At 36.5% G+C, this 144,179-nt stretch overlaps 1 protein-coding gene, 1 long non-coding RNA gene and 1 pseudogene across 4 annotated transcripts; 2 read left to right on the top strand and 1 right to left on the bottom strand.

The window, feature by feature from the left end:
* The first annotated feature begins 23,253 nt into the window (after positions 1-23,253).
* On the top strand, positions 23,254-75,794 carry SLC35F5 (solute carrier family 35 member F5). Of its 3 annotated transcripts, none has more exons than XM_072613290.1 (16): positions 23,254-23,581; positions 26,795-26,885; positions 27,042-27,183; positions 31,219-31,362; positions 32,934-32,996; positions 35,572-35,653; positions 39,369-39,559; positions 46,063-46,144; positions 50,995-51,082; positions 53,911-53,975; positions 55,315-55,419; positions 64,322-64,481; positions 69,440-69,530; positions 73,656-73,810; positions 74,166-74,253; positions 74,959-75,794. In XM_072613290.1, the coding sequence occupies exons 1-15, from the start codon at positions 23,542-23,544 to the stop codon at positions 74,248-74,250; spliced, it is 1,584 nt and encodes a 527-aa protein (XP_072469391.1). In that variant the 5' UTR covers positions 23,254-23,541; the 3' UTR covers positions 74,251-74,253; positions 74,959-75,794. The 3 variants fall into 3 exon arrangements, 2 of the variants coding, with proteins under 2 accessions (XP_072469391.1, XP_072469390.1); XM_072613289.1 differs by having other exon boundaries at positions 74,166-74,257; XR_011967842.1 differs by lacking the exons at positions 55,315-55,419; positions 64,322-64,481; positions 69,440-69,530; ... (1 more) ...; positions 74,166-74,253; positions 74,959-75,794 and adding an exon at positions 52,655-52,716.
* Positions 75,795-125,388: 49,594 nt separating this feature from the next.
* LOC140507888 (homeobox protein HMX1-like) lies at positions 125,389-127,779 on the bottom strand (annotated as a pseudogene).
* A 128-nt stretch (positions 127,780-127,907) lies between these two features.
* Positions 127,908-135,611, top strand: LOC140506276 (uncharacterized). The gene is made up of 3 exons (XR_011967843.1): positions 127,908-129,446; positions 130,355-130,462; positions 132,144-135,611. It is a non-coding gene; the product is annotated as an uncharacterized lncRNA (long non-coding RNA).
* Positions 135,612-144,179: the final 8,568 nt, after the last annotated feature.

The raw sequence follows: 144,179 nt of genomic DNA, 5'->3' as shown, positions 1-144,179 counted from the left end.
AAAGACACAGAAATCAAGGATTCTGTGTCCCAGCCCACCCAATGGGCTCAGGCCATGGAAGAGCTCAAAAAGAATTTTGAAAATCAAGTTAGAGAGGTGGAGGAAAAACTGGGAAGAGAAATGAGAGGGATGAAAGAGAAGCATGAAAAGCAGATCAGCTCCCTGCTAAAGGAGAACCAAAAAAATGTTGAAGAAATTAACACCTTGAAAACTAGCTTAACTCAATTGGCAAAAGAGGTTCAAAAGGCCAATGAGGAGAAGAATGCTTTCAAAAGCAGAATTAGCCAAATGGAAAAGGAGATTCAAAAGCTCACTGAAGAAAATAGATCTTTCAAAACTGGAATGGTACAGATGGACGCTAGGGACTTTATGAGAAAGACAGATATCACAGAACATAGTGAGAAGATTCGAAAAATGAAAGATAATGTGAAATATCTTATTGGAAAAACAATTGACCTGGAAAATAGAATCAGGAGAGACAATGTAAAAATTCTGGGACTACCTGAAAACCATGATCAAAAGAAGAGCCTAGACATCATCTTCCATGAAATTATCAAGGAAAACTGCCCTGAGATTCTAGAACCAGAGGGCAAAATAAATATTCAAGGAATCCGCAGAACACCGCATGAAAGAGATCCAAAAAGAAAACTATTTGTATCCATATTAGCTGCTGAGGGTTCTTTTTTTTTTTTTAACAACCTGGAGTTGTTTAAAGCTGGAGTTTAGGAGTATTTTTCTAGATAATGTTCAGTAGTGTGACCAGTGCAGGAGAACAATCAGAGAGAGAGAGGACAGAGAGAGAGAGAGAGAGAGAGAGAGAGAGAGAGAGAGAGAGAGAGAGAGCAAGACAGTGACCTCAACCTCCGGTATCCTGATGCATAATAGTCAGCAGGCAGGCTCAAACAGGATATTGGGTGAGGGGATGACAGGGAAAAAAGGTTGAAGCATGGGGGGAGAGATAAACATTGGGAAGGGAGTTAAGAAAAAGGAAAATAAAAGATTGCTAGCTGGTGATCAGAGCAGGAAAACAAGCAGCAGGATGGGTGGGGCATATAACCAGTTTATTCATATAATCCCTGAGCTTGCGAAAGGCCATACTGGTTATTGTCATATGGATTTGTTCCAAAGTATAGGGAAGGAGGAGTCTGACAGAGACCCAGGGCAGGGAGAAACCTGATGAGGATGAGAAAACCATCAAGAAAACTTCTTCACCAGTCCGTTTAAATGAGGCTAGATTTGGTGTAAAATAACCTTCTTACATTCAATTAAGTTATGATGAGGGAAATTTTCTTTGAAGCCACAATCCCAGGTTCTGCCTAACCACTGACTATCAGGGTTTGAGTGAGGAGGGGAATATGCATGTGTGAGGAGGGACAACAGAATGAAATATCGCAATCTATTAATCCAAGTTCTCAAATACTTTTGTCTCTTACTCTGTTACTGCATAAGTTCAGAATCTGAAATGGTCATTGCCAAAATGTTTGCCATTATGTAGGACTGATGAAGGAAATGACACTAAAAAGTTGTGCAGATATATCTTAAAGTAGATATTAAGGGAACAGAAAGCTATTATAGAATAATACTTTTAAACTGGAAGGGAGTGGTGATCAACTTCCTCATTTTACACATGAAGAAACTGAGGACCCATGAAGTGAAGTGAATCATTCAAAGTCATAAAATTAATTTCTGGCAGAGTCTAGGTTAGAACCTCAATCTGCCGATTTCTGGCCCAGTTGATCTCTGTAGTGATTTCCAAATAGATATTCAGGTGTGGGGAGGTAGTTATGAGAAGGTCATAGAGATCAGAGATTTGGCATTCATTCACCGGCTTAATGATAGATAGAGTAAACTGAGGCCTACTTGTTTTTAGGAAACCTTTTGATGAGCCCCTGGATGAAGACAGTTTGGAAAGCATTTTTGAGCTGATAGTAGACCTCCTTCCAGTTATTGTGCTAAGATGAGCACCTTGTCACCTTTTTAGTGCCACTCCTGAATCTTGAGAAGGGACAAAGGCAACTACTATAAATGCGTGCAAACAGTGGATCCACAGTTCTGACTTTGTAATTTTAATTCTGCACCAGCACAAGAGGGCAAACATAATATAGAGAAATGCAGGGTTCCAGGGCTTGGAAATACAGACACTCTTGATAATTCCAAGAGTATCTCAAAGCACAGTAAATAGATCACTGGGCTTGGAATCAGGAAGACTCATCTTCATGAGTTCAAGTCCAGCCTCCCACACTTACCAGCAGTGTAACCCTGGGCAAGTCACTTAACCCTGTTCCCTCATTCCTCACCTGTAAAATGAGCTGGAGAAGGAAATAGCAAACCATTCCAGTATCTTTGCCAAGAAAAGCCCAAAATGGGGTCATGGAGAGTTGGAAACTACTGAACAAAAACAACAACCCCAAAGCACAATTCCAGACTGTTTCAGGTCTACTAGCACAACAAAATGAACTCATAGTCAAGAATCAAAAACTTTCAGGGTATAAAGTAGAGGCTGGGAAGAAATTACCATTTTCAATGAGGGAACCATGAGGAGGTCAATGAAAGGCCACACTGGTTACTGTCATATGGATGTGTTCCAAAGTATAGAGAAGGAGGAGTCTGACAGACACTCAGGATAAGCAGAAATCTGATGAATATGAGATAACCAGCAGGAAAATTTATGTATATATCACTAGTCCATGGGAAGTGAGTCTGGATTTATTGTACAATAGTCTTCCTGCTTTGAATTAAGTTAAGATGAGGAAAAATTTTTTTTTTGAATGACCATTGCTATTCTTCCTTTCTTTCATCATGCCACCACTTTGAGTTTTGTCTAAAACTGAATTTGTTACCTTTCCCCTTAAAACTTCCAAACTTCTGTTTCTGTCTATGGCATCACCATTGTCCAGAGTCTCAAATTCATAATCTCAGCATATCTTAGAATCTTCTCCTCTCTTATTTCATGTCTCCAGCCAAATCTTGCCTTCAAATAGCTTCCTTCAAACAGCTGTCACACCTGGCTCCTTCTTTTCACTTACAGGGGTACTACTAATTCAGTCCCACAATATCCCTGGCTTAGTTTTTTTGCAACAGTCTCCTAACTCATCTCCCTAGCTCAAGTCTCTCTAGTACAAATCTGCTATGGGACTCCTCTACTCAGCAAATACTAATGACAATTGCCTCTAGAACAAAATACAAACTCCTACACTACCTGAGCTCATTAGACATTGTTTCCTCCCCCCTCCTCCAGTACCCTGTGATCCACACTGGTTTTCTATCTGCTTCTCTCCCATGATACTCCATGCTTTGCACTGGCCATCCCTCCTGCCATCCCTCATTACTTCCATCTCATAAAGTCTCTTTAAGATACAGTTCAAACTCTATCTCTGCATGAAGCCCTTCTTGATCCCCTCACCTGCTAATGTCCTCCTTCCCAAACTATTATGTATTTAACATATATATATGTATATACATGTGTGTATAAACACATATACTTTATATTTATGCTGATATTTTTAAATATGTTGTTGTCTTTCCCATTAGTGTACGCTTACTGCAAGTAGATATTATTTCATTCTTTGTACTTATATTTCCAGAGTCCAGCACAATACCCGACACATAAACAAACTCTTGTTGAATAATCAAAAATTTAAAAAGGAAAAAAAGAAGGGAGATGAAAAGTTCCTTCCTTCCCTAACAGTAGAGGAAGAAAGGACTGGGCAGTTCACCTTTAGCTGGCACAGAGTGGGAGATATTTTATATACCCAAATCTTTGTGGGCTATCATCCAAATATACCTTTGGCATATGTTGGCTAATTGGCAAAATTCCACCTCAAACACATGTGCCTTAATGTATCCAGGTAAGCAGTCATGTTTGTAGCAGATGGCAAAGGTGCAATTTCCATTTCCGGAATTTGTTGAATTGTCAGTGTTCTTTGTTCTATACGTGTAGCCTATTGCCAAGGTTTAATGCAGTTTCTATAAAATCTCCCATGTCTCTCTTCCTTTTCAGCCTGACACTTTCACCCTTTTTTCCAAGTCTTGGTCTTCTTTTGTCTGATCAACTCATTCAATTCAACAAGCATTTATAAGATGCCTGCTGCATGCCCACCATTATGTTTGATCTGAATAACAATGGATAATAAAGAAATAGAAAACACAGGTCCTAATTTAAAATCTAATTGAGAAGACAAGAATCACCTACATGAAACAATTAGAAAATTATTCCAAGACAACATACAAACAAGTGTGAAATAATGTGTATAGATTTGAGGTATGAAGAGGTATAGATGTGAAAAAGCACTAGGTTGGAAATCAGAACAAGTATTTATATTCAAACCCTGACTGTGATGCTGATTTGTTGTGGGATCTTGGACAAGTTACTTAACCTTTCTAAGTTATGCAAGAAATAAGAAAAATAATAATGCTTGGATTATTGCAGGAGTGAGTGTTTATTATTGTAGGGGAAAGCATTTTGTAGATGGCAAACTGTAAAGCAGTACACGTATGAATATCTACATGCAGATATTTACACATGTACTGCTTTGCAGTTAATAATATTCATATGTATATGCCAATGTTTACGTATGTGTATCGGGATCAATATCTATTCAAACCATAGCTCACGAACCATCACTAATATTTCTTTAACCATTTCCCAGCCAGGGGACTCAGTTCAAAGCAAAAGATAATTAAATGGAATAGCAAAATAAACAACCATTTGCACATGGAGTAAATTCTCCTACAGACCACCATACCACTAATGGAAGCAAGAACATATATAGTGTAAGGGAACTTATACGAAGAGGTCAGACATATAGAGTACATGTGTAGTCTGGCCAAGAATAGAAGGTAGCCATGGTAGCTCATGTTGCTAGGGCAGCATTCACACTGGAACATCTCTGTGTCTCTCATTTCTCATATTTAGCTCTTTACTGCCTTGCAGAATTGCAGAATCTGATGTTCATATAATGTCATTGAAACTTAAACTGTTTTTTCCTCCTATTGCGGCTCTGCCATTTGTTTATATCTCTGCTGAATTGCTCTTTTGAGTTTCTACAATTGCCATCCTTGGTCCTTTGAGTTATAATTACAATGTAGGCTTTTCCCCAGGGATAGGGTCAAGATACTATGCTCCTTTAGCTTTTATTCACAGTATCTATTTCAGCTCGTTTGTGATTCAAACCTTTGGTCATAGCTAACCTGAAAAGTTTTTAGGTATTGAATATCGTTTGAACTCCTTTTCATTTCTTTCAGCTACCATTTTTTGAATTAGGTATACTCTTTGAGTTAGGATATGGATATTCTTTTCAGTTCCCATCATGGGTCAATACATGGCTCCACCTAAATCACACCTAAGGGAGCATCACTTAGCTAGGCTTGGGGAAAGGACAAGGTGTTGATAGTGTCAAAGTAAGCTATTCTTTCTTCATATAAACATGAACTCTTAACTACTAAAGAATTCGGAGTAAGAAAAAAAAATCATTTTGGGCCTTAGTTTATTTGGAAATAATTTTCATTGGATTTACTATGTTAAAACTGCTACTTGCCAGTCAATAAAAATGTCTCTTCTTCCTGTTGCTTTAACCATAACACTAATTTCTTTAGCACTGTAATAGTTCTCAGTTAAACTAAGAATAAAGACCTACTCCCTCATGCTTCATAAAGCCAAGTTTTATCATCTAATTTCTTACTCTAGCCCACCCCCTTTATTCTACTCCAGAAAATAAAAGTTACTTTAGCCTTCAAGCAAAAAACTAAACTAAAACCTTAAAGCAAATAGAAGGTTCTTATGATGGACTCTGGCAGTTCCACAAACAAACTCTTTCCCTTCTATCATAAAAAAGCTACTAAAATCTAAAAGTGTCACAGATAACCATGAACTTTAAATTATAATTTATATTTATACAATTTGTATTAGTATATAGCCATAAATGAATAGCTGTACAACTTGATGAATTTGTAATGCTATTCAGTGGCTTTATTTAGGAAGGGTCTACTTATTATTTTTTTTGCCCATTTTTACTGGCATCCATTGCTGAGGTGTGGATACTGATGGGAGAGCATTAGGTTTAGGTTACTGTTTAGTAGGACTACAGCATAATGCCTAACTTGGACTACTTCAATCAGCATTGCTATTGTTTTCTTGCTGGTTGAACTATACCTATTAATGATTTTCCCAGAACTGAACACATAAGAATAAGGCATGCCTTATGTAGCAAATAGGAAATTGTATTTCAATCAAAGTTTAAAATACTGATTGACAATTTATTAGGAAGAAATTTTAAGAAATTTCAAATTTTAAGAAATCTTTAAGAAGACTTTAACAATTTTTCATCATTTTATTAGTTTACAAGATCTACTTTTCACTCCTCTAAAGTGATATAATCATTGGTGAAATGGGAGAATGGGAGGATGGGATAAGAGAATATTGACAGATTAAACTGTGTTAAAATGGATCTTGTTTTAGTCAGTATATTCTGGTCAGTATATTAAGTTTTAGTAGGAAATAACATTGCAAAGAGGAAACTGGAGGTCATGTACAAACTCTTCCAAAGATCAAATGAGCATAATTTACAAATTATATCATATATTCACTAAAACTCACATCCTGGTATATGTGCCAAATCAAGGGAAACCATCTAGGCACTGCTTGTCAAGATTTCTGGCCTGTGATATATAAATTCCAGAGAATTCACACTTCTGCAGCTCCAGAATTATAGGGCATCAAAAAGGTGTTGATAACTTTGGGGTGATGACTTTGAAGTTTTATAGATAACTCTGAGATGATTTGGATATATTAGCAAACTAATTCCAAAGTGGCAGAGATAGGAGTTGGTCTGTTATCCCAAACAACCTAATAAAAATGACACCTCAAACTCTTGCTCCCAGCATCCTTCCCTCTCCACTGGATCCATGATACGTAGTGCTTTCAACTGGAATCCATGGTTGGATTCCAAATCAGGAAGCTCACATAAGTTATCAAAACTACAGTTAACTCTATAAAACAAAACAAAACAAAAGAGCTAACAGTGGTCATAAGCAAAAAGTTTTCTTTATTCCATTGGAAAAAGGGAAACTAGACACATGTACCAGGTCCGCCTTTAGTAGGAGACCCATGTTAGTGTGGGCAAATCTCAATATGTATGCCAATGACTACGCAGTGAGTGGTAACCCTGACAATGAGGGGTAATGGCAATGAGACAAGTTTGATTCACAGCAAGATTTCATGACCAGAACACGGGTACTATAGATGTTTGTCTGAGCTCAGAGACTCACCCTGTTGCTGGAGTGAAACAATTCTGGGATTTTGTTGTTACTGAGGACATCCAGAGGATGAGAGCAAAGGACTGTTGTTATGCCAAGCTCAGGGCACAGCTTGCTTACTGGACCTTAGCTCTCAAAAACAGGGTGTTTCCTGATAGTAGAAAGAGAGGAGTAAAAAGAGAGGGATGGTCTTAGTATGGGGATCCCGACAATGTTGTAACTCAGTATCTGGTGGTGACATATATGGAAGGGGCAGTGAGAGGAGATTCTGAGAGTATAAGACCAGGAGACAGAAACTTAGATATTTTCTCCTCCATGAAAATGCGAATGCATCAAAAAGGAGTATGCTATGTCACCTGGCTGGTCTTGAAACTAGTCAACAGAGATCACTTGACTGGGAGCCTTTGTGTTTGTTGCTGAAACATTGACCTGTATGAAAATAATCTTTATGGTTCAAGATTTATGTATACAATCTATGAATTAGATGGGGTACAACACCAGAATTCATCAGTTAATAACCTTTGGAACTGAGATTTCTGTATAGGGTTTTGTGAGGATTTCTGGGAAACTGACATCAGAAAGAACAGCTTTGAGTCAAGACTCAGAGTTAAAAGTTCAGCCTCCATTTTGGGGGACATGTTGATACCCTACTGTTCACCTCTGAGACCAATGGCCACTATTGCTCATTGTTGTTTGTCCTTAGTTCTCCCAAGAAAAGCAGTGATACTAGGAAAGTGATGTTGGCTTGCATGTGAACTGGATATGAATGGGGCAGAGCTGCATAGAGCCTTCAGCCTCTCTCTCCTTCAAGGTCATCCAAGTCCAGTGGCAAGACAAAGGTCTTTCCAAGGTCTCAGTTTGTCCGAGGACATGCCCATTCAATGACTGGGGCTGAGTAAGAGTTGAGACAAAAGATGGCTCAGTTTATCCTCAGAAAAAAATATCAGTCTAGGAGGGTTAGACCTACCAAGTTTCTGGCTAGAACTGAAAACATTTGCTATTTACACTCAAAACCATCAAAATCCAAACAACGAGCCAGAGAAGCCAGGGCGGGGCTATCATTGGCCATTTAATGAACGTCAGAGTGATTTGTGTTAAAACACAATGGGCTTTTAAAAGCCTGTCTTTTCAGATCTATATTTCAAGAAATCAAAAATGAAAACCACTCAGCTGTTGTGGCTGATGGTCATTGCTGTGCTGGTACTGATCATGATTGATGACATAATCTAAGTGGCTCCTTTGAGGTAATTTCCTTCTCTTGTGACACCAAATTGGGAAGGAAGTAATTTTCATTGAGTAGCTACTTGAAAGGGTTTTGTCTCTCTTTCTCTTTCTTTTTTTGACCTTAGCTTACAGCAGAACAAAGGAAAAGACATTGCTAAGATTTTATGGACACCCTTGTAATGATAATTTAAATTGGGAGATCTTCCACATTCATTAATAGGTCCATGGGACCTCCTTAAAGCACATGGAAGTCTAAGTCGTAGGTGGTGGGAGGAGCTTACTGAACAGGCAGGAAAAGGAAGGGTAGAGTAGAACTGAGAGGAAGTGAGTGAGAGCAGTCAGAGCTGGGAAAGGAAGCTGCCTAGCATGAATAAGAGAGCTTGTTTGTGATTTGTTTAAGGGAGCTGGTTTGTGGGAAGCCTAACAGAGGGAAGGCTTGGGAATGGTGTTGCCCTCTGCATTGTTATTGTGTATAGATTTCTTTGTTACTATGATGGATTTGACTTTCTGGTGTCTGAATAAATGTTTTGGTTCTGTCTTCCCTGTGGAGAGTCTATTATATTCCATGATTCAGAACTGCACCAGCATATTCATGGCTATCATAGGCTCTGTGAATATTGCTTTGGTACTGCGACCCTTTTATAAAAAAAATTAGGAGCTAGGTGGTGAAGTGCTAGTCCTGGAGTCAGGAAGACTCATGTTTCTGCGTTCAAATCTGGCCTCACCTACTAGCTGTGTGACCTTGGGCAGGTCACTTAACCCTATTTGCCTTAGTTCCTCATCTGTAAAATGAGCTGGAGAAGGAAATGGCAAACCACTCCAGTATCTTTGCCAAGAAAACCCTGAATGGGTTTACAAAGAGTTGGATGTGACTGAAAATGATTAAGTAACCACAGTCTGTATTGCATAGTTAGGATCTTGGAATGAGGTTTGGGTAAAGATGTAAGAAGTAGAAATAAATATTTTGTGATGGCATTCCCACCCCAGCTCAAGCTGACAAACAGGAAAGGTTAATAACCTAAAGTAAAATAAAAGCCCCTGAATGCAGTACAATAAATTTATGACCTAACTGGGATGGAGGTATGCTACTTTGTGTACTACATATATTCCCTTTTCGGATTTTTTGTTGGTATTTACATGAGAATCTCACCTTTTCTAATATATCCCTAATGCTAATTATACTCCATATTTGTGTGTACATGGCTGGTTGTTATCCTTCAATCTTGAAGAGGACCAAAATGACATCACTAATGACTAATGACGAGAGTAACATTTCAATGTGTCCAACTGTGGCTGATCAAACCATATGAGCTCAGAATGCTCTACCACAGGTCAAACACAAACAGTCCCAGTGGACATTTGGGGTGGATTCTCTAAATTTGTGCATCCTACGTTTCCTATGAGCTATTTTAATTCTGCTTTGCTTATAGAACATAGTACCCTCTCTTATATAGATACACCATGCTGAATGGTCCTGTTCCAGTGTCTCCCATGTTACAGAATCAATTCCAAAGTTCTTAAGAGAGACCTTGAGAGTGTCCTTGTATCACTTCTTCTCACCATGTGAACATTTATTCTGTGTGAGTTCTCCATAAAATAATCTTTTTGGCAAGTGTACACTTTGCATTCAAACAACATCACCAGACCATTGGAGTTGTGCTCTCTGAAGCAGAATTTGAATGCTTGAAAGTTTAGTTCAAGAAAGGACCTCAGTATCTGGTACCTTATTCTGCCAGGTGATCTTCAGAATCTTTCTAAGAGAGTTCAAATGGAAGTGATTCAGTTTCTTGGTATGGCTCTGGTAGTCTGTCCAGGTTTCACAAGCATACAACAATGAGGTCAGCACAACGGCTCTGTAGACCTTTAGTTTGGTAGTTAGTCTAATACCTCTTGTCTACCACACTTTTCCTTCAGAGCTCCCAAACACTGAGCTAGCTCTGGTAATGTATGCGTCAACCTCATTACCAAAGTGTACATCCCTGGAAAGTACACTGCCAAGGTAAAGGAACTTATCCACAGCATTCAAAGCTTCACCATTTTCTGTAACCAATGATTCCAAATATGGATGGTGTTGTGGTGGCCAAAATTAGCACAAGCAGCAGAGAATTGATCCATACTTTGTTGCATCTCAGCTTCAGAGGTTGAATTGAGTGCACAATCATCTGCAAACAGAAAATCATGCACCAACAAACCTCCACTTTGGTCTTGACTTGTAGTCTTTTCAAGTATGTATGTAATATATATATATATATATGTGTGTGTGTGTGCAAAGAATCTATGCAATTTGGGAGCTTCCTTTACCAATGCACATTCAATAGATAAGTCCTAAGGAGTTGCTTGCAGCATACAGAGGTTGTAATTTGGCTATGGTTAAAAAGCTAGGAAATGTAAGTAGTGGGACAATACCCCCCTAACATTGGCCAGTACCCCATGACATAAACATATACAAATTCTGAACACTGATGATCTCCCTAACAATTATATAAAGCCATATAAAATGGACTCCCTCAAGGGATAGTGGGCTCCTCTTACCTAACATTTGTCTTCCTTTATTTTTATTGGCAGGGAAGAAAAGTCCTAGTTTCACCGATAATAACTCTCACATCTTTTAAATAACTAGTAATAACTTGTTTGTGTTGCTATACAGGTGATTCTTATTCAGGTACAGGTTAGACTAGATGGACTCCAGATCTCTTTCAACTTTAAGATTCCATGATTTTGTGAAATCAAATGAAAAATGATCTAATTTCCTGACATAGAAAACAACTTCCTTAGTTTTTGCTGAAAATATTAATTAGCCATTTCAATAGCATTTACTGGCAGGTAAAGTTGTACTCCAACTATTTTTTTCTATTTTCCTAATTGGTAAATTTCTTCCACAAATTCATTATCTTTAGTGGTCTAAAAAAAAAACACCACATCGTTTCACTCATGACAGACAGCTCTTTTAAAAATAACATTAATGAGCCTGCCTCCTGGCTTAGAGAAGAAGTGGAAGCTGTAAGCATTCCAAGATAGGGCTTATCTTTGCTTTATCTTCTCTGCATCCACCAGTCCCACAGTTTGCAAGTACTTGCTTTATGTCTTATTCAAACTGCTATTACAATTCCTTGTAAAAATAACGAAAAGACTCCTCAAAGTTGAAATAGCAGTCTGAATGTTATCAAAGTTTTGCTGTTTGCCTTTAAAAAAGGCAAACCTGGACAAATTATACACCCAATTCTTAATAACTCAAAGTCTAGCTATTTTAGAAAAGTCAGGTCTACATATGTCAGGAGTTTAAGTCAAAAAGACACTAGAATTTTTCATCTCTTATAGCAGAAAAAAAAAACCTCATCAATTCTGTTGCAATTTCCTAGGACGTTAAGTAAGCTCTTTATTTTCCTGTACTACCTTTTCTCAAATCCTCTCCAACCCTATTACCATTCTCCAATTAGTACCAATCAATGATTTCTCCTTTTGCTAAAATCCTGTAGTGTTTATTTGCATGACCATCTATTTCTTCATCTTACCTCCCCAACCAGATGATAAATTACAGTGACTGTACCTTTAGCACTGTGTGGGAAACTGAGGGTATACATAGTAGTACCCTTACTCAGTGGTATAAAACTTAGCAACTAAATATTTCTAATTTTTTCAAATGTATTAATATTATTTCCTTAACATGGCAATGATGTCCTTGAAAGCAGATGCCATGTTATATACGTCATTCCTCTTTTATATGCCCTATAACGCCAAGCACAAAAAGATGCACGTGGTAAACACTCAGAAAATATTTGTTGATTGTTCTTATTAATTCTCTGACTCCAAAAGGATTTCAGGGGCTCCCTATCATTGGTTTACAAAATAAAAACTAAATTACTTTGCCTCATATTCAAAGCCTCTTATAGTATAGCAACCTCATTCCTCTTTCCCCACCATTATTCTCTCTTACACAAACCTGATTCAATTACCGCCATACACCAGATGCCTTACAACACTTTCCTGCCTTTGTGCTTTTGCTCATGATGTTTCATCCTTTTGGAATGCCTACCTCACCTCATCTCTATCTATCTAAATTTAATAATCTAGAGCTAGATAAATATTTTAGCTCTATAAGCCATTCATGACCATCACAATCTAAAATCTCTTTTATCTATGAACTAAGGAGGCAAGTAGTCATAGAATTCATCTGGTAATTTGTCAAATGTAAACCTTTTTTATTATCTTGAACTGTTATTCAAATTTCATTGTTATTTGTTTTCATGAATTTCTGTAATTTTCCCAACTAGACAGCATCCTGTTATCTTTTTCAGTGCATAACATAATGTTTTGAAAATAATAGGCAAGATATAAATATTGCTCTGCTGCTCGGTACCCCATCTTTCTCTAATGTGATTACCCCTATTCATTTACCTCTTGCACAGTCTTACAACCCAGAAATTCATGTTGGAAGAAGTTTTGGGAGAAAGCAGCACTTAGGATGGAATTTGAAAGAAGGTATGATTTGGATAAGTAGGGATATTTAATGCATTTCAGGCTACAGGAGTTGTATGAATAAAGGTAGTTTTTCCCAGGACATATTTGACAATAAGACATAGGATATACCTGTTTCTGAAGAATCAAAAATAAGCATCATTCATAGGACAATGGAGATGCCCTTGGTGGGTGTGAGCAGGCTGAGGTAGACACTCAGTGAGGAACTCTGAAGAAGGGTAAGACTAAAGGACATCATTAAGGAATTTTACCAGAGGAAGAGAACATGGACTGGTTAGCTGAAGAGGGTTGACAAGTGGACAACAAAAGTGATCTACTGGTAACCTTGCAATGTCAAGAGTATATGAAGATTTTTAGCACATGAGGTGGACCCTCTATGACAAACCTATATTGAGTCTCATTGCATAAGCAGGCATGGATAGTTTGCAATCTGCCTAGGCAGAGGGAACTCAAACTGATAAGATCATAGGATCATAGATTTAGAACCAGAAAGAACCTTAAGTGTCAATGAGTCTAACCAACTCCCTCACTTTACATAAAAGGAAACTGAGGCCTAGAGAAGTTATGTGATTTTCCAAGAGTTTAGATCTTATGTTATATTCTGAATATATTTGGAGGACAGTGAAGTGGTTAGTCTGACTGGAATGGAAGTTATCTTTTAGGAAATTGTAGAAAACAAAGTTAGGGAAATAGTATAGGTCAGGGACAGGTACTCAGGGAGGTAAGGAATAGTGAAGAGAACACTGGACTTGCAGTCAGGAGGACCTTAATTTAAATTCTGCCTGGGACAATTTGCTAGCTGTGTGACCCCAGGAAAATCACTTAATATTTCTCAGTTTCAGCTTCTTCTCCTCTTCTCTATTGCCCTCATTAATGGGGATAATACCTGTAGCACTTAACTTCAAAGTGGATTTCAGCTCAGTCAAAAATATAAGAACTTCATCTTTCAGTTTCAATAATTGGCTTAAATTTCACCTCTTGAGAGCTACCTTACTTCTGCATGTAATAATAAGTTTTTGTAACTGAAGTTCATATCTTTCCAAAGATTTGAAAACAAACCACTGTTAAGGGCTCAGCTTTTAATGAAATTACTGATTTTAATAGTATCATGAAACACAACGTTTAGTTCTAGGTGATATAGTTTTTTGGTTATGAGTGCCTCCCGATGGTAATGCAGTAAGTAAAAGTGATGTGTTCATTGCTATCAGCTTTAACTTTTGCTACAAATCCAACATTCTCGCCCATCATTGCTCCAGTACTGTCTGACAGACTCCAACACAATTTTTGTACTGTAAACCTTCATTTGTGAAAAATTCATTAACTTTACGATATATATATGTATATATATATAAATCTTCCCCCTTGTGTGCCCTTCCAAAGGGCAACAAAAAATAATTCCTCATGAATGCTTCCTTCATATCTTACATAAAGTGACAACTGTGCCATGTTAGAAATATCAGTGGTTTCCTCTAAGCAAATTACAAACTTTGGGCTGCCCTTAAGCCTGGTAATAATCTGCTACAATTGGTCATTACTAATTTCAGAAATTCTTTTGGAAATAAAGTGATTCAATAAAGCAATTTTACAAATTTCATCCCCATACTTTTTCCAATGAATTTTTTCTGACATTTTAATAGCAGCAGGTTACTTGGGATCATCTTCTATTGTATAAGGCTTTTTAGTATTAAATTAAATAAGAAGTTTTATAGGATGCAAGTCAATACTTTTCATTGACAGTAACAAATTTCTCAAAATATTGTTTTTCTTTATTTGAGGATTTAAAAGTTATTCAAAATATTCCTTTGGTTTATTGCATTAAGCTGCATGATTGGTATTAAGATGTTGCTTTAGTTTGGCTGGTTTCATGCTCTCCGCAGTCAAAACTTCATTATAAATTAAGCAAAGAGGGTTTTCCACACCATCATCATTAGAAGTAAATACACATTGCAAAAACGATTCAACATATTTTCTTTTTTTTGTCAATTTAGGTGTACTACAGTCTGTTAGTGAAGACTTTGCTGCATTGTCATCAGTATTTTTACCTCTTCATCTAAATTTAGCCACTTATCCATAACTGAGAAATATTTTTGTCCTAAAATATAAATACTGCTAACAATTTCTCAAATAAATACTAGCTTTAGGGTATAAAATCATGTTTGTGCTTAATTTTAAAAAAATTGATGTTCATACTTACATACACATACAGCAAAAGAAGGAAATAACAGCAATTTTAAAAATCAAACATTCTAACACAATATAATTCAAAGATATACTAATTTGATTCTTGAATGATGGGAGGAAAATATTAAAAGTCTTTACTTTCCATAATTAAACTATTATATTTCTGTAAGAGCAGAAAACACTGTAATTCATGACAAAGAACAGTCTTGATTCTAAGCCAAAGCGTTTCTGGTAGCATTAGTTGGTGATGCATGGCATGATGGCATTCACAGTGCAAAGTGCACACGTTTTGTGTTCAGAACCAAGGCTGCAACGAAGCTATACAATGCAATATGGGCAAGTCCTGCCAGAAACACTTCATATTCATTACTCATTAGATTTTGAATTAGTTTTTGGTCACCACATGTTCAGAAAACTTTTATTGTTGCCATTTTTTTGCAACCCTCACATTCCTATACATGTCCTTACATGGGGTTTAATAACTGCTACAGAGAATAACTACAATGAAGGAAGAAAAACGGCAATTGAGACACCCAAAAGTTCACAGGATGACGAAATCCAAGAAAGGTACAAAAACCTTTGGTCTCTGTCGTCTATATACAAATACCCAAAGTTTAGACAAAAGAAAGAAGAACTAGAGGTCCTAACTAACAGGAGGGAAAATTTCACCTCAAAGGTGAGATTGTAATTAGAACATGTCTTGAATGGATATATTTTAATCATAATACATACGACAGCTAAAAAAGGATGTACTAGAAACTTAGTAGTGTATCAGGGGAATGTTAAAGAAACATTTTACCTAGATTTTTGCAACATATTTGTTAAAATATCTCATAAAGTATCTTGGGGGAAATATGAGAAGTGACTAAGATGGATTCTAAACTGGCTGAATAAGAAAAGAGTAATTAATGATTCATTTTCAGCTTAGTAGGTATTCTCCAGTGGAGTGCGCCAAAGATTCTTGCTTGGCCCTGCGGCATGTAACATTTTTTATCATTGATTCATTGACCCAAATAAAGGCACAGATGTCATGCTCATCATACTTCTAATTGATATAAAAGTGGAGAAATTGGCAAAACATTGGATGATGGTCAGGGGCTAAAAAAATTTAACCAGTTTGGCAGGGATTCTTAACCTAAGATCTATTGATAGATTTCAGAATCTTTATGATTTTTAATTGGGAAAAGTTGCATTTTTATTTTAATTTTCTTATAACTAAAATTTAGCTTTTTCTTCAATTATTTTAAAAACATTATCCTCAGGAGTCCATAGGATTCACTGGACTATCAAAGGAATCCACCATGGTACATATACACATACACACAAATATTAAGAACCCCTGGACTAGAATATTGGGTTTATGTTAATAAGATAAAATCCCATTCAATTACAAATTGAACAATTATAAATTTTATACTTGGTTTCAAAAAATCAACTTCTGAAGTTCAAGATGAGAGAGACAGGTTGAAAAAGTTTTAAGCACGTTAAACAAACTTGATATGAATCAGCATTGGGGTGAGGCAGATGAAAAAGGTAATGGGATTTTGGACAGCATTGAGACAGGACAGTTTCCTGGAAAAATAAGGTGATACTCCTATTATATACTGCCTTGGTCAGACATCATTCTAAGTACTATATTCAGTGCTGAGCATTGAAGTTTAGAAAAGATATTGGTCAACTGGGACATACTCAAGAGGAAGGCAACCCAAAGTGGCCTCAGTGCCATACAATATGAAAAACAGGTTGAGGAAGTGGGAATGTTTATCCTTCAGAAGAAAAGGTTTGGAGACATGATATGATATCTGTCTTTAAAGGCCTAAAGGGCTATTATATGGGAAAGGGATTAGTTTGGTCTATTTGAACCCAAAGCACAGAACTAGGAGCAATGGATGAAAAGTTGTTATAAGGCAAATTTAGGCTACCCAGAAGTTAAGAATGGGCTGCTTTGGAAGGCTTAGTAGAGTCTCTCTCACAAGAAGGTATTCTTGTGGATCACTGCAAATTAATTAATTAATTAATTAATGGAAATTAATGGAAATAAGTTGATTAAGAACAGGTGGGGCTGTGAGGCAAAAGACACAAAGTCTCTCTTCCAATATGTTACATGGATTATAGTAAATTGTGTTCATGGGGTGGGGTGTAGGGTTGAGAGTCAACTCTGAATACTCACTTCTCAGAGGGATAATCCTATACCCCAAAACAACTAGCTGGTGCTAGGTTGTAGTAAAAATGGCAACATTGTGGCATCTATATTAGGACTGTTACTGAGTTGGGTTCTGGGAAGGGGTTTATGGAGTGAGCAGAAAGAAAGACACCAATAAGGGGAGATAAGGGTTCTCAAGTCTTAGCTGAAGAAAGTGTTGTTATTCTCTCATGGGAGAGCCATACCGTAAATGAAACTGAAGGATACTAGACTAGAGTCATGACCTTGTCTAGCAGCTGCTTCCTTTGGTCATTATTCACAATTTCCATCTTCTAGAATGGGTTTATCTTCATCCTTCCCATGCTCTTTCCCCATCCCTAACTCAAATCTTCTGATCCTTACTTGGGGTGAGGTCCCTAATCATACTCTAAGGTTCTTAATCTGAAATGGACTACTGGGGAGAATTTAAGCAGGTAGAGGACTAAGGTGAGAGGAAAGGAGAATGAAAGGATGTCAGGGAGAAGAATTCAAAGGCATTCTAAATGGAGCTTCAGTGTTACTCTTTTACCCTTCATCTGTCTAACCTGAAGAATAATTTCCAAAGAAATGATAGTTGAAGCCATAAGATTAAATGAACTTTCCAAGGGAGAAAACTAAAAAAAAAATCAAAAAGTAGACAAAGACCACTTTGGATGAACACTCACCATCAGGAAGTATTAGGAGGAAGAGAAGCCAAGGAAAGAAAGAGACAGAGGATTGGTTGGGAAAGCAGAACCAGTACTATGTAGTATTTCAGAAGTTATCTTAAGAGTTTTTTTTTTAAGTGTTGAACAGAATTAAATATCTAAATAAGGGTCAAGATGAATGGATCAAAATATTTACTGACAGAAAATTTAAAACAGTTAAAGAGGTTTGAGAATCCTCTGTAGATGGTCTATGTGGATTTGTCTTCATTTATTTTTAGGGAAGGAGCAGGTATGCCTGATATTATACTAAGTGTGATGATACCTCAAGTCCTACTCTGACACATAACTATAATAGAGAATAACCCTTCCTTCTCAAAGGCTGTACTCAGAGAACAAAAGTTCTTCTAGGTCCTGCCAAGCTGAAAGGCTACAAATAGGGTCCTTGTGATGAACCATGAGAATTCTTTGAAGAGAGATGGCATCAGAATTTTAGCTTCCAATTGGGATTTTTTTTTTTTATTATAGGAACTCATTAAGACAGCCTCTTCAGATGTGGAAGAGCTGTACTGTTTTTGGTGTGTGTGTGTGTGGGGGGGTGTCACTCATACCAATAAAATCATGAATATTTTGAATTACAATATCAACAAGGAGCTGCTTGTACCTCTAAGATCAAACTCTCTCTGGAATTTAAAATTCTCTTTATAGCCTGCTCCCTTTTCCATCTTTTCAGCCTCCTTATACCCAATTCCCCTCCACATATTTTATGGTCTAATCACAGCAAACTACTTAATGTCCCTTATATGACACTATCACAGCTGTCTCTGTGTCTTCGTCTCCTAGGAATGCTCTCACTTCTTACTTCAGTCTCTTAGAATCCCTGGCTTTCTCCAAGACTAAGATCAAAACTACCTTTTTTTTCAGAAGAGGCCTCTTCTGGTATCCCCAGATGCTACTTACTACCTTCACCTCCAATATTGCCTTTCATATACTCTATATGCATTGTGTATAACACTCACTCTGGCCTTCTTCCCTAACCTGTCTCTCAGGACTCAAGCATAGGGTAACATTTGGGGTTCCAGGGGTACTGGCTACTCCAAAAGCTACAACTCATGAACCCACAGTGTACGTCCTCTGACAATTAGCCAGCTGGCTCAACTAACTTAGCCAGGGCATTTATTAAGACGAATAATTAAAAAAATTAGAAACTATAGTTACAAAACATTCCATCATTCCTCAATAAATCTGGAGAGAACACAAGTATCTATGGGAAGAGTAGGTTTGGTAGTGAGGCACATGTATGGCAAAGGAAGACACAGAGCCTGAGAAAAAGAGGAGAAAGAGGAAGGAGGGAGAGAGGGAGAGGAAGAGAGAGGAAGGGAGGGAGGGAGGGGGAGATAGAGAGAGGGAGGGAGAGAAAGAGAGAGAGAAAGAGAGAGAGAGAAAGAGAAAGAGAGAGAGAGAGAGGTAGAGAGAGAGGGAGAAGGAGAGGGAGAGGGAGAGGGAGAGTGAGAGAGAGAAAGAGAGAGAGAAGGAGGGAGAAAAGAAAAAGGAGAGGAATTCCCTTTCTTCTATTTTCTTCTTTCCCTTCTCCCTCTCTCTATCACCCCCCACCCCTAAATGCTCCTTTTTCCTTTCCAAAGTTAACTATTTAAAGATGCTAGGTCTAGGAGCTAATTATCATAGCTATTTTTTTTTTTTTGCTTAGCCAAATACTTTTGCTTCTTTTAATTCTGTTAGAGAAAGGTGTCTATATCTTTCTGAGACCTGTTACCTCCTTTCTCTTTTATCTGCATTGGGCTTTCAGTGACATAAACCTGACCCCTAAAGAATGTTTAAAGTAACATAAATAATAATAATATCCAGAAGAAAAAAATTTCTGGCATTAGAATAATTTACATCAATGTGAATGATCAAAATTCCAAAGAGTTACCATTTTGAGACAATGGTCCAAGTTTCTTTATTTTACAGAAGAACTTTTTGAATGATTTATTAGAGGTGCTTATTTGAATAATTTATCAGAAACTGGCTGGAGAGAGATTGAGTTCCACAGGTTCACTGGCACTACTTTATCAGTTGTCAGGAAATATATTTTATTCCAATGAAAGCCAAGAACAATAAAATTTAAAAGAGAATGAAAAAAAAACCCTACATTGTACCTCTTCAAGGAAGAATTAAATTGTTTTTGTGGTGAGTTGTTAAGATAACAATATGAAAATTCATAATGGAGAAATGCAACTTATTTGCTAGTTTATTTTTGAATTATTTCCTTTAAAATTGTACACATTTTATTTTTGCTTTAAAGCTGGGGAGTAAGGATATATGGATTCAAATCCTTCTGCTGGAGCAAGTTTAAGACAAGAAGGGAACTGTGTTTGTCCTTCTTTGCTGAAGAAGACCATGCCATTAGAGAAACGGTGATATGACTTGCACTTGACTTTGTTTTGAGTGAGGGAGGGCTGTGCAGGTCATCAGCCTCACTTCTCCTCCAAAGCCATTTGAATCCAGTGACCAGATATTCATCAGCACGATGGAGATGACCCAGGACCAGGCAATTGGGGTTAAGTGACTTGCCCAAGGGTACACAGCTAGTGAGTGTCAAGTGTCTGAGGTGAAATTTGAACTCAGGTCCTCCTGACTCCTGCACTGGTGCTCTATTCACTAGCTGCCAAGAGAAGAAGGGAGTGGGATGGGGAAAGAACTATCATGTCATTACAAAGATTAGTTGAAGGAAGTGGGGGAGTTGAAGAATAAAAGACTTGAGGGTAAGGAGTAGCATACAGAACAATAGTCTTTAAATGTATTAAAGACTGTCATGTGGAAGAGAAATTCAAATTATTCTGCTTGGTCCCAGAAGACAGAACTTTGACCAATGAGTAGAAGTACTGGAAAATGGATTTCATCTCAATATAAAGAACTTCTTGACAATTAGAAATGTTTCAAAGAAGCAGGCCTCCTCATTGAGGTTTGGAGGTAGGGAGAGGACAGAGCTGAGCTGTGTTCTTTATTACTAGAAGATTTCTAGCAGAAGATAAACTTTGGTATATGGGATTTGTGATTTGGCTAGAGGTTGAACCAGGGAATCTCTGAGGTATTTTTGAATCACAAATGTGTGACTTTGAAATGTTTTGAAATTGAGTAACATTTTATGTCCTCATGTAATTTTGATAACTGAAACCAAACTAAACAGCTTTCCATAAGTCACTTGACTTTTGCATGTCTTATTTTTTCAACAATGAATGAGAATACTTGCCAAGACTTTACTTCTTGGAATATTAAGGGATGCATTCTCAAAATTAACTAAAACAAAAGCCTTGGGTCTTCATTTGTGTACATAAAACTCCTGGAAAGGGCAAAGATTATGTGTTATGAGAAAGTACTATGAAATTGTTTGTAAGGCATGTGTAAGATACCTAAAAGACTATTTTATGGAGAACTCACATAGGGTAAGTGCTCACATGGTGGTCAGAAAAAGCAATACAAGGACACTCTCAAGATCTCTCTAAAGAACTTTGGAATTGATTGTGTGACTTGGGAGACACTGGCACAGGACTGGTCAGCATGGTGTGCCCTCATCAGAGAAGGTCCTGTGCTCTATGAGCAAAGCAGAATTGAAGTAACTCAAAAGAAATGCAAGATGCACAAATTTAGAGAATCAACCCCAAATGTTCACAGGGACAATTTGTGGCCCACCTGTGGTAGAGCATCCCTAGCTTATACTGGTCAGATCAGACAGTGAGACACACTTTAACTTGACTCTAACATATGAGAATGAAGGACAACCCACCCATCCACCCAACTAACCAAGCTTTATGACCTTCAGCAAGTAATTTCATTTGCCTGGCCCTTTGCTTCTTTATCTGTAAAATGAACTAGATGATCTTCAGTGCCTTGCAGTTCTCAGTCCTTTGATCTTTTATTTTAGATTCTCTGCTCTTTTTCTTTTCTATTCTAAGAAGATTCTTGGGATATGGAAAGATAATTGTGTGATGACACTGTATGAAAAATGAAATTGATTAAATTAGCATCCCTTTGGTGGACTGACAGGTAGGACCTCAAGCAAGCTATTCTCCTGTACCCTAAAAAGTTAGTCAGTTTGGCACAGTGGAATCAGGAGCCCTGGACCCAAGTCCCAGTTCCAACACTTGTCAGCTATGTGACAATGGGGAAATTACTTCATCTCTTAGTAGTGAAGTATTTACTCATCTCTCCAGATTTTATGACTAGATCCCTTGTGACCTGTTAACAGCATGACAGCCTGTACTTGTAAGAGTCAGTTAGCCAACAAGAGGTATCCCATGACCATGGAGCAGAATGAAACTATGTAACCCACTCCAGCTAAATATATGATTTTGGCTACATGAGCACTCTCCCTAAACAGCTAACCAAAGTAGAGTATAAACTAAGACAAGCCTTTTTACTTAAAGCTATATAGTAGGATCACCATTGCTGGAAGGGCAATGGATCTGGAACGCGAATGCATTCAGCTCTTAGCTCTGGAAACTGACCAGTGTGTATACTAAGACTTTAAACAACGGAAGGAAATGCTAAATTTCAGTTAAGGATTGGATTAAATAAAGAGGTAATTTTTTGCCCCACTCAAGTTCAAAGACCCAGCTTAAGGGATACATTGGAACTTCAGAACTCCAGTTCTAACGCCTTCCTGCCAACATCAGCCAGATCATTGCCCTTTATAAGTTTTGGGCTCACTTTCAAGGCTGGTAAAAGCTGGAAGCCTTCATTCCAAATTTTGTAGTTGTTCAGTCACGTCCTGACGCTTCTCCACTCCATCTGGGTTTTCTTGGCAGAGATGCTGGAGTGTTTGCCATTTCCTTCTCCAGATCATTTTAGGGTTGAGGAAACTGAGGCAAACAGGTCACACAGCTAGTATGTCAGAGGCTGAATCTGAACTCGGGTTCCTGACTCCAGGCGGGCACTCTGCCCACCCAGCTCCCCAACCACACTGCAAACTAGTTTGGTGGCTTTATGCAAGTTCATGACTTCCACTTATCCAGAATTAAAATGCTACTAGGGCTGGGGGTGGGGTGGGGTCATTCGTTCGTAGATAGGCTTAATCTTTATACCTAACTCTTCGTTCCTAGTCCTTTCCTTTCTGGGGCCGACAGCTTTCGACTCTTTCCCCCAAACCCAACCTAAAGACTCACTCCCACTGCACCTTCCAACACCACTCCAGAAGGAGGCGTGGCCTAGCCAAGCCCTTGCGCCTGCGCAGAAGCCACCGGTGACGCAAGCGAGTCGTCAGCGGGCGGGCGTCCAGGAGGGGGCGGGGGCCGGAGCCGGAGCTCCGCGGCCATCGCAGCTCGTTCCCCGCCCCCTCCTCGGCTCCGCTCCGCTCCACCTCCCCCCGCCCTCCTCCCGGGCTCCCGAGGAGAGACGCAACTGGGAACGCTCTCCCCGTGGGAGCCCAGGAGGCCTTAGCGGGGCCTGGATTCCCCGCTCCTGTGTCGGGAGAGATGACGAGCGCGCGGGCTCAGTGAGTCCCCTCAGAGGACGTCAGCCGCAGCGGACTGAGCGGTAGCGGCGGAGGGGGGGCGCGGCCCGGCCCGGCCGGGGCCGCTCATGGTGTCGCCACGACGCCATCGCGGCGCAGGACGGCAAGGTAGGGAGGCGGGGAGGAGGCCTGGGAGGCAGCCCCGCAGGTGGGGGCGACGACGGTGGCCGGGCGGCGCCGCGCCCCTGACAGCTCCAGCCCTCTTCCCCTCCTCTCTCCTTTCCCCTCCTCCCCTCCCCAGCTCGTTGCTTTCTCTTCGCTTTAAAAGAAAAAATAAAAACCCAGCACACCTCAGCTCGCCCCCTGCCCCCACTTTACGGGGCGGAATGGAATCTGCCTAGTGACCCTGGGGGGGGCGGGGCGCCGGCGTGCGCGGCCGGGACCCTCGTCGGGGGCCGGGGGTCGGAGCGTGGCCAGCTCCGCCCGGGGCGTCCCCGGGGCCGCCACCCCGCCTCGGCCGCGGCCGGGGCTCCTCTCCGCAGCTGCTTCCTCCTCGCTTCGTTTTCGTTTCCTCGAGACTTGCCCAAGTCGGGGCCGGGTTCGGGAGGCTCGCGGGCGGGGCTGTCCCATCGGGCGGGGAGGGGTCTCCTGACCTTGCGCTGTACTGTTAGCAGTCGTAGGGGGGGAGTCTCCGCAACCGGGGGTGGGGCTGGAGGAGAAAATAGTGACTACTGGGATCCCTATAGACCTTTCCGGTAGGCAGCCCAGTGAGCAAACGCTCTTTGAGCCTTACGAGAAGTGCCGGGCAGGCCGGCGGCTGTCCGGTGACTTGTTGCCGCTTCGCCCAGTTCCGGAGTGTCGGAGGCTGCACTTGAACTTGAGATCCCGGGTCCGGGCTCAGCCATCCGTGCCCTGCTAGCTTTACCACCCTCCCCGGCGGCGCCGCTTTAAGCTCCTGTGAGAGCCCTTTATAATGCTTCCAAAGGTGGGTCCGAGGAAGGCGGTGCTGGCGGCCCGGTGGGCAGCGTGCTGGGCCTGGTAGGGTGACCCCGAGCGAGTCTCCTAACGTTGGCTTTAATCGGCTGGAGAAAGGAGTGCTGCACCGCCCCAGTGTCTTTGCCTGGACACCCCCTGCAGGGTCACCGAGAGTCCAACACCAGGTGGCAACGACAAAGTACAAATCCGACCCCATTTATCCCTTCCCGCCGTGTGGGGAGGTAGGTGCTGTTAGTAACCTCATTTGACAGTCGAGGACACCGACAGTGCGAAGTGAAGTGACTTTGTGAGAGTCCCGTAGCTAGTAACTAACTTCTGTCCTGGGACCGAGCTTGAACTCAGGTGTACGTGCCGAATGGGATTCACTGTCCTTAGCTGTAGGCGCTATCGTTATCCCCATTTCACAGACGAAACAACCGAGATTAAGCCGCTGGCCCAGGCTGACAAGTGTCTGAGAGGTGATAGCCGAGTCTGGGGCAGGGGCCTCCATCTCCTGACCTCCCTGTCTGACTCCTTCCGTGAGAAACCTTTTCTGATCACCCTTGAATGTCAGAGCCCCGCTTTTTTGTTGAGTATCTCCAGTTTTTTCCTGTATGTATTTTGCTTGCACGTAGTTGTTTGCATAATCTCTCCCATTAGACTATGGGAGCCTTTTTGTTTCTTGGGGGAAGTTTTGCCTTTTCATCCCCTGCGATGAATGAGCACAGTGCCTAGCTCAAGCCTGTTGACTAATTCACGGATTATGTGTAGCCTCAGAGAAGATGTGTTCTAGGGTATGGATCATATTGTTATTCAACTAGGTCATATAAACCAGTTTATTAAAATCTCCTGGGACAGTGTTTTTTTATTCTGTGTGAATTACTCATCTTTGAGGGTTGTCTTGATTTATAACCACTGTCTTTAAAGTTTATAAAAAGGGAGTTAGATGAATTCCATGTACTTATATCCCCAGAGTCTGGCACAGTTCCTGGCAAATACTGATGTTTAAATAAATATTTGTTGATTGATCTTTTTTATTTATCTTTAAAATCCTCTCATAGATAGAAGAGGAGACATACAGAACTTACATTTTTTCGTGTAGGCAATTTTGAATAGCACTAACTTCAAGTGCTGTTGGAAGCTAACATTTTTTTTATTTTTAATTTATTAATTTAAGTTTTCAACATTCATTTCCACAAAATTTTGAGTTCCAAATTTTCTCCCCATTTTTCCCCTCCCCCCACACCAAAACGCCAAGCATTCTAATTACCCCTATTACCAATCTGCCTTCTCTTATCCCCATTTTCTCTTTTGTCCCGTAGGGCAAGATAAATTTCTGTACCCCATTACCTGTATTTCTTATTTCCTAGTTGTATGCAAGAATAATAGTCAACAGTTGTTCCTAAAACTTTGAGTTCCAACTTCTCTTCCTTCCTCCCTCCACACTCATCCCCACTGGGAAGGCATGCAATTCAATATAGACCATATCTGTGTAGTTTTGCAAATGACTTCCATAGTAGTCATGTGTAAGACTAACTATATTTCCCTCCATCCTATCCTGCCCCCTATTTCTTCTATTCTCTCTTTTGACCTTGTCCCTCCCCAAGAGTGTTGACTTCTAATTGCTCCCTCCTCCCATTACCCTCCCTTCTATTGTCTCCCCCCACCCTGCTTATCCTCTTCTCCTCCACTTTCCTGTATTGTAAGATAGGTTTTCATACCAAAATGAGTGTGCATTATATTCCTTCCTTTAGTCGAATGTGATGAGAGTAAGCTTCATGTTTTTTCTCTCACCCTCCCCCCTTTTCCCTCCACTGAAAAATCTTTTACTTGCCTCTTTTCTGAGAGATAATTTGCCCCATTCCATTTCTCCCTTTCTCCTCCCAATATATTTCTCTCTCACCCCTTGATTTCATTTTTTAAGATATGATCCCATCCTATTCAACTCACCTTGTGTGTGTGTGTGTGTGTGTGTGTGTGTGTGTGTGTGTAATCCCACCAACTACCCAGATACTGAAAAAAAAAATTTCAAGAGTTACAAATATTGTCTTTCCATATAGGAATGTAAACAGTTCAACTTTAGTAAGTCCCTTATGATTTCTCTTTGTTTTTTGCCTTTTCATGCTAGATCTTGTGTTATCCTGATTGTATTTTCACAATATTCAAATTGTTTCTTTCAAGCTGCTTGCAATATTTTCTCCTTGACCTGGGAACTCTGGAATTTGGCTACAACGTTCCTAGGAGTTTCTTTTTTTGGCTCTCTTTCAGGAGGTGATTGGTGGATTCTTTCGATATTTATTTTGCCCCCTGGTTCTAGATGGAAGCTAAAATTTTAAAGTGTTATGTTTTCTTATGTTTTAAGTTTTTACTTTCATAAGCCTCAGCTTTTGTTTTTGTTGTTCATAGGTGATTTGAATTTGTCAGCCTCTAATACTCTGAGCTGTGCAAAGCTTTCAAGCTTTTCTCTCCAAGACCTGAGAAAGGCCTTTAAAGGGAGGTCAGTATAAGGCCTTCTATTTGCTTCATGATTGTGAAATAACTTGCATTTATATTAGGTAACAAATATCAAATATTTCTATTCTGCTAAGTTGCTTCTTTTATGTGTTTATTTTCCGCATATGTCTTTTAATATGGTCTGTATTTATTTTAATAGACTGCAAATGGTGTGGGTATTTATCATGAACCGAATGAATTCCCAGAGCAGTGCTTTTACTCAGCGAAGGCGAATGGCTCTTGGAATTGTTATTCTCCTACTTGTGGATGTTATATGGGTTGCTTCCTCAGAACTTACATCAGTAAGTAATTTAAACTTTTCAAAAGATAATTTTATTTTAAGAAAACTTCATGTACCTGATAAAAAAGCAAACTTACAGAAGGACTAGCTAGTCTTAGGACTGTTGTGCAATTTTTCAGTTTTCTCTTGATGTGGTATTAATTTGTAGCCCAAGTTTAAACTGAAAGTTTGGTTTCACTTGGTTTCTTTGCATTTAATTAGGGAAGGTAATATGAATGGGTCTTATTTTCAGCTAGAAATATAGTATGTTAATGTAGATTTTCCAAATTTTTGAAGTTATTTCTTTATGTTGGTAAGTATATCTCACAATGTGTTTTTCTTAGTATAACATATCTAGGATACAAAGTAGCTTTTATTCAATGAATAGAAGTTAAGATTTTAAAAAAAAGATAACTAAACAAAATAATACTGTTTTAACTTTGCAATATATCCATTAATATGTCTTCTCCCACAATTTTCTTAATAAGTGTTTGTTTATGGTGATGCTGAAAAGATCATGACATGCTATACATTATGTAATTAACTGCTTGCTTTCTAGTAAATGTTTATGTAGTGCACTCAGGTAATGAGCTTATTAAGAACTCTGGAGTCTTATTTTTCTCTCCTTGTATAATTGCTATTTGAACTTATTTGGTTAATAGCACATTTTATGAAGATGAGTTTTTTTCCTTTGGAAACAACTAGATCTTAATGTAGTCAGTTTTTGACCTTATATGTACTTGTATATATAAGTATCATTATTTAAATAACAAAACATGGTATCACAGTTATAATATGATAGATATTTAATAAATTTGTTAGTTGGCTTCATCCATGCCTTCCTAGGTTTTGGTTAGAGTATGTTAAGAAGTCAGGGAGTCAGGATAGGGAATGTGATTTTTTTTTTTTTCCAGAATAAGTAGTTTTCACTGGTGAAGCTGATAACCTTTTATGACTTAAATGCTTATAAGACAACATGAGTTTTGAACCTGAATTCAGGAAAATAAACAATTGTTTTAGATAGTAAGGATAAGAACCTTAGGTTATATATATTTTTTAATCTTAATAATTTTTATATTAGTTAAGTAGTAAAATTTAGAAGAAAAATTTCATTCAGCCTTAGTTAGAACTTGGTCTCCCCTGATATAGAGAACACTCAGTTTTGCTTACTTTCTGATAATATGGAGCCAAGCAAGAATAATAGTTTTATGTGATTAAAGTTGTCACATATAACCAAAGAGCCTTCCTAGATTCTTTCCTTTCCTTTATCCCTTCTGTTTAGTTAGTTGCCATTTCCTGTTGATTTCACTTCCATAACATCTCTTACACTCATTTACTTTTCTCCACGTAAGCTACTGCCTCCCTGTTTCAGCCTTCCCTCTCCTCTGGATTATTGTGAAAGGTATTTCATTGATCTTTCTGTTTCTGGTCTTTCCCTGCTCCAATCCATCCTTCACACAGTTAATAAAACAATTTTTCTAAACCAGAGATCTTGCCATACCTCTTCAAAAATCTTAGGGGACCCCCCCCCCCCTCCCCATTTATATAAACTCTATAGCTTGGGATTTAAAGTCTTCGATTTTCCAGCGCAGTTGTACTACAAACTATTTCCTAAAGTTGACATTGTCATTTCCTACCTTTTTGTTTTCACAGAAGCTATCACCCATGCCTAACATTGACATCTTCCTCAGCTTCATCTTTCTAAATCCTTTAAGGCTCAGCTCAGGTGCTTCTTCCTTGGTGAAGCCTTCCCAGGACCCCCAGTTACTAGGCTTCTTCTCCTCCATTGCTTTGTATTTACTTAAATATATACATTTTTTACATTTATTCTCCCCAGTAGAATAAAAGGCCCTTCAGGATAGTAGAGACTGTTTAATTTTTGTCTTTGGTTCAGTGATGGGTAGCTCAGTGCTTTGAACTTATTTGCTCAGGAAGTGTTTACTTAAAGTGGGTTAAATTAATATAAAAGAAATCTTTTAATATATCTCAGTACCTGAATTCTTATGTATTTTAATTTTTGTTTTTGTACTCCCAGGTGGTTTTTGTTTTTGTTTTTGTTTTTTTACATGCATATAGTCATGTTGCTTCTTAGCCTGAACTAGCAACCACACAGAAGTTTCAAACTTATCAGAAATTTAAAAAGGCAGATAAATAGGACAGTGAACTAAATGATCATGGATATAATATGTCAAACAGTTATTGCTGCAAATCTTATCTTCCAACGTAACTGTACACTTTGCATTGATGGGAGCATTCACATGTACACAACTAAGGAATAAATACCCTAACTTCAAAAAGGCTATAAGCCAATAAAACTTTTTTTTTCCCTTTTTAAAAACTATTTATTTAAAAATTATTTATTTGTTTTCAGTTTTCAGTAATCATTTCTATAAGTTTTAAATTTTTCTCCCCTCCCTCCCCACATCAGCATGCAGTCTTACATGGGTTCTACATATACATTCTTATTAAACACTTATTAAACCTTAGTCATGTTGCATAAAAAGAATTAAAAAAAATAAAAAGAATGGGAGAAATCCATGAGAAAAATCAAAACATAACAAAATAGAAAATGATCTGCATTCTGACACTACAATTCTTTCTTTGGCTGTGGATGGCATTTTGCATCAGAAGTCCTTTGAAAATCTTTTAGGTCCTTGCATTTCTGAGAAGGGCTAAGTCAATTAGAAACAGTCCTTGCACATTGTGATTATTATTATGTATAATGTTCTCCTGGTCCTGCTCATTTTACTCAGCATCAGTTCAGATAAGTCTTTCCAGGTTTTTCTGAAGTCTGCCTGTTCGTCATTTCTTACAGCACAATAATATTATTCCGTTACATATACCACAACTTGTTCAGCCATTTCTCCAATTGACGGGCATCTCCTCAATTTCCAGTTCTTGGCCACCACAAAAAGAGCTGCTGTAAATATTTTTGTCTATGTAGGTTCTTTTCTCATTTTTATGATCTCTTTGGGTTATAGTCCTAGAAGCAGTGTTGCTGGGTCAAAAGGTATTATGCACATTTTTATAGGTAGCTCTTTGGGCATAGTTCCAAATTGCCCTCCAGAATGGTTGGATCAGCTCACAGCTCCACCAACAATGAATTAGTATTTCAACTCTCCCACATCTTCTCCAACATTTATCATCTTCCTGTTTTGTAATGTTAGCCAACGTGATAGGTGTGATATGGTACCTCAGAGTGGTTTTGGTTTGCATCTCTCTAATCAATAGTGAATTAGAGCATTTTTTCATATGACTATGTAGCTTTAATTTCTTCCTCTGAAAACTGCCTATTCATGTCCTTTGACTATTTATAACTGAAGAATGACTTGTGTTCCTGTAAATTTGATTCAGTTCTCTATATATTTTAGAAATGAGGCCTTTAATCACAGATACTAGTTGTAAAAATTCTTTCCCAGTTTTCTGCTTCCCTCCTAATCTTGGTTGCATTGGCATTGTTTGTGCAAAAACTTTTCAATTTAATGTAATCAAAATTATCCATTTTGCATTTTATAACGTTCTCTATCTCTTGTTTGGTCTTAAATTTCTCCATTTTCCATAAATCTGACAAATAAACTATCCCTTGCCTCCCTAATTATAGTGTCAGCTGTTATACCCAAATCGTGTACCAATTTGGACTTTATTCTAGTTTACAATGTCAGGCATTGGTTTCTTCCCAGTTTCTGCCACACTGTTTTCCAGATTTTTCTGCATGTTTTGTCAAACAGTGGATTCTTAGTCCAGAAGCTGGGGTCTGTGGGTTTATCAAACAGTAGACTGCTATAATGATTAACTATTGTGTCTATCCCACTGAGCTACTACTCCTCTCTATTTCTTAGGCAGTACCAAGTGGTTTTGATGATTACTGCTTTATAATACAGTTTGAGATCTGGTAGTGCTCGGTCACCTTCCCTAGCATTTCTTTTCATTAATTCAACAGCAAAACTTTAAATACAAATGTCAGTAAGTTAAAAAAATTTTAACTTTGTTTTAGTAAAGATTAATAGTAAGATGCAGTGATTTAATAGTGATCTATGTAACTTTTTTTCCCCCACAGTATGTTTTTACTCAATATAATAAACCATTCTTCAGCACCTTCGCAAAAACATCAATGTTTGTTTTATACCTCTTGGGCTTTATTATTTGGAAGCCATGGAGGCAACAGTGCACACGAGGATTTCGTGGAAGACATGCTGCTTTTGTAAGTTTTATAATTTCTGTGTTTGGAGAGGAGATAGAGTATACATTTTATCAGAGTTTAGAGATGTTTAAATTTTTGTAAGGCAGCCACATCTTAATTGCCAATGGTATTAGATGTGTAGAGGAATCATAGAAGTAAAAAAAAAAAAACCAAATCCTGATTATAGCCAATAGTTTTAATAATGTCTAAACTATTAATTAAATGTTAATAATGAGCAAAATAGATACATTTGAGTTTTATCTCTTTTCCTTTTCCTTTATTTTTGAGAGTTGTTAAAGTCTAGCAAAATAGCAAAAAAAAAAGTGTAGAGAGAGGAAGAAAAGGAAGCAGAGAAGCAACCAGTAGCTTCAGGAATTAGTAGACTAGTTAACTAATTGGAAGTTGACTTGTGTAACCTTGTGTGGTGGCACATATACGCCTTGAATCTTTGCTACCTCTAAGGCTATGGTTGGCAGATCTTTTGAGCTCCAAAGTTCTGGATTTCAGTGGGCTATCCTATTGGATATCTACACAATATTTGATATTAAATTGTGAGCCCACAAAAGTGGGCTTAAGGCAAGATGTCCAGCCTAAGCTAGAAATGGAACAAGCAGAAGCTGCTGTGTTCATCAATAGTGGGTTTGGGCCTTTGAGGAGCCCCCTGTAGTTGTGTCGTAAGCCAGACAGGGAGACACAGTCTCAAAGAAATGAAATTGACCATGTTTGCAAAATTAATATTTTATGTTAGGGGGAAAATAGCATATTACAAACTGAATTTCAGATATTCAGTGAGCCAGATTATCTATTTAACATTAAAAGAGCATTATAAACTCCATGATGGCACAGAAAGAATTAGAAATTGTCATAGTAGTGTACCTTCTTTATGTAATCGAAATGAGGAAAAAGGTGACTTTGAATTAATGAGTGAATAGTCTCCATGCTGATTTTTAGGTTCCCCCCACCCATTTTCATTTTGAATAGAATAGTTATTTCTAACTGGTGTGATTCTCCAGAAGGGATCTTGAAAAATTCCCCAAGTTTTGTCAGAAAAGCTCTATTCTCTGTGTCTTGGAGATATGAGTTAAAATTAGTGTCATTGATTAGAGATTAGTTTGGCCCTTTTTTCTCACCTTTGGCATACTTACTATTAACATTTGAATTTGATAATAACATAAAAGTTTTATTTTTATGAACAAAATGTTGTATGACTAGAATTTACCTAGAAGGTCTGAAACTTAAATATCACATATGGAATGTTCTTTAATTTCCTAGACTAGCATTGAGAATATATTTTTTCCAAACATTTTTAACAATGAAAATTTCTAGAAACTTACATTCTAATAGAATGTAGTATTCTTTAGTTTATGTGAGATAGTGGAAGAAAAGAGGAAGTATTTTGTAATGATATTATTATTCATTCCAGGCAATTGTCTTAGATTGGTAAAATTCTTTAGACACTTTGATGTGTTTCTTGGCTGTCATAGAGTGGTGAATTAAGAGAAGGCTTACCCTCTCTGTACTTGATAAATTCATGGTAGATTTTGATTGTGATTGATTTTAACTGAATTTTAAGCTAATTTTCCTCTATTCAGTTTGCAGATGCTGAAGGTTACTTTGCTGCTTGTACTACAGATAATACCATGAATAGTTCTTTGGTAAGTTTTGCCTGATTTGAAGAGTTTAGAGCTATTATTAAGTGAACTGCTCTATAACATTTTAAAATCCTATTTTGGTATTTGCTTAAGTGCTAACAAAATATTAACAAGTTGTGAAGATTTTTTGAAATGGTTAATTACTAATGAGTAGAAAAATTTAAATTTAATGGATATGAATTTGCCTTGAATTCCACTTTGATTGTTCTACTTGAAGTATTGATATAAAGGCTACAAAAAAAGCCAAAAACCATTCATTCTGTCATATATAATACATTTATCAAAACTGAAAGAAATCCTTAGAGTGAATATTTTCCCAAAGTTATATCTTTCATTTATGTGGATTATACTTCATTGTGAAATATTTTAAAATTGAGGTGAATATAGTAATGTCTAAGTTATTTGGTTTTCATATGATTGGTAACCTCCACCCAGTGGTATAGCAGTGAACTAGATGTAAGCAAAGAGAAGAGCCAAAGATATAGAAGTTACAAAAACACTATTTGGTTTATTTGGTTTATTGACTATATTCAAGGACCACTCTCATTGACTAGCACCCAGTGGCCGTCAGTGCCACGTCTTTTTTGGCACCAAAACCACAAATCATTGGAGAAATGATACTAAAGGAGAAAGAAGAGAAAGAAAAGAGAAACAAAGAATGATAGAGGAAGAAAGTAGATATTAGCCTTTTTCATCGTATTTCCACTCTCATTTGTCTGAGGTATCCAGGTAGAGCAGTGAATACATGGCTGAATTTGGAGTTTGGAAGATTTGAATTTAAATCCTACCTCAGACACTTCCTAACTGTGTGACCTTAGGTAAATCATTTAACCTGTGCCAGCCTCAATTTCCTCAGCTGTCGAGTGGGGCTAATAATAGTACCTACCTCTCAAAATTGTTTTGATGATCAAATGAGGTAACATAGGTAAAGCACTTTGTAAACCATAAAGCAATATAAAAATGGCACTTTTATTATTTTCTCTCTACTCATGAAGCCTTGACGTACCTGGATATTGCAGTACTCTCTTAATTGATAACCTTGTCTCCATTCTCTGCCCTCTTCAATCCGTTCTCAAAACAGGTGCTAAGAATATATCGCTAAGATAAAGATCTGGCCATGTTACCATCTCTTACTTGGAGTTCTTCGATAAAATACTCAGCCTGGGATTGAACGTAGTTTACATCCTGGCATTGAAAGTAGTTTACATCCTGGCTCCCATCTACCTTTCCAGCTTTGTTTCATGTTTCTTGTCTTCATGTAGGCAGTCTGCTGGCTAGCTATTTCCCATATGTGACATTTCGTTCTCTGCCTCCATGTCTTTGTACAAATGGTTCCCCATGTCTGGTGTGTACTACATTCTCTACCACATTCTCGCTTCTGTGTTCTAGCTTCCTTCAAAGCAAAGCTCTCTCAGGTGTCACATCTACAAAAAGCTTTCCTAATCTCCACACACGTATTAGCACTACCTTAGAATTATTTTTGTTACTTTTTTATGTATCTGACTTATTGGACTCATGCATCAGAAATGGGGTAGTAGAGCGGAACCATGGAGAAGAGATAGAAGCAGATTTTGTTTAGGCATTTCATTGTCTTTTGACAGCTCTCCTAAGGGTTGTATCTTGAAATTTTTTTTCTTCAAGATGTAGTTCAAAATAAGGAATCCTTTTAGGGGACCCTATAGAGAGGAAAAAAAAGTGCATGTAAGGAGTATGTTATTGCCTTTGCAAAATGGAAGAAAAATATTCTTGTCCTTCAACCAGGAGTGGCTGCTATAGAAATATCTTTTTCATCGTTGTCATCATTATCCATTTTTTGAGCCATCTACTAGGGCTAGGGCACTGGAGGTCAAAGAGATAATGAGTCAGGCCCTGCTCGTTTGGGACTCAAAATAGATCAATATAGATTGCCTATATAAGGGAAGGAAGTTTTATAGTTAAGATGCTACCTTGCTTCTCTTTTATGTTTTTTTTATTTTTTAAAACCATTTGGATTAAGTGACTTGCCCAGGGTCACACAGCTAGTAAATGACATGTCTGAGGCTAGATTTGAACTTGGTTCCTTCTAAATCCAGGGTTGTTGTTCTCTCCATTGTACCACCTAGCTGCCCCTCTCATTTTTTTTTCTAATTAAGTTCTATTTGTTTACTTTCTAAGAAGTATATAACAGTTTTATGATACAGGATAGATTTTAAGTCATTTCTTAAGTGAAGGGATGGAAACATTTGTGCAAAGAAGAGGCATCTCATTCAAAGAAAAGCAACCAATCAAGCAGAAAATGAGAGGCAGAAAGTGATATATCTGTAATCTGTGATACATAATGCCAACTTTCTACCAGATTACAAATTAAATTAAATTGTTGAGTCACTGGACTTACTAGCATCTATGTGGCTAGGTTGCATTCTTTTTTCATATCAACAGCTTTTAAAAACCCTTAAATTCAATTTATAGAAAGTTATGTCTTACAAATCTTCTTGAGAATGATATTTTCATAATTATACCTGTATTTAATTACTACCTACATAAATTTTAAGTGATGTTTTTGGTTTAACTGCAGTTGTCATTTTTTTTTCCATATCAGAGTGAACCTCTGTATGTTCCTGTGAAATTTCATGACTTGGCAAGTGAAAAACCTGAAAGTACTAATGGTGAGAATGAAAAAAGTAAGTTAAAATTGTAATTTCTTACCTTTATCATAAACTGCAGGTAATTTATCAATGACAAAATGTGTTTTCAAATAACTGTGTGATAGGATTCATTGGTTAAGTAACAATTTTATGCTATTCTTTTCAAATATTTATAGGACAAGGTTACTTTAGCCATATTCTGTAGCAGAGATGTTTATAATAAAATACAGTAAAGATCCAGATTTAAATTCTGATGTCTTTAATATTCAAAATAAAATTTAAAAGAAGTAAAAAACTAAAATTGCAGAGCTCTTTGTAAAAGTTTGAGGTCAGCATGACCTCCATCAAGCTTAACTGAGGCACTCAATGTTTTTTTGCATAATTCACTGTGTGTGTGTTTTATGTATTTGGAGAACCACTGAGATCTGGAAAAGTTGTGACTCCTGTCTAATGAGTTCTCTTAGCATATCTGTAATAATTGCATTAAGAAATGTAAAAAATACTCACATCATGGAGCCTTTGGGAACTCACTCTGAAATGGAATGAATTAAAATATTTTAAAGTACTTTTAGTGCATATGCAGAGTGTTTTCCTTCTAAAGTTGATGTAGAGTTTAGTGCAAATAGGCAACAAATAGAGGGTGTAGTTCTGTTGTTTTTAAGGACCAATTTTGTCTCTGTTGAGGATGCATCTTTGAAATAATAATGGAAGTTAAGAAAGAAACTTTATTTCATATGAAAAGTTTCACTTTCTACACTATGTTTAATATTTCAGGGCATAAAATGAGGAAAAGCTATATCTTGAACATTACTTATTTCTTGAACATAAAACATTCCTGTTGCTGTCCCTTTTGGACAGAGTGCTTTAGGTAATGCTTTTGCATAAGAATGTTTATAGCTGGTACGTTCACTGAATAAGCATAAATAATTTATAAATAATGTTATATATAATATCACTTTATGTGGATGTGAGTATAAACTTGGTGTTCTCCAGATATGTGAAAATTCATAAAGTATAAAGAGACCTCTTTGGCGTTCTCATTTATTCCCTCCTTCCATTATTACATATGTAAAGGCCTCTGATAAAGGGTAATTCAAAATCGTGAATTAAATAAATCATAGCTTACAGTACTCACACCTTCTAGGTAGTCTTTTAGCAGTTATGGACTCTTAGGACTAGAATAGATCTAAGAGTTTTTTTTCTATTCTGATCTCATTGTACTGAGATAAAATAAAGCTGCTCCTGAGAGGTTAAAGTTACATGACTAGGATGTTTAAAAAATGGAAACTACATATATGAATGGAAGGAGCAAGCTTTGAGTAAATTTCTTTTGAATTCACTCTAATGAAGGTCCACTATACTTCAGTCTCCAAGATCTTTGGTATTTTAAAGGGAAGCCAGAGCTAGTGCTGTCAGGTGACAGTACTGTAAGTGTTCTGTTTATTGTCATGTGGAAGTTTGTAGGGATTGCTTGGTCTTTCATATTTAAAGGGCTTTGCTGGAATAGGTATTTTTTACACATGTGCAACATATCTGAAGCCCAAGAGGTGTACCTAAAATTTTGAGGGAAAATGAGAGATGAATGCCAAGTATAAGATTAATTGCCACTCAGATAGCCCTTTCAAGAAACAAGAGTCATAATAGTGAAATAACCTAAATAACAGAGATATTCCCCCAGTGAACAGTGTAGCTGATGGGGTATACTTGCAGTGATTGGTGGTGATGCCTATCTTACTTAACTTTTACAAGTGATCTTAGAGAGGAATTATACAGTGAAATAGCTTAAATTTGTAGATAATATTCTTCCTGAGTGAAATATCAGGCTGTTAACCAAAAATATCTTGAGAGATTTTTGCATATTAGTAAAGTGCCAAATGAGCGTCATTGTGGCAAGTATTACATAAATTATTTAGAGTATGTTAACGCAAACGGCACTTACCGGTTGATGGGTTTTAAGCTACAAGTTAGACTTACGAGGTAATTTTAAAAGATTTATTAAAGAAATATTTTTAGTAGGCTAATAGAAAAAAAGGACAGCAAATATTCTTAAGACATTTGAAACAAAATAGAAAATGTTTTTTTCCTTTATATAAAACCATGGAACACTTTGTGCAGTTGTGATTACTTTACCTCAAGAAAAACAAAATTGTGTCTAGAAAAAGCCAATTAAAATCATTTGAGGGTAAGGAGGAGAGATTGGCAAGATTAAGGTTACAGTCTATAAAGGCATGGGAAGAATAATCAGTTTATTTCCTCACCAATAAGCACCTAATATGTGTAAGGGACTATAGTAGGAGCTGAGATGAATACAACATTGGATGACATGTTTTCTGTCCACAGAACCTAAGTGGAGAAATTAGATATGTACAAATAAGTAGTACAAAATAGAATGATAAGTGTGTAAGATGTTTAGACATTGGTGGTAGGCATTAGAAAAGATAAGGAGACAGTAAACTATGACTTAGGGGCATGTTAAATTTGGTAGGCCTGAAAGGGAGTAGTGTGAGATAAGATTTGGGGTGCCTAGAGATTATAAAGAACCTTGACTACAAATCAGGCTAAAGAGTGAATTTACTTAGTAGTCAGTGATGAACTATTGAATTTCATGGTCAGGACAGATAAAGTAAAATTGAACTTGTTCACTTTTGAAATAGGAAAATTAGGAATCATTCTTGGAAGTAAGGGAACTTTTGGACAAATTAAAGTCCTACTTTACACTTGAGCTGAATATATGATACTTATTGTTAGGGATGATAAATCTTAAATAATAAGGCCTCTGAGTGGTGCAGTGGATTGAGTGCTGGATTTGTAGTTAGGAAGGCCTCACTTTGAATCTTGTCTCAGATACTTCCAGCTCTGGTAAGTCACTTAAACTCTTAATGCTTCCTCATTGTTAAATTGAGATAATTCTAGCACCTCAGCTTACAGAGTTTTGTGAGGATCAGATTTAATAAGTGCTTTGCAAACCATAAATCACTGTGTAAATGCTAGTTGTCATCATTATCATTATTTTTACAAATATATTTATGGAGGATTTAGAGTTATTAGATGTTTGTGTATAATGTTTGGGGTTTCATTTCAACCCTTTAAAGATGACATAATGGATCCAGTACATCTTCTTTGTTACTACTTTTTTGTCAGGTAATATGATAGATTCAGTGGACTGTGAGTATTGGCTAGTAAAGCATTTTCATGATGGTCAATTTTTATAATTATTCATTGTTGAATTATCAGAAATCTCTAGGGCTGTGCCACATACGGAATTTATGTACGATATCCACTTAAGCTAAGCCTTCTAAAACACACAGAAAGGGTCTTAGGAGGCCAATTAATAATTCCTGCATGGCTGTCTGCTGGTGCATTAATTCAGTAAAACATTCTAGTTTTCAGTCTCTTGAAAGTATGTATGAAAGTTCTCTCAAGGAGCAGACTTAGAGAAAATCATATTGCATTTATGAATCTCTTAATATATGCAGTAGACTTAGTAACAGTTTAACAACTGGTCATATATAGAAACTTTTAAAAATAGTTAAGCTAGCTATTTTTTGAAAAGGTAATTTTTATTTTTGCCATTTTGAATGAATAAAATTTGTCCATGTAACTGTACATTGTGCTTTCTTAGGCTTTCTGGGTTTGACCAGAGACAGGTATATTAAGTATAGTGATATTATCAATAAATTCACTTTTTAAAAATCTTCTCTTGTTGGGTAGAGGATGTCTAATGATATTGTGCCATACTTTTTCTTTTAAGCACCTAAAAAATCTCGTGTAAGGTTCAGTAATATTATGGAGATCCGACAACTTCCATCAAGCCATGCACTGGAAGCCAAGTTATCGCGAATGTCATATCCTACTGTGAAAGAACAAGAGTCAATTCTGAAAACTGTAGGGAAACTTACTGCAACTCAAGTAGCAAAAATTAGCTTTTTCTTTTGCTTTGTGGTAGGTCTTCTCTTCATACTTTATAAATCAAATATTTTACATGTGGGTAGTTACTGTTAGAAGGGGTGAAAAATTTATTAGTATATTTAACAAGTGTTATAAAAACTACTGTTAAACTCATGTGTGGATTACCAATTTAAAGAGAATAAATAAAATTTAATGATAAACTATACAAAACTAATTAGATGTTTATTTGGTAGATAAGAGACACTTCAGAATCTTATAGTTTCCCCAGTTCATCATTATAAAGCGATTGTGCTGTGAATATATGCTCGAGTTGATAATGAGGTCCGGATAAGATGATTTACTGTTTATTGCTTTGATAAGTATACTTGCTTTTCATGATTTTATATTGATGTAATATTAATTTAAATCAGTTCAGATCTTACAGTAATTAGCTTAAAATGAAGATCTTGATAAGAATGTTTTTAAGCATTTATTAACCTATAGCTTGTGTATTTTAAGCATTATTATTGATAACAGTAAAACAAAAGAACTTGGATAGCATCTTAAAGTTCATTATAATATTAATGAATGAAAACAAAACATTTTCTCTTAAGGAGATTGTTGTTGAAAGCTTGATTATGAGATCTGTATGTAAATCTTAAGACTGATTTTTTTTTTCAAATCTATGAAGTAGCATTAATGCTTACTAGTAGCCCTCTGTAGAAAATCAAGGAATTCATATTTTTTCATATTAATCAAAAAATTTCACCAATTTCTACTAGTTGTACAGAAAGCATATGAATTAGTGAGAAATCTGGATTGTAATTTTATTGAAGCTTTATAATTTTTAATTCAACATACATTAAGTTCTTTTTGTGTGTAAAGCTAGGTATCCAAAGACAAAAAGAAGACACTTTCTTAAAAGAACTACTATTCCTTTGAGAGTGGAGTAAAGATGGAATTACTAATATGTATATAAATAAGTAATTGTATATGGTCAAATCTTTGATTTTGTTGGAGTATTGAGCTTGTTTGGAGGAGTCTTCTTTTACCAAACATATTGGCTACTCTTCTGCAACTTGTAGGTTTTGGGAGTTACTCAGGGTGCTGAGAGGCTAAGTGATTTACCCAGGATCACACAGCCAATATTTGTCAGATGTGGGATTTGAATCCAATTATCAGGACTTTCAGACTGCCCCCTGCCCCTCAAATTAATATGTTAATTTTGGGAGAGAAAACTTAACAGCTTTATAGGTAAGAGAAGGCTTCATGGGTGAGTTGGCACTTAAGTGTCTCATTTTGAGAGAAGAGTTGAAAGAGTATATTTTAGTCATGAGGAACAACTTGTGTGCATGCGTGATAGCAGGAGAAAATGTATATTGAGGTATCTGGATAATATGAATACAATATAGAGCACCTGAAGGAGAGAAATTTAATCAAAAATTGTATAGTGGTGGTCTTTTAAAGAACAAGATAGAAATGATTTAAAGTTCATGAAAAGCACCAATTTCACATTTGTTAACAGCAGTAATATTTTATAATAGTAACAGCTTAAAATGGAGTAAGAGGAATCTTGGAACCATGAATACTGAGATTTAGGTCTATCTCAGTACCCTAGGCAACTGTCCAAGAATATAAATTACAGAATCAGTCAATCAGCAAGCATTTGTGGATGACTTTCTAGGTGCCAGGCACTTTGCTAAGAAGTGGGCACACAAAGAAAGGTAGAAACAGTCTCTGCTGTCAGTGAACTCACATTTAATGCAGTAGCTAATTTGCAAAAAAAAAAAAATCTACATATAATATAGATCTGAAAGGAAAGGCATTAGTAATATGAGGGACCAGGGATGGACTGCAGAAGATGGATCTTGTGCTGAGTTTTGAAGGAGGCCTGGAGTTAGAGGTGAGGAAGGGAGAACCTTCCAGGTATGGGAGATAGCCAGTGAAAAGGCACAGAGATGAGAGGTGTCATGTGTGAGAAATAGTAAGAAGGCCAGTGTTGCTGTGTTGTATGTGGAGGGAAGTAAAATGTAGGAAGATTGGAATGTTAGGAAGGGGTCAGGTTGTGAAAGACTTTAAATGCCAAATGGAGCATTTTGTAGTTGACTCAGGAGGTAGTAGGGAGCCATAGAAGTTTATTGAGTAGGGAATAAGGTCACATGGTCAGGCCTGCACTTTAGGAAGATAACTTTGACAGCTGAGTGAATAAACTAGAGTAGGGAAAAAAATAGGCAGAGAGAGAGACCAATCAGAAGGCAGTTGTAATAGTCCAGCCAAGGAGTGACTCCTCACTGTACTAAGTTGGTGACTTTGGGAGTAGAGAGAAGAGAACAGTTAGGAGAAATGTTGTTAAGGTAGAAATAACAAGATTTAGCAACAGATTGGGTATGTGGAGTGAGGGTAGGTGATGAGTTGAAGTTAGGAGCCTGGTTAATTGGGAGAATGGTTGTATCCTTGACAGTAATAGGGAAGTTCAGAGAAGGTGCCAGTCTGTATTGGAAGAGAAAGTACTTCACCAGGAGGGTCCTGTGTTAATGAAATCACACAGGTATTATTTTTAAAAATTATATGCACATATTTACATGTTTACATATATTTAAGTATATATATGTATTTTATTTTATTAGTACTTCCATATAGTTGAATGCTTCATAAGTGTCAGAAAACAGTTTGATCTCATAAATGTAAAAATTTCTCATTTAAATTTTATACTTATTATTAATTTGCTTCAGTTAATTATTTTTTTCTTACCAGTGGTAGAACCATAAACTTTAGTTTGGTCTTTTCTGAGTTAATAAGGCTTTTACATGGAACTAGAAGAAAATTCGAGACAAATTAATGTAGTCATTTTTTTAAAAAAAGCCTCTGTTGAGTAATTTTAAAGAAACATTATCTTTTCATTTTCATTTAAAGTCATAATGACAATTTTCTTTTAGAAAATTTTTTCCTTAAAGCTTTCATAAAGTAAAATAATTCCATTTATGTAGAGAGTAACAGGGTATTGGAAGCAGTGGTATATAGTGTGAAAAGCACTGGAATCAGAAGACCAGGGTCCAAATCCCACCTCTGGAGTTTAATTAGTTTCCTTACCTTAAGCAAATCATTTAATCTCTCAGGGTTTCAGTTTCTTTATCTGTAAAATGAGGGAGTTGAGGTCCTTTCTAGCTTTAGACCTTTTCTTGATCCTAGACTGCTATTTAAGATAGTGTGCTGAACTTGGAGTCAGGAAGACCTGGGTCCAAGTCAGGATTCTGAGACTTAGTAGCTACATTACCCTGGGTAAATCACTTAATCTCTCGGAGCCTTAGAGAACTACTAATAATTTATTTACTAAGTCCTAGGTTATAATCTCAGCTGGTGGAGAGAATTTCAAAACTAGGAATTCTTTTGTGCTGAGAAAAGTTCTAACTCCTTTGTGTAACGTGTATTCAAGGGATACAGAATACTTTGTTCATAACTCTATGAAGTATTAAGTGATTTTTCTGAGTCACAAGCTAACAGAAATTGAAGCTAGGATTCACACTCAGATCTTCTGACTTTGCCCTTCACCAGGCATTGTTTTATTTATATACTAACTTCACCAAAACCCATTCCCTCATAGATGCAGTCTTATTATCCATAATTAAATATATGTGTATATGTGTACACTCTGAATAGATGTGTGTATGTAGGCATATGTGAGATATATGTAAATATACATATATTTACATACAGCACACTTGTATGCACTTGTACTCACTCTGTGTATTCGTACACATAAATTACTTGTTAGTAGATTACTTGTATAGCTTTTCTGTAGCAACCCTTAACTCTTCATCAACATTATTCAAAAACTACAGTTGACCTATGTTTTATTCATTCCATGGATTTGGATGCTATCTCCAGCTGTGCAGATCACTATCACTTTTATACGTATACATCCTTTGTGATTCTTTATCATGTCTTTTTACTATTGAGGTTCTACTCAGTATGCTGGAAACCTTCCCCTTTTTGTTTGTGTTTTTATTGATACTGGGAGGGACCTAGTGTACAACTCTTGCATAAATGAATTCATAAATTCATAGTTGAGAATTATCTTGACTTTTTTTTGGAAAACTGTATCTTAAGTCTAGAACATAGTTTGACTAATTGGAAAGGCATAGAACTGGTAAGCAGCAGTCCCTTGAAAGAACTGGTAGATAGAGGATGTGATTTAGATGTGTATTTGTAATTTGTATTACCTGCTATTTAAATGTTCGTCTTTTCTTAATACTAGCAGAGAACAGTGAGATTGCTGAGAAAGCAAACAACATTTTTGACTAAGAAAGTTAATTTGTTTTTTATACTGATAGTAAAAAAAAGATGGTTACGGAAGTTGCAGTTTTGGTCATCTGTGTTGTTTTCTCCTTGCTGTAAACTTCCAGTAGAATATTTAGAGAAATCTTTTCCTTTTTCGCTGTTCCAGCTTGTTGTCATTAATGTAACAGAGGTAGTAAATAGTGTTCAAGAGGGAGGGATAATTTATGGCAGAAAATGCAAGTGATAAATGAAGAGAAAAGTATTGAAAGCTTAGGAAGGGAATGATTAGGAGAGAATGCCAACTTAGACCTGGATGAGGGCCAACAGAATAGTGATCCTTAGTCTTTGGATCATTGCTATTGTAATTTAATTCTAGAATGTGTTACATAGAGTTGATTTGTAACTGTAGTAAATGACTGATTTTTTTCACCAAAAACTCTGGTCTCCATTTCATTACAGTTCTAATATGGGAGAATTTCCTTCAAATATTTCTGCCTCAGACCTAGGTTATTTTGAATAGTGCTTTTATATGGGGAAAACAACAAACAAAATAGAACCAAATATAAATCTGAATTTCTTATTTCATGTGAGATTAAGAAGATATTTGCCCTCTCAGGAGAAACTATTTCTTGTAAGATGTAGTTCAGCAGACATTTATTAGGCACCTACTATGTGCAAGGCAATGACATAGAAACATGGAGGGAACAGAACTTACTTATGAGTAAGTCACAACCCCTTTTTCCTTGAATTTATGGTTTGGTAGGGGAGATAAGACATGTTCACAAATAAATACAATACAAAGTAGAATGTGGTAAATGTATATGAGAGGGACGAGTTAATTATTTTTATGACAGTATAATTTATATTGCTGACTTTCTTTGATAGTGATTATCTCACTACCTCATTTTCTTATTTCGATGGATGCAAAAGACTAGGAAGGAGAACTTTATTGGAGTCAGGATAACTGTCATAGCCTTATTCCAGCCTTAGCATTGACTGGAGACAGAAGGGAGACCATGAGCCCCAGTCATAAGTAGGCTTTCAGGAGTGGTGACTCTTCGTGATAAGATGACTGCCAGTTCTTTGAAGGTTAAGTTGGCTAAGATTTATTTTGGTGGTTTAATTCCAGTATCTGAAAAGACAAAGCACTTCTTTAAAGAGATGCAAGTGACTCTTTAAGGAAGGAATATATTGATCTCTCCTAGTTATTGTATTCCTGATGAAAAAGGTAGTAGTGTCAGGCTTACATTTTACTGACTTAAATGATTTAGTATTCTATTACAGTTTTTTAAAATAGGTAACAGAAAAATAGGTCAGATTTCTTATCTAAGTTAAAGTAAGAACAAGTATACACATATGTTAGTTGACTAGAAGAAAAAGAATAGGAAAAGAGTGGATTCTTCATAGTTAATTAAACTCCTATTATCCCACTATGATGAAAACCAATTATTTTATTTTATTCTGTTTTATTTTTGTTTATTTACTTGTCTATTTCTGCATATTAAGAGGAAATATAGAGTTACAGTTTATCTAGTTAAATCCAAGAATAACAATAGCAAAATTGTATAATCTTTCACATTCTTTCATTCTATGGCTACAGTCTCATCTAAAATTGTTGTGAAATTTGTCAGTTTGTAAAGAACTAAAATGTTCTCTTACTATTGAAAATCCTTTGAATGTAGAAATATTTGAAGTCAACTGCTGTTCTTTTTTTATATAATGCCATCAATACTGAACAAAACAAAGGTTAATATTGATTCAACAAATTATTTGGCCTTTATTAAAAAGAAATTACTGGCCTCAGAGTCAGCTGGCTTCAAGTCCTTCCTCTGGCACTTACTGACTGTGTGAATCTGGGCAAGTCATTTAACTTATCAGTGTTCTAGATGACTCTTTAAAACTGTTAAATCATAGAGAAAATGCCAGCAAGAGTAGAGAGGAAGTTTCATCATCTGGGAGTTCTCTATGTTAATGAAATCACAGGTCCAATCCCTATTCTTATCTCTAGAAACAAATATAGTTTTTTCCTACTTTGATCTGCTAAATTAGTTTATTTTTTCTTGAGGGTATATATAACTAGGATTAGTTATTTGGGTGATGTTGATAGTAGGAGTCTTAGTCTAAACTAAGTTTTTTAAAGCAACTTTTTCATTATAGAACAGCTTCTAAAACTGAGGTGATGAATAATATTTAGAGGAGAGTGAAGGAAAGAAATATAATTTGTAATTTTAATTGTAAATGTATGTTACTCACATGTGAAATCTTTTTCTGCTCCTTAGTGGTTTTTGGCAAATTTGTCATATCAGGAAGCACTTTCAGACACACAAGTTGCTATAGTTAACATCTTGTCTTCAACTTCTGGTAAGATATTAATTGTATAATGCAATTTGTAAATTACCTAATTGTTAAGATTTATTTTGACGCTTTTGTCATTCTACTTCAATAAATTAAGAAGCATTGGGGTAGATATACTTAAAGAATTATGACATTTCTCTTTTATATCAAATTATAACATTATTTCATTTTTAAAGGTAATACTTAGGCTTTCTGAGTCTTGATAAATTTTTGTACCTTTATAAATCTTTGCAAATGTATGACATTTCATAATAAAATTATCCTGCTACATGTTACATTTTTATTGTGTATGGAACTATTGCGTATGTGAAAATAGCATAGGCTAACTGTGTTGGCCAGTAGGTGATTTATTTTTTTGCTATAGAAGCCAAATGAACAGAAATGCAAAACATATCAAGCAGAAAGGATAAATAATGGCCTTTAGTATTAAGTGGCCCTTAAGTAATTATTAAGCTCCTGCTATATTCCTGGCAGTGTGCTAGACACTGGGAATTAAAAAGACAAATGTGTAACAGCATACATTCAATTAGAAGGAAGGAAGGAAGGGTGTAGCACAGGAATCTATGCAGAACAACATACAGAATAGATGCAGTGTAGATGCAGAGTAACTTCCAGAGGAAAAGGGAGTGTGGACATTGCTTAAATGGGAGAGGATCATAGTAGGCTTGCTGTAAAAGGTGGGACTTGATCCTTAAAGGAAGCAAGAGTTTCTTGGGTTTTTTTTTAGGTATAGGTAAGAAAGGAGTACATTACAGACATGGAAGATAGCCTGTGCAACGTTACTGAGATGAGGGTTGGAATGTCATGGAAGGGTAACAACAAGTAAGTAATTTTGGGGTTGGAATCTAAGAGTATATGAAGAAGAGGAATATGCAGTAAGCCTGGAGAAGCAGTTAGGAGTCAGGATATGAAAGACTTTAAATGTTGAGTGTGCTGTGATATATTTGAAAAAGAGACATCCTTGGGGCTAGGAAGACCTGGGTTCAGTTCCTGCTTCTTGACAGGCTGTGTCATCATGGACAAATTACTTATCGTCTCAATGCCTTGGGCAGCTCTCCAAGATTGTTTCAGAAAAGGTGCTGATCTATGTTGGTAGAGAGATTTTCCTCATCCAGGAGTTCCCTATGGTAATAAATTCCCAGGGCCAGTCATTGACTTCTATCCTTAAAAATCAAATTTGTGTTTTAATCTAGATGCAAGAGGGAATTATAAGAGCTTTATGAGTAGGGAAAGAGCATGGTTAGTCATCTTTTGTGGCATAAAAAATGGCACAAGTATTGTTAATTATTAATCAAAAAAAGTTGTGGCTATCTTAATGTATAAAACTTGTGCAACAGTGAGGGTGTTGACACATTTCAAAAAAACAACTAAGGGAAAATGAGATGACAAACTCATACTTGCTTTCTCACATCTAAAAAATGTTTGAAAACGACTTATGCGTGCATTGAGGGTATCCTTGTTCTAAATGTACAAAAGGAACAGGCTTTTACAGGTACTGTCCTATAGCAGATATGTCTTATATATCCATTTATACACTGGATTGAGACAGGTAGAGATACAAGATTCTTCTGTATTTAATTTTTTTTCTCAATAGTTCTCTTCCAGTTACTATGTTAAAGTAATAAAGTATACTACGAAAAATGGGACAATAAAAGTAACTTTGTTCATGATCCACTGAGCATTAATATTAAGTGAAGCATCAAATCGGGGAAACTTGCTTTGCTTTAGGGTATTTGCCAGTGTCATAGAAGATGTCCTTTGTAGAGCAAAAACGGAATATCATGCTGATGATCTCTTAAGAATTGTTTTATACATAGATAGCATTATAATAATTGCATCTAGACTTGCTGCGCTCCACATTCTCTTTGAAACATACTTGTTTAACTTTGTTGTCTTTGAGTATATTTTGATTTTCCTTGACACCATAATTTCTATTGTCAGAATTTTTTTCTGTTCTTTGCTCATTTTTCCAGCCTATTTCTTGACTTAGCTCTATGCTAAGGTAGGGGGTTCTGTTTCTAGGTTGAGGGTGCACTTTCCCAAGCTTCAGGGTTTTTGTGAAGCTGTTTTCAGAGATATGTCTAGGAACCTGTAAATTTCACTTCTTCCAGAGTGGTATAATCTATGGAGAGGTATGTTTACTAGTCTCTTGGCCTGTGCTCTGGTATGTGAATAACCCATAAACACTCTCTTTTGCCCTGGAACTGTGACCAGGGTCACTGCTCCCTTGTAGCTACAAGCTCTGGTGTACTAATGCTCCTCCTCACCCTGGAATTGCCACCCAGGACTATGACTCAGATCTGAGTATTGGCATTGCAACAGAGTCTTGCCCCTAGTGCCAGCAAAGGGACCCCTGTTAGCATCTTTCTGATCAGTTGTCTAAACCCCTTAACATCTGTGGGCTCAGAGTCTGGAAGGAGCTGCTGCTTATTCATTTGCTTCCAAGGCCTGTTCCTGGTTTGCTGGGGGCTGTCTGCCCTGGTGTGACCTGTACTGGATTGTGCTCCACTTAGTCTGGAGTGACAGACCTTTCTTGCCAACTTTTTATGTTATCGTTGGCTGGAAAATTGTTTCACCTCATTCTTTTGTGGGTTCTGCTGCTCCAGAATTTGTTTTGAGGCATTCAAGTCATTTGGAACGAAATTTGAGAGAGCTTAGGCGAGTCCCTGCCTTAATCTCTGCTGTCTTGACTCTGCCCCTCCAAAATACATAATTATTTAAGGGTGATTGGTTTGACCGTCAACATTAGGAAGACAAAATTCATTAAAATTTCCAGAGGGATGCTGTGCTTATTGAATTAGTTTCTCCCTGTGTCTATCATACATGTTTCAGACATGTGCTCTAGGTAGACAGATCAGCTGGGCTCAGAAGTGAGGAGATTGGGCTAAATTATTCTTAAGAAATTTGCATAAGTAATTTTATTTCTTTGCTGTATGTTTTTTGAAAAGCCCATTTCTTCATCAGTTGCGTTCTCTTATGATGTCATATAGATGTGAATCATGGAATACCACTGTCTCAGAAGAACCAAAATTACAGGTGACCTAAAGAATGATGGAAAGATGCATGTCTTCTTGTCTTTAAAGGGCTGTTAGAAGGAAGAAGTTTTAGATAAATTCTGTTTATTTCTAGGGGGCAGAATTAGGAAAAATGAGAACTGTTTCAAAGAAATTTATTTAGAGCTACAGAATGATGTATCTCTTATTAATAGAACTTTCTGATAACTGCAGTGGGCTGCTTTGTGAGCCACTGAGTTCTCATTTCATTGGAGATCTTAAAGTAGAAACTGGATGACCATTATCTGGGGATTTTTAAAATGAGGTTATCATTCATTTAGCTCCTCTCTGAAGGCCCTCTTAACTCTTTAGTGTGTTATTCTGTATTTCATAAGTTTTTACAGTGATACAACTGATGTGAGGATATGAGCGAGGGTAGTTGCAATAGCAGTGAAAGGTTTCAAAAGATATTAGATGTAAAAATTCATTATGTATGTTGGGAGATGATAGAAAGTGAAGAAGTAAAGATGACCCAAATATTTTGAGCATGGACACCTGGGAAAAAGTAGTTCTAAAGACATTAAAAGGAAGGGCAGATTTGGAGAGGAGAATAAGATGATTTCAGTTTGGGATATGTTGAATTTGAAGCATAAGTAGGACATCTAAGGGGAAATAATAAACAGGCAATTAGAAGGATGGGACTACTTTAGGCAGAGGTTTAGGGGAGAGGGACAAATTTGGGAATTAGTTATATAGAGTGACAAATGAAGCAGTCAGAGTAGAAGCTATAGCTAATCAAGAGGGTGTAGAGAAAAGAGATAGTGCAAAGGACAGAGCCAGAGTTAAGTGGTGGCATGACAGGTAAAGCACTAGTTTTGAGACTTCAAATCATGCTGCAGACATTGCAACGTATGCCGTACAATTTCTTAGAGCCTGTTTCCTTATCTATAAAATAGGGATGATAATATCAGTTGTGATGCCTTTCTTTCAGAGTTTTTATGAAGAAAATTATTTGCACACTTTCAAATGCTGTATGTGTAAATGTGTTATGTTCCCATTTTTAAGGAGGTGGTAGCAAGATGAGGATCCAGAAAAGTTTAATAGTAGGAACAATCAGGTAGGACAGGAGGTATAGGAATAAAAAACCATGGAAACCAGGAGAGGAATAAGTATCAAGAATGAAAAGGCTAGTAAAAGAGTATCCAACACAGTAAACATTAATTTGATGTCAGTCCTACCCAAGGGACTGTTAGGTGCTTGGGATACAAAGACAAAATGAAAAAAATATGGAGATGTCAAGGATGAGAACTTAAAAGACTATTGGATTTGCTGATATATACGTATGTTCCTTTGTTGCATTTTTATAATACAACTGTTCATAATACAATTGTCTTTTCTCCTCATATTTGCGATCTGGAGGGGAATGTTTCCAGGCCTTATGACTAAATATAATCACCTATTTCTGAGCTGTAGTCTGGCCTGTGATAACTTTTATTTTTAAATTTGAGTCACTTTAAACTGGAAGATAAAAAAAAAAATTAGATGTTTTAAAAATAGCTTTGTCACGTGCATGATTATGAAATCAGAATACTGCTTTGAATCTGTGCAGTTTAATTGCGTGAGTTTTTTAAATGTGTTGATTTGTCCATTCTTGAATTATATTAAAAATTGTCATTTAAAGACATTTTTATTGACCAGTGAAAAATTGATTCCTACTAACTATAGTATCATTGTTAAGATAATGTAAATATAAAATATGAACTAATTCTAAAGTTAAGCATGTTATTCTTATTCATAAGAAATATTTGGCAGTGTACAGCCATGACAATATTTTAATTAACACTTTGTTTTAATCTTCCACAGGGCTTTTTACTTTAATCTTAGCTGCATTGTTTCCAAGTAACAGTGGAGACAGATTTACTCTTTCTAAACTGTTAGCTGTCATTTTATGGTAAGACTATCAAATGATAAGTACTTTGCTCTGGTAGTAAAACAAGTGTAGAGTTACTTTTTTTTCTGGCCCTCGGATATTAGGGATAGATTGGGATATAGGGAAAGATGGTACAACATTGTACAAACAGGAATGGTATCCCAGATAGGCCAAAGCAAAAGAAAAATATCAGTGGAGATTTGAAGGTGATGTTATGCTGCTCATGTCTGCCTGGGATTCCTGCATTTCCTCCAGACCTCTTAGGAAGAATAATATGAAAAGGAAATTAGACATTAATTGGTTTTCAGTTTAACAAACTTTTTCAAGAATCTCCTCAAGCACAAACAAAGAATTATAACAAGAGCTAAGAATACAAAGATGAAAGAAAACAGTCCCATATCTCAAGGAATTTGCAGTCTAATGGAGGGGTGCGGGGTGCAGGGAGGGGAATCTAGCTTAAATATAAGCAAACCCTCTCCTCCTACCTCTTCCAGCAACTATAGATTTCCTTTTGTGTGTTTGTGGCCATTGCTCTTTTTTTTTTAATCATGTTGATTGGTCTGGGTACAAAAATAATCTTTACGTGGAACTAAATTCACATGTAATATTAAATTTGAGTTATACTAAACAGAGAATTCTAGGACTAAAGGATATATTAAAATGTCACATTGAAAAATTCAAGTATTTTGATCAATCTAATGACCAGATGTGATTCCAGAGGATTTATGGTGATGAAGTCTGTTAGCTATTTTTTAACAAAGAGGTGATGGACACAAGGTGTAAAATAAGATATGCATTTTTTGGATACAGCAGAGTAAGGGGTTTTTTTTTTGTTTTTTTTTTTGTTTTTAATACGTATTATAAGGGCTTTGTTTTTGTTTTTGATTTTGTTTTTCCCAAGGGCATAGGTTGGGAGGGTAAGAAGGGATTCAGTAGAAAAAAGAAAAAAAGAGGGTCATTAAGGCATCTTTTTTTAAAAATACAGAGAAAAAAAAGTAAGGAAGGCCAGAAAGAAGCACAAACAACAAGCATGACAGCTTTGAACATTATAGTTTGAACTTAGATACTTTAAAAGAAAAATAAGCTGTATGTAATAGAGCCCTGCAGTTTTATGTATGATCCTCTTTTTTTTCTGTTCTACTATATATATTTATGTATGTATGTGTATATTTATACACATATATGTATGTATATACATATATATATGAATGCCCATTTTATTTGATGTTAAATTCAGAATAAAAAAAATAATCAACAGAATCCTTTAAAGGAAAACACCTGTTGACTATTTCTGTTGCTATCCTGATTTCTGATCCTTGGATTATATAATCAGACTAATTATCTTTTTGGATGATATAATGGCTGATGAATTTTTTAGCCATAGCAACTCTGACACCATCTACTAAGTGGCATAGGAATTGTGACTTGCTGCAATTGAGAGAAGTGACCACATCAAAGAAAAAATGTCCTTAAAGTAAAAGTTAAGAATATTTCATTATTCCACTTAAGTAGATGTAATTTGAAAGAGATTAATAAGATTTAGAATTGGAAGGGAACTTAGAGATCATCTAGTTCAACCCTTTTATTTTATAGATGAGGAAAACTGAGGACCAGAAATGTTAAGTGACTGGTCTAAAGTCACACAGCAAGCAAAGGTAGGATTTGAACCCAAGTTGTCCTACAGTACTGTACTACAGAAAGTTGGGAGTGGAAATGCTGACCTTTGCCAAATCTTAAATTGGTTAGGTCTTTAATTGAGCCTCACTTTTCCCCTATGAATATGATATATTTGTACTTTTAACTTTTTCTATAGCAGAATGTCATTATTTTTGTTTTGCATCTAAAATAGTGTATTTCAGGATTCAAGAAAGAAACAAACATTGTGGCTTTTATAAGTTTGAAGTTTTTTTCTTTACCCTTTAAAAATCTCTGAAATTTAATCTTGGCTAACATTTTAATAATTCTCATACACTAGCCAACAAGCATTTATAAAGAATTTACTATGTGCCAAGAAATGTGCTAAGTGCTGGAAATACAAAGAAAAGTAAAAAGCATCCTTAACCTTAAGGAGATTACATTCTAATGGAGTAGATAGCATATATATAGGAAGTTGCATGGATAAATATGGAGTGGATTCAAGCTAACCTTATAAGGGAAGGCATTGGAAATTGGAGGATTGAAAATGGTCTCCTATACCTGGTGGCTTTTGAGCTGAACTAGGGCTTCTAAGAGCTCAAGGTGAGGGAGGAAAGAAAACATTCCAGGGATTGGGGGCAACCAATGCAAAACTGTGGAGATGGGAGATAGAGTACCTCTTGTCCCTGACTTCCTTCAGATCCATCTCAGATTCATAAGCAGAAATATATCTACAGAAGTTGGGCCTGAATTTTAAAAAAGCAAGTTTTAGGGAGGTTTTTTCCATTAGTCATGCACACATACACACACACACACACACACACACGCACACACACACACACACACACACACACTCTCACACACACACACTCATTCACACTCACACTCACACACACACACTCTCTCTTTCTCTCTCCCTCCCCTCCTCCCTCCCCCCCTCCTCCCTCCCCCCCCCCACTCTGTACACTCACTTGCCATTTCCCTAACCTGACTTCCATATATCAGTCAGCTATGAAAGATAGTTTGATTATATAAATGCTTGTTGACTGTTTAATTCTCCAATAAACAATAACCTTTTTTAAACTTTTAACTAATATGAGGTTTAGTGACTTTAAGTAGTTTAAAGATCTTTCACTTAAAATTTTTATTTTTACATGTTGCCCTCTTCAGAATAAGTTATTATCCTGATTAGTAACGATCCCTTTTTCCCATAGCATTGGAGGTGTTGTGCTGGTAAACCTTTCAGGGTCTGAGAAATCTGCTGGAAAAGATACAATAGGTATGTACAAATCTCTGTGTATGGATAAGAAGGCTTAATTTATCTATGTAGAGATATCAGTATGTATCTTTCATGTATTTATAAGCTAAATAATAAATAATTGTTAAACAATGATAAGGACTAGATTTGTGCTTTTTTCAGTGGTAGCAGGAGCTCCCAGATGAGGAAACTTCCACTAATTATGATGGTTGGCACATTTTCTACAATTTATAGTCTTTGAATGTTTTCTTGAACATTGAGAATTTATGTGTGACCTGCTCAGGGTTATATTGCCAATACATTTGAGGGGCTGGACTTGAACAGAGTTTTTCCTGGTACTGAGAAAAGGTCTTTATACATTACACTACACTTTTTCCACTCTGTTGAATTAATCTTCATACTTTATGGAAGTATCTATGTAGTGTATTATGTGTGCATGCATCTGTAGTAGTTATATATACACATCTTTATGAATATAAGGCTGCCTAGTAGAGTGGAATGAGGGGTGGATTTGAGGTCAGAAAACTTAGGTGCAGATCCTGACTATCCTGCTGACTTTCCATGTTACTGTGGGCAAGTCACTTAACCTTTCTGGGCTTCAGTTTCCTCAACTATTCTTTTAGCCCCCAGATTATATTCATATGCAGAATAGTATGAACATAGACATCTAGGGATATTTCAGTTGTCATTAAAATTTCAGCTTTCACATTTACCATTTGTTCACTTCTGAATGTCTTTACTTATGGGAAGTCCTTCCATGGAGTGAATGTCAAGAGACCCTGAAAAACCAAAAAGAAGAAATGAGTGCATTCAAATTTTTGATGTGCTAAAAATTATCACAAAGCAAATTGATAACATTTGACTTGTTTGAAATTTAAATACTTTTGATGATTTATGAAAATTTCATATTCAAAAAATATTCAACAACGGACTATCTATTGTTAGTCCATTTCCTAAGTATTTATTATATGTCTTCTGTATAGCCAGTACTATGTGGTTTAGGGAGTATAAAATTTACATAATAGAAGTTTCCTGTTTTCAAGGAGTCTGAAATCTGATTGAACATATGTCACTTATGTGCATTATTCAACTAGGGGACAATATAACAGTGAATGTGTAATTGCAGTAAGTGGTAATTATATGGTAAAGACTACAGTAAGAATTAAGGAAAGGGAGAGTTCAGTGTTGACTGGAATAGTTGGAGAAGGCTTTGCAGAAGATATGGGCTTTGATGGATAGGTAGGGTTTGAATAGAGAAGGATGGGAACACTATAAAGACACAACACCAAGGAGATGGAAATAGCAAATATATTTTAATAGTACTTTAAAAAAAATTGCTTTGTTATTTTTATTTTTACAGGTTCTATTTGGTCTCTTATTGGTGCCATGCTCTATGCTGTCTATATTGTTATGATTAAGAGAAAAGTAGACAGAGAAGATAAGTTGGATATACCAATGTTCTTTGGTAAGACTATTAATTCATAGCACTTTTTTCCTAAATGACTAAATCACTTTGCGTTGTAAACTTGTTACTTTAATATTTTAACATTTAATTTTCTTTAATTTATAAAGGTGTCTTAATTAGGACCATGAAATTTTATCACAGTAAAGGGCTTTAGTAATTAAATAGTTCATTCCTCACCCTTACCCCCACTTCTGTTTTGCCATTTGCATTGTATAATACACTATGGTTAATTCTGTCCTCCCTAATTGGGAAAGACAATCATAGAATTGCAGAATCTCAACTGGAAGAAAAGTACATCAGAATCTGTTTAGTCGAACACATATTTAAGCAACAAACGCCTCTGTAATTTATCCAAAAGTTTATTATTTAGCCTCTACTTGAAGACCTCTAGTAAGAGGGAACCTATTCCCTCCCAAGGCAGCTGTTCCACTTATGGTCATTTTTATTTGATAGTTTCTTCTTACCATAAATCTAAGCCTCTTTAGAACATCTGCCTATTTCTCATAATTTTACCTCATAGGGCCAAACAGCAGCTGGAATCTCTCTTTCATGTGATAGCCCTTAAATACTTGAAATGTCTATTGTGTGCCCCCTTCCTACTAATTCTTCTCTTCTCCAGTTTCTTCAGTCATTCTTCATATGATGTGATCTCTAGATGCTTCTTGGTTGCTTTGCTCTGGATGTTCTCCAGCTTGTTAGTGTCATTCATGAAATACCCAGACTGAATTCAGTATTCCAAATGTGGTCTCACTAGGACTGTACGCAGGACTCTCACCTCTCTTATGACACCCCTCCCCCTCAAAAAAATCCCAATGCAGACTGAGATTATATTACATTTTAAAATTTTCATTATCATACTAGCGATTCATACTATACCCTACATTTTGTACAGAAGTTGATTCTTTTAAACTATTGTATAAGACTTTACATTGCTCTCTATTAAATGTCATCCTCTTAATCAGTCCAAAGTTGTAGCCTCTTGAGATTTTTTGGAGTTATATTTTGACTTTCAATTAGTGTTAATGATATTTCCTGCTTTTGTGTTACCTGCTGATTTGATAAACCCACAAAGACCTAGCACAGACCTCTGGTACAGTACGCTAGAGGACTGCCTTCTAAGTTGGCATGAAATGCTTGTTGATTACTTTTTGGGTCTGTCTGTTCAGATAATTCTGAATTCACTTAATTATAATACCATCTGGTCCATATCTCTCTGTCTTCTCTCTAAGAATATCAAGAGAAATTTTGTCAGAAGCCTTGAGTAAACTCTCTATATGGTATTCCTCTGGTCTGCTAGTCTGGCACCCTTGTCAAAAAAGGAAATTAGCTTAATCTGCCATGACCTATTCTTAAGTTTTATTGATATATATGTTGCTTTTTTTTTTTTACATTGAGTAAATTTCTCCATTTATCTTTTCCATTTCTCCACCCAGAGAGCTGTCCATATATAACAGAATATTTTTTAAAGAAAAAATAAAGAGGAAGAAAAGAAAAAATAATTGGTGAAGCTGATTAATGTATCAACAAAATTTGAAAATATTTGTAGTGTTTCACATTTCTAGGTCTTCACTTCTACAAAGGAGTGGGAAGAGGTGTTTTTTAAAAATTCTTTGGAGCCCTGCTTATTTTTTGAAAAGACTAGCAAAATTAATAAGCCTTTAATCAACTTGATAAAAAAGAAGGCAGAAAATCAAATCAACAGAATAGCAAATGCTAACATGCAATCAAAGAAAAGTCAGAAGAAGTAAAAAGTATTATCACACCCTACTAGGCACTAATTGAACTGAGAGCACAAAAGAATTTTGTGGATTACCTTAGAAATAGTAACTACCCAAACTAATATAAAACCAAATAGAAAATTTAAGTAATTCAGTCTCAGGAAAGGAAGTAACACTAGCTCTAAAGAACAGAATTAAAAAAACCCCAACAAATTCCTGGTCCTGATACAGTTATAGACAGATTCTATTAAACTTTAAAAGAACAGTTGATATCAATGCCCTGCAAATTATTTTCAGATATTGAGGCAAAAAGCACTCTTCCAGACTCCTTTTTTAATTGAGAACAAATATGCTAAAATACCTACTCTGGGGAAGGATAAAATGAAAGAGGTCAGTATTGTTATTAATGAATGTTGATTAAAATATTTTAAATCTATCAGATAGGCTTCAGCAGTTATTTAATAAATCTTTCATTATGACCAAGTTGGATTTATACCAGGATGTTTCAGCATTAGGAAAACAACGTAATCGTATTTAAAACAACTATCCAAAACCATACAATTATCTCAAAATATGTAGAAAAAGCCTTCAACACAGTACAACAGTAATTTATTCTAAAAAGCCCTCTGTGCCTATTGTAGTCACAGAAGAATGATTTTTAATATTATAAAAATATCTAAAACTAAATGCACTAGAAGCTTTCTCAGTAACTAGAGGAATAAAACAAAGATACTTTCTCCCTGCTAATATTTGACTTAGTTCTAGAAATGGTAGCAGTAACCATAAGACAGAATGATAATAATAAGTAATTATAATAATCATCAGCATTTATGTAATTCTTTAAAGTTTACAAAAGGTCCTTTTATTATCCCCATATATTATCCCCATTGAGAAAACTGAGGCTAAGGTTAAGTGACTTGCACAGGGTGATAAAGGTGTCTGAGGTCACATTCGAATTCAGATATTCCTTACTCCATGTCAGAAATAGCCATCTAGATTATGTGAAATAGATTAAGAAACCAAAGGTTTAAACTTAGGCATACAGGAGATAAAACTCTCCCTATTTTTTGATGATTTGGTTATTTACTTAGAAAATCTTGGCAAAGCCCTGAAGATTTAATTATGACATTTAATACTTTTGCCAAAGTTGTAGGCTACAAAACATACTTTTAAAAATCACCAGCATTTCTGTATAATAATAACAGAGTTAAAGAGGTAATAATAAGAGAAGTTTCATTCATAGTAACTGCAAAATGTGCCAGATATTTGGGGATCAATCCAGCAAAGCACATAAAATACTCACATAGATCCAGTTACAAAGTACTTCTTAAAGAACAACAAATAGCTGAGAAAATAGTCAGAACAGGCTGGGCTCTTCCAATAGAAAAAAATTACTATAAAGATTAATTTACAATTTTAATGCTTTTCAAATCATACTTACTAAGGGTATACATTACAGACTCAAAATAATATTCATTTGGAGAAAGAAAAGATCTGTCAAATATCAAGGGAAATAATGAAGAGGTAGGAATGAAGGGGTGGGCTAATAGCACTTTCAGACTTCAAACTATATTAATGAGCAAGCCACTAAAACCATTTAGTTTGGGTTAAAAAGAATGGAGAAATAGAACACTTGAACAGACTGGATAAAAGAGAATCAGAAATAATGAAACTGCATAAGCCATGACTTGTTCTTGTTGAAAATATGCTACAAAGTTATAATTCATTGTAATTGCTATAGCCCTTTCAAGATGTTTACTAGTTTTTTTAAGTTTTTATCAGGAATTGAAGTCAGATTTATAGGCTGCATTTTTAAAAATTATCCTTAAGAAAATTAGCCCTTAGTTTTATATGTGTGTGTGTGCACATGAGCTCACACACACACACACACATAAAATATCCTTTCTTGTCTGCTCCACACTCACCCCCAGAATCACCTAATGAAGAAAAGAAATGAAAGCTGACCAAATAGCTATGAAAACTGAGCAACACAGCAACCATGTTTAACAATGTGTACAACTTTACTGCCCTGTGATTCACACACTTGACACTACCCCTTTTTTAAAAATCAAAGTATTTTTCCTTTAGTACTTTAGTGTATCACCTTCTACACTGAAATCTAGCCTTTACAGACCTAGTGACTTGAACTTGTCAAGGGCTGCTGACCATCTACATAGGTATGACCCATGTGTATGAAGAATATCTGTTGTCCAAATTATGACATGCTCTGTCTATAGAGCTTGTCTATCTGTATGTATATCTAAGATAGATGGTACAGGTGGTCGACCAGTTGTGTACAGAGTTGAAAACAAGGAGGGGTAGCAGGATAGCTTGCCCTTAGGAAATTGCTGATTCTCTTTAATGGCCCTAAATTTCCCCAAAAAATTAGTGCCTATCTTTTTAAATACCAACATTCATTTGGTGTTGCTGTGGCAATGAGACCTGGTAAACAAGTCTCTGAATTGGTAAAAATGAATTATACAGGCCATTGTGGTGGCATGTGGTAGATGTGGGCAGGTTGTGCCATAGAACCAAAATGGGAAATTTTGAATAGGAGTAAAAGATGTCACTAAGGAAATCTATGGTAGGAAGAGAAGAAAGGCTGATTATGTGATGAGGATGAAGGCAAGAGGTGACAGGCATGTGACCAGAGTGCATATAACCCTCTTGATTGTCAGGAGAGAATGAGAAAGATCTCTAGCATACTGGATGGGACCACCTGTGGTGAGCTTATGGAAGGATATGGACAAGAGTCGCACAGGGCGGGTGGGCATGAATGGATTGAGATCTTCATTGTTGGAGGTCAACTTCCAAAATGATATTGAGTATTCAACTCCCTTTTAGCCATTTTTCTTCTCTCATTTCCAGGAGAGAAAACAAGTATGAGAGTTGAGTCATCTGCCTTCTCTTAATTATCCATTATCATCCACCTCTGTGCCCTGAGCCAAAGCCTTTCAGCTCCTCTTTACATTGCCCTTAGTTTTCCTTTCTACTCTGTGCATTTTAAGCTTTTAGCACGGAACTGTTAATGTGTTTTCTCTCACAGTATAATGTGAATGTAGTTGGAAATGAGAATTCTTTATTTTACTGCCAGAAGGGAACTCCTTTATTGAGTTACATCACTTTGCTTCTCTGCTGGGTAATATAAATCTCAGGAGAGAGATAATCTGCTCTCGTTTTTGCATTTGACAGTTTGTGTACCATAGAAAACATAGGAATGCATTCACTATGACAATATTAGGAATAACACTTTCATTCTGTGGTTTTATTGCCATACTAAGAAAAAAGATCATGAGGGCATTTGGAATTGGTTTTGCCTCACATTTCCTCATTGAGATTAAAACTGGTACAGTACCCACGGCTAGGTGGCACAGTGAATAGGGTATCAGGCGTGGAGTCAGGAAGACTTATTTTCCATAGTTCAGATTTGGCCTCAGACATTTACTAGCTGTGTGACTCTGGGGAAGTCAGCCTTATTTGCCTCAGTTTCCTCATCTGTAAAATGTTATGGAGAAGGAGATGGCAAACCACTCCAGTAGTTTTACCAAGAAAACCTCAGTGGTGTCACAAAGAGTCAGACACAACTGAAAATAACTGAACAACAAAAACAGTTTTCAGAACCATTGAACTCACCATCTCTTGGATTTGGGTTTTCTCAAATATAAATCCTTCCATTCTCTGTTATCTACCACCTTGCTTAATAATAAAACTTGTTTATAGGACTGGACTACTGGAAATGAGCAGACTTTTGGGTTCTTTTGGACTTCTTAAGAAAAAGAAACCTTATAAAGGCCATTCTTTGTTTCTATATCCATTATTTTCTTCAGATAAGGAAGCCATATGGTATTGTAAGGAGAGCCTTTGGAACAGAGTCAGAAAGCCTTGGGCCTCTTTCTGACTCTGCTACCATTTTACCATATAATCTTGAGCCACTCTGTTAGCCTCCAAGCCTCGGTTTCTGAATCTCTGAAATGAGAGGGTTGACCTATTTTGTTTTTAAAGTTGCTTCTAGCTTTAAAATCTGGCTTTTAAGTGTGGTAATGAAAATAATTTTAGGAGATGAGCACTATTAAAACTTCAGTGAAACATGTCAGTATAAAGTTATATATCCAAATATAATGTATGCAGATAAAGTGTTGCATTGGTGGCATGTTGTTTCTTTTTCTTAACATTTCAAAAAGAAAATTGTTCCTACTTTTGTAAGAGATAACTAGTTTACTAAAATACCTCCAAGCGTGACATGATGTGTCAAATCTAAATTGGTTTGAAATCTTGTTAAGATTTCCTTCATAGTGTAAGTTAATCGTTGGAAAAGATTTTTCTTTTGAAGAAGTAGTGCTTCCTTAAACTCCTTCTCTAATAACTTGTCATTCTTTATCACTGGAATAAATTATTGCAAAGTTTTGTTCAGGTCATTTTTATTTTAGCATCCATGATCTGAGGAGTTTATTCTCAAGAACAAGATAAGTGTCAAATATAATGATATACAGAGTATAATGATATACAGAGTACTGTAAGCAGAGAAGTCACTATACTGGAATTGTCAGAATGTATATATGTGGAAAGGGGGGAAATTAAACTGAGCCTTGAAGAACCAATAAGATTTGGATGGGTCATTCAATTGATCAACAGACATTTCTTAAGTTCCCACTATGTACTAGGCACTTGCAATTTTTGTTGTGTGTGTGCATGTGTGTATGGAGGGGGGTTGTATGTAAAAGCCTCTTAAAGAAAGTGGCACTTGTGTTTGGCACAGTGCCTGGTACATAGCAGAAACTTAATAAATGCTTGACTAAGTTTTGCAGGAAGGTAGTGATTCCAAGAGGTGGAAGTAAAGATGGAGAGTATTCCAAACATGGGAAGCAACCATTGCAAAGACCCAGAAGCGAGCAAATGGAGTGTTGTGGGTGACGAACAGCAGACTGGCCAGTATAGGTGGACTGTAGTGGGGAATAATGTATAAGAAGACTAGAAAGATAAGAAGAAGCCTGGTTTGAAGAGTTTTAAATGTGAGAGGACTTTATGTCTGCTCTCAGAGGTTACAGAGAGCCACTGCTGTTTGACTGTGCATGTGTATGTGGACTTGATGTGGTGAGATCTACTTTTTAGGGAAATCTCTTTAGTGGCTGTGGAAAGAATTGGGAATGGAGAGGGACTTGAGCTAGAACAAGTAATTAGGAAGCTGTAGCAGTAATCCAGGGACCTACATTAGAGTGGTAGCTATGCTAGTGGAGTAAAAGGAGTATATTTAAAGAGGTGTTGTGGTGATAGAAATGATAAGATTTGACAACTCTTTGGATATGTGGGGTGAATGAGAGGGAGGAGTAATGGATGACATCAAGTTTGTAAACCCAGATGAAATCATTATAGTGTCCTCAGCAGTAATGGGGAAGTTTGGAAGAGGTTGTTTTTTGGGGGAAGGATAATGACAAAACTGTTTTGGACATGTTTGAGACCTTGGAAAGATATTTGGTTTGAAATGTTCAATCAGCAATTGGTGATGCTGGACTGGAGCTTAGTCATGGAAGAAAGAATTTATAAAGCTTACTCTGGCCACAGTCTAGCTGAGGATTCATGTAGAGGAGGAGTGGAAGTCTAGCTTGGAAAAATAGGATGCAGCTAGTTGATGGAATTTATTGAATACCAGAATGAGTAATTTAGATTTTATCTTGTAGGAATACTTGAGTACTTCAATGAATTTATGATCTCATTGATTTAGGCACTGCAGCTGGTGCAAATCATAGCCCATCCATGTCTTTTTATCCTGTTTGATTCTTATCTCTCTCTTCCCATAAGTCCTTCAATAGCTATCTACCTTCAGATCTTTTAGAATCACATGGATATCAGTAACATGCTCATGCTTTCCGTCATTCATGCTCACTAAATAACTAGACAGTGACATGTCATAGGACTTCATAGGGTATATCATACATTACTACTTTCCAGGCACATTTAGGAAATGGAATCTGGAAGATTTTATGTTTCTTTATCTAAGATAATCTTCAAACTTTGTCATATCCTTCCCTACCACTACCCAACCATGCCATACAGTATTATTGGAAAGAGGTAGACATACTTATTTCATAGAAGATGACAAATTTGTTGTAATCAAATATTTGAAGGACTATGGAAGGGGTTAGACTAATGTTGTTTGAATGTAGAGGGCAAAAATTATATGGGTAGAAATACAGACACAAATTTGGGTTTGAAATAAAGAAAAAACTTCCTAATTAGAAGGGCCCCAAAGTGGAGTGGACTGCTTTTTAAAAGTAGTGGTTTCCCCTTTACTGGTGATCTTCAGGAGAGGTTGGATGACCAGTTTCAGAGAATGTTATAGAGGGGATTCCTGTCACTACCGGTTCCTGATGTTCCTTCCAACCCAGTTTGTGATTATATAGAACTCTTCCATGTTTTTCATGTTCTGGAATTTTATTCCCTGCTTATTGAGATAGTTGGTGCCTAGAGATGACAGCAGATAAAATTTGTTTTTTATGCTCCCCTTTCCCCCCACCCCCTGCCAATAAAACTTAGCAATGCCTTGTGAATCTTAGGGATTCCCTGAAATATCTTCTGAAATCTGTTAGTTCATGACATTCATAATGAGAGCAGAACAGACTCTATTTTTAAAAAGATACAAATCAGGAATCCCCTTCTATGTCATTACAAATGTAAATAGCACTTTCATTTATATGGTACTAAAAGTAAGTTGCCTTTTATTAGAATTATTTGTATTTGGTCTATGTGTATTCCTGAAGAGTAAGAACAGCAAATATTTGTTGAATAAAGTAAAAATTTTAACTGCCCAATTTTTCAATGATAAATTGGATTCCACTATCTTTATTTAATGTTTATATGATTCTGTACTAAGAGGTTCTCTATTGTTAGTAATTATGTTCAATCCTACTTTAAAATCATTTAAAGTAGTTTATTTTGCATCATTTGGTAGTGGTTCTCAGCATCTGTCTATGGTAGTTTAAATTCAAGAGGATGAATGTTCACCAGTTTTTTAATACAGTTTTTGCCTTTAAGATATAAAACATTAGCCAAGTAGCTTTTTTTACGCCTTACAGAATCAAATAGTTAAGATCCTTGTGCCACTTACAGGGACATAGTTTGACCATGAGATGTTTTGGAGTGAAATAAATTGCAGTAACTAACCTTCATTCTCTTATATATGTGTTCAGGTTTTGTAGGTCTCTTTAATCTGCTGCTGTTATGGCCAGGCTTCTTTTTACTTCATTATACTGGATTTGAGGCCTTTGAATTTCCCAATAAATTAGTATTAATGTGCATTGTCATTAATGGCCTAATTGGAACAGTTCTCTCAGAGTTGCTGTGGTTATGGTATGTACTATTTATTTTATATGGATATTGTTACTATTATTTAAGGATACTAACTATAGACATTTCTCACTGAACTCCATTCATTAAGCCCATGAAAACTTTTATGCTTCCAGGAAGCAGTACAGTATTTTAAGAACAAAGTTCAAATGATACATAAGTTTGGAGGGAAGGGTAGCATTGCCTAGATGGTTCTGGGAACAGAGAGTAGGATACTAGAGGCTAGATAAGGTTCTAGGACTGAATAGAGTGGAATAAGGAAACCCCCCCCCCCCCAAAAAAAAAAAAACAACTTTAATTTTTGGTAATTGTTGAAAATTCTTTTCCCTTGGGGGTCTAAAAAATATTAGCTGATTTTTATATTAAACCCTGGGTTGATGGAAGCTTTATTTGAAGGAATGGGGTCTCTGCTAATCAAACAGAGTTTTAGAAGGGAGTGAACGGAGTTTGAATAGTCAGAGGGCATCTGAGATGTTGATGAAGGACAGAGGAAGTGGATGCAGGATGGAGAGGACCTTAGAAAATCTTTTGTAAGGGGCTGAATACTGATAAAACCCCAGGAATTGTCAAAATAGCTGAGTTGGAATGAGGATCACTAGAGCATAGTGTAACTGGGTTAAGAGGGTCAAGAGGAACTGAGTTAGAAGGGTTGTTAGTCCAACTCTTCTCAAACTCTTCCCCCTACCCCCATTTAAAAAAAAAAAGAAAAAAACAAATGAAGAAAATGAAATCTAGGGAGATTTAAGTGACATGGTCCCTAAGGCCACACAGTTGAGTGTCAGAACTTCATCCACAGTACCATCGTGGTTAGTATTACATAAAATTCCTGTAAAAGTGAAATGAGATTTACACACAAGCACACTCTTTAGTAATTCTAGAATATTAGATAGTGACAAGTTCCTTAGTGCCAAAGATCTTTAGAGCAGGGTTTCTTAAGATTTTTTGTGTTAAGGATCCTTATGACAAATGTGGTAAAATTTATGGGCCCCTTTTTGGAGTAATATTTTTAAATACATAAAATATGTAGGATTACAAAGGAAACCAATTTTATTGAAATAGATGTAATTTTTTTTTCCCATTCAAGTTCATAAACCCCCCGAATTCTAGCCACAGACATCTAGTGGTAGGGTAGAGTCTGGACCCCATGTTAGGAACCTCTGCAGAAGGATGAAGCCTGATGTTTGATCCCTTTTTTCGTGCAATTACCTAAAAAACCCACAACTACAAAGTTGTGTCTTTACTAGTTGATAATATCTCCTTCCTCTGAATGCCTTAACTTCTTTGTTTTTACCTTTCTTACGGCATTTAATACATTCTCCTTTGTGTATTTTTGTTAAATATTGTATATTTATGTCCTGAGATTTTAAGATCCTTGAAGTCAAGAATTGTTTTTTATTTTATCCTTATATTCTTTACAGAAACTAGTAATGCTGAACAGACACTTCAGATTTTGTTTGACCTACTTTCTTTATGGAAACAAATTCTCCACTTTAGACCTTACACTTTTTTTTTTGTTTGAAACATGATTTCTTCTCTAACTTTATTTTAGTTTATTTATTTTTAGTTTTCAGCAGTCACTTCAGTAAGTTTTAAATTTTCTGTCCTTCCTTTCCCTCTCTCTTCCCAAGATGGCATGCAGTCTGATATAGGCTCTACACATATATTCATATTAAACATATTTTCACATTAGTCATGTTGTACAGAAGAATTACAATGAATGGGAGAAACCATGAGAAAGAAAAAACAAACAAACAAAAAAAGCAGTCTACTTTGCTCTACATTCAGACTCCATAGTTCTTTCTCTGGATGTGGATGACATTTTCTATCATAAGTCCTTTGGAATTGTTTCAAGTCCTTGCATTGCTGAGAAGGGCTAAATCTATCCAAATCAGTCATTGCAGACTGTGGCTGTTACTGTGTACAATGTTCTCCTGGTCCTGGTCACTTCACTCAGCATCAGTTCATATAAGTCTTTCCAGGTTTTTCTGAAGTCCACCTGTTAATCATTTCTTTTAGCACATTACATTCATATACCACAACTTGTTTGGCCATTCCCCAATTAATATGCATCCCCTCAATTTCTAGTTCTTGGCTACCACAATAAATATTTTTGTACATGTGAGTCCTTTTCCCATTTTTATGATGTCTTTGGGATTTAATTTAGTCATTCAGTGCCATGTCAATCAAACTACCAAAAGTTATTTTATAGAGCTAGAAAAACTAATATAAAAATTAATCTGGAAGAACAAAAAGTCCAGGTATCAAGGGAATTAATGAAAAGAAATGATAGGGAAGGTGGCCTAGCCATACCACATCTTAAATTGTATTATAAAGCAGCAATCATCAAAACCACTTGGTACTGGCTAAGAAATAGAGGGATAGATCAGTGGAATAGTCTAGACCTTACACTTTAGTCGACTGTCTTGACTTACTATGGTCAAAAATCGTAAAATTCCAAAACTCTTGGTAGCCAGCCTTCTTATGATGAACTTCTCTAAACTTAGGCAAGATATCCTTTGGACTATAAACAGTCTCATTACGGCACACTTTTGAGGCTTTTCCAGCTTGGTTTGTCTTTAAGACCCAGTATCTTTTATGCCATTATAAAACCTTAGAATGAAACTTTAATGAGTCCTCAAATTTTGAATTCCTTTTTCCCCATTAGGTCGACAAATATTACAAAATGAGAGTGTTTTCAGACTTGTGTCTTTTTCATGGACTTTAATAAATGTAATGAGAAAAAATTATTTTTAGAAGTGGTCACTTTTCCTCAGGAGAATGGTCCGCAGTAACTAGTTAGTTAAAAGGCATTTTTCTGTCACTGAAGAAAAGTTGCAAACTGCTTGTCTTTTGTTCTTTTGTTCTGTCATTTTTCTTGTTTCTATCTCTGACTGCTCATTTTGGGCAAGCAAAAACCATTAGCAATTAGCATAGTATTTTGTTCAAGATAACATGGCTGCTTTAAAATCTATACTTATTTTTATTGAAATTCATTGTAGTTCTAGTTAAATTTAAATTGTAGAGTCTTAAATTAAGAAATTTTGGCAGAAATGAATGTGCATTTAAGATTAAATTCCTGCTACTTGTCAGACTAGATTGTTTCTTCAGCAGTCTTGTCTTTTAATTTGTTGTGCTTTATATAGATCATTGAACTCTTAATTCACAATAATTTTTGTCACTTTGAAGGTTAATATGACTTTTGTTATGTACCATGATCTTAAACAAGGACTATGGTATTTGCAAATATTTAAATTATCAATGTCCTGTGAATTGTCTTGTAATTTTAAACATTTGCATATAATACAGTTATATGAACTGAATTTGTATCCTTACTGTAGCATACAGAACACAGTTGAATGTGACTGATCTTGCCAAACTCTTCAGCTTCTCTGTGTCTCAATTCTTTTGTTCAGAAACAGGATAATAACAGTTTATTTCATGACTGTATTTTGACAATAATGGAAAGCGTGTAAGTTAAATGTATTGAAGAACTTACACAGAGACTAAACCCAACATTGTATTAGATGGCCAGTTACAGTGATCAAGCTATTATTTTTTATTAGCCAGAATTTTTAGAGCCTTGCAAAATTATGCTTTTCCGTTTGCTCCTGTGACTTCTAAAAAAAAGTATTCATGATTTTAAATCACTTGTCTGCCAGTAGGTTTTTATTGGTGACTTATTACCAGCCCAGCTCTCTGCTAGGCACATGGGGGAAGAGAGGGCTTAAAAAAGAGGTGACAAATTTGTTTGGGGAAATAAGAGAAAATAATTAAAAGAGCAATAAGAGAATACACCTACAAAATTAAATCCTATAAGTGGTCTTATATATACCTGAAGTGCAGTTAGAGTTGGTGAAAGGAAAGGTATATGGAGAGTTTATAAATATAAAAAATGGAATCCTGTGAATTTGTAGAAGTAGGCCATTGGGAGCAAATAAAGCTAACTTTTATTTATAAATTGCAACAGTTCATTTTTCTGCAAATAGAAGATGTATGTTTTCCTGTTCTTTGTGAAAATTTAGAAAATAATCCTAAAGCAACTTGCTTTTTCAGAATTAGTTATTAATGTTCCAAAATTGAACATTAAAAATGTTTTAGATTATGAAATGAGTAGAAAAAAAGAGTACTGAGAATGTTCATCCTTTTTGGTATATGAGGTTAAAAACCCCACAAAATTGGAATCATTTAGGAGAGTTCAGTTCTATAGGGTAGTCCTATTTTTCACTGTGACCGTGACTTGAATTGGCCTGTAAACATTTATTGTTAGCCATCACTTAGGTTACTTGATTCCTCCCTCCCCTTTTTTTTTAAAGTTGGGGTCAGGAGTGGCATGGGCAGGGAGAAGGGAAGCCTGCTGTTTCATCTGGAGCTCCTAGAGAGCAACTTCTCTGAATTGTATAGAGTTGCCTGGGTTACCAGGGGATTAAGGGACTTGCCCAGGTCTCAGCCAGGTCTCAGAAGTGTTATGGACTAGAGGAGGGACTTCAACTTAAATTTTCATAACTCTGGAGACTTCACAGACACACACTCCTTTACACCCCCCCTCTCCCCCCTTATTCTCATAACTTGAATAATTAAATCTTACTTTGTAATTTCATAGTATCAGAACTTTAGACAAGCTTATAGTTAATTTTAAATATATAAATTATTTCTTAATGGAATATAGCATTATTTTTTAATTTTAGCTTGTCCTAATATTCTATAGTTGCCTTTTTTTTTTACTGTTTTTTATTTTTACAGTAAAAATTTTGTATGAATTTGGCATTTCAAGTTTACCATTAAGAAGGATCATTTTAACAATTGTTTAAAATAAAATATTAGATGTGAATGTCATGATTTTAGCTTACTAACACTGATTTCGCTCCCTTAACATATAAATTTTAGAATTAACCTCTGCTTTTTGATGGTTTGCTTTAGTTGTAGCTTTTAAATGCAAAAATGTGTATTTTAATCTATTTTAGGGGCTGTTTTCTTACCTCATCCCTGATTGGCACACTTGCACTAAGCCTTACAATACCTCTGACCATAATAGCTGATATGTGCTTGCAAAAGGTAAGCTATCCTTTATTGATTAAAGATAATGATATATTATTAAAATGAACTTGATCAGTAAACTGTCATAATTAGAAACTTTAAATCAATATTACTTTAAAAGATCAATAATGTGCCCTAACATTTTTCTGTGAGTAAAAATTGATATTAGAGTTGTGTCCTATATAGGTGCTATAAAATAGAAGATAGGGAAGAATATTGGTTTTTCTTATTATGGGATTGAAAATGGCAATTTTAGGTCTTCTAACCCATCTTCCTCATTTTTTGGTTGAGGAAACTTAGGTATGCAGAAGTTAAATGATTTGCCCAAGGTAATATGGGCAGTGACTGGCAGTGCTGGATTTGAACCCAGAACCGCTGTTCTTTTCTTGCTTTTCATTCTCCAGCTAGGAATATAGATTTTTAAAATTTGGAAAGTTACTTTTAAAATAACAAATTATAGGTAGTGAAAACATGAGCTTTCACTATATTTTTGTAAGGGTCTCCAATGGAGAGTAAGTTAGTAACTAAGATAGAAAAGCATATCTTTAAAAATTATTTCTGACCATAACAAAAATATTGTGAATTCTGAATTGCAAAAACTTTGAATTCTTCATTTTCAGACATATTCAGTAATAATGGCAAGTAGAAATATACTCATTATAGGTGAAATCTATTAAAAATAAAAGTTAACTTTATGTATTAACTCTTTCATATTTGTTTTGTGGAGTTCTAGTCTTTTTTTTTTAACCTTATAAGGGCAGAAGAGCTGTATTTTATCCTTCCCTTCTCTCCTTACTATTATGTCCTCTAGACTGAGGGTAAGAAGAATAATCATGCTAACTATATGTATAATGTTGGCATCAAAATCCACTGAAACAAGGATGTTATGTAGAAAAAAAAAGAATCTTTTCTACTTCATTCTTCTCTTACTCCTCTCCCCAATACTGATTTGAGTATTATAATTGTTTTTCAGTGACTGGATTTTTTCCCCTGTTCTATTGTGGGTCACCCTCGAAAATTTATCACCTACCTACTGGCCAGTTTTAGGCTCAGTGGATGGAGTTCCAGGCTTGGAGTCAGGGAAACCTGGCTTCAAATACAGCTTCTAATACTTCTTAGCTGTGCGATGCTAGGCAAGTCACTTAGCCTCTTTTTGCTCAGTTCCTTATATGTAAAATGGGGATAATAATTATAGCACCTGCTTTCCTGGGTCATTGTTAGGATCAAATGAGACAGTAATTGTAAGTTGTTTAGCACAATACCTGGCACATAGTAAATGTTACATACATGTTAGCTGTTGCTATGATGATGATGATGATGGCAGCGATGGTGGTGATGATGATGATGATAATAATGATTTCCTCCCAAAGCAAATGTATATATGCACAAAAAAAATTCTCTTAATTCCCCTACAATAATAACAATATCAACAACACTACAGTAACTCATTTTAAGAAACTTTTAAAGCATTTTAAAAATTTTTAAGTATTTTCTTAACCCACTCTCCACCCCATCTCTGCCCTTGCTAGTACCTAGTAGGTAGGACAAGTAGTGTTATACCTATTTGAACAAATGTCCAGTCACATAAAGTGTGTGAGAAATAAGCTTAGAATCCAAGTTTTCTGAACTTCTAAACTCTTTAAAAAAAATAATAAAATCTGCCTTCTTTCCCTTCTACCTTCCCTCTGAATTAAAACCTATTACTAATGTATAGTCAAATAAAACAAATTCCCTCGTTGGCCATATATAAAAAAGTCTCATTTTATACTCTTTGAGTCCATCACCTCTTTATCAGGAGATGGAGTAGTACCTTGTTTCATTGTGAGGTTTCTGGAATCATGGTTGATCATTGCAGTGATCAGAGTTTCTTAAGTCTTTCAGAGTCTTTTGTCTTTACATTATTGTTATGGTATAAATTATTCTTCTGGTTCATCTCACTTTGCTCTGTATCAGTTCATAAAAATTTTCCTTCATTTCTCAGAGACTGTTGTTTCTGCCACTTCATCTAGCATAGTAGTATACCTTCGTGTTTATATATTAGAACTTGTTCAGCATTTTCCCAATTTTGAGTATTTCATTAATTTCCAGTTCTGTGCCACTGCAAAAAGGTCTGATACACACACACACACACACACACACACACACACACACACACACACACAAAAGGTTTTTTTCCCCTCTTTGATTTCTCAGGGGTATAGATCTGTTTATGGTTTCTCTGGATCAAAAAGGGTGTGTGCAGTATAATAGCTTTTTGGGCATAATTTCAAATTACTTTGCAGAATGGCTGGACCAGTTCTCAATTCCATCAGTAGTGTTTTAATGTACCTATTTGCCCTTCCAGAATTTATGATCTTCCTTTTTTGTCAACTTTGCCGATCTTGATGAGTGTGAGAATTTTTCTAATAATGATTATATCAGCTTTTTCATATTGCTATTGATAGTTTGGGTTTCTCCCTCTGAAAAGTACCTGTTTATATCCTTTGATTATGAATTGGGGAATGGCTCCTGTTCTTGTAAATTTCAATCAGTTCACTATATGTCTTAGAAATGAGAAAACTTTATTAGAGAAATTTTTCCCCACTTAACTTGCTTCTCATCTAATGTTGCCTGCATTGGTTTTGTTTGTGGTAAAACTTAAATTTTATGTAGTTAAAATGGTCTGTTTTACCTTCTGTGAACCTATCTTGTTTGATCAAGAGCTCTTCCTTTATCCATAAATCTGATGAGTATTTTCTTCCTTTCTACGACGTCATGTTCTTCAGTCTCTGTTAAGCTATTTGTTGAAAATTAAGCCCCTTTTAACGTAACATTTAAGTTGCATGAACAGAACATTAAGATTTATAAATATTAATGTTTTCTTCTTATGAGTATTTTTCATCTGTATAATGGAGATAAGCAAAACACTTTGTGAACCTTGATTCTTTAGAAAAATATAACTATATATCATAACAACAATATATGCTGAAACAACTAGAAAATGTATAAAGTCAGAATGAAGTAATTTTAGCTTAAGTTTTCTACTGTTTGCTTTAAAATAATCCTAGTAAGAGGAATGATGATGTATCACTGTATATTTTTCCTGACTTAAAAGTTTTGAAATGGAATACTTTGTACTTTCCAGCAGAGGGAGCCTTATCTATGAATATAAACCTTTCATCCTTAATTGTTTGCAGTCTCAAAGAGCAAGCAGAGCCTTTTTACTTTTTTTATTTCGTAGTTGAAATCTTTCTTTTCATAATAATTAAGCTTCCAGGTACTATATATAAATTACACATTTAAAATCTTACTGGACAACTATGGAAATTGTGCCTCTTCTTTCCCTTGCTCATCTCATGTGTAAGTTAGTTAATGGTCTTTGCATTAAAACTATGTCCTAAATTTAGTAGGGAAAAAATGGGTTTGATTTTTTGTTATATCTTTTGCTGCTTAGATGGCTAATAACATCTTAATGTTTTAGCTATTTACTTTTGTATTTCCTTTATAAATGCTATTTTAATTGAAATATTTTTTCATAAGATACTTAATCTAAGCCAGTTTTGAGTCAAAATTAGAACTAATGGTATATCATAGCTGCCTTATGAAAAGAACAGTTAAGCTTTTAAGAAAACAGTTTTATTTCCTTTCTTTTAGTGAATTAAAAATTGTTACACCTAAGTAATCTAATTTTGATAGCTAATGTTGAGACATATAGCAGTTTTTAGTCAAAAGATGATTCTTGGAGTTGGCCTTAGAACAAGGGAGAACAATAACCAGGGAAATTAGTAAGTGAGAAATGAAAGGCACTAGGTAATGAATGTGTAGTATGATGTGTGGATCAGAGGCCACAGGAAGCTATAGGAAAAGTATTACTGTTCTCTTGGGTACAGTACAAGAAAAGTATGCATTCTAAGTATCCTTGGCTGTGCTGCTGACTTCTCCCTTCTTTGAGTAAGTCAGTACAGCTATCAGTTTTTAGAGGATAGTGATGATACAAAGTTTCAGATTACCCAAATTTTTAATGTTAAAATAAAATTAGGTGCCTTACATTGTCTTCTTGGTATTAAACTTATCCATGCCAATTTCCATAAATGGAAACTAAAAATTTAAGAAAAAAAGTAATTGTGTCAGTAATAAATGGGTTTTCTTAATTTCTTTTTCCAGGTGCAATTTTCCTGGTTATTTTTTGCAGGTGCTATCCCTGTATTTTTTTCATTTTTCATTGTAACTCTCCTATGCCATTACAATAACTGGGATCCAGTGATGGTGGGAGTCAGAAGAATTTTTGCCTTTATCTGTAGAAAACATCGAATTCAGAGGTAAGTTTTTTTTAAAGGAAAGATCTCTTTTTCAACCATAGCATTGGTTCTGTACTAATGTGGTGACCATACAAGCCTAGATAAGCTTTTAGAGCTTTTGTGAAGAATAAAGATTGTACTTAATATGAAATAATCCGCTGGATAAACTAATAATAGTAGATTAATTCCTTTATTAATAGGCATGTTTACTTTTGGTATCTAATAAACTCTTAGCTTAATAAATTTTTATTTGATTACTAGAGAAAAACAGAACTTTGTAGTTAATTTAGACATAAAAACTTTACTTAATAGGGTATAACTCCTATTTTTATAAAACTTTTTTTAGTTACTCTGCATAATTGGTTTTTTTTCTTAGAGTCCCAGAAGATAGTGAACAGTGTGAGAGTCTCATTCCTTTGCACAGTGTTTCTCAGGAGGATGGAGCTCTCTGCTGTTCATAAATAGTAGGTATGCCTTTAAACACATTTGAAAAGTATATGTTGGATGTGTTCATCATGTGTGAGCTGGCATTAATAGTGTTTGAGTGTTGTGGTTTCCCAATACAGAATAGATTTTCCATTCATTTATTTCTGGTAGAATTATCTGATCTACTTTTTGTGACTAGCATAACAATAAGACTGACAACATCTATCTTGGGCCAATTGTCTTTTTTCTTTTCTTTTTATTAATATGCCATTTTAAAATTACATGTATTTTTCTCTGCTGTGATCTTTCTTTTACCAGCCCCATTCCCAACATATCATATAATTCCTAGCTATCTGAGCAAACCTGTGGATTTTGATGATTTTTATCATCAAAACTAAGTGGGGCAGAAGGCTAAGAACAGTATAATATGGAAGATAAAGTCAAACACATGGGAAGAGAGACTGGTTGAATGGTTGCAGAGAGAAGACAGGATGAACACGTGCATTTTGATAGGTTAGGCTGACTAGATTGTTACAGCTTTTGGAATTCTTCTCAGGACTCGTCTGCACTACTTTACAGGAGTCCAGTGTGAGGATTGCTAGTGAAATATAAGCAGTATTTAGTCTCATTATTAGAATTTTTTTTCTAGGGAATATCTATTCTAACATAGTTTTTACGATAAAAAAGGTTAAGAATTATGAAAATTATTATCTAATGATAATGTTGTCTTTATTTATTTTTAGCTTGATGGTGAAGCATTATACAGCGAAGAGACAATCTCCGACAAGGTTATATAGAAAAAATATTTCAGTGCCTACTCTAAATTTAAAATAATAGTTTCAATTCTTTGAAACTCTAAGTAGATATTTTCTCCTCATTCTTGTTCTGTTGAGTTTTATAATGAACTATTTTGCTACAAACATATGACTACAAGTATAGGATATTCCAGTTCATCTAAAGAACCAACTTGCCTTATAGATCTCATAGGGTTCAGTTGGTGAAATTATCAAGGAAGAAAATGCTGATGTTAAAGAGATTTTGTTTTTACGTTTTTGTTAAATGCTGGGCTATGGAACTATATGTGTAAGAAATCTTTAACTTTTCTAGATCAGTATTTGTTTTAGGGGAGGTGCAAAAGGCTAAGGTGCCTTGTAGGTACGGATTATATTTTTGTGTTGTGTAAACTTGAATATAAACACCACAGAAATATAGTTTAATTTATGAAATAATACATTTTTGCAAATCTGAGATTAAAAAAATCTTTGGAACAGGATCTTTTGTTCTCTTACACTACATATACTATATTATCTTTGTAAAATTTTTCTGTAGCATTATGTGCCTTGTGTGTTATAACTCCGACGACCCAGATCAAGTTTTTAAAGGGGAAATCATATTATAAGGGGGGGGAAGAATTAAGTATTTCTCAAAGTTATTGGTATGTAAACTTGACTTGCTAAAGCTGTGCTTGCTATAAAGGTTGGAAGAAATAGCCACTTTTCAGTGAAGAAATTTTCATAATGGAATAATTTAGATTGACATGAAATGGCCCATTATTAAAATAAAACATTGTTGAAACTTATTTGTATGTATGTGTATTACAAATGAGTCACGCAATTACTAGTTTTTCCACAAGTTTAAATGTGTCCCCTTATTGTTTAACTATAAACCACCTCCTTAGTTTTGTATTTCTAAATAAGCTTTGAAACAATTAAACTAAATTGAGAGAGAGACCAAAAAGGGATTCTGTCATTTAAGGGTTTTGTTTGTTTTTGTACCTTAATAAAAAGCCCACTAAAATAAAATTGTACACAAAACATTTAGCCTTTAATGTAGCTTTAGATTCTTGAATGTATCTACTGTGCAACTACTTCTGATTCTAATCACTATAGATGGCAGTGAATGAATGAGTCTTCTGATTTTTCCATGCTTATGACTAATGAATAACCCCCTTTCCATTTCAAGCTTTTAAAGAAGGTAATTTAGTTTTCATTAAAACTACTTAACTAGATTGAAATTTTAAAATTCACTTTGTAGTAATGTTTCTTCAACCTGCCTCATTTAAGTACTAAAACTCTTTGTGGCAGTAGGAGAATGAGAGAAAGCTTAGCTCTCAATTTTTACATCATAATAGTCAGGGTGTTTGTTTTTTAATGTGGCATCATGGATAACTGTTTGCCCACTTGTTCAGAACTGGTGGAAGTTCTTGGCAGCCCAAATTAAACTGATTTTAGTTCTTTTTATAATCTTTTTAGGTTGTGTATCTGGGGGAACTGAAAGGTTTTTTGCTTTTTAAAGCTCTTAACTTCAGGATTATCAGGGACTAATCTTTCTTGCTGCCTACCTTTTATTTTAGAAATACCTTTGCCAAAGCCAGATAGGGCTAGAAAGAGGAAGTACAATTAGCAATTAAAAAATTGGTCTTCTGAATCTGGTAAATGTGTAGGTGATGAAGGCAGAGATGGCATAACTTAAGTGAAATTTGGTGATATTTTCTTACTTGAGGTATGTTGCTCATCCTTATCAACCAGTCAGACTGATTTTGTTGGCAATGGTGATTTATTCTCATAGATAAAAACATTTACAATGCCTGCTCAGTTCTGAGAAAGAAAGAGACAGAAATGATAAATTCTCCAGTTACCTTGCTTCTGTCTAAAGAGGAAAAGCCCTTCAAAGGGTACTCTCTTTTATAGATCATGGGTTCTTTTGTAAACCCCTTTGGCAGTTTGAAGAAACCAGTGGACCTTTTCTCAGAAAAATGTTTTTAAATGCAGAATGTAAAATACATAGAATTAGAAAGGAAACCAGCAATTCAAATAACTATTGATGTTTTTTTTTTCAAGGTTAAGAAGCTTTGATCTAGATCTAGATCTAGGCAGCTTATTAGCATTTACTACCTCTGTCACTCAGTTTTTCTTCTTTTTTTTGTTGAATTGTTCTCCATTAGTGGAAGTTTACTTTTGTAAAATTAGAGAGGGGAGATGTGTGAAAAGACCTATCTTTTCTCATTAAGCATCCAATGAACAGAAGAATTTTTTTGTGTGTGTATGTGTGCAATTTTAATTCCGTTTTTGGAAACATGGAAGGAGAGAGACACACCTCTGGAAATTCCAGTAGCCTTGTCTCATGTTCATGAAAAATATCAGCTTGGGAATTGGTGACAATGAAATGACTAGACACACTGTAGTTGCATCTTAGTTGCCCACGTTATCTCTTCTCATTTCTGCTGAGCCATGCTTAACCTAATAGTACAGGGATAGAAGTTTTGTTACCTTGAATTAGTTTTCTTCTCCTCTTTCTATATATAATTTAAATGTCATCATTATATAATACTTTAAAAATCTGATCATGTTCCAGAAAAGCTTGCTAGTTGTTTGGAATGAAGACTTTCTGTTTCAAATGAGCATTCAAATCTGAAGGAATTACAGTGAGGCTTTTTAAAAGAATTTAATATATGTGCCTTTTAAAGCTAGGAAAAGCCATTAGGATATATTGGCAACCAACTACATATACTTGTTCTTTTACATAATGTTTGATACGTTATTGAGATGTTGGCTTCTCTTAAGATGTCTTAATTAATTCTTTACATTAAGCTGATTTTGTCCCTCCGGCAGCTAAAAGTAAAAGTGAATGTAGGAGTGAGCTTAGCAAGGTTAAATGAGTGCTCTCTCAGGTATGTTGCTTTATTTTAGGAAGAATGCTAATGTATGCTTTAAAATCAATCACATATAGCCAAAATTATGTCATTTTGGGGTTGCAAGGCATGCGTACTGTCTGCAAGCCAGGTTTTTTGTTTGTTTGGGTTTTTTTCTCTGTAAGACACACCAGTAAGTCTGTGGTACTAACCTGTACTGTTCTGGTTAGCTTAACAGTGTCTGGCACATAGTAGGCACTTAAGAGTTTATTGACTTAAAATGAAGTGTTTTAAGAAAGGAGGCATTAATTAGGAAATCATGCTCATTTTTTTCAGAGTAGTAAGAGGACAGACAGTATAAGAAGAAGGATTAAGTACATGTCAAGGTTATAATGATATGTAAACTTGAAGTAAATGAAGCATGAAATTTATTTAGTTAATTCTTTTAATCTTCCATTTCTTTCTATATGTAAAGGAAAAAATGAAGAGAAGAATGTATTATAGGTAATGCACAGGAACTTGGTGCAATGAAATAAGTGAATGGTGTGTGTGTGTGTGTGTGTGGTATCTGAAGTTTTAGCAAATTATTAGTGAACTGAAATTTTAAAATAACAGTATATTACAGGTGGTACATAGTGCAAATTCAGTTTTGAAATTCTCTTTTTGACATGTTTCACTAACATTTAAAGTAAAATCTAACAAAAACTTTCTTATATCAAAATGAGATTTTTAGATCCTTAATGTCTTTCCAAAGGAATCTGTGCTCTTTTTGGATATGTATGTAAATGATACGTAGGACATTTGCCTTTTGTAAGGATTGGTTCTCAGGAATCAGCAATAGACACCAGATGTCCATAAATACATACACACACACACACACACACACACACACACACACACACACACACACACACACACACACACTTTTGATCCATTAGGATGAGCTTCTTGAGCAGGGACTTTTTTTTTCTTTGTATCCCCAGTGCTTAACACAGTGCCTGGCACAGAGCAGGTATTAAATAAATGCTTGCTGGCTGAATTATAAGTCCTACCAGCTCATAGTAACTAAAATAACAGACCTGAGTTCAAGTTCTGCTTCTGACACTTACCTGTGGCCCTGAACAAGTTCACTTAGTATCTGGGCAAGTCTCTAAGAGTATTAGTTACAGAGAAGATTCTGATCTACAGTGATAACGGAAATTACTCAGAGCTCCTTACACTAATGAAATCATAGGTCCAGTAAAATAAAACCTAAAGTACAAACCACCATTGGAAATGTCTAATTATAGTAATGGAAGGTTATATTTGCTGTTGAATATTGATTCACAATAATTGGAAAATTTTGCTTTAATTATTTTTATTAGAATTTCTTGTTTCAGTTCTTATGTTTTGATTTAAAAATAGACACATCTTAAAAAAAGCAATCAAAAACCAATAATTTATTTTGAAAAATAGTGACTTATTTGTATAGGACTTTAGTTTGTGAAGTGTATCCACATATATTATCTCATCTGATTGCTATGATACTATGAGGTGGGCAGGACAGGTAATTCATATTTCACAAATGAGGTTCATGTTCAGGGACTTGCTCCAAAACTACTGGATTAGAAACCATTGACATTTAACAACAACAACAAAAAAGCAGAATCTGGTAGTTTCAGTTAATTTGTCAAAACAATTTAACTGGCATATATGAGAAAGGTATTCATTTGAACACTCTTATTAGTTCAGTTGACCCATTTGCTACTTAGAAAAATTCTTTGAAATTTACTTGTGAAATGGTACCTCTGAAATCAAAAACACCTGAGTCTGTGAGGGCATAGGCATGGATTTATTTTGGGCACTATTCAATTCAGTTGCTAAGCATTTATTAAACGTAAGTACCATGGCACTAGTAAAGAACCTTGTCATGAGACAAGGTCTGTGGCTTCATAGAAAATTTGAATCTAACATTGTGTGTGTGTGTATGTGTGTGTGTGTGTGTGTGTGTGTATGCATATGTATATATATATATATGAGTGTGTTTATGGATATAGAAGGGGAGACAGTTGCTTTAGTTGAAAATCTTTTACTTCATTTCAGAATGAATGCTTTAGATTTGATTTCATCTATAAAAGCAAAAGAACTACTTTAATACTTGTCCAAAATATTCTAATATGTTTAACCATGCAGTATTTCCTTTACACAGTTTTCTGGTGGTTATTTTTAACTCTAGTACCATTGACATCAACATTATGAAAGTAACCACTAATTTCAGTAATTTTTCTTTTATAAAAATATGTAATATACAGGGTGGAAAGTGCTGATAATAAATCTTTATATGTATGGTACAAATAACTAACAGTTGATTTAGCAGTATTTGTATTAGAATATAACTTCAACTTTTTTTTCCTACATAAAAAATGCAGTGGAAATAAGATGTTAGACATTGAGGAAATACATAATAACAAAAACATTTTTGAAGGCATCATTACCCTAATTAAATATAGCTAAATGCCATGATCATATTTGGACTTTGTGTTGGGTAAAATCATCATGTTTTTACCGTGCATATCCAAAGCACACATGAGAGGCAGTGTAGTGAGTGTGTTGGAGTGGGAATCTGAACACTGGGTGCTATTGCTATCTCTGCTACTAAATAGCTTTGTAACCTTGGTCAGTTTATTTAACCCATTAGAAGGTAAGTTCCTTGAGGTCAGGGACTGTTACACTTTTGACTATAAATCTCTAGCCCTTAGCACAGTACCTGGCACATACTAGGTAATTAATAAATGCTTATAGATTACTTGTCTACTCTGGACTTCAGTTTCCTAATCTATAAAATGAAGAAATTGGACTCAAAAGTCCATCGAGGCAGATTTTTGTTCTCTGCAAGGAAAATTTCTGAATAGTTGAGTTGCACTCAAGTGTAAAGGGTTCACACATGGCAAGTCTTCGAACAGAAGTTAACTTGTTAGGGTTATTGTAGAGAGGACTCCATTTCATTTACAGTTTAGACTAGTCTAGCTGGTCTCTGAAGTTTCTTCCAAATATGGTTTTTGACTAAAGTATCTTTTTGGGCTGTTTTATGTTTTTTGTTACTTTAATAGGTTTATGTTGTATAAGATTAAGCAGCTTGTTGCCTGCTGAAGGTTTTGTACATAGCAAAGTGTTGGTGTCATAATGAATGTGTTCTGTTTCAATAAGATATCAGAATTCTTGAAGTTTCCAAGAGTCAGATAGAGAACAAATTATGTGACAAGAGTTTAAATGTACATCTAATATTGGAGTACATGACTATCTTATTTCAGTAGTCCTTCAGAGAAAGAGAAAATGAAGTATCTGTATTTTGCTAAGCTGTTTTATCCTGGTGGCACAGTAGTGTTAATACATTTTCACATGGTATGTATTTGACTACCTTTTTATTGGAAACTTCAGGACACAGACTGCTTAAAATGAAGTTCAGAGAAAATGAGATGAAGTATTTTGAGAACATGGCTTTTTAATTTAAAGGTCATAGTTACTTTTAAAGTAATAACTGGGTATTATGAATTTTAAAACCTTAAAACTTGGGTTATTTAAAGGTATTGTGTTAAAATGATTGTGCATCCTTTAACTTTTAATCCCAACCTGTAAGAAAAGTAAATCATCATAAACGTAGACATAATTTCTTCCCTTGATGCCTACTTCTTTTTGACTGCATAGACTGGATTGATCCAAGAAGCTTAAAAGCTTTAAGGGTCTGCTTGGGCATGGCTTGGATTTGTATTCAGAAACAAAATGAAATATCCTCTAGAAAGCCTAGGAAATTTTAACTATGAATAAAGTGTGCTTAAGAGTAGGAGAAGGGAAGCCTTGTTCACTGAATATTGTTACATACATTCCATTAGACTGCTTAAAAAACTGTTGAACATTAACCAGGGGGAAAAAATCTATAAAGAAAAGTAATTATTTGGAAAAAGTATTCAGAATATTAAGAATTTTGATGCCCTTTTTCTAGCATGAAGTACATTATCTGATGGCACAAAAATCTATTTCATGTACAATCGTAACAAAATTAGTTCATTCTGAAGCAAGTCTTCACAATCAGTTGCGTAACAGAGCAAGATTATTCTTTGTAGAAGAATAACTTTTTTTAGGATTGAGAGGTTTCAAGGAATTTTTAAAGCATTGTCGTATTCATTTTTATTATAACTTTGTGCCATAGTCCTTTTTACTAGTGAATCTAAAATATTATTTGTTATTGTTTTAGCATATATTGCATTTGCAGATCTCTCTTGGGTCAGTATAATGGTTACCTTTGCAATCAAATTGTAGCATGTTTTAATATTTGATCTGATCTTCATTCAGTGACAAGTGGGCTTATGCAGATGAGTAATTTACATGACAATCCTTAGAAAGATAATTGATAGACCCAGTCAGGTACCTGTAGTGAAATATTGTTAAGGGTAGATTCCTCATTAGACAATTCTTTCTGGTGTGTTCTTGTTTGGTGTAAGTGATTTAACATTGGTTTTTACCACCTTTACCAACTTTTAATTTTCTGATCCTTTTCTCCCCACAATTTTTAATGAAGTAAAAATGTTAAGAAACTGACATCTGAAATTAAAATACTGATAGAACAAAACTTTTGAAATGCCTCATTCTGGTTTTTGTGGTATAACTAACTGAGTTAAAATTTTAAAAAAATTGGATGTTTGAGTAGTTTGAAATACCACTCTTTGTAGTGTTTAATTGTTATTTTGGGAAAGATGGGTTCTGATACTCAGTATTTTTATATCTATGCAAAATCCCTGTGAAATAAATGTAAAGAAAATGTAAGTCTTCTAATGAATTGTATGGAGTAATTCATGTAAATTTTTTTTAATTTTCTGTATATTTCATATTTATTGTATATCCATAAAAGACATGAAAATGTAGGTCTATCCTCTAAGCTTTTTGTTTATAAAGACTTTTTTTATTGAAGCACTTAAATTTATAACTCTTAGTCTAATTTCAACAGACTTAGCAAAATGGGTGGATCATGGAATATGGTAGAGATAGATTTTCTAAAGTTAGCCAAATACTTGACAAAATTTTCATGCTGTTCTTAGGGAAAAAGATTGAAGGAGGTAGACTAGATGAAAATATAATTGGGTGAATTTAGAACTGGGTTAAACATCTAAGAAGGACATCTTAAGGGTATCTGTGCATCTGTGGTTTGCTGTCACATTTTTATCAGTGACTTGGATAAAGATGCAGATATCATGCTTACCATATTTGTAGATAACAAAACAGAGACAGCTGGATTTTAATTTCATTTTATTTCCCAGTTAGCAAGCATTTATCTCATCTCTCATCACTCCTATCCTATTGAAAAGAAAACCCTTATAATATATGAATAAATCAAGCAAAATAAATGTCCACATTTGTCCATGCCCTGAAATGTATCTCATTCTGTATCTTGAATCCATCACATCTCTTGGAAGGTGGGTAGAAGATAGATTATCGTCTGTCCTCTGGAATCATAGTTGTTCATTGCATTGATCATAGTTCTTATCTTTTCAAATTGTTAGTCTCTCCAGTGTTGTTGTTCATGGATAATTTTTTTTCCTTGTACTACTCACTTCACTCTGCATCAGTCCATATAAATCTTTCCAGGTTTCTCTAAACTTCTCTTTCATCCTTTCTTATGGCATAACAGTATTCCACTATACTCATGTAACATAGCTTATTCAGTCATTCTGACTAATAGGTAACCCGTTAGTTTGCTATTTGCTATTACTACAAAAGGAGCTGCTATAAATATTTTTATACACATGGGTTCTTTCCTCCCATGTTTGGTCTTTTGGGGGTATGAGCCCAGTAGAAGTATCTCTGGGTCAAAAGAAATATATACATGTTTAATGAATCTGGGGGCATAATTGAGGGGTGTCTGAATGAGAGAGGCTTCAAAAAGGTTTTAGCAAGCTAAACCAGTGCCATATGATTAAGATTGGTCAGTCAATCAATAAATGTCTCTCAGGTTCTACTTTGTTGTAGACACTGTGCTGAGCACTAGGGATATAAAGAAAGGCAAGAAACAGTATCTGTTTTCAGGGAACTCAATCTGATGGGAGAGACAACATGCATACAGTTATGTACAAACAAGCTGAATACAGGATCAAGTAGAAATAATCAACAGAGGGAAGGCAATAGAATTAAGAAGGATCAGGAAAGGTATCTGGTAGAAGACAAGATTTTAGCTAGGACTTGAGGGAAGCTAGGAGATCAGATCAAGAGAGAAAATTCCAGGCATGGGGGACAGAGAATATGACTGGAGCTGAGAGATGCAGTATCTTGTTCAAGGAATAGCAAGGAGATGTGTCACTGGATTACAGAGTATGTGGGAAATGGAGGATGGAAGGTTTAAGAAGACTGGAAAGATGTTTTGAGGTGGACAGGTAATGAAGGGCTTTGAATAGCAGAGGATTTTATTTTTGATCACATAGGTGATAGGGAGCCACAAGAATTTATTGGGGAGCATGGGACAGGGCAACAGGATCAAATGTACACTTTAGGACAGGCTTGCACAATATGTGCCTGTGGGCAGTATGTTGTACAGGGCTGCTTAATGCAAATACCTCAGCAAAACTGACTGAAATTCTCTTATGGCAGGCCCACCAGAGGATTTCAGGCAGCCTGGGAAAAATGTAGAGGATGTAAAACAGGCTTGTACAACATACCTCCCATGGGCTGGCTGTATGCTGTGCAGGCCTGCTTTAAGAAGATTACTGACAGCTGTTACACTTTAACTTCATAACCCTGATATGGGGAAAGTATGGATATACCATAGTTCTGAAAAAACATCTTGGTCTTTGTGAACTGCAAGCTCAGTGAAGCAGTGCTTTGTGATGATAGCCCAAACATTTAATGCAGTCTTGGACTTCATTAAAGGAGGTATGAATAAGGAGATAATAGTCCCACTGTACCATACTCAGGTTAGACCATATCTAAAGTATCATGTTCAGTTTTAGCACAATATTTAAGAAAGATATTTTAGCTGGGAAACAACCAGAAGAGTATCCAGTATTGTAAAGGGCTTTGAGATTATGCCATATAAGCATCTGTGGATATTATCTATTGCAGTAACCTGATTGCTCTCCATGTCTCTCACTTCTCTGTTCTCCACACACTTGGCTTCCTCAAGCTTATGTCTCACCGAGTTATTCCTCAAAGTCCTGGGTTCCATTATTGCCCCTGGGATTAAATCCTTTGTTTGACTTTTAAAGCCCTTCACAATCTGGTCCCAACCTACTATTACAACCTTACTATATACACTGCTCTCCTGTACTATTGTTTGGCCAAAGTGGTGTTTGTGTTCCTTGTGCTACACTTTTTCACTCATCTCTGTGTCTTTTCACTGGTCATACCTACTATGCACTTAGGAAGTTTAATGGGTTTTTCCTTAACAGAGATCTTTGAATTGTTTGGATGACTACTTTGGGTCAGCTCCATAGTATCAGAGCTTTATAATTGGAATATACTGCGGAAGTTAATCTGTTTCAATCCCCTCATTTTGAAGATGGAGAAACAGATACGAAGAGGTGAATTTGCGTGCTTAGGATCCCACAGGTGATAAGTGGAAGAAGGTGGTAAGTGGAGGAAGCCAGGATTCAAAACCTGGTCCTCTTCCTCTGACTCCAGGTACGCTGCTTTTCCCTCTTCCATTCTGCCTCTATCAATCATTAGAGGCTATTCTCTTTAGAATCAAAGGACTGCGCTATATAGGCCATTAGTGTCTCTTCCAAATCTGAGAATTTTGCCAGTTCATTGTTTTTTTTTTTTTTATAGTTACTGTCGTTAATAAAAAAGTCTAAGAAGATCCTAAAGAGTGAACAAAATGATTTTTTGAAAGAGAAATTATAATAGGCCTAAAAACCTATAGGGAAGTCAATTTGCCATCTTATGTTTACATTTCTAAAGATAATAAATGAAAAATGAATGAGAATGTATCCTTAATTAACCAGGTAGCCTTTGCTTTTTATTAACACAAAAGCTTTCTTAAATCAAAGTTTGCTACTTCTATCATCTGTAGATTTTTATTTGGTTGTACAAATGGAATCCAAATAGAGCTTAGGGAAAATGAGAAGAGCAATATAATCTCTTTAAAACCAAATGATGAATTTCAGAGAAATGTTTAATTTTTATTAAACAGGAAGGTGGCAGAGACTTGATCCAGAATGGTAAAATTCAGATAGCATTCAGGCATATTGTACAGAAAAAGGCATGACTTTCAGGTATGTTTTAGTAAAACCTCAAGAAGCTGCATCTCAAAGAAAAGTATTTTTGTTTGCTCTATTTGGAACATTTATATTTGATTCTTCAACTTCTCATCAATAAAACATTACCAGCGTACCAACAACAGAAAAATGAGACTGGATTCACTGATGAGAATAACCATTCAGAACTCATCTACCACAACTGCCTACTCTGGTACCCAGGGCTTCTTAAGAAAAAAATATCAAGCATAAGCCCTTTTCTTTAAAAATTGGTGGAGAGGGGTAGCCATAGAAGATAAAGGCTTTATATTTTAAAATCCAAAGAAGTTCATATAAATGACTATGCTTTAATGAAATGAGCATGATCTTCAAGTGTACTGCACGCTAATAGAATCGTGATTTTTTTTTTTAGCAAGAATAGTAATAGCTCATCTTTTTCTGTAATATTTTTATAATATTCAACACTCAAACTTCTTATTTTAGTGGATATGTATTTTAAATGGTTTTTATTCGGCCATGGAAGAACATTACCATATCATGAGCCAAGAAATGCCACTATTTCTCTTAATAATGGGCATGTGAATACCTAAGTTCTAAATGGGGTGAAATACTACATCTGAAATATTTTGTGTGAATATGGGGTAAAAAACTTTGGATATACATTCAGAGAATAGTGTAGAGAGAGCAATCCAATACAATTCATGGGTTTTCACTGGCTCTCACCTATGCTTGGAAGGGACAACTGGGGGGGCAGTGGGTAGAGCACCAGTGCATAAGTCAGGAGGACCTGAGTTCAGCTCTCACCTCAGACACTTGACACTCACTAGCTGTGTGACCTTGGGCATGTCACTTAACCCCAGTTGCCTCATCCTGGGGCATCTCCAGTCATCCTGATTCAGATGGCTCTGGAGGAGAAATGAGGCTGGTGACCTGCACAGCCTTCCCTCACTCAAAACAAAGTAAAATGCAAGACATGTCATTATTTCTCTGATGTCATGGTCTTCAGCAAAGAAGGATGAGCACATCTACACCTGTGCTTGGAATGCTCTGTCCATATCTCCACCTTGAGGTTTCCCTGGCTTTCTTAAAATCCTGTAAATTCAAATAGCATTCAGGCATATTGTACAGAAAAAGGCATGACTTCTTTCAGTTATATTTTAGTAAAGCCTCAGGAAGCTGCATCTTAAATACTAGGAAGCTTTTCCTAATCCCTTTTAATTCAAGTAAAGGAGAAATAAGAGTGATAAATATATAGATTTGAGAGGGGATCCATGTCAAAATGATAGTTGAACTTATTGGAGATAGTTGAGGTCACCAAGTGATAAAGTGTAGAGAGAGAAGACTTCAGAACCTTAGGATACATACTCAGGGTGGTATGTCCAGGGAAGTTGGTTGAAAAGAAGTGGTCAGTCATGTAGAAGAACCAGGAGACAGTGCTATGAAAGGAGAGCATATCCAGGAAGAGAGGGTGATTGGTTAGTGTCAAATGCTAGAGAGGTCAGAAAGGTTGAATGATTGACAAAAGGCCAACAATTTTGCCAATTAAAAAATCAATGGTAATTTTGGAGAAAGCAGTTTTCGTTATGTGTAAGTTTGAAAGTCAGGTAGCAAGGGGTTGAAAAGTGTCATTGAACATATACTTTTTAAAAAGTATCCATTGGAAAAGATTCTGGTAAGATGGCAGAATAAGTTAGAAAATTCCAAGCTCTCAAGGTTTTCCCCCACAAAAAATAAAATAGCACTGCTGGGCAAAAAACGTACCAGTAAAAATGGGACTAGGGGCACAACAGGGGTCTTCCTGGGACAATTTGAGAATATAAAAATCCCTGGAAGAGGTTTGGTCCCTGAGAAGTGTTTACTCCAGGCTAGGGTCCACATTATCAACAAGTGGCAAAACCTGGACTTAGTTGGTTTGGGAGGCTGCCCAGGCTCTAGCCACAGGAACTTTTACCACCCCTTCAACCACTCCACCACCCCATAGTGAGGGGAGTTGAGTGTCTGAGCTGGGAATGATTGAGAGAACCTCTGCTGACTAGGAATACCGGACCGAGTGGTTTGGCTTTGATTCCAGGTTGGAGGGGAGAACTGAAGATCTGGGGCAAGAGGCAACCATCCCCTATACCCAAGGGCTAGAAGTGATTACCAAAATTAAGCTATTACTATTAAAAAAAAAAAAAAAGCACAGGCAAAGAAGAAAGAATCCAACCATAGAGAGTTATGGGAATAGAGAAGACTGGAGTTCATCTTCAGAGGAGGACATTGAAGCAAAGAAACCCTCTTCTACCCCCAAAGAATAACATCTAATGATCACCTGCCCAAAAAGAATTCAAAAACTTAAAAAAGACTTTAAAAATCAAATGAGAGAGAGGAAAAACTAAAAAAAAAAAAAAGAATGCAAGAAAAATGAGATTATGAAAAGAAAGTTAACCAATTAGAACAGGATATTCAGAATCTTAAGGAAGAAAACGATGCCTTGAAAATTAGAATTGGGCAAGGCAAAGTCAGCAAAGTTTTAAGAGCTCAAGAAATAAAATATGAAGAATTAAAAAATAGAAGAGAGAGTGAAACAATCTGATGTTTGGATCTGGAGAACAGATCAAGAAGAGAAAACAAAAACAATCAGACTACCTGAAAGATATGATCAAAAAAAGATTCTTGATACAGTAACACAAGAAATAATTAAAGAAAATTATCCGGAAGCATTAAAACAAGGGGGAGGGGGATAGAAATAGAAAAAATCTATTTATCACTGCTTGAAAGAGATCCTATGAAATAAACTTATCATACAAGCTTTCTTGAAATGAAAATTTGTTATATATTTTGCATTTTTGTCCTAGTGTTTGAGTCTAAAATAATTTTTTTAAAAAAAGTATCCACTGTTAACATAAATATTCAAAGGTTAGTAGAAAGCAATGTTATTTCTCATCAGGCCAGCAGGTGGCACTACTGTTGCACAGACAATACATCGTACTGAATTGTAAACCCACTAAAGCTGTCCTTTTACTGAGTCCAACATTAACTGTTGGACTAAAGTACTATATTTTCAAAATTCCCTTATTAATTGCATGAATACTCACGTCCTTTCATAGAGTAGAATTTTCAGGGTAGCTATTTAATTATTAAAGATTTGGTTTTGTTGAGCTGCCAATTTCTGTATTTAATGAAATTAATTTCATAGGGTTTGGGTAGATTCTTATCTCTCATTGATTTGAATACGTGAAGCATGAAGTTGGTTACAGCAGAAACAGTAGAAATTGTCATGTAAATGCTGAGTTCAGCCTCCAGTCCTAAAAGGACTGGTTCTTGAGTCTCAGCTTCAGGCACTGATTTCTGTGGAATTCCTTTGGTTCTCAACTACTCTTATAAAGTCTCTACTTTCCTGAATGCCAGCTTAAGTAGCAGTTCATCTTTTTAGATCAGTGCTAAGAAAATACTATGAAAATTCCTCAGTCCCTCCCCTTCGCCCCTACTATTGTTTATAAGATTTATACATACACATTTTTCTAATTGCCAAATTTATCAACATAATTGTTTAAAAGATCTGTGTCTTTTTTAAATTTTTTAATTAAAATTTTTTTTAAAGATCTGTGTTCTTAATCCATAAATCATCTTACTACATGATTTTTTTCCTTCAGAAAAATATTTTCAAATAACTTAGGATTTTCTTTTAGGTTTTAACTTTGTCCCATCTTTTTTTCCTTTCCATTTTAGCCTCTTTGGACTATAGTTTAAAATACAAGGGAGTCTGTCCTAATCTGGGATCTGATCAACTCATATACCCTACTTTGCTGAAATGTTGGGAGTAGCTAGATCTGGGTGCTCTGCTGGTGAATGAATGTCCAGGGCAATGTATAAGGTCGGTAGAATATTGCATAAAGCCCATTTCTTGGTTCCACTTTATCATCAATCTAATTGGCCTTTAGGGCACAAAATCTGGGGACTTTCCTTCCCTAGCCTTTCAGTTTCTCCCCCAGATTCACTTACCTTTCAGCAGATGTGGGTCAGTACTTATGCCTAGAATTAACAAAATACCTATTAAGTACTGGCTATATGTATGCCACTAAAGGGGATCCTTTGAGGATTTTATGCAATGGTGAAACCATTTCTATTCTTTTCAGGCTTTTTTCATTTAGAGTACTATGAAGTTAGGTACTTACAAATAGATTTTTGGATACAGTGCTCTTATGAAGATACTACTGAATCACTGTGAAGGCATATGATTTAAGTAGTTTTGCCACAATGGATATGATTTTGAGCTTAAGCCATCCACATTCTCTTGCATAGTTTTCCCTGTCTTTAAGGATGCACTGTTTATTTGCAAAATGACAGGTTAATGTCAGGGGTACAGTTGGTGTTGTAGATCACTAATGACTACAGAGATGCAAATGAAAACAACTTTAAGATATCACCTCACACCTATCAGATAGGCTAACATGACAGAAAAGTGAAATGACAAATGCTGGAAGGAATGTGGAAAAATTGTGACACTAATGCACTATTTGTGGAGTTGTGAACTGGTTCAACCATTGTGGAGAACAATTTGAAACTATGCCTGAAGGGCTATAAAATTGTGCATACCCTTTGTCCCAGCATATACCAAAGAGATCAAATAAAAGAGAAAAGGGCCTATTTGTACAAAAATATTTATAGCAGTTCTTTTTGTGGTGGCAAAGAATTGAAAATGGAAGGGATGTCCATTGATTGGAGAACAATTAAGTAAGTTGTATAGAGAAGCTAACTTTCCTACAGGAATTGAAACTGACTTTAGTCACATTAACTTGATGGAGAATTAAGAATTTGTAGGTATACTGGAAATTTAACTCTGAGATCACGTTATCCTGTCAGAATGCAAATCTGTTAAGTATGCAGTATGCATGTGATGAGCTTGGGGAACTGTGCATATACACTTGAAATAACTGACTCTAGATTCTTTGGGCAAAAAAAGTCATCCTGAGATTGAAAATTTGCCATTGAAAATCCATAAATATATATATGTTGATTGTCACATGGTATATTTTGAAGAGATTGCTAAAAATTTATAACTTTCAAATGTTTCACAGTGACATCTTTCTCAGACCTTGAATTAGTGAGCAAGTACAGAAATAGCTCATATTTTCAATTAATCTTTTCTGTTGTGATGTCAAAATCTTTAGTGGAGCTAAATTTTACGTATGGGGTTCTTGTCATTAGCACTGTGGCAACAACAAAGCTGGACCTATGCACATGGACTCAGCAAATCTCAAAACACATTGTGGTCAGTCAGCATGGTGGATTTTTAGCATTGTCTGTCCCTTTCATATTGTATTATACTAGAGAATATTTGGTTCATTTCTGCTACAGATTTTAAAGAGATAGCTCTTTACTTGTGGCAACTGGAATTAATTAGATGCCAACCCCTATTATTTTCTTGCAGTTCTGGGGAGTTGAGGACAAAGAAAGTGAGAGGAATCTTAACTTTTTCTAAACTAAAAATATTATAGAAAGATGAACTATAATTCCCCCAAATTACAGGAGACACAAATACTAGTAAAAAGAAATATTTTTCAAGAAAGAAAAATAATAGCTGACTTTCATACACAGATTTAAAACATGCTTTGCATGCATGAGCTCATTTGGTTCTCCCGGCAAATTTGTGATGTGAACTCTAAAACTATTACTATCCCTGTTTTACAGCTGAAGAAACTGAGGCACAAACTTCTAACCTCAAGCATAGTAATCTTTTCCTTTCAGCATGCTATCTTTGAAGTAAATGAAAGTTCAGCAAAGGAAGAGAGACTCTTAGAACCAGGCAAACAGCACAGATGTCATCTTAGAAAAACAATGGCAAAAACAAGGCATCTAGCATAACCTCAGAGAAAAATACACACACATATAGATCAGATGAGGCTTGAATCACCAAGAAAGCTTATAAATGAAAGAATAGGATGTTTGGAGGATTAAAGTACTGTGGAAATAAATATACTTTCCGTCAAAAGCAATTGAAACAATCCACGTAAATAAATGAGAAGTCCTAGATATGACCTTTTCAGATCAAGGAAAGGAGCAAGAGTAAGGAAACTAGAAGGAAGCTTTGAAACCTTGCCTTGTGTTTCTGTCTGGCAGTAGAGTTGGCTACCAGGAGCTGAGAGGTGAGACATTGAGAAGAACCAGATGGTGATTGAAACATACATTTTGAGAAAAAGAAATAAGCTCCTAAGGAAGCTGTGATAGACAGCAAGCTTGCTTCTGTTGGTGAGAGACATGATAAGCACAAAACATCATGTTTTCTTGGAGGATTCTGGGAAGATGGTGGAGTAGGTCAGAAAATTCCATGAAAATAGCACCTAAGGGTGAACAAAGTGTGGGTGGAGATAAATATATTTAGAATAGGGGCATAACTGGGGTCTTCCCGGGACAATTTGAGAAGATCAGAAGAAAAATCCCAGAATGAGTTTTGGTCCTGTGAAGAGTAAACACCTCCTGGTTACTGTCCATTTTAAACTTCTTAAACAAGTGGCAAACCCTGGGGTTAGTTGGTTTAAGAGGCTGCCTGGGCCCAGTGACAGGAACTTTCACCCTCAGGACAGTGAGGGGAGTTGGGCATTTGAGTCTGGGAAGAGTTAGGGAACCTCTGCTACGCCAGACCCAGCTGTGCTGCAAGGAGCAGCTGGAGTGAGGAGGAACCAGCACACACCTGGTGAGTGCAGAAGCAGTGGGGCAGAAAGCCCCTGGCTGTGGGCACTTACAGGAGGTTGGAGGTTTGGCTTTGGTTCCAGGCAGGAGGGAAGAAATGAAGATCTTGGGGCAAGTGGCACCATTTCCCATTCTCCAGAGCCAGAATTGATTACAAAAACTAAGCTATTGCCAGAAAAAAATGCCCAGGCAAAGGAGAAAGAATCCAACCATAGAAAACTGTTATAAGAATAGAAATGACCGGGGTTCATCTTCAGAGGAGGATATTGAAGTAAAGAAACCCCCCAAAAGTAATCTCAAATGGTCGCCAACCAGAAAAGAATTCACAGAAGATCTTAAAAAAGACTTTAAAAATCAAATGACAGAGATGGAGGAAAAACTTAAAAAAAAAAATCCAAGAAAAACAAGGTTATGAAAGGAAAGGAAAGAAAAAGAAAAGAAAAGAAAATTCAGAATCTTAATGAAGAAAATGACACCTTGAAAATTAGAATTGGGCAAAGTGAAGTCAACAAAATTATAAGAGATCAAGAAATAATTTACCAAAATACGAATAATGAAAAAAGTAGATGAGAAAGTGAAACATAAAAAAAACAACAGATTTAGAGAATAGATCAAAAAGAGAAAATATAAAAATAATTGCACTAACTGGAAGTTATGATCAAAAAAGAATCTTGATACCGTAATACAAGAAATCATTAAATTGTCCTGAAGCATTGGAACAAGGGGGAAGGAGAAAAAAATAGAAAAAAATCCATTGATCACCACCCAAAAGAAATCCTATGAGGAAAAGTCATAGGAATATCATAGTCAAATTCTCAAACCACCAGCTCAAGGATAAAATATTAAATGCATTAAGATTAAAACAATTTAAATGTGGTGATGCCACAATTAGACTCACACAAGACATAACAGCAGCGACATTAAAAGATTGCAGGTCTTGGAACACAATATATATTGAAGACCAAAAGAACTGGGGCTCTAGTCAAAAATATCATACTCTGCAAGATTAAGTATTATCCTGAATGAAAAAAAAATGAACATTTGATAAACTCTCAAACTTTCAAGACTTTTAAAAAAAATCCTGAACTAAATAGATTTGACATACAAGAACTAAGAGAAATACAAGGTACATATCAAAGACTGATTGTAAGGGATTCGTAAGAATAGTCTATATATATATGAAATGTAAAATATATGTATAAAGTTCTTATTAATAATTGGGTAGTTCATAAGTAAGATTGGGGAAAACCTGAGTAGAATATGAATTTAAAAAGTAAAACCATTTAGGAACAGCTAAAAAGAGTAATTATTTTATACAAATAAGGTGCGAGAGGAAGAATGAATACAGAAGAATTAGATGGGGAAGGGGGGCTGGTAGTTCTGGTAGCCTACTTTCCTCGGGAATGGGTTTAAGAGGGAACAATACATATTTATTTAGACGAGTATAAAAATCTTCTAAATTCAGAAGAAATAAAATGGTAGAGACATAGGGAGAGATCTATAGAGGGGAGAGGAAGGGGATAAGTAAAGGGGGGTATAGAAAGGTGTTTAGATTTATGGGAATAGGAGGATAAGGGAGGGATCCTTGGAGTGGTGTAGGCAAGTCACAGGAGGGTAAGGTAGTGGGTAGAAGTAAAATAGAGGAGACAGGAGGGATAGGAAACGAGAGATATTCACAAACATAAAAAACTAAAATCAGGAGTAGAATATGTTTGGGAAAGAACATGTCTATATATATTGTGTGTGTGTGTGTGTGTGTGTGTGTGTGTGTGTGTGTGTGTATCTCTAACTACAGGGAAACACCTGAACTTTATTGTAGCCTTCTGGGGGATGGTGGGAAGGAGAAAAAGAACAAAGTAAACAATGTGCACGGTGGAGAAGAAAAGAACTCACAAGGAAGCTAAGGAAAGAGGGACAATTTTCAGCACAACAAATATTTACCATACAGGCTTTCTTAAAATGAAAATTTATGGTTGCATAATTTGAATCCTCTCATGTTCTGCTACGCACATGGCATGCTTTTTTTTCCTTTTTAACTTTGTATTTAAGTTTCACTATCTAAGTTTATTTTCTCTGTTCTGTATTTGTGTTCTGGCATATGAATCTAAAATAAAATTTTAAAAAAAGAAAAAAAACAGCTATTGTTTCTGTTCTAAATAAGTGTTGTCACTTTATCATTGAAATAATGTCCAAACATTACCATTTCCCCATTTCTGTCCATGATACCACCATCTTTTGAGTATTCTAAGCTCAATAATCAGCATCTTCTTCCACCCCAATATCCATTGTCAGGAAGCATTGCTAATTGTTTCTCTACTGTGCATCTCAGATTCTCTGCAATGCCTTGGATTTCACCCCACGCTTTATTTCCATAGCTCCCTTTTCAGTTTAGGCCTTTATCATGTCTCATTTTGTCTACTGCAGCAGCTTCCAAGATGGTATTCTAGTTTCTAGTCCCTACTTTCAACCAATTCAAAACTCAACTGTAAAATTCTTTACGCTAAATCATTGTTTTTATACTACTATTTATTTTCTATTCATTTGCCTGTGTCTTGGGGGAGAGGAACCAAATTAGAAGGAATGTCCATGATGACAGAAATATTAGCATCAACTGAGGGTGAACTCCCGAATGATTGCAACAAATTATCAACTTCTTAGTTCTCCCTGACATTTGGTTTTCTATTTTTCCTATGGCTTCTAATAGCTCTTAACTCATTGCCTCCTAGCTTCCCACTTGTCTCAGCCCTATGGATTTCCCCACTACATTGATACTTGGTAATCAACATGACTTGACTTCAGTTTATATCTACACTTCTACCAAATCTGAATTCTCTTTCAATCCTTTGGCCCAGGAAAGAATTATTTCTCTCTACACAGAAAATCAATGGTTCCATGATGAATGGGTGTGTGGCAGTAGGGAGAAAAATGTCTTTTGCCCAAGATCTACAATGGTTTCTGAATGTTGTATTAAATTAAAACTTTTCTTTCTGCTCCCCTAGAAAGCCACTTTTTAATAATCTACTTATGGTCCTTTACATTTGCTGTTATTCATGTCTACCTTTGTATTTTCATTCCATCATGAAGTGTTGTTCCTCACATAGGAATGTCTTCTGTCCACTTCCAGCATAAATCCTGTTCATTCTTCAAAAGCCAACTTAACATTCATCATCCCTGTTTAACATTGTATTACTGATTCTGCCCTATTATGAAATTTCCATTATTGTAAGTTCCTCATCCTTGTTGCTTATATGTTTCCCTAAAGTTCTCCTCTGGTTGTTTCTCTTAAAATCAGTGACCAAAATTTCTGCTTTTGTATGTTTCAAAACTCTTAGTGAAGTGATAGTTAACATTGTCATTGCTTATTAATTTAAATTGCTGAGGGTAATTGAATGTGCCATTTGTTGAAATCATTGATATTTAAAATTGTTTACGAGTGTCTAAATCCTACCCTTTAAAAAAAAATCACAACACCTTAATTTCTTCTTAAGAATGCTATAAAACTTAATAAAACTTACTGAGGGGGGCGGAGCCAAGATGGCAGAGTAGAAAGACGTACATATACTAGCTCTCCCCACACAGCCCATAAAATACCTGTAAAGAAAGCCTCTCAACAAATTCTAGAGCAGCAGAAGTGGAGAACAACAGAGTGGAGGAGATTTCCAGCCCAGGGTGACCTGAAAGACCGACAGAAACGTCTGTCTCATGGGATGTGGAGCGAAGCCTAGCCCAGCCTTGGCTGGCAGCTCGGCTCTGGGAGGAGGATGCGAGCAGGCCTCGGGGGCAGAATCCCCAGTCGCAGTAGCAGCAGTTCACAGATACCTCAACCCACAGGAGCCAAAGGTCAGTGACAGGGTTTTTTCACCTTTAAAAATAGGCTAACTCAATTGAAAAAAGAGGTTTAAAAAGTCAATGAGGAGAAGAATGCTTTAAAAGGCAGAATTAGCCAAATGGAAAAGGAGGTTCAAAAGCTCACTGAAGAAAATAGTTTTTTCAAAATTAGAATGGAACAGATGGAGGCTAATGACTTTATGAGAAACCAAGAAATCACAAAACAAAACCAACAGAATGAAAAAATGGAAAATAATTTGAAATATCTCATTGGAAAAACAACTGACCTGGAAAATAGATCCAGGACAGACAATTTAAAAATTATGGCACTACCTGAAAGCCATGATCAAAAAAAGAGCCTAGACATCATCCTTCATGAAATTATCAAGGAAAACTGCCCTGATATTCTAGAACCAGAGGGCAAAATAAATATTGAAAGAATCCACTGATCACCTCCTGAAAGAGATCTAAAAAGAGAAACTCCTAGGAACATTATAGCCAAATTCCATAGTTCCCAGGTCAAGGAGAAAACATTGCAAACAGCTAGAAACAATTCCAGTATTGTGGAAATATAATCAGGATAACACAAGATCTAGCAGCTTCAACATTAAGGGATTGAAGGGCATGGAATATGATATTCCAGAAGTCAAAGGAACTAGGACTAAAACCAAGAATCACCTACCCATCAAAACTGAGTATAATACTTCAGGGGAGAAAATGGTCCTTCTATGAAATAGAGAACTTTGAGGCATTCTTGATGAAAAGACCAGAGCTGAAAAGAAAACTTGATTTTCAAACACAAGAATTAAGAGAAGCATGAAAAGGTAAATAGAAAAGAGAAATCATAAGGGACTTACTAAAGTTGAACTATTTACATTCCTATGTAGAAAGACAATGTTTGTAACTCTTGAAATTTTTTTCAGTATCTGGGTAGTTGGTGGGATTACATACACACACACACACACACACACACACACACACACAGCACAGGGTGAGTTGGATCATGTCTAAAAAAATGAAATCAAGGGGTGAGAGAGTAATATATTGGGAGGAGAAAGGGAGAAATGGAATGGGGCAAATTATTTCTCATAAAAGGGGCAAGTAAAAAACTTTTCCATGGATGGAAACAGGGGGGAGGTGAAAGAGAAAACATGAAGCTTACTCTTCTCACATTTAACTCAAGGAAGGAATAAAATGCACACTCATTTTTGTATGAAAACCTATCTTACAATGCAGGAAAGTGGGGGAGAAGGGGATAAGCAGGGTGGGGGGGATGATGGAAGGGAGGGCAATGGGAGGAGGGAGCAATTATAAGGCAACACTCTTGGGGAGGGCCAAGGTCAAAAGAGAGAATAGAAGAAATGGGGGGGGCAGGGAAAATATAGTTAGTTTTACACAACATGAGTATTATGGAAGTCATTTGCAAAATTACACAGATATGGCCTATATTGAATTGCTTGCCTTCCCAATGGGGATGGGTGGGGAGGGAGGAAGGAAGAGAAGTTGGAACTCAAAGTTTTAGGAACAACTGTTGAATATTGTTCTTGCATACAACTGGGAAATAAGAAATACAGGTAATGGGGTATAGGAATTTATCTTGCCCTACAAGACAAAAGAGAAGATGGGGATAAGGGAAGGGAGGGATGTTAGAAGGGAGGGCACATTGGTGATAGGGGTAATTAGAATACTCGGAGTTTTGGGGTGGGGGGAGGGAAGAGATGGGGAGAAAATTTGGAACTCAAAATTTTGTGGAAATGGAAGTTGAAAACAAATAAAAAATTTTTTAAAAAACTGACAACAAGCAACTGTTTGCAGAAATAAATCAGATTTAATGGAAAAAAAAATACTTCTTCAGAGAGACTTCAGAGAGGCCTGGAAGGACTTATATGAACTGATGCTGAGTGAAAGGAGCAGAACCAGGAGAACTTTGTACACTGCAATAACCACAGTGTGCAAGGGATTTTTCTTGTAGACTTAGTCCTTCACAGCAATGCAAGGATCTAAAATATTCCCAGTGGACTCTTGAGGCAAAACACCTTCCACATCCAGAGAAAGAACTGTGGAACTGAATTGCAGAATTAAGCAGACCATTTCCTCTTGTGTTATGTTTTGTTTTATGGTTTCTCCCATTCATTTTTAATTCTTCTATGCAACATGACTAAAGTGAAAATGTGTTTAATAGAAATGTATGTGTAGAACCTATATACGATTGCATGCCACATCGGGGAGGGAGAGGGAAGGGAGGGGGGAAGGAAGGGGATAAAGAAGGAGAGGGAGGGGAAAAAGTCTGAGATATATGGAAGTGATTGTAGAAAACTGAAAGCAATTAAAATAACTTAAAATAAAAAAAACAACTTACTGAGCATTAAAGGTAATTTTGTTTGAAAAATTTCTCCCTGAAGGTTTTTACTCAGTTTTCATGGGTGGGTTATTCTTGGTTGTAATCCTAGCTTCTTTGACTTCCAGAATATTATATTCCAAGCCTTCTGCTCTTTTAATGTAGAAGCTGCTAAATCTTATGTGATCCGGATTGGGGATTTCTGGAATTTGGTTATAATATTATTGGAAGTTTTCATTTTGGGATCTCTTCCAGGAGGTGATTGGTAGATTCAATTCTTTCTTTTTTTGACCTTCTGGTTTTAAGTATCAGAGCAGTTTTCCTTGGTAATTTCTTGAAATATGATGTTATGGCTTTCAGGTAGTACAATAATTCTTAAATTATTGTTTCTGAACCTCTTTTCCAGTTGTGTTTCTGATGAGATACTCATGTTGTCTCTTATTTTTTCATTCTTTTGACTTTGTTTTATTGTTTCTTCATGTCTTATGGAGTCATTAGTTTCCTCCTGTCCAGTTCTAATTTTTAGTTAATTATTTTCCTCAGGGAATTTTTGTACCTCTTTTTTCCTTTTGGCCAATTTTGCTTTTTAAGGAATTCTTTTCTTCAGTGACTTTTCCATTTGGACTCTCCTACTTTTTAGTAAGTTATTTTTTTCAGTGAATTTTTGTCCCTCTTTTTACCATTAGGCTAATTCTGTTTTTAAAGGTGTTATTTTCTTCAGTATTTTTGGTGCCTCTTTTTATCAAGCTGTTAATTCCCTTTTCATACTTTTCTTGCATCATTCTCATTTCTTTCCCCAATTTTTCCTCTACCACTCTCATCTAAACTTAACTTTTCCAGGAATTACTGTCAAGGTTGTGTCCAATCTGTATTTTTCTTGGAGGTTTTTGATCGTAGCTATTTTCATATTGTTGTCTTTTCTTGGTCTTCCCTACCACTGTAGTAGCTTTTTATTGTGAAGTTTTGGGGTTTTTTTGCTCATTTTCCAGCCTATTTCTTAACTTTCAAGTTTATGGTAAAGTTTAGTTCCGCTTGTTTAAGAGTGGGGAAGCACTGTCCCAAGGTTCAGAGCTAGTTCTAGGGGTCTGCAAGTTTCTAAAGATTTCAAGGTGGAATGATCTGGGGTGAGGTGTGGTCATTGCTTTCTTGGTCTGAGTTCTAGTCTTTATGCAAGAAAGACTCTTCTTCCTCAGTAGCTGCAAGCATGCTGGGAGACTCTTGGCCCTGGAACTGTGACCAGGTTCCCTGCTTTATTGCAGCTGCAAGTGCTAGGGCTCTTCTTTCTCTTGCAACCAGAACTAGGGCTTCTGCTGCCTTCTGACTGACCACAAACACTCCTCTTGGTCTTGGTACTGTCACCCAGAACGGTGACTCAGAATTGCATATGAGCAATAGAGTTGCCAAACAGCTCCAGGCCCTGCACCAGTTATCCAACCCCCTTACCATGTCGTAATTAAGAGGTCCTGAAGCAGCTGCTTCTGCTCTCATAGCTGCCTCTAAGGCCCACCACTGGTGCTACTGCCTCATTGGCTCTGGCCTGGGCTCAGGTGTCATAGACCTCTCTTGCTGACCTGCTTAGTTACCTTGGTCTGGAAAAATATACCACCCTAAGCTTTTGTTGGCTCTGCCACTCCGGAATTTGATTTTAGTTATTTTTAATCTGTGTGGAGGAAATATTGGGATAATTTGGCTGGGTTGCTACCTCTACTCTGCTATATTGGCTCTGTCCCTATTTTGAAAATTTCTCCAGATCCCTTTAGTTAATTTGAGGCATCTTGCAGTGGTTCAAAACGAGGAATGGGCATTGGGGCATGTGAATATAATGGGGATATTATACATCCTGGGAAATAACAAATACGCCACTTACATACGTATGTTGTTATTTACATAATTAACATACTCAGTGTTAAATACATTGCTCTTGAGAAGCCTTCACTAGTAATCTTACCCTAGGCACTTATTCATCTATGTAGTATTACTACATTATTAACGGCATTATATTCCCTTGTCCCTTCTGTTTTCTTATCTCCTGCCTCTCGTAAACTAGCATAGATTCAAGATACTGTGTGGGTCTGTATCTCCTTAAAACCATAGTTTGCTTTACCAACAAGCTCAATCTTTAAAAAAACCTACAAGTTACTTTTAAAAAAACTAGACCTGTGATTTCATTCAGGTATAGGGCTCTCCCAGTAAGAAATATTTTTCTACCAGTGCAGGTATGCACCTTCTCTATAACTCTTACTTGTAAGGAGTTGCCTCGGCGTTGAAAGAGTATGATTTCCTCTGGATTCAATGACCACTATATGTATTAAGGGCAGGGCACGAACTTAGGTCTTCCTGAGTACCAGGCTAGCTCTTCATCAACTTTTATCATTGCTTTTCCTGTGCTTACTCTTACAATAATTCAGAGAATACAATTAGATTTTTTTAAAAAAGCCATTTAGTGAAATAACATAACAAGAAAAGTGTCAATGCCACATTCACCCACCCAAACCTTGGACACGCTCTCCTACAAAAACAAATGCTATGTGACAAAAGCTGCTGGGAAAACTGCAAGGTAGTGTAGGAGAAATTAGGCTTAGACAAAATCTTAAATCATATATCACCATAAGTTCCAAATGGATACTTGAACTAGATAGAAAAGGTCACATGAATAAATTAGAAGAAAGGAGATGTCTTTCACGATTATGAATGGAGTATGAGTACATGATCAAACAAACCCTAGGAAGGATCACAGAAGAAAAACAAGATTACACAAAACTGAAAAGGTTATGCACAACCAGTATAGTTAAAAATTGAAGGGAAATAGTTAACGCTGGAAAACTTTTTTGCACCATATTTCTCTAATAAAAATCTGACATCTAAGATATATAAGGATGATTCAAATGCATGAGAATAAGAGCCTTTCTCCAATACATAAATGCTCAAGGCATATGAACAATTAGTTCTTAAGGAAAGAAATCCTAACTACCAATAGCCATATAAAAGTGTTCCATATCATTGATAATTAGAAAAATACAAATATAAATAACTTTGAAGCTCTATCTCATACTTATCAGAATGGAGTCAGAGTAGCAAAAAAGGGAAAAATGGCAATTGTTGAAGGGTATTGAAGCTGTGAATTGATTTAGTCATTCTGGAAAGAAGTTTCAGATGATAGTTTTAGGGGGACCTAAAAATTCTTAAACTTACCAATACCACAAAGGTCATACCCCAAAGAATTTTTTTTTAATGAAAGGAAAGCACCCACATGTACAATATTTTTCTTGTAGTACTTTTCATTATAGAAAAGAACTGGAAATGGTGGTGACCATCAACTGGGGAACAGTTGATCAAATTATGGTATTTGAATGTAATAGGGTATCATTGTACCATAAGAAATAATGAAAGGGATGGAGGCAGAAATCTTAGAAGATATATGAACTGATGCTGTGTGAAATAGGCACCAGGAGAAATATCTATACAGTAAATATGATATGGTAAAGAAAAACAAGTTTGAAAGATTTAAGAACTCTAATTAAAGTGATGACCAATTACAACTCCAGAGAGGTGATGATGAACATGCTATCCACCAACTGACAAAGATGTGGGGATCTCAAGGGTACAGACTGAGATGCACATTTTTCATGCATGGTTGATTTTTAAAATTATTTTTGCATGACTATGCTTATTTGTTACAAGGGGTATTTTTTAAGTTGGGGAGGGCATATGGGAGAGAATTATAGTGATGCAAAAAAACTGACAGTAATTGTAGCTTTTTGAAAAATGAACAGAAGAGAATAGGAGGTTAAAAGGGAACCCAGACATGCAGAATGACTGAATATAACATGTGGGATTTATATAATTTGGAAGAGAAAGGCAAACTACATGTAATGGAGATGCAGGATTTCATTCCCTTTTTCTATTATTTGCATATGGAAATGCTCAGGGTTTTTTTGTTGTTGCTGTTGCCAAGTTAAGAATTATACCAATTAAAAAAAAATATCGATACACCTAGGGTACATTTGAATTGTGGAACTGCGTAGAGAATGCGTCTGGTCAGGTCTCATGCATGGAAGGGCAACTCATGTCTCCAACACTGCAGAAATGCCAGTGTCTTTTGGGGATGTCATCATGATGCTCTCTCTCCTCTCCTCTCCTCTCCTCTCCTCTCCTCTCCTCTCCTCTCCTCTCCTCTCCTCTCATCTCCTCTCCTCTCCCCTCTCCTCCCCCCCTCCCTTTCTTTCTCTCTGCCTCTCCTACCTCAGAACCCAGAGAGTTAGCCTTCAGCTCTTTCAGTAAGAAAGGCATATCTTTCACCTACTCAAAGGTTACCTGAAAAACTAAAATGTGGAGATGAGGCAAAAGTCTTTGTATTTCCTATTTTATACCTGACTGCTTGCCTACATCTCTTTGAAATAATTTTAGGGGTTAGCCTCTTTGGCTAATTAGAACTTTAGTTAGAGCCAGAATTGAGATACACTCAAAACGTGCCAGTTAACCCAGTTAAAGTGTCCTTTTGATCTTACTCTTTCTTGCCTGGCTATGTCCCAGTGAAAGAAAAAAGACAATGTTGTTGAAGGAGAAGCCTGGTGCCCTCCCTCTCAGAGGCCAGCACATGGCCTGGGGATACAGACCTCGCTTTCTGGCTATGACCTTGTGAGCTATGATTACTCCGGACATAACTGGGATCAGAGTCCATGCCATGCCTTTGCAGCCAGGCTGTTCAGTCAATGTCCTGACGAACATATTTGAGACCAGCCCATTAGCAGCTGAGACATCAACTCATCTGGCAGTGAAGCTGCATTTGGACTTGACTACTGTTGTCTCGAAAATACATTAAGTCTGAGCCCCTTCTCCCCTGAGATTGTTGTGGTTTATGGGAAAGTATGCTCCTGAGGTGCTGGGGAGGAATGTTTGTTCTGTTCTTGTCACATCTTCAAAGTAAATGTGTTTCTGAATAGCTAGTTGATGTTAATTGGTTAAGTTGAAGTAATACATTTAGTCATTGATGGGGGTAGGGAGGGAACACTGGAATGAGGGCTGAAGCCAGTCAGGGATGGGAACACACATTTATTAAACACTTTCTACTTATTAAGTCAGCCATTCTGCTAAGTCCATTACAAATATTAGCACATTAGCTCATTATAACATCTCAAACATTATCTCAACAAGCCTGGGAAGTAGGTGATATGACCCCCAGTTTTACAACTGAGGAAACTGAAGCAGACAGAGGTTGTGACTTTAGCAGGGTCTTGCACCTAGTAAATAGCTGAGGCTAGATTTGAACTCAGTTCCTCCTGATTCAAGGCCCAGTGCTCTAGCTACTGTACCACGTAGCTGCCAGAAGCATTAGAAAGACACCCCAAGATACTAATGTACTCTTGGTGGAATTGCGAACTGATCTTACCATTCTGGAGAACATTTTGGAACTATTTCCAAAAAGCTATAAAACTGTGCATTCTCTTTCATTCAGCAATACCACTGCTAGGTCTGTATCCCACAGACAATATAAAAAGGTGGGGAGGAGGACCTACTGATGCAAAGATACTTATACCAGCTCTTTTTGTGGTAGTTAAGAATTGGAAGTCAAGAGAATGCCTATCAGTTGGGGAATGGCTGTGGTGTATGATTATGATGGAACATTATTGTGCTGTAAGAAATGACAAGCAGGATGATTTCAGAAAAACTTGGAAAGACTTATATGCACTGATACATAGTGCAGTGAGCAGAACCTAGAGAACGTTGTACACAGTAATAGCAATATTGTATGATGAAGAACTATGAAGGACTTAGCTCATTTCAGCAATAAAGTGATCCAAGACAATCCCAAAGGACTCATGATGAAGCATACTATCTACTTCTAGAGAAAGAACTGATACTGTCTAAATAAAAACTAAAGGATGCTATTTTCATTTTCTTTCTTTTTTTAAATTCAAGCCTTCTTGTATGAAATGATCAATATGGAAATGTTTTACATGACTGCAGATGTATAAACTATTTTCAACTGCTTACCATCTCAGGTAGGAGGGAGAGGAGGAGAAGAAAGGAGGGATAGAATTTAGAACTCAAAACCTTTTTTAAAAGTGTTGAAAAATTATTTTAACATGTAAGTGGGAAAAAATAAAATATTATAAACCAGAAAAAAGTAAAATATGTGTGTCTCAGAGGTACTCTTAGAACTCTGAATAACTGGGGACTATAAAAGTCAAATAGCCAGTTACTGAGAAAAACAGTAGGATTAAATCTCTTTATTCCTAGTCAAGTGCTTTTGCCATTATATAAATTAGACTAAAATTCTTTAGTTCCATCCTGTTTTAGATGATGTTTTTAGAGGGATGGAACTGTTATATTGAGCTTAGCAAAGCACAACACATGACTGATGGCTGAACAAAGTGTTTTAGAAGATAACTGTGTCTGTCAATCATTCAGTATTTATCAAGTACCTACTATGTTCTCAGCATTATTTCACATGTTAATTGGGAGAATTTAAGGAAAGTATAAGACAGTTCCTGCCTTCCAGAGGAGTTTACCTTCTTGCTGGGGAGACAAGACACATACAGGAAGCAATTAGAAAACAATATAAAGTGCTATGCTAAAACGTGTGGTTGAGACCGAATCATTTAAAGAAAACACATCAGTGGGGACTGGATTAGTCAAGAAGAGTTTTTAAAAAAGAAATGCAAATCTGTTGGTTACATTTTCTCTTCAAGTATGAGAACTACGTAAAATTGAGACATAAGGCTCCATTTTAGATTTTAGTTATTTAGGCTGTTGAATAACTTCATCTGTTTTATTTTTTTTCATAAAGCAAAACTTATAATCATGTGCTAGTTTGTGACAGTAATTTCCCTGCTCCTTTCTAGTTGGTTGAAAGTTACTGGGAAGAAATATCCTCTGTGGGTGTAGTGTGGAGGCTTGGGACATGAGAAAGTGATGAAAAGATTATAAAAATGAAGGATGGTTTTTATTGCATAAGAGCCATGTGCTACGCTACTGTCCTGCTGTGACCAGAAGATGATCATACCATAAAGACTGGCTAATTACTTAAATTGGCTCCTCTTTGTAGGAGCCTACCATCCCAGCACCATTTACTGGGCTTATTTGCCCTAATTACTAGAATCATGCTGTTAGCTGTGATGAGTAAAACCCATTATTATATTGTGGGAGTGTAATGTTTTTGTTTACATTTTGCAGGAGGAATGGGGTGCCTTCAACCTGGGCTTATGCAACTATGGTTTTATACAGAACTATGGCCAGAAAACTCATTGTCCAATCCACCAACTACTTAGTTTCATCAGAAAAGAATTAATCTTTTAAGGCTGTTTTGAAAACATATAGGCATGTTATGTAATATTATTATCTATTCCAAAATATACAACATATTGTATTTTGTAAGTGATATAAGTTTTGTCATATGATCTTCTCTAGTAGAAAGATTTCTTTGCTTCACTTTTTTGTTGGGGGTAAGGGAAAAGGTATATGTTTCTTCTTCATATATTTGGTTTTGTAGCAGGAATTGCTTTTAAGGAATGCAGTTCAGTACCAGTTGCATCTGGGCTATAGGAGCAAGACAGGCAGAGTAGGTAGCATATGAGAATTTATCAGCTATACTTTAATGACTGTCTCTAAAACCTGAATTGAATGTGAGGATGCAGTTGCCTTCACCTTACGAAGCACAGGTATAATTTGCAGAGGACAATTGTGCCTGACAATGGAAATGAGAGGACACCACATAGGACCTGGATAGAAGTGGGGAGGTGGGGAGCATAAGGGGAGAAGGGAAAAAAGAAGTCTTTGCTAAACATAAGAATGATCAGTAAAGTTTGAGATAATGGTCTTGTGGTTTTCTTTTATCTTATTCTCCCCTTGCAGTCAGATAACAGTTTGTTTTTCACATTTCCTCTGCCTTGGACTTGATATTTTTTCTCTTCTCCTTCTCCATTGTTACTTGATTTTCATTATCATTATCCTTGAGCCAATTTTCCTAACTCCCTTGATTTTCTTTTGTCTCAAATCTCCTTCCATGCAACATTAGTGGAGTAGGTAGAAGAAATCATACATCATATACATCCTTTGCATCTGACAAAAGCACACATGTACTTTTTTGGTGGTTTGTTAAAGCTCTTATTTTTGTGTTCTGGGGTTAGTTTTATCCATTGATTATTAAGAGTCTGGTGTGTGTGTATGTGTGTGTATTGCTCTGGAGATACAAAAATGAAAGATAGAAGATCCTTTAAGGATCTAACAATCTAATAGAGGGATGAGATATGTATACATATAATTATAATGCAAGTTACAATATGGTTAAGAGCGTAAGAAAGGTCAAAGGCAGTCAAGGAAAGGATTACTTCTGATTGGAGGAATAAGGGAAAGAGCAAAGAATTAAGAGCTGGACATGATCTTAGAAATCATTCATCAGATAGAATAAATTCTAGTTATGGAGATAGAGTGACAAAAAGTAGATAGGAAAGGACCGAATGAAATCATGGAACAGTGTGGCTAATTCAGTTTGGATGAAGTGAATAAGAATGTGAAGTGGAAAACCCTAAAATAAGACTAGCAAGGTGGTTTGGAGCCTTAGGGTTACGCTTGAATGCCTGGTTAAAAAGTCTGTATTTTATATTATAGGCAGTGGAGCCTACTGAAGGTTTTGGATCACAGCAATGATATGGTTAGACCTATGGATCAGGAAGATTGTTTTGTCAACTCAATGAATAATGGATTTGGAGAAGAGTCGGGAGGCAATAGGACCACTTAGAAAGGTATTATTAGTAATCTAGACTAAATAAATGTCAATGTCAGAGAATATCTTAGAATGTAAGTTTGATGAGGATAGAGATGAAATATTTTATTTTTTTACCAGATTAATGGATGTGAGAGAATGGTCTTGCCTTTTTCAAGGGAGTGCATTTTCTCTTTTCCCTTTTATAAACACGTCAAGATTAAGGATCATGTAGTAATTGAAAAAAGTCTATTCTGACCTCCTTTAAGTATAGAACTCTGCATATAATAAGTAATCAAATGTTATGGACTAGTGTTTTAAATTAATTTTTGGTGACAACAGGAAAAAGAAGCCATATTTTGTTTCCTCCTTTTCATATATATATACATATATATATACACACACACATACACACATACATATACGTGTATATTTATATATATGTATGTATGCATGCATGTGTATATATGTATATGTGTGTACATGTATGTATTATATGTATGTGCATACATGTAAGTATGCATGCATATATTAATATTTACACACATATACGTATATAAGTATATGTGTGTGTGTGTATATATATATGTCATATATAATAGACAATGCTTCTCTAAGTGGCTAAATGGCATCTTTTTCTGATGAGCAAATAGTGGTTTATTTTCATTGTTATCCTACCTAACCTGGTAGCTGTGGTAGAAATGGTTGACTATGTGGACCTTAAACTATTTGCCTAAATATTCAGATGGAAGACAGCTCCACAGAAGGCATACAGAGCGAACAGAACTAGGAGAACACTTTTCACAGTAACAGCATTGTAAAGGAAAAGCAATTTCAAAGGACCAGTGTTTAAACATGCTACCTACCTTTTGACAGAAGAAGGATGTGTCTGAATTGCAGAATGGGATATATCTCACTCTCTATTTACATATATATATACATACATATCCATCTCTCCATCTATATACATACATATCTATATCTGTATTTGTATTTAGCAAATGTATGAATTTATTTTGCCTAATTATGCATATTTGTTAGAAGAATTTTTCCCCTTTTCATTTTTCTGTGAAGGGGAAAGAAGACTTACAGTATTGTTATCACAAAAAAGAAGAAAAGAAATAAATGTCTGAAAAACACATAGAAGAGAAAAGAAGGAAGTTCAGAGGAAAACATGGACAAGGAGAACAGCCTTAAAAGTAACATTTCAAATGTATTATATGAAATACTAATAGCTAATATTGATATAGTGCTTACTACTTACCAGGCCTTGTGCTAAGCACTTTAAAATTATTATCTCATTTGATCCTCATAACAACTCTAGAAAGTAGGTGCTATTATTTTACATTGCATTTACATTTTACACCCCCATTTTACAGATGTATTAACTGTGTGACTCTGGGTACCACCTATATTTTTAAAAGCAAACTTTTTATAAAAGAAATTTATGGCTTCAAATATAACCTTTTTTCCTCTAGTCTCCTTTGTACATGGAAATGTTTTCTCTCTTTTTAGTGTTTTTTAAATTAAGAATAAAAATATTTTAATATTTATTATTATATTTAATAATTAAAAGAAATATCCCTTGTAAACTTCAACTCTCTTTGGTATAATTCTGTGCTCACAAAGTAACCTACAATTGGGACTTCTGATATGTAATAGGATTTCTTGCCATGAGTCCACTTGTTATGAGGGAATGTATTCTATGCAGAGAATAGAACCTAGTTCTCAGGCCAGGTACAACACTGATGGTTATGATGATACTTTCATTATCATTTTTGTTATTAATACAACTCACATTTCTATGGTGCTTTTAAGTGTACAAAGAGCTTTTCCTACAACAAAACAGGTCGTGCAAGTATTACCCTATTATCTACCTCTGCAGAACCAGCAGGAGCCTAAGGGACAAAGTCTTGGACTTTGGACTTTTAATTGAGAGACCTACGTTCAAATCCTGGCTGGGAGACCTTGGGCAAATTCATTCTTTCTTGATGGCCCTCATTTATGCGTCATGATTTCTTATTCAGTTCCTTGAGTTCTTAGAAAAGAGGAATCAATAAATAACATTCCAAGGTTGAAGGCAAAGGGGTGCCAAACATACTTAGTGGTAAAAAGAAAATAAAATTACTTTGGTTTAGTCTAAAAATGTCTATTCAACTTTGCCACATTTTGTTCTAGATCTCTGTCTCTGTTTTCTCTCTCTCTCTCTTTCTTTGTTTCTCTGTCTCTCTTTGTCTCTGTGTTCCTCTCTCTGCCTCTCTTTCTCCCCCTCTCATTTATGTTGTAAAGTATGAAGAATCAACTCTTAACTCTTATCGATGATCGAATGAACCCCTCTGGATTATCTGCAGCTTCCTCCCTCAACTTCCCAAGACAAAGGTGAAATGTAAGGCTGGTGAGTCTATTTGCTCACATGTATGCATAGATTTTAGATGCTGGGTCACTATACTACAATGGCTTACTAATTACCTTTCTTAAGCCTTTTCCCACTCCCATCAATCATTTCCATAGCTATCAAAGTGATTTAAAAAAATTTCCTAATTATATGTAAAGACAATTTTTAACATTGTTTTTAAAAAATTTGAGTTGCAAATTTTCTCCCTCTCTCCCTCAGCTACCCCCTCTCTGAGATTAACCTATAACCTATATCAAATTAAGCAATTTGATATAGGTTATACATATGCATTCATACAAAGCATATTTCTATATTAGTCATATGAAAGAAGACACAGACCAAAAGAAAAACCCCACAAAAAATAAAGAAAGTGAAAAGTAGTATTCTTTAATCTGCATTCAGACTCCATTAGTTCTTTTTCTGGAGGTAGATAACATTTTTCATCATGAGTCCTTTAGAATTGTCTTGGATCATTATATTGTTGAGAATAACTAAGTCCTTCACAGTTGATCATCATAAAATACTGTTGTTACTGTGAACTATGTTCTCTTAGTTCTGTTCACTTCACTTGACATTAGTTTGTATAAGTCTTTCCAGGGTTTTCTGAAATCTTCCTGCTTGTCATTTCTTTCTTTTTTTAATAATTTATTCACTTTAAGTTTTTAACATTCATTTCCACAAAATTTGGAGTTCCAAATTTTCTCCCCATTTCCCCCTCCCCCCACCCTAAAAGTGCTGAGCATTCTAATTACCACTACCACCACTCTGCCCTCCCTTCTAACATCTCTCCCTTCCCCTAACCCCATCTTCTCTGTTGTCCTGTAGGGCAAGATAAATTTCTGTACCCCATTACTTGTATTTCTTGTTTCCCAGTTGTATGTAAGAACAATACTCAACAGTTGTTCCTAAAACTTTGAATTCCAACTTCTCCTTCCTCCCTCCCCACTCATCCCCATTGGGAAGGCAAGCAATTCAATATAGACCATATCTGTGTAGTTTTGCAAATGACTTCCATAATAGTCATGTTGTGTAAGACTAATTATATTTCCCTCCATCCTATCCTGCCCCCCATTTCATCTATTCTCTTTTTTGACCTTGTCCCTACCCGAGTATTGACTTCTAATTACTTCCTCATCCCATTGCCCTCCCTTCCATCATCCCCTCCACTCTGCTTATCCCCTTCTTCCCCACTTTCCTGTATCATAAGATAGGTTTTCATACAAAAATGAGTGTGCATTTTATTCCTTCCTTGAGTCGAATGTGATGAGAGTAAGCTTCACATTTTCCTTCTTACCTCTCCCCTTTTCCCCTCCATTGAAAAGTCTTTTTCTTGCCTCTTTTATGAAAGATAATTTACCCCACTCCATTTCTCCCTTTCTCCTCCCAATATATTCCTCTCTCCCACCCCATAATTTCATTTTTCTAGATATGATCCCAATATATTCAACTCATCCTGTGCTGTGTGTGTGGTGTTTGTGTGTATATGTGTGTATAATCCCTCTAACTACCCAGATACTGAAAAAAGTTTCAAGAGTTACAAATATTGTCTTTCCATGTAGGAATGTAAACAGTTCAACTTTAGTAAGTCCCTTATGATTTCTCTTTCCTGTTTACCTTTTCATGCTTCTCTTGATTCTTGTGTTTGAAAGTCAAATTTTCTTTTCAGTTCTGGTCTTTTCATCAAGAATGCTTGAAAGTCCTCTATTTCATGGAAAGACCATTTTTCCCTCTGAAGTATTATACTCAGTTTTGCTGGGTAGGTGATTCTTGGTTTTAGTCCTAGTTCCTTTGACTTCTGGAATGCCATATTCCACACCCTTCAAGCCTTTAATATAGAAGCTGCTAGATCTTGTGTTATCCTGATTGTATTTCCAAACTACTCAAATTGTTTCTTTCTGGCTGCTTGCAATATTTTCTCCTTGACCTGGGAACTCTGGAATTTGTCTACAATGTTCCTAAGAGTTTCTCTTTTTGAATCTCTTTCAGGAGGTGATCAGTGGATTCTTTCAATATTTATTTTGCCCTCTGGTTCTAGAATATCAGGGCAGTTTTCCTTGATAATTTCATGAAGGATGCTCTCTAGGCTCTTTTTTTTGGTCATGGCTTTCAGGTAGTCCCATAATTTTAAAACTGTCTCTCCTAGATCTATTCTCCAGGTCAGTTGTTTTTCTAATGAGATATGTCACATTATCTTCCATTTTTTCATTCTATTGGTTTTGTTTTGTGATTTCTTGGTTTCTCATAAAGTCATTAGCCTTCATCTGTTCCATTCTAATTTTTAAAGGACTATTTTCTTCAGTGAGCTTTTGAACTTCCTTTTCCATTTGGCTAATTCTGCTTTTGAAAGCCTTCTTCTTCTCATTGGCTTTTTGAACCTATTTTTTTCAATTGAGTTAACCTGTTTTTAAAGGTATTATTTTTCTTCAGCATCTTTTTGAGTCTCCTCACTTTTCATGATTTTCTTGCATCTCTCTCATTTCTCTTCCCAATTTTTCCTCCGCCTCTCTTACTTGATTTTCAAAGTCCTTTTTTGAGCTCTTCCATGGCCTGAGACTGCTGAATATTTATTTTGGATATTTGGGATACAAAAGCCTTGCCTTTTATGTCCTTCCCTGATGGTAAGCATTGTTCTTCCTCATCCAAAAGGATGGGAGAAGGTATCTGTTCACCAAGAAAGTAACCTTCTATAATCTTATTTTTTTCCCTTTTTGGGGCATTTTCCCAACCAGTTACTTGGTTGTACAGTGAAGTCAGTTCAACAAATTGTATTCGCTGTTGATTTGAATAACAAAATTAAGATGAGATGGCTTTTCTAGGCCCTTCCCCAAGTGATTTTTTATTTTATTTGAGTTTCTATTTTGAGACTATTTGAGTTCTATTCAATGCCTTGTTTGGGTCCTACATCACAATATTCCTCACATTTTGAATTTAGGAATATCATATAATACCACCTGGTATTAAGAAAGTTGCAAACATGCCCCCCTTCACCCTTTCTTCCTACAATATGAAAGATTAGTCTCAGCCTACCTGCTGCTTTTGATTACTTTAAAAGACAAAACACCCTTTTGCTGATTTTATAGCAAGCTTACCTTGAAAGAACACTTGCTCTTAATTAAAGAGCTACTAATGACACTCTCTTAGGAGCCCTCTTTAAATTCAAAATGGGGAGGAGTGGGGGGGGGGGATGCTCCTGCTATTAATTGTTTCCTCAGATGCCTGTCTCTAACAGAAACATTTTCTCCCTCCCTCAGTGAACTGCAATATGAAAGACAGCAAAGGATTTTGCATGTGTTAGTCTTAGATTCTTCCTAGAGTAAAATTTTAGCTTGATGGTCCACCTGGGATTTGAGAAGTGGAGGGTATGGGGTTAGAGGGAAAAGAAAATTCTCCAACTGACTTGACACTTGATTGTCTCTGTCAAATCGCATAAATACAGTTTCTCCCTCCCACAGGGTGATCAAGAGAAGGAGCTGCCAGCATATGGGAGGTAGGTGATGATTGATTCCTGACAGCACAAGGTCATGGTCAAAAGAAGGGGAATGGAGAGTCAATGCAGTTGTACAGCTTATTTCTTTAACTTTGATAGTCTTTAGGGTTGAACAGTGTTATTTAGACTTTTGACAAAGTGGTTTTATTTTATTTTTTTATTTTAGAGGTAAAGGAATGAGACAGTTAAATACACACACCTGCATAAAGTAAAAAAATTTGTGTGTATAGACACACACACATATGTGTATGTATATGTACACACACACACATCACACATGCACATTTACCCTGACCTGAGGTTTTGAAAAGAATTAGATATTTTTTTGACTTTTTAGTAAAAAAATTATGGGAGAAAAATGGTCATATGTAAATGGAATGAGGGAAGAATGCATGGTATATTCATTTTACAATGACCTTGTGTTATTATGTTTTAATTATTATACTGGGATGTGGACTGGACCTATAATTTCACTGGTAAAAACCACTCTCTGATGAAGAAATTTCTTCTCCCAGTGCATATTGATACCTTTTCTACAGCTTGAGATCTTAACTGCCTAAAACATGAAGAGGTTAAACAACTTGAGAAAGGTTAAATAGCCAGGATATGTCAGAGGCAGGCCTTGATATCCAGTCTTCCTGGCTGTGAGCTCAGTAGTCCATCTATTATGTAATGCTGTACCCTTTTATAATAGTGTTATCCTAGTTATATTATTTTATTTATCTTGTCTTCCCATTTATATTGAAAGCTCCTTGAAGATATGAGACATATCTCTTTTTTTTTACATAAATCCTTTCAGAATGGAAATTTTAAAAAAATGGATTTGGAATAAAAATATTTGGTTTTAACTTCTAGCTCATCTGTGTGCCTTTAGTAGAAGATACTTAAAATTCTTGATTCTTAGTTTCCTCATGTGTAAATTGATAAACTGGAAATAGATGATTTCTGTGATCCATTCTAGCTCCAAATCCCAGAATCCTCTCTAGACTCTGCCATACACAGAATCTTGTGCATAGTAGAGGCTAAGTAAGCTTTAGTTGAGAGGCATTTTGATGTAGCAGGACAAATACTAGCATGGGAATCAGGAGAGAGGAACTGTAGGCTTGGCTTGGTTACTAAAAAGCTGAGTGCCTTTGGGCCAGGGGAGATGATTGCTTAAGACCTTCATTTCTATAGAAATTTTACTTAGAAATTATTTTGTAGAGTGTGATGAGTGTATTGTGGAGGCACAATATTGGTTAATCTTCACCATACATATAGCATGGTAGTATGCATATAGGACGTATTTTTGTCTTCTATGATGGAGACTGGTGATCTTGATCCACTCTTTCTTCCTCTTTGCTATAGAAGGTTAACTCCCAGTGGCATCTCCCCTTACCCTTGTTATTCAAAACTGATATCTGATGAGGCAATGGTGAAAACCATTACTTCATCACAATCCACTTGAACTCTAGTCCTTTTTAATCCATGTCCTCTGCCTATACATTCCATCTTGCACTCTGGAATCCACCCTCCCCCCATCTTTATAGTATTTTATTTTTTCTCCCAATTATATGTCAAGACAGTTTTTAAGTATTCATGTTTACAAGATTTTGAGTTCCAATTTCTTCTCCCTTCTTTCCTCCCTCCTTCTTTCCCCTCCCCTCTCCCTAAAATGGTAGGCAATTTGATAAAAGTTGCATGCGCCATTATGTAAAACATTTCTCTATATCAGTCACAATTGTGAAAGAAGAAACCTATCAAAAGAAAAAAACATGAAAATGAATAAAGTGAAAAAATTATGCTTCAATCTGCGTTCAGAGTCCATCCATTCTTTATCTGAATGTGGATAGCATTTTCCTTCATAAGTCCTTTGTACTTCTCTTGAATCATTGTGTTGCTGAGAAAAGCTGAGTTATTCATAATTTGTCATCACACAATGTTGCTGATACTGTGTACAATGTTTTCCTGGTTCTGCTCATTTCATTTTCACTTCAGGTTTTTCTGAAGTCTATTTCTTATTTCACAATAGTATTCCATTACATTCATATACCTCATCTTGTTCAGTCATTTTCCAAATGATGGGTATCCCCTCAGTTTCCAATATTTTGCCACCATGTAAAGGACTGCTATAAATATTTTTGCAAACATATGTCCTTTCCCCCATTTTATGATCTCTTTGAGATACAGACCTAGTAGTGGTAGTACTGGATCAAAGGATATGCACAGTTTGGTTGCCCTTTGGGCACACTTCCAAATTGCTCTCCAGAATGGTTGGATCAGTTCACAACTCGACCAACAGTACTTTAGTGCCTCAGTTTTCCCACATCCTCTCTAACATTAATCATTTTCCTTTTTTGTCATATTAGCTGATCTGATAGGTGTGAGGTGATAGATGTGAGGTGTGAGAGTTGTTTTAATTTGTATTTCTCTAATGAAAGTGATTTAGAGCACTTCATCTGTTGATAGACAGCTTTGATTTTTTCATCTGAAAATTATGTATTCATATCCTTTGACCATTTATCATTTGAGGTATATCTTGTATTCTTATAAATCTGACTCAGTTCTCTATATATTTGGGAAATGTGGCCTTTATCAGCGACCCTGCTGTAAAGATTGTTTCCCAGCTTTCTGTTTTCCTTCTAATCTTGGTTGCATTGGTTTTGTGTGAGTAAAAGCTTTTTAATTTTATATGATAAAAATTATCTGTTTTACATTTCATAATGCTATCTCTTGTTTCATCTTGAATTCTTCCCTTCTTCATAGATCTCATATGTGCTTTCTATTGATGTTACTTCATTGTCTATGATACTTTTTAGCAAGATGTTGTTTCCTTCCTTATCTCTTTTAAATAGATCTATTTTTGTTTTTGCTTGTCAGATCACGATTGCTACCTCTGCTTTTTTTTTTTTTTACTTCAGCTAAAGCTTAGTAGATTTTGTGATAGCCTCTTACCTTTATTCTCTGTGTGTGTGTCTCTCTGCTTCAAGTGTATTTCTTGTAAACAACATATTGTATGATTCTGGTTTTTGATCCATTCTGCTATCTGCTTCGTTTTTATGGGAGAGTTCATCTTATTTACATTCATAGTTATGATTGCAAACTGTGTATTTTCCTCATCCTATTTTTCCTCCTGTTTTTCCTCTCTCTCCTTTCATCCATTCCCTCCTCGACAGTTTTTTGCTTCTGTCTATTGTCTCCCTGGTCTGCTGTCTCTGATGTCAGTCTCTTCCCCACTTCTCTTTTTACTTAATCTCCTCCCTTCCTACTTTCCTGTTGGGTAAGATAGATTTCTATATTCAACTGACTATATATTATTCCCTTTTTGAGGCAATACTGATGAGAGTAAGGTTCAAGCAATGCCCATTGCTTATCCTCCCATCTTTCCCTACCCTGTAATAGATTTTTCTGCATCTCTTCATGTGAAATAATTTACCCCATTCCACCTCTCCCTTCTTTCTGCAACCATGGTATTCCTCTTTCTCATTCCTTAATTATTTTCTTTATGTTATTCCCTCAAATTCATCTTATACCTGTATACTCTATATTTCTTCTAGCTGTCCTATTAGTGGTTCTTAATTTGAGAAGGGGCCTCAGTGTCTGGTATCTTATCCTGCCAGGTGATCTTCAGAGTCTCCCTAAGACAATTCACATGGAAGTGATCCAGTTTCTTGGCATGGTACTCCTCTACTTTCTAGGTCTCAAAAGTACACAACAATGAAATCAGCACAATAGCTCTGTAGACCTTCAGTTTGGTAGTCAGTCTAATACCTCTTTTCTCCCACACTTTCCTATGGAGCCTCCCAAACACTAAGCTAGCTCTGGCACTGTGTGTCAACCTCATTGTCAACGTATACATCCCTGGAAAGTATACTACCAAGGTAAGTGAATTTATCTACAACAGTCAAAACTTCTCCAATTGCTGTAATTGATGGTTCCAAGTATGCATGGGGTGGTGTTGGCTGATGGAGCACCTGTGTTTTCTTGGTGTTAATTGTTAGGCCAAAATCATCACAAGCAGCAGAGAATTAATCCATTCTTTTTTGCATCTCAGCTTCCGAGGCTGCATTGAGTGTACAATCATCCGCAAACAGAAAATCATGCACTAATACTCTCTCCACTTGGGTCTTAGCTTGCAGCCTTTTCAAGTTGAAGAATTTACCATCAGTGCAGAAGCTGACCTTGATGCTGAGTTCATCCTCACTGAAGGAGTTTGACAACATGGATGAAAACATCATACTAAAAAGCATGGGAGCAAGCACATAACCTTGTTTCACTCCACTGGTGATTCTACTGCAGAGAGTATGACTCTGATGGGCTGGCCACTTTGTTTAAATGCAAAATAGACGCTTGCCAAAAATACTATTTTGTGGAGAACTAACACAGGCAAGTGTTCACATGGTGGTCAGACATTATATGAGACACTCTCAAAGTCTCTCTTAAGAACTTTGGATTTGATCATGTGACATGGGAGACATTGGCTCAGCATGGTATTCCCACATCAGAGAAGGTACTGTGCTCTATGAGCAAAGCAGAATTGAAGTAGATCAAAAGATATGCAAGATGTGCAAATTTAGAGAATCCACCCCAAATGTTCACATGTATTATTTGTGCCCAATCTGTGGTAGAGCATTCTGAGCTCATATTGATCTGATCAGCCATAGTCAGACACACTGTAACTTGACTCTAGTATAGTGATATCATTTTGATCCTCTTCAAGAATGAAGGACAACCAACCATTAGTGGTATAATTTTTTAAGAATGACATCCCATGTAGAGATGTAAGCAGTTCAGCTCCATTGAATTTTATATGTTTTCCTTTCCCTTTTTACCTCTTTAGGCTTTTCTTGGGTCTTGAAATTGTAGATGAAATTTTTTGTTCCATTCTGATTTTTTTCAAGCTTGAAAGTTTGAAATCCTTGTATTTCACTGAATGGCCATTTTTTCCCTTGAAGTTTTTTTTTAAAATTTTAAATATTCTATTTTTCTAATTACTTGTAAAAACAATTTTAACATTCTTTTAAAATAATTTTGAGTTCCAAATTCATTTCTTCCCTTTCTTCCTTCCCTCCTCATTGAGAAGGCAAACAGTTTTGTACAGGTTATATATGTGTGACTGGGTACAACATTTCCATATTAGTCATGTTGTGGAAGAAAACACAAAAACATGAAAAAATAAAGTAAAAGTAGTATGCTTTGATTTACACTCAAACTCCATTAGTTCTTTCCCTGGAAGTAGATAGCATTTTCATCATAAATCCTTCAGGATTGTTTTAAATCTCTGTATTGCAAAAATAGCTAAATCATTCATAGTTGGTCATTGTACAGTATTGTTGTATAATATTGTTGCTATGTTCAATATTCTGCTTCTGCTCACTTCATGTCATATAATTTAATGTAAGACTTTCCAGGTTTTTCTGAAAGCTTCCTGCTCATCTTTTCTTTTTAAAATTTATTTATTTATTTTTAGTTTTCAACAGACCCTTCCACAAGATTTTGAGTTCCAAATTTTCTCCCCATATCTTCCCTTAACCCACCCCAAGACAGCATTCTGATTACCACTTCCCACAATCTGCCCTCCTTTCTATTGTACCCCTCTCTTCTCTTATCCCCATCCCCTCTATTTTCTTGTAGGGCAAGATAGATTTCTATACCCCATTACCTGTATATCTTATGTAAAAACAGTAATTTTTAAAACTTTGAGTTCCAACTACTCTCCTTTCCTCCCTCCCCACCCATCCCCACTGAGAAGGCATGTAGTTCAATATAGGTTATACATGTGTAGTTATGCAAAACACTTCTATAACAGTCATAATGTGAAAGACTAACTATATTTCCCTCCATCTCATCCTGCCCCCCTTTTATTCTATTCTCTCTTTTGATCCTATCCCTCAAGATTATTTACTTCTAATTACCCTTTCCTCCCATTTGCCCTCCCTTCTATCATCCCCCCACCTCCTGCTTATCCTGTTCCCCTTACTTTCCTGTAGTAGAAGATAGATTTCCATACCAAATTGACTGTGCATGTTATTCCCTCTTTAAGCCAAATGCGATGAGAGTAAGATTCATTTTTCCCTTTCACTCCCCCTCTTCTTCTCCATTGAAAACACTTTTTCTGGGGGTGGAGCCAAGATGGCGAAGTAGAAAGATGCACATACTCTAGCTCTTCCCCCACAGCCCATAAAATACCTGTAAAAAATGACTCTCAACAAATTCTAGAGAAGCAGAAGCCACAAAATGACAGAGTGAAAGAGATTTCCAGTCAAAGGTAACCTGGAAGGCCAACAGGAAAGGTCTATCGCACAGGACCAGAGCAGAGCTCAGCCTTGACCACATGGCACTGGGAGAAACAGGACCATAACAGGCCTCTGGGGCAGAATCCCCAGCCTCTTGAAAGTCCTCTATTTCATTGAATGACCATTTCCCCCCCTGAAGTATTATACTCAATTTTGCTGGGTAGATGACTCTTGGTTTTAATCCTAGCTCCTCTGATCTCTGTAATATCATATTCCAAGTCCTGTGATCCCCTAATGTAGAAGCTGCTAAATCCTGTGTTATCCTTATTGTATTTCCACAATACTCAAATTGTTTCTTTCTGGCTGCTTGCAATATTTTCTTGTTGACCTGGGAACTCTGGAATTTGGCTACCATATTCCTAGGAGTTTTCCTTTTGGGATCTCTTTCAGGAGATGATCAGTGAATTCTTTCAATATCTATTTTACCCTTTGGTTTGACAATATCAGGGGGCTGGAGGGTGTGTTCAGGGAGGATAAGTACCTTTGGTGTGATGGTTGCCAAGTCCCTTTCAAGACTCTTTCCACCTTTGGCTTCCACCTCTTCCACCCAATTCTCACCTGTAGCTCCAAGAAGCTGCCACATGTGCAGCAGCCACACCCTGGTGAACCGTTTTGGCGGACAGGCTAAACCTGGTTGAGTGTCACCAAGGAATTTCAAACCCATTGGTGAATTGGGGGAGTGTTCTCAACAGAGCATCAATCAATGCAGAGGCCATTGACCATTTACCTCAGGTTGAAGTCAATCCCTCCTTAGCTGAACTTCCACCTGAAGAAACGGTTTTGAGGGTCATTAGGCTCCTTTCATGTGGCAAAGCACCTGGTGCTGATTCTATTCCAGCTGAGATTTACAAGGTAGGGGGACCATTGCTCATACAAAAGCTGACTAAAATTTTCCAGGTTATATGACAAGAGGAGGTTATCCCCCAGGAGTTCAAGGATGCTTCCATTGTACATCTCTATAAAGGAAAATGGAATAGATTGTCCTGCAACAATCACAGGGGAATCTCTCTCTTAGTCATTGCTGGAAAGATTCTTGCTAGAGTCCTCCTTAATAGGCTGATCCTTCACCTGGAAGATGGTCATATACCTGAGAGCCAGTGTGGCTTCAGAAAGGGCCAAGAAACAATCAATATGGTGTTTGCTGCCAGACAACTCCAGGAGAAATGCTAGGAGCAGAACAGAGGTCTGTACACAATGTTTGTAGATCTGACCAAGGCTTTTGACACTGTTAGTCGTCGGGGCTTATGGAAAATTATGTCAAAATTTGGTTACCCGGAGAAGTTCATCAGTATTGTATGTCAATTTCATGGTGGCATGTTTGCCTGGGTTCTGGATAGTGGACAATGCTCTCGTACCTTCCTAATCACCAGTGAAGTGAAACAGGGCTGTGTGCTTGCTCCCATGCTTTTTCACATGATGTTTTCAGCCATGATTTCAAATGCTTTCAATGAGGATGAACATGGCATCAAGGTCAACTACCATACTGATGGTAAGTTCTTCAATTTGTAAAGGCTACAAGCCAAGACTGAAGTGGAGGGAGTGTTGGTACTTGATTTTCTGTTTGCAGATGATTGTGTACTCAATGCAGCCTCTGAAGCTGAGACACAACAAAGTATGGATCAATTTTCTTCTGCCTGTGCCAGTTTTGGCCTAATAATTAACACCAAGAAAATGCAGGTGCTCCATCAGCCACCACCACACCATCCATATGTGGAACCATCAGTTACAACAAATGGAAAAGTTTTGAATGCTGTGAATAAGTTCACTTACCTTGGTAATGTACTTTTTAAGGATGTACACCTTGACAATGAGGTTGATACATGCATTGCTAAAGCTAGCTCAGTGTTTGGAAGGCTCTGAAGAAGAGAGAAGAGGTATTAGACTGAATACCAAACTGAAGGTCTGCAGAGCTGTTGTGCTGACCTCATTGCTGTATGACTGTAAAACATGGACAGTCTATCAGTCACATGCCAGGAAACTGAATTGCTTCCTTTTGAACTGTCTTATGAAGATTCTGAAGATCACTTGGCAGGAGAAGGTACCAGACTCTGCGGTCCTTGCTTGAACTAAACTGCCAAGCATTCAAACTATGCTTCACAGAGTGCAACTCCAGCAGGCTGGCCATGTTGTTCAAAAGCAAAATGTAAGCTTCGTAAAAATACTATTTTATGGAGAATTTGCATGGGGCAGGTGATCACATGGTGGCCAGAAGAAGAGATACAAGGACACTCTCAAGGTCTCAAGAACTTTGGATTTGATTGTACAAGATGGGAGACACTGGCACAGGACCATTCAGCATAGCATGCCCACATCAAAAAGGATACTGTGTTCTATGACCAAAGCAGAATGGAAACAGCACAAAGGAAACATAGGATACACAAATTTGGCATAACCATCCCAAATATTCACATGGACTATCTGTGCCCAATCTGTGTTTGAGCATTTCGAGCTCGTATTGGTCCAATCAGTCACAGTCATACACATTGAAAAGTCACTTTATCATGGTGATGTCACTTTGGTTCTCTTTGAGAACAAAGGACAACAACCACAATATCAGGGCAGTTTTCTTTGATAATTTCTTTTTTTTTTCCCAAGGAGATGTCATTTTATTGAATATTTTATAAACAAATCACATTTGTGTGGGTACTTTATTTTTTTTAAATTTATTTATTTAACTTTTAACATTCATTTTCACAAAATTTTGGGTTCCAAATTTTCTCCCCTTTTGTCCCCTCCCCCACCCCAAAACACCGAGCATTCTAATTACCCTTATCACCAATCTACTCTCTCTTCTATCATCCCTCTCTGCCCTTGTCTCCATCTTCTCTGTTGTCCTATAAGGCCAAATAACTTTCTATACCCCTTTACCTGTATTTCTTATTTCCTAGTGGCAAGAGCAGTACTCGACAGTTGTTCCTAAAACTTTGAGTTCCATCTTCTCTTCCTTGCTCCCTCCCCACCCCTTCCCTTTGGAAGGCAAGCAATTCAATATAGGCCAAATCTGTGTAGTTTTGCAAATGACTTCCATAATAGTCGTGTTGTGTAAGACTAACTATATTTCCCTCCTCCGATCCTGTCCCCCATTACTTCTATTCTCTCTTTTGATCCTGTCCCTCCCCATGAGTGTTGACCTCAGATTGCTCCCTCCTCCCATTGCCGTCCCTTCCATCATCCCCCCCACCCTGCTTATCCCCTTAACCCCCACTTTCTTGTATTGTAAGATAGGTTTTCATACCAAAATGAATGTGCATTTTATTCCTTCCTTTAGTGGAATGTGATGAGAGTAAACTTCATGTTTTTCTTTCACCTCCCCTCTTTTTCCCTCCACTAATAAGTCTTTTGCTTGCCTCTTTTATGAGAGATAGTTTGCCCCATTCCATTTCTCCCTTTCTCCTCCCAATATATTTCTCTCTCACTGCTTGATTTCATTTTTTTAAGATATGATCCCATCCTCTTCAATTCACTCTGTGCACTCTGTCTCTATGTGTGTGTGCATGTGCTTGTGCATGTGTGTGTGTGTGTGTAATCCCACCTAGTACCCAAATACTGAATAGTTTCAAGAGTTACAAATATTGTCTTTCCATGTAGGAATGTAAAGAGTTCAACTTCAGCAAGTCCCTTATGACTTCTCTTTGCTGTTCACCTTTTCATGCTTCTCGTCATTCCTGTGTTTGAAAGTCAAATTTTCTTCTCAGCTCTGGTCTTTTCATCAAGAATGCTTGAAAGTCCTCTATTTCATTGAAAGACCAATTTTTCCCCTGAAGTATTATACTCAGTTTTGCTAGGTAGGTGATTCTTGGTTTTAGTCCTAGTTCCTTTGACTTCTAGAATACCCTATTCCACGCCCTTCGATCCCTTAATGTAGAAGCTGCTAGATCTTGTGTTATCCTGATTGTATTTCCACAATACTTGAATTGTTTCTTTCTAGCTGCTTGCAATATTTTCTCCTTGACCTGGGAACTCTGGAATTTGGCCACAATGTTCCTAGGAGTTTCTCTTTTTGGATCTCTTTCAGGAGATGATCTGTGGATTCCTTGAAGACTTATTTTGCCCTCTGGTTCTAGAATCTCAGGGCAGTTTTCCTTGATAATTTCATGAAAGATGATGTCTAGGCTCTTTTTTTGATCATGGCTTTCAGGTAGTCCCAGAATTTTTAAATTGTCTCTCCTGGATCTATTTTCCAGGTCAGTTGTTTTTCCCATGAGATATTTCACATTATCTTCCATTTTTTCATTCTTTTGGTTTTGTTTTGTGATTTCTTGGTTTCTCATAAAGTCATTAGCCTCCATCTGTTCCATTCTAATTTTGAAAGAACTGTTTTCTTCAGTGAGCTTTTGAATCTCCTTTTCCATTTGGCTAATTCTGCTTTTGAAAGCATTCTTCTCCTCATTGGCCTTTTGAACCTCTTTTGCCAATTGAGTTAGCCTATTTTTCAAGGTGTTATTTTCTTCAGCATTTTTTTGGGTCTCCTTTAGCAGGGTGCTGACCTGATGTTCATGTTTTACCTGCATGTCTCTCATTTGTCTTCCCAGCTTTTCCTCCACCTCTCTAACTTGATTTTCAAAATTCTTTTTGAGCTCTTCCATGGCCTGAGCCCATTGAGTGGTCTGGGATACAGAAGCCTTGACTTCTGTGTCTTTCCATGATGGTAAGCATTGTTCTTCCTCATCAGAAAGGAAGGGAGGAAATGCCTGTTCACCAAGAAAGTAACCTTCTATAGTCTTATTTCTTTTCCCTTTTCTGGGCTTTTTCCCAGCCAGTGACTTGACTTCTGAATATTCTCTTCACACCCACTTCGCCTCCTGGGATTCTCCCAGCCAGCGCTTGGGGTCTGAGATTCAAATTCAGCTTCCCAGCCTGAGGGCTTTGGGCTGAGGCAAGGCTGCTATTCAGTGTGAGATCAAGTTCAGGTGCTCAGGTTGGGGCAGGGCTGCCTCACGGGCTCAGTTTCCTCAGGGGGTTTATGCAGAGACCTTCAACAATGGATCCGGGCTCCTGCCTGCTTGGGGAGCCCCAGTCTCCTCCCACCTCTGCTGCTGCCTCCCGAGGGGGCCCGAGCCACGGAGACACCCTACTCCCCTGTTGGCCACCCAAAAAGACTCTCTCACCGACCCTTGTCACCTGTGGGTGGAGGGACCCGCGTGGCCACTGGAGATTCTGTCCCTGAAGCCTGCTTGTATCCACTCCTCTTGGTTCTGCGCAGCCACAGCAGGGCTGGGCTGGACTCCCGGTCCAGGGCGCAACGGACCTTTCGCATCAGGTCTATCTGGAACAGAAATCTCTTACGCTTTGTTGTTCTGTGGCTTCTGCTGCTCCAGAATTTGTTGCTCCAGAATCTTTTTTACAGATATTTTATGGGCTGTGGGTTCAGAGCTAAAGTATCTGCGTGTTTCTATTCCACCATCTTGGCTCCGCCCCCCTCTTTGATAATTTCTTGAAAGGTGATGTCTATGCTCTTTTTTTGATCATGGCTTTCAAGTAGTCCAATAATTTTTAAATTATCTCTCCTGGATCCATTTTCCAGGTCAGTTGTTTTTCCAATGAGATATTTCACATTATCTGCTGTTTTTTTCATTCCCTTGGCTCTATTTTATAATTTCTTGATTTTTTTTAAAATTAACTATTCTTTAATATTTCCATAAATACTTCTTTCTGTACATAATATAGTTTGACAAAAGTTTGCAAATATATACTTAAGTTCATATTTGAGGACTTCCAGTGGAACAAAGAGGACTCTTTCACCAGGTCTTGTCAGACTGGCTCCTAGAGGTGTCCTATGCTGTATAGTCCCATCTCTCCTCCCTCAGTATCAATGTCACCCTGAAAGGGAGGCAGGCGTCCAAAGTTACAAGGCCCTCAGGAAGGACGCCTGGTCTGGGCAACCTCAGTAAACAGGCCAACACAGACAGGATGGCAGGAGGGGTCACTTTTCAGGAACTGGGGAGTAAAGGCAGAGTGGGTAGAGGTGGGATGACCAGGCCACCAGTAAAGGACTCCTGAATGAGGCTGGGAACTTGGAGCTGTGGCGAACTAAGGTACATGTATGGCAGGCCTAGAGGCGGGACTGGTGTAGAGTGCAGAAGCAGGGGACTGTAGAGGTGGAGGAGGAAGCCTGGAGGAGGATCGGGGAGGCCTCAAATCCTGCAGCTGACCCTTCAGCTTCATGCGGCGACTCTGGAAACAGTCTTTATCTGAACTTCTGACAGTTGCATCTTGCTGGCCAGTTTGCGCCTCTCAGCAATGCCCAGGTAGTGGTGGTGTTTGAAGGAGCTCTCCAGAGTGCTGATCTGCTTGGTCATAAAAGCCCTGCCCAGGCAGTGAGCGCCTGGCCTTGGGGTTCAGGGTTTGGGCCCTCTGACAGCCTGCAGCTGCCACTGCTGACCTCAGGGGAAGCCTCCTCGCCCAGAGACATGGATTTGAATGAGGAAGACTCTCCCACAGTGGCTGTGGTGGGTAGCGTGGGGACCCACTAACTTGGAGAAGGGCCCTCTGACCCCAAGATATCAGGAAGGCCTGATAAAAGAGGATTCCCCCCAAGACCTGGTCCCCTCGGCCTTCCCCTGTGGTGGAAGCCTCAGAGTCACCTTGGCCGAGGTGTGAGGGCTTCTGGCTGCTCTGAAAGAGCCGTTCCACAAAACAATGGGGGCTTCCTCATTAAGAGGCTGGTGGGCACCAAAGGGGATGGACTTTGACTCCTAATTTCTTGATTTTTCATAAAGTCATTAGCTTCTATCTGCTCTGTTCTAATCTTTAAGGAATTATTTTCTTCAGTGAGCTTTTGGACCTCCTTTTCCATCTGGCCAATTCTGCTTTCTAGGACATTCTTCTCCTCATTGTATTTTTGGATCTCTTTTGCCATTTGGGTTAGTCTGTTTTTTAAAGTGTTATTTTCTTCAGCATTTTTTTGAGTCTCCTTTATCAAGCAGTTGACTTGTTTTTCATGATTTTCTTGCTTCACTCTCATTTCTCTTCCCAATTTTTGCTCTACTTCGCTTACTCCACAGCCCTGGGGCTGGGGACTGACCACTCTAGTCTCTAGGTTTTTTCCACTGACTCTCAAATTTGTCCTCAGTGTTTTATGGTTGTGAAGTCTAGAAACTGCCACAGGTGCCCAAGATTCATTCCCCTCAAGGCCTGTTCAGCTCCCATCTATGCTGGCATGGCCCACACTGGACTATGCTCTGCTCCCAGCGTGGCATGATAGATACTTCCTGATGACCTTCCAGGCTGTCTTGGGCTGGAGATTTGCTTCACTCTGTCATTCTGTGGGTTCTGGAGCTCCAGGATTTGTTTAGAGTCATTTTTTACAACTATTTGGCTGGTCTTATGGGGAGAGCACTAGCAAGTCCATGCTGTTACTCTGCCATCTTGGCTCCGCCCCCTCCCTTGAAGTTTTATGCTTAATTTCTCCAGGTAGATGATTCTTGCTTGAAATCCTAGCTCCTTTGTCCCTCCCTCCATTTTAATAAACTCATCTTCATTATGTATCTTTTCACATTCTTTCCATTTTTCTTGCATTAATGAAGACCATATTCTCTTTGGAAAATACTGCATTTGGAAGACATTCTCTTCACTAATGGGTACTCATTCCCTCACGCCCTCAACACAGTGACCTAGGTGGTAGAAAAGATACATTTCTTGATCTTCACTGTGATTTCAATCTATTTTCCATCATCCCTCAACAACCTCTCCTCCTTTATGGTTTTAATTTGTGTCCAGCCATTTGTATTTCCAGGTCCATATTCTTGTTGTAGTCATCTATCCAACTTCTAGATCATTCTCCTTTTTATTCTTGGAGTTTGGTATCAGGTTCTTAGTCTTTCTCTCCACTCTTACTTCTGCCCTCATACTTGGAGATTTCAGGAAACATGATGACCCCCCTCAAACACTTTCTTGTTCATTAACCATCTCAGATCTTATGACCTAAATCTTCACTCCACTTCAGTTTTCCCTAAGAATGGACTCTCATCACCCCTCACTTGAACTTTTGCAGGTACCTCCTGATTAGTAACCATGTTTCTATTTTCTTCAATTCTTTTTATTCTTTTCAATCTCTCCCCTATGGAGAGATCAAGAGATTCTTCCTAAAATACAAATCTGACCATAGCATTCCTCTACCAAAAAACCCTCAGTAATTCCCAATTGCCAGTAGGATAATATACAAATACCTCTGCAGAGAATTTAAAGCACTATACAATCTGTCTCCCACTTATCTTTCCAGACTTATTTCTTATTACTTCCTTTCATTTACTCTCCATTCCAACTAAACTGATCTGCTACCTAATCCTCAAACTCAATATATCATCTTTTTGTTTCCTTGTAGGGTGTCCCCATGCCTAGGATGGATTGTCTCTTCTCTTCATCTGTCTTTAAGGTTTAGCACAAATGTCTCCTCCTATGTCGAGCTATTCTTGATTCCCTCAGATGTCAGGTCTTTCTCCTCCTGATATTGTATTTACTCGTCTGATTGCATATGCATCTCCCCAAATAGCTGGGAGGAAAGATATTCAAATTTTTAGCATTTAGCAGAATGCCATGTACACAGCAGACAATATATGTTTATTGAATTGTTGCCTGCGTTTGGGGGCAGGGTTTATACACATGAGCACCCATGTACACACATACAAGTTTCTGAAGCTTTTGTTTTGTTTGGCTCCGTGTCTCTTATTCCATTTCAGAACAGCTGGTGGGTGTGTACATGCAAATAAGAACAACATGCAGGCAAGGGTTTTAAATGAGAATGTGGGCTCTTTTCTGTGCTGAGACTTCTGTGCTGTGTTTCTATTTGGTTTTGTTTGTTTTTTTTCCCATCAATTTGCCATGGTACTCATGATCCAGTGACCAAGGCAGGGACAACAAACTTACATAGTCAACTGAGAGACTTTGGGTCTTGAACTGTCCTTAGATGAATCCAAGTTATTGTTTAACCTTTTTAACACTGTGATCTTACAACGGACTAGTGACACATCTGAAGTTGTAGAGGCACCCCAGAGAACTAAATTATGGATTGATATTTAACAGTGCAGAGTCATTTCAAAGCTGGCTCTTCGTTTTCTTTAAGACTAGTTTGACTCAGGGAGATTTTTATGGTGCCAGAAACCACACACTAGGCTGTAATTGAGCATAATTATTGCACCACATGGTGTAAAGTGCTGGACGGTAGGCATCCCACTGAATCCCATTAGTTTTTTGATTGAGCTCTGGAAAATGGTGCCCCTGACAGGGCCAGGAATAATTTTGTTTAATCTGCTGCCCCTTTAAAATGATAGCTATTGGTGTGTGTAATCCTCCTTGCCCCTTTGTTTATGATATACCTATAAACTCTCCAGGGTGCCAGTACAAGCACACCTTGCAATGCTGTGATCGCCAATTTCTAGACAAGCTGAAGGCAATGAAAAATGGAGATATTTATTTGAATAACTTAAATTAACAAACACAAGTTCATGCACTAGATAGAAAGCAAATACTTTGCATAAACTATCTTATTTGGGAAGTAAAAAAATTTTGAAGGAAAACTTGTGAGCAATTATTATAGTTTTGGGAGATGATTTGTCGATTTAGAGGATGGCAATAACTGTCCAACTTAATCTGTGGCAGGGTATATCCCTTCTCCAAAAAGAGAGCATCACCTCTGTGATCCCTGAAGGCAGAAGATCAATAAAGGTTTCAGCTATGCCATCTGGTTGGTATGATATTAAGATCTCTCTCTCTCCTCAACTCCCACTATTATAGGGAGTTATTTAGACAGTATCAGTCCAGTGGGAAAGGGATTGCTTGTTTAGCTACTAAAAAGTGTGCTTGCCTTCAGCGGGGAGTCTAATCCAGAATGTCATGCTATAAATCTGAGTGACTGCATTGGAGTCTCCCTATGGGAAAGCTAGTGTTCCACCGAAATATTAAAGGTCACCCCTATAGCAAACCTGAATTTAGATTCTTTCAATAGAAATTACTGCTGTGTGTGTTTTTAAAATTTGTTTCTGGACTCCTGTGAGTCTTTTGAGTGCTTTGTATATTTTCTATGTTTGTTTTGTGGGTTCCTATTTGTCCTTTCCTTCTGAATTTTCTATGAAGTGAAATAAAGGCTATTTGCTATACATAATATTGCCTTAATGTCTTGAGCACTTATAGTGAATTTGGGGGACTCTGTTATTCCCATTTGGGGAAACTTTGACATGAGCTATAACTAAGCTATATTTAGAGATTTTCATAGACTAAGTAACCTCTTAGTGGTGGCAATAAACTCCAAGTGACAGTAGTAGAATGGTAGAAAAGACAGTGGAGGATGCTAAAAATCATGGTTTGTAAACCAAATATATAAAGTTTGCCTCAGATGTTGGTAACCTAAATATGAGATCTTTATCCAATGACTGTGAGTGGACACATGATTGAAGGAATTGAACTATATCAATATGGAAATTACCACTATAAAAAATCCCAGGAGACAGAATGAAATTGCTGCTAAATAGAAGGATAGCTCACAGATTCTCATTGCAGAGCAAAATAAAGGAGCTGGTAGAGTTGTTTTTATTGTGCATCCAAAGACAACAAGAAACATAATTTTGTGGAACATTTGTTCATCTTGTTTTTTAGTGCTCATGATCAGTATTTGCAAAAAGACCACTATGAAAATAATTGCAGCTTATGTACCAACATCTGTTGTAGGGGATGGAGAGAAAAAGAAATTCTGTGAAAAACTCGGTAAGACCTTTTAAAAATTAACTAATCTTCAATGCTCACTTTACTGTCAAGGTGGAAATGGGTGAGGAATGTGTATATGTATGATACACATATTATGTATTAACATGTAAACATATAAAAAGTATATATCTATACATATATTGCACATATACAGCAGGAATAAGAAACAATAACAAACATTTGCAGACTACAAAGAAGTCTTATTCAGTGAACACTTCACTTATATGCTAAGTAGATAAATATGAAGATAAAGAGAAATACTGTTTTAGAATGAAAATTTATGTGTAACATCTTACAGCAAAAGGTGGCAGAAAAATATGAATAATATCTTGTAAAAGAGAGAAAAGCTATAGTAGGTAAATCTAGTTGAAATAAATCTTGATGAGAGATCCACATGAACAAAGTCATCCCAAGGATATTTAAGGATGGAACTAGAAGGTGGACAATATATAGGAAAGATGGAAAAGATCTGTAGGTATTTTTTTAAATGACATGCTTTTCATCACTGAGAAAGGCATATCTACCACACTTGGACACTAACATCACAGTTTCACATATGCTCAAAGAGAAAGTAGAAACGATACTAAAAAAAACAATGATTTGATAAGTGACTGGACTAGAATGGGAGTAGCCAGAAATGAGGCATATTAAATACGTGCTGAAGGTGACACAATGGTTATGTGTTGTGAGATCAATTCACAGGGTATTGGTTGGGAAGGAAGATACCAAAGATGGGGGGAAAAACTCTCAGACCTAACAAAAAGAAAAAAAAAAGCTCATAGAATCGTAACAACTACTGACCTATATGCTTCCTTTCCCATTTATATAACATTGTTATGAGAAACAATATCTCTGAAACAAGGACAACATTGTTGAAAGCATTAATAGGGTACAGACAGACTTTCACAAGCAATATTTCACAGGTCGCACCTTTACCATTATGTAGTTATCTGAAAGATGTAGAGAATCAGTACAAATTCCCATTGTACTTGTTCACTAAAAAAATAGCAATTTATTTGGTAAGGCAAAAAACTACTTTTTTTTTAGACTTTTCTTCCAACAAAGTCTTTACTATTCCAGCATAATATATTGTTCTTATGGTTCAGTTGTTTTCTACTAACTCATTATGACTCCATTTGGGGTTTTCTTGGCAAAGACACTGTAGCGGTTTGACAATTCCTTCTTCAGATCATTTTACAGATAAGAAAATTGAGGCAAACAGAGTTAAGTGATTTACCCAGGGTCACATAGCTAGTAAGTATCTGTGGCCAGATTTGAACTCAGGAAGATGACTCTTCCTGATTCCAGGCCTGGCACTCTATCTACTTTGCCACCTGTAAGATATTGTAAATATAACAAATGGAGATAACTCTCTGATCATTAATATTAGGTGATGCTTTAAACATTTGAATATGGTGAGCACTTGCCCTCTGATAGAGCTAGAATCAGGATAGCAAGAATTAAGGCAGAGTAATATGGGTTTTCCCCTTGGGTACCCAAGTTTAGGGGGCACCATTAGTGCTTGTACTCCTTCAGAAACTAGAAATATCTTTCATTTTGGGTGCATAGCAAACATCTTGGAAATATGATTCCTATGCCCAGCATAGGTCCTCTGGCTCAGCACAACTGTGATCCTGTGCCATGTCTCCCTGTTCTATGGCTTGCCTCTTCTCTTTTCCAGGTCTCAGGATATCATCTCTAAATGCTGTCATATATCTCTCAAACTGTCACATGCAGTGTAGATCATCACTAACATCTCAAGGTTGAATAAGGCCACTATTGGCATGCCTCCAAGATATGAGAAGATCATGAACGGAAAGCTATTCTCTCTGAAAAATGGGCCATTACTCCCTTATGCTTAGTGCAACTAGTCAGGTTTGGGGTACCATGCCCTTTCATAGCAAGTGTGTGTGTGTGTCTGTGTGTCTGTGTGTCTGTGTGTGTCTCTGTGTGTTTGTATGCCTGGGGTAAATAATAATGTCAACTAACCAAAAAAAAAGCCTATCCTGAAATAAGGACCAAGGAATTTGACACATGTATGTGTTAAGAACTGAATCTGCCTTGTTCCAGTCCTTAGCAAAGTTCTCTCCAGTAGCAAGCTTTGTGTGTCCTGAAGTTTTTTCTCTCTTGGGGACCTTCTGTTTTAATGTCTAACATTTTTTCCAGTGAGCTTTCTCAATAGCCAAATGAATTTCCTTAAAAATTGATTTGAGGGTGACTTTCATGCTTGCCTGGGAACATTTTGCAATATTTTTCTTAGTGTTAGAATTGCTAATTATGGTTCTGCTCAGTGAGGTTCCCCTGCTCTTTCTTCCTTGCTTTCATTGCATGGAGAGGGTGATGGAAACTCAGTTATCCCAGGGGGAATTTTATTAGTGGAGACTAAAGCTTAGCTAGGTATCAGTGGTAGTTCCTTTTTGATGAAGTTGTTAAAACACTCCAGTAGGTTACACCTAGAAGTTGAAAGTTGGGTAGAACCAACCCTATCCAAGGGATGGAACAAGTTATGCAGACAGGATGTTGAAAATAATGGAATTAACTTCTGAGCCAAGAGAATAGTCACCACAATTTGTGGTGTAGGAACCAACCTTGAAGGGGCATCTGTTATAACTTGTAGGCAGATTTATTAAGGTTGGAAGTAAGTGAAGTTACTTGTGTTACATGTCATCCCATGTACTTTATTCCTGATACTCCTTTGGAATATTTGCTCAGATTTTATTATTTTTTCCTTATAAATTCTTAACAAAAAGATTTATTTGGCTCTCATGTTATGCAGCAGAAAAGAGAAGGAAAAGAATGATAGGGTGACAACAGAAGAAAAAGAAAATAAGATGCTAAAGGCCAAATTGGGGTTAATTTCTCTTTACTTTTCATTCTGTTTGGTGGTAGCAAAGGCTGAATTTAGTGGGTTATACTGTTTCTTTTTTTTAAAGTATTTTTAAAAGCACTGTTTTCTTTTAATCTATTGACTGCCAATTGCTGTGTCATGAGATGAGAGCCAACCTGCATGAGTTAATAGCCCTCCTGGGTCTTTAAATGTTCAGTTCTTTCACAGACTACAGGATAAGAGAAAAGAGTTACTTTGGGTTCTCACAGTGAAACCTTGGCGAGTCTCCTGGTACACTGATGAATAGAATGAGAATGGAAGCAACCTCTTATTACTCCATCCAGAAAGAGCAGGAAGGATCACATTAAGGCACAGAAGAGAAGGGATGAGTCAATGATTTTGGTTGGAATGGAGGAGGAGGAGGATTCTCGCAACCCCCTTCTGAGAAAACAGGACACAGACATTGGCATTGAGGACCAATCTCATGTGTAGGCCAAGTAGACAGGAACCTGCTTATTCTGATATGAAGAGTTCTAGGAGGTATTTCCCAGCCTAAGGTGGGAAAAATCTGATTTAGCCAATAAAATTACGTCATTAGAAATTCTTTTGGTTCAAGGGTTTGTTCTCTTTTTGAATGCAAATATCTTTGGCATGGGGCATACCATGGTTTACCATAAAACTACATCACCACCATCAGCACCACCAAATTGTTTGGGCTAGGAGCCAGGAAATGTGGGTCTTGATCCTCCATTTGCTAGTCATTTGAACTTAGACAATATCAATAATAACAATAACAAAATATAGACAACAATAGCCATGATATTTCCATATGGTGCTTTTAGATTTACAAATCACTTTCCATATGTAACACATGGTTCAGAACCAAAACTCTAGTTATTCATTTATCTTTAGGGCTTCTTTATAATCATATCCTTTTTTCTCAGGCCCTGAGAAGTGATGACATTTCCTGTGGTACCATCAGAATTTCCTTTGTTTTTAGGGTTCTACCTCAGCTCCTATGCAAGTACTCTGGTTGACAGAATATCAAATATGAAACAGGCTTTAATCCAACAAAAACCCACAAAAAGAAATTTACACTGAAGCCCATAAACAGTTAGGATACCTCCAAACCAAGTACAATGAGGTCCATTATTTTTTATTCTTCATAATCCAGTGTTACTGTTAACAGGGGCCTGCTATAGAAAACCTGCTTATTCCCTTGTCATATTTTCATTCATGGATGAAAATAACTTGATGACATTAATTTCTTAATGGTCAAGTAGATCAGTGAATTCCAATCTCCTTAAGTTTGAGAACCCTTCTTCAGGGTTAAAAAGTATATCCCAGACCTTATATGAATATATAATTTTACTATGAATATCTGATCATTGAGAAAATAGATGATTAGATGTAGACCTTTATAGTTTCATTGCTTTCCAGGAATTGATAGCCTACAAGGTGAAACCACTGGTGTCAATTAGTTCCATAAACATTATATAGAAATGAGAACTAGGATCAACTAGTTTTTTATGCCTCCTTTAAAAAAAAAATTAACAATGGTATCTATGACATTTAATATTTTGGGGGAAATTTTTCCTCTTTGAATTATCTTAAACATTTATCCCTAAATGTCAAAAATGACAATGCCTACAGTATGGATTTCTGTAAGAACATGGTTAGATCCAGCCTTTCTTCTCAATTAAATCTTAAGTCTCATGTCCATTTCCTCATCTAGCACATAAATGAGGTTGTAGAGTCTAAATATATTGATTACATTATCATCAGTGATGAAAGTGGATTGTTCTAGAAATGCTGCAAAATATGTTCTGGTTTATGTCTATCTACTGTACTCCTGCCAGATTCCTGTAAATGGCCTTGGAATGCTATGTCACAATTCAGTCCCATACCAGGCTGTCTGAAGACTTGTTTTTCTTTCCACTGCTTTTAATTGCTTTTTGATCTTCTGTCATCTGCTCCCATAATGTTTGCCAATGCATTTGTCACCCTAGGTTGCTATATTTCTCCATTTGGCAAGAAAATCATGTTTTACTAAATGAGGCTGATTCTGGGTTCTTTTGTTCCCTTACTGTTTTATATTGGTTAAACTTCTGTTATCTATTCTGATGCCTCATCATGGCAAGAAGGTGACTCAGGGTTTTCAAAGGCTATGCCAGATGAATGCAAACTCTTGTAGGTTTTACACTGTTGGAAGGACTTCAAGTGTAATTCCAACAACAGACAAACCAGCCTTCAGTCTTGTATAGTCTCCTTCTACTTCTTCAGTGATGGTAAAAGAGTGGCAGAAAAAGAGGCAGAATCCTAAGAATCCCTGTTTTTAGACTATTTATCTATCTATCTATTATCTATCTATCTATCTATCTATCTATCTATCTATCTATCTATCATCTATCTATCTATCTATATTACCTTGGCTGTTGTTATTCTAAATGTAGAATCTCTGTCTTAATAACCAGAGTGCATATACTAATGGAGAAATTAAATAACATCATTCTTGCTAGTCTAACTAGAAATAAAACTGTAAGACCGAAGGAAATTAAATAGGAGGATGGCTCTCAGAATGGTAAAGGAGCTGATGGAATGAGTTTTATTAAATGCATAAGAGCAAAAAGAAAGATCATTTTGGGGGACATTTGGTAATATAGTATTGCAGTGCTCATGGTAAGTATTGCAACAAGGCAACTATGACAATAATTGTAGCTTGTGCACCAGTATTTGTTTCAGAAAATGAAAAGATAGAGAAATTTCATGAAGAACTTGATGAGGTCCTCTGAATTATCAATGTACACTTTGATACTCAGTGACTTCAGTGCAAAGATGGAAGAAGGCAAGAATAGTGAGAAAAATAATAGAAAACAAGGATCAGGAAAGATGAATGAGAGAAACCAAACATTTATAGACTACACAGAAGGTTTAAACATTTACATCATGAATACTTTTTTAAAGAAAAAAATGGTAAGGGCTAGATATAATGAGCACTGAAGAACATTACAAACATGAAATATATCTTAAGAGATATTTATATGGAAGTGCTCCCTGATATAAATGTTTCTGTAAATTAAGACTGCTAACTTCTTAGATCAAAGATCAGAATTGATATGAATTTAGAATAATGAGAAAAAAGATATGGCATATAACCGAAACAATTCAATTTTGACCTATTTAAACAAATTATTGATGACAAAAATGGGTAAAGGATAGTAGAAAAGACATTAATCATGATTACAAAAAATTTATATAGAGGCTTGTCTGATATAAATCAATTGCCACAATAAGACCAAAAAAGTCTGAAAGGAGTCTTAGTCAGCAAACCCTTGATCTTCTTGCCATGTAGAGAAAGATGTCAAGCAAAGGCAATTTAAAAAATCATTTGTAAAATCCTTCAAAGAAGGATGATAGAAGAGTATGAGTACCACTTATCATCTTATAAAACAGAGAGAAGTAAAGGATAAAACCAGTTTAATGAAAGCTTAGTGAAGACCCCCAACTAATCACTCTTATGCTGAAGACTTTTAAAGATGAAAATGGACAGAGGAAAATAAACAGAAGAAAACTAGAAAAGATCTGCAAAAAAAAAATTAATAAACAACACTGTCTAGGAAAGTGGAGCCACCTCTAATATTACAGCACTGTGTGTGCCAATAAGGCAGGGGTTCTAAACCTGGGGTCTGTGAATATACTTTTAAAAAATATTTTGATAACTGTATTTTATTCTGAGAAAGAGTTCATACGTTTCACAAAGGGGATCCTTGAGACACAAAAAGTTATAAATTCTTGCTAGTGAGAAAGTAGAAATAGCACTAAATATAACAAAGATGAGGGAAAAAGATTGGATCAGTTATATGAAGAAGATATCCACATTAGAGTTGACCCAATTTCAAGTTTTTTGAGGGATTAATTCATGAGGTGTATGAAGGAGGGGAAAATAAAAAGGCATGGAAAAATCACACACTTTAATATCACCTAGGAGACTGAGAAAATAATAACACTTATTGACCTGACTAATTACCCATCTATACAAAATCTTTCATGACTTCACTGTATACACCCACCCATGGCATTCTTGATGAGTACATTTGCAAGCAACAGACAGACTTTTGCCAGTGATATTCCATAGTGAACACATCTTTACTATTACATAATTAACTGAAAGATGCATAGAATACATTATCCCATTATATTTTGTTTGATGATTAAGAAAAAGCATTTGGTTTGAATTATAGAATAGCAAAAAGGGATGTAAAGCCTATTTAGTCCAACCTCCTTGTTTTACATATGCGAGAACTGAGGCTCAGTCATTTAACTGAAAAGTTGAATGACTTTTCCAAGGTCCCTCAGACAAAGTATCACAGAAAGGATTTCAACCCATGTTCTCTGACTTCAGAGTCAATATTCTCTTTACTATATTATCCTGCCTATACCTTAAGGTCTCTTCTCCAAGCAGGCATCTCTCAGTCACATATCAAAGTAACTCAAGATTCCTTGAAAGATATAACAATGAAGATGGCCTTATTCAGTGATCCTCTGATCAGAAACATCAGATGAAGCAAAAATAAGATGAATGGTCACTAAAGGTATCTGCCACAATGATAGTGGAAACAAAGCACAGAGTCAAAGGTGAAGATGATTCCCTAAGATTTACCAGATGCTGCTCTTTGTTAACGATTCAGGTTGCATCAAACCCTGAACCTTTTTAGAGTATGCTGGAAGAGATCTATAGCCACTAAAAAGACACAAAATACACACAGGCAATGAAGAACTTACATTATTCATACTGTGGTTTGTATTTGGATGGACAGTGCTATAAAAAAATACTTATTGAGGTTGTCCATCATTATGTATGTCTGGAGCTGACAGAACGTAGGAACAATGAATTGGACTTAGAATTAAACAGGAGAGGTAGAACAGGGTGGATTGTTTTTAGAAAATTGTCATGTTCCTTTAATAACCTCAAACTTCTTTTAGAAACAAAGACCCACATTTGTTTGCTTTTAAACAGTTTTGTATTGATTTTTTTTGTTTGTTTTTACATAGTCTTTACTTCCACCTACATCCTTCTCTCTTCTCTCTGGTCCCTCCCAGAGGACTATCTCTTATAATTTTTTTTTTTAATAAAAGAGAGAAATCTCAGTAAAAGCAATCTATACATTAAAAAAAAATCTAGTGTATTTACAGTGACCATACCTGTAGAGTTCCACTCTAGTAAAGCAGAGAGTAGAGGTTTCTTCTCATATCTTTTATTTTATTTATTTTTATTTATATTTATAAATATCTATTATTTATTTTATTTATTTATTATCTTGTCTTATAATTGATCAATATTCATTAATTTTTTGTAGGGGTTATTTACATTTGTGTTGTTGTAGTCATTTTGCATATTGTTCCTGGTTCTGCTTGCTTTACTTTGCTTTCTTTCATATGTCTAGCCATGCTTCTTTGTATTTATCATGCTCATTTCTTGTAGCATAGTAATATTCCAATATATTCTAGTACCATAACTTGTTTGCCATGCCCTAGTCAATGGATATCTATTTTCTTTCCAGTTTTTTTACTACCACGAAAAAGTCTGTTATAAATATTTTGGTGTCATGGGGTCTTTCCTTTTCTCAATGATATTCTTGGTGCAGCTGCCTAATAGTAGATTCTCTGAGTCAAAGAGTATGAATATTTTAGTCGATTTATTTGCATAATGCAAAATAGTTTTCCAGAAAGTTTGAACCTGTTTACTGTCCCAGCCAATAATGCTAGTGTTCTTATCTTTTTATAACTCCCTCTAACATTGACTCCCATTTTTTGTCATCTCTGCCAATTTAGCTGACTGTTAAGAGAAATTTCAAAGGTTTTTTGATTAGCATTTCTTTTATTATTAATGTAAGGGTGGTGTGTAGTGTTCATGAAGGTTATGTGTGTTCACCTAGATCTAGTTAGATGTGGCTCCCAGGAAGGCATGAATACTTATCGTTATAGAGTTCCCATGACCCACCCTTCCCCAAGGGAGACATTCCTATCAGGAGGGGAGGCAAGATGTTGACATCAGAGGTTAGCCATTCTGTTCTCTGAAAAAGCGTTCTGGGATAGAATTATAGCTAATCTGACCCACTAAATACTGCTAGTCTAGGGGATATAAATTTTAGGATGATGCTGAGCTCTTGATACCTGCCCCTTAATGGGTAAGGAATGCCCCAAGCTAAATATCCAAGACTTGACTCCCTTCCCACCAAATGCTAGTATTACTGTGAACACAAATAACACATAGAAAATAAACTCATTTATCTAAGTTGATAGTGAACAGAAATTGGAGAGGTATGCATAGGGGAATATACCAGAAAAATATACAGAGTGAATGGGCTTTGTGGGAGCAAGAAAACTGAATGAGAGAGTCCCAGATCTCACCCAAAGAGAAATTCCCCAAAGTCTCCAGTGTAACAATCTGGGATAGGCACATGATTATGACACCAACTCCTCTACATGTAGGTGTCTTCTCAGACTCTCTCTTTCCTTGAAGAGGATCTGGAACTGAAAGTTGGCTCTCTTGAAGATAGAAATGAGAGCAGGATCTCTCCTCTCCCAAATTCTCACCAATGTAGAACAATGTTCAGGGTAGAATATTGAATAATCAGTTTTTAGCAATGAGGAGAATCTTATGTAAATGAGGTTTGAGTTGTGAGTTACATTAATAATTTGAAACATTGTTTAATGGAATTAATTGGCAATGGTTGGCAATTCTTCTGTTTTCTGTTTGTCTGTTCATACAATTATTAGAGAAGTCCATCTTTTTAAAAGCAATATTCTACCAAAATTATGTGACCTCTTGACATAGGATACAATGGTATCTGTAAAAGTGAAAATGTATTTCACATGGAGGAAGACAATGGAAAAATGAATAGTGGATAGTTGTGAGCCAGCTATGTCAAAGGAAGGGTGAAGGGTAAAGGAACAGACACAGAGTAAGGCCTACTCTGTGCCAGGGATTGTACTAAAGGCTTCCTACAAATATTACCATTTGATCCTCACAACAACCCTGCAAGGCAGGTGCTATTGTTATCCCTATTTTACAGTTGAGGAACCTGAGGCTGGGGAAGTAGTTTGGTTTTTTTTTTTTGGTTGATGTTGAGCTCTCTTGATTCCTGTCCCCTGATGGGGATGGTGTGCCCTAAGTTGTATATCCAAAGGCTTGTTAAATGACTTGCCAAGGGTCACACAACTAGTGAATGTCTCATGCTGAAGTTGAACTCAGGTCTTCCTGACTCCCGACCCAGAGCTCTACCCACTGTACCTCCAGCTGCTCTCTGAGGATGAGGATGATAGGCAGGCAGCTTGAGTAATTTACAAATATCCTCACAAAGTAAGGAGAAAAAAGGATAGATCTTGGAAGACTCCTCAGAGTAAACTTATGGGAGGACATGAGTTGTTCACCATGGGCAGCCATAGATGAATGGGTTGTCCTTTACAACTTTGTAGGGAACATCCAAATCAATGAGATCACAGATCTATTTCAGTATTTAAACTTCCCTAAGAAATGGTGATCATCATGACCAATGCCCTTAGTTTTATCTCCTTCCTTCCTTAATAGCCCCTCCCCCCTACCTCACGCCTCTTTCAGTATTACTGAAAATTACATAGCCTCTTTGGAATTGATTTTGACTTTTGTTCGAACCAGCTAATGATCATAAACACATAAACAGATGATTCTGAAACAATTCCTATGCTTGTAGCCATTTATTTGATGTCTCTCCAAAATAGGTAATTTAATTTCTAATGATATTATTTGATATTCACCATATCTAGCACCTTCTGACTCTTCTTGAAAACGAAGTTCATCATATATAGATGTGAAAATTCTGAATAAGAGGCCTCTGGCCTCTTTCATTTCTTAACCTCACACTAAATTTTCTAACATATTTCTTGTCAGTCTGCCCTCTGTTAACTTGGAAATCATGTGACTTGGTTTGGATATGCACGATGATATAATAGAAAGAACGCTAGTGTTGATGTCAGAAGAGACCTGAGTTCACATTTTGCTCGTTTGGTATCCCTCGGAAAAATCACTTTATTTTTCTGAACCTCACTTTCTCCATCTTTAAAATGGGGATAAGAATATCTAGTGTACTTACCTCACAGAGTTCTTGAGGAGCTCAAATAATACAGTCTACATAAAGCATTTTGAAAACCTTTAAGTACCATATAAATATCAGTTATTATCTTGTCAAGTTCTCCTTACAACTGTTCTACTTTATCCTCAGCAGCAGATGTTGGCACACAAGCTACAATTACGTTCATAGAGGTCTTTCTTGTGTATGCTTATTATGAGCACTGCAAAACAAGATAACCAAATGTCCCATGAAATTATGTTTCTTCTTGCATTTAGGAATGCACCAAAACCAACGTACCTAACTACTTTATTTTCCTCTCCAGAGAAAATCTGTAAGCTGTATTTCCATTTAGCTGCAGCTTTTACCCATGTGTCTTCTGGTATTCTCTCTAGTGAAAATGTCAATATCAAGGTAATTCTTTTCTTCCAATAGCATCTCGGTTCATTGGGCATTGGATAAAAATCTTGCATTTAGAGCCAATGGTTAAATTAATGTTTATAGATGTTCTGGAAATTGTAACTTTAAACACTTTTTACCTCTTTTTTTCTGCCATACTGTCAACATTACTGTGAAAATAGGCTGAGATTACCTTGACTTGAGGTCTGTTTCTGAATATTTGTATTTCATTAGTCACCATGGTCAAATTATTTATCACCTGGTAGCCTACCTGCTGCTGATAAGCTTCTCCTTTAGCTGGTTGGGCATCATCAGCAGATACATTCTGCCACTGGGACTATCTTTGAAGTCTTTTAATTTGATAGATCCTTCCAGAGCTTGTATTCTATTCCACCCTAGGCTTGAAGAACCCAAGGTCACCTTCTTGTCCCGATGAAGAATTGGAATAATATTTCTCATGTAGATTTTAATGTACCAACTGCTTGTGAATAATCAAAGCTATTTTCAGTCCACATCCTTCTTGACCTCTCTGCATTATTTGGCAGTATTGTCCACCCCTTCCTCCTAGATATAATCTCTTTCTTGGGTTTCCAGGACACTGAGCTTTCTCAGCTCCCATCCTATGTAAACAAACTGTTTTCAGTCTCCTTTGCAGGAACATCTTGCATGTCCCACTCCCAGGTATGCCTCAGAAATTCTCTCAGTGATCTCATCAATTCTCATGCACTCAACTATCTTCTCTATGTAGATGACTTCCAAATCTACATATTCAGCCCCCTTCTCTTCTGAGCTCCAGTATCACAATTCCAACTACTTGGATATACCAAATGAATCTTAAAACTCAATATGTCCAAAACAGAAGTAATTACCTTTCCCTCTACACAGGTCCTCCTCCTGATTGCCCCATTTCTATAGAGACTACAAACCATTTATATGGCTATTTTGGTTCACAACCAAGGGGCGTTCTTCAGTTTTCTACTTTCACTCATTTCTCATATCTAATTAGTTATCAAGTCTTGTCGATTTCATTCCTGCATATTTTTCATCTATCCCTTTGTCTCTATTCACATGGCCACTCCCCTAACTCAGGCCCTCAGTATTTTAGTCTATTACAATGTACTAGGTTAAATGTTCTAGGACTAGCTTCCTTATTGGTCTCCCTTCATCTAGTTTCTTTTCTTCCTCCCTCTTTCCTCCACCCCAACCTGGAACATGTGAGCTTAATTCAGGGGGAAAATTAGCTTAGTATATTCCTGGGTGCAAAAATACAGGATTTAAGTAGATAAGAACTGGCTCTGTGACAGCTGGATTGAATCATTCCTCTTTCTGCAATCACAATGTCCATTTATTCCCTTAGAAATGTTATTCTTTTAATCTCTCTAGAACAATTATCTCCCAAGTCGGCCATGACCTGACAATATGGTTGCCTTATCTAAATTTCCTGGCAAATGTCTCTGTGCTTTCCTTGGTGTGCCTCATGATAAGAAAGCAGGTGAAAGCTAATCATACTCCCACCCTATCCCATTGCCATACTGGATATACTCCTCAGTGGTAGGGGGCTATTTTTCCAAAAGGATCTTATTTTATAAGACTTTTTAGCTATGTATTTCTCTATTATCTCCACTCATGCTGCTTCTTCTACTCCAGCCATCAAATTCACCTTCTCTATGTAGGAACTGTGGCTCTGTCTCTAAAGCCAGCCTGGACTCTTGATAGATAAGCTTTCTCCTTATCTTGCCAGGGATTAGGTTTCCATGCCACATCCAGGCCACCACCACATTATGCTGTTGGGCACTGGACCTTGTCTAATGTAAGCTCCTTGGATGCGGTCCCTCTCTGGATTACTCGTGTTCATATCCCAAACACTTACACTATTCCTGGCACATAGTGAGTACTTAATAAGTGATCTTTCTCTTTCTCATTTCTGCCTCCATCTCTCTGTCTCTCTGTCTATCCATATGTATGTTGGTATGTCTGTACATCAATCTATTGCCCAAAATCCATTTTGTCACTATCAATTATTCTGATATTCTTTCTTATCCTTATGAAAACATATTTGAGGGCTCTGGGGTGGGGGAGCATCCTCTGCCAGATGACACTATAGGAACACTAGGCAACTGCAGACTACGGGAGAGAGCACATAGGACGTGAGAGAAGAGCATCAAAAGGGGGTATACAGCACATCAAAAGTAAACTTTGCGTATTTTACAGTTTTGTTGACAGTGTTCCCTATTTCCTGGCAAAGTATTATGGAAAGAGTTTTGAAATGGTTCCCACACAGAAGGCAGGCTCAATATTTTCAAATGGGTATATAATTTCCCTCAGTAATAACTCCATTAGCGCTCAAGTTCCTTTCCTTATTCCCAAAGATTTCAAGATCAAA

This window comes from Notamacropus eugenii, chromosome 5 (genome assembly GCF_028372415.1).
Source record: "Notamacropus eugenii isolate mMacEug1 chromosome 5, mMacEug1.pri_v2, whole genome shotgun sequence".
In the NCBI taxonomy this organism is placed as follows: domain Eukaryota; kingdom Metazoa; phylum Chordata; class Mammalia; order Diprotodontia; family Macropodidae; genus Notamacropus; species Notamacropus eugenii.
Note: the sequence above shows the minus strand (reverse complement) of the source record. Positions and strands in the feature narration are given on the sequence as shown.

Excerpts from the sequence above, each read along its gene's own strand:
- SLC35F5 (XM_072613290.1), top strand. The coding sequence starts at position 23,542 with ATGGTGTCGCCACGACGCCATCGCGGCGCAGGACGGCAAG. Across the intron at positions 23,582-26,794 it reads TCGCGGCGCAGGACGGCAAG|GTGATTTGAATTTGTCAGCC; the intron begins GTAGGGAGGCGG and ends TGTTGTTCATAG. Across the intron at positions 64,482-69,439 it reads TCAGAGTTGCTGTGGTTATG|GGGCTGTTTTCTTACCTCAT; the intron begins GTATGTACTATT and ends AATCTATTTTAG.